The sequence below is a fragment of the Cupressus sempervirens genome, chromosome 9 (assembly GCF_028749045.1).
Source record: "Cupressus sempervirens isolate cs-2001-9-10 chromosome 9, ASM2874904v1, whole genome shotgun sequence".
NCBI classification, from domain to species: Eukaryota; Viridiplantae; Streptophyta; class Pinopsida; order Cupressales; family Cupressaceae; genus Cupressus; species Cupressus sempervirens.
In genome coordinates this window covers 785532112-785676290 of record NC_143126.1, presented here as the reverse complement: position 1 = coordinate 785676290, position 144179 = coordinate 785532112, and the positions used below count along the sequence as shown (strand labels likewise).

At 35.5% G+C, this 144179-nt stretch overlaps 1 protein-coding gene across 1 annotated transcript; it reads right to left on the bottom strand.

Annotated features, from left to right (window-relative positions):
- Positions 1-69331: 69331 nt before the first annotated feature.
- On the bottom strand, positions 69332-134171 carry LOC149541069 (glutamate receptor 3.4-like). Its single transcript, XM_089802061.1, has 6 exons — positions 133633-134171; positions 94346-95691; positions 93885-94162; positions 71275-71306; positions 70591-70997; positions 69332-70430 (listed from the first exon to the last, which is right to left on the bottom strand). The coding sequence occupies exons 1-6, from the start codon at positions 133928-133930 to the stop codon at positions 70035-70037; spliced, it is 2757 nt and encodes a 918-aa protein (XP_089658187.1). The 5' UTR covers positions 133931-134171; the 3' UTR covers positions 69332-70034.
- Positions 134172-144179: the final 10008 nt, after the last annotated feature.

The window sequence follows — 144179 nt, the reverse complement described above, 5'->3', positions numbered from 1 at the left end:
AATGAGATGAATTTCATGAAAAGGAAAATGGGAAAAAAGTTCCCTCCTAGAAACCTTACCAAGACATTCCCAGAAGGCAACATGAAGGGAAACCATTGCAATTACCTTATGCTCAATAAAATCTTTCCGTTGAGGTAGCTCCCAAAAATAAAAATATGTGTATATTTCACTTAAGAGTGGATCATGGCAGTGAATCTTGTCTAAAGATGAATAGATAAAAATAGCTTAGTACTAGCAATGAGCTAAAAATTGAGAATCCTAAAAGTGAAGATGATTCTACTCCCTCTGGCAACTAGAACATCTTCTTGGAGTATGAATTAGAGTCATATGTTGGAGGTGAATGCTTCATCACTTTGGAGGGAGTGAAAATGAATGTGGAAATGAGAAGTCAAAGAGACAAGAACCCAGTGAACTCTATTCATGTCCAGAACACAACCCCCAGCTCTTCACTGGCTAGAGCTAGCACATCTACTCCCTCTTCTTAGACAAAAGAGAAAACAAGATTCGAACCAAATGGTAAGCCTCATTCCTCATTTGATATAATTTAATATTGTAAAGATGCTTGTATCTAGGTTTCTCCCCTTGATTACCTAAAAACCCACCCTACTGAATTGCAAAAACTAGTAGACTACAGTAAAGTTGAAGCTAATTGTTAAACTCCCCCTAATGTCAATATTATTGTTAGAAATGACCAAACCCAATTGAATAATTGCCCACTCATTGATGAAGAACCTGTCCTACCTATACTTTTTAAAGAAGAATATTCCTTAGTCTTGGCTACCTCACTTGTGCTCTAGGCCTAACTCTAACTAAGACATTTGGACATTCTTATTCCATGGATGCAAAAAATGTCCCCCTTTTAGGGCAAGCAAAATATGCACAAGTAGCCATAGCCACATACCCTACAAAAAGAATAAAATTAACCATTTTAGTAACTGATATCCTGGCTAGTTATGATATGCTATTGAGTAGGATATTCTATAGAGATATGGGAGGGGAAATCAAGATGGATTAGTCTCATGCCATAATTCTTGTTGGTAATAAGAAGATCAAGTTAGAACCTAAGGAGAAGGCCAAATTCACTGTCATGAAATTTGATGATCCTAAGGCCCAGATTCTATATCAAGAGATGGAATTTGGAAACTACATGTTGTTCTCTAACTTTAGCAATTTAGAAGAACAACTAGATCATCCTAGTGACCGAGAGATTTAGATCTTAGAGATTTTGATGGCAGTTGTGCTACTATTGGATATGGAGCTAGCATGGTGCTCATTTCCTTGGATGGACATATAAAAAAACTTGCATACGAGCTACAATTCAAGAACACTAATAATACAATAGAGTATGAAGCATTGATGTTGGGTATCATTACTGCAAAGCAAAGAGGGGTGAAAATTTTGAGAGCCCAAGGTGATGCAGAGCTTAGAGTGAAGTAAGTCTAAGATACTGTGTAGAACACAAGGCTTCAAAATTACAAAATTAGGGTCTAGCATGAAATTAAGGACCTAGACACCTTCTCAATACAAGATATTCCTAGGGAATAGAATGTTAGGGTAGATATGTTAGCTGCCTCATCTTCTCTTTTGCTTCCAGATTCAGAGTTCTTAGATAACCAATTCAAGGTTGAAGTTTTGTTCAAACCCAATGTACCTGACAATGTCGAATCATAGCAAGTCTCCAATAATGATAAAAAAATTTAATGTTTCCTAGAAGGGTCTGAAAATTTCAGTGACCAATACTTTAAGGAAAGAGAGAATGTCTACCAAGAGTTTTCCTCTGATAGCAAGAAAGATTTGGAGCTTGGTGTTAAACAACTTAAAAGTAATAAGATTCCTAGACACCTCATTTCTCTTGAAAAGTTGTTTGATACGCATGATGCGTTTATCAAAAGGGAAAGGGGTAGGAAAGGTGGAACCTCTAGAGAGTTTGAAGGGATGAATATTGGCATTGAATGTAAACCTAAGATGATTAATATTGGTAGCAGTTGTTCAAATGAAGAAAGGACTTGGGACAAAGAACTACTTTCCACATACCATGAAGTATTTTCTTGGGGATATGAGGACCTAAAAACCTTTAGAAATGGTGAGTTTTAGCAGAAGATCCCCCTCAAGCTTGAAGCCACTCCTTTCATAAAAAAGTAGCATAATTATAACCTAATGATTTCAAATGCCATTTTTAGAGAGGTCCATAAGATGCTAGAAGAAAGAATTATCTACCCATTACACCATTCAACTTGGATAGCAAACATTGTCCCTATATGAAAAAAGAGTGGGGAAATCAAAATTTGTGTCGACTTTAGAAATCTAAATCAGGCATCTTTCAAGGACAATTACACCCTGCCCAACATGGATCACTACTGAAAACACTTGTCATCTCAGAGACGATGTCCACATTAGATGTCTTTTTGCATTTCAATCAAATAGAGGTGGACCCAGAAGACCACTTTAAAATGGTGTTCACCACCCCATGGGGAATGTTTGCATATAATAGATTCCCCTTTGGGCTAATTAATGTTGGAGCCACCTTTCAAAGGGCCATGAATTCATCATTTAATGACTCAAGGATAAGATTATTGTCATATAATTAGATGATTTGACAGTCTTTTCCAAGAAAAGAGAAAATCACTTGAAGGACCTAGAGAAAGTACTAAGAAGATGTAGGGAACATGGGATCTCACTCAATCCTAACAAGTCTATTTTTTGTGTTACCAAAGGAAGATTGCTTGGTCACATAGTCTCCCAAGAAGGTATCAAGATTGATCATAAATGTATTAGAGCTATCCAACAGTTGAATTTGCTAGAAAGGAAATCTTGAGTCAAGTTCTTCTTTGGATAGGTGAATTTCCTAAGACTCTTTGTCCCCAATTTCTTTGAAATTACCAAGTGAATAGTTGACATGATGAAGGGAAGCTAGATATTCAAATGGAATAATTTTGAAAGGAATTCTTTTGATCAAATCAAATATTTCATAGCCAAGGCTCCTATTCTAGTCCATCTGGATTATACCAAAGAGTTCATATTGTATTGCTACACATCAACTCACACATTATCAGCAATACTCACGTAGGAAAATAGGGAGGGCATTCAAGCACCAATTGCTTTCATGAGTACTCCTCTCAAGGAGCATGAATTAAGGTATTCTCAAATGGAAAAGCACATGTATGCTTTGGTAAGAGCACTCAAGAATTTTAGGTTTTATGTCTTACACTCACATTCTATTGTACATGTACCTAATTCATCTATCAAGAGCATATTAACCCAACAAGAAGTAGGATGTAATACTAGAGGAGCATGGATAGCCAAAGTTCAAGAGTATGATATCAAGTTGAAACCAACAAAATTGGTGTGAGGAAATGTTTTGTGCAAAGTGATTGCATAAAATAGGGATTCAAGTCAAGAAGAGGAATCTTCAAGAGAATTAATGGCCACTCTCCAAGACCCTTAGTTTTTAAATATTGCCTATTTTCTCGCTTATGGAGATTACCTTGATGGACTAACATACAAGTAGAAAAGAGACCTCAAAACTAAATCAAGTGAGTATGTCATCTATGATGATCAATTGTACAAGAAAGAAATTGATGGAACTTTCTTAAGATGTGTGGATAAGCCTCAACAAGAGAGATTACTTCACACATTCCACATGAGGCTTGCGGTGGGAATTTCTCTTCTACAAGTACAACCTACAAGATCCTTAGGCAATGCTACTACTAGCCTAGTATGTTTAAGGATGCTTATAAGTGGGTGTCCAAATGTGATAAATGTAGGATGTTTTCTAGCAAGCCTTAGTTAGTTGCCTTGCCATTGAAGCTAGTAGTAATAGAAGGCCCCTTTTAGCAGTGGGGAATTGACTTCATTGGATCAATTAATCATCCTTCTTCTACTGATCACTTATATATTATAATTACTATAGACTATTTTACCAAATGGGTGGAAGAAAAGCCCACCAAGAGAACCACCTCTAAACTAGTTTGTGAGTTTGTCAAAGAGAATATCTTGGTGAGATTTGGGATGCCACTAAATCTTTTCATGGATAATGATACTTATTTTTCTTCTAAAAGGATTATAGAGTTTTGTTATGAAAATAGCATCCACCTCAGTCACTCATTAGACTATTTCCATCAAGGGAATGGTCAAGAAGAATCAAGTAATAAAAACTTGATCAACATCATGAAGAAATTGGTCTCTAAGAATTAGAAGGACTAGCACAAAAGACTACATGAAGCTCTCTAGGTAGATAGGGTGACACCTAAGAAGGCCATTGGCATTTCTCTATTTGAACTAGTATATGGAGTTGAAGCTAGGCTTCCCCTATGACTAGAACTATCCATATGCAAGATGCACCAGGTGATTGAGGACCCAGTATTCCACAACAGTTTAGAGAATAGAGTCATTTATCTCACTAAGTTGGAAGAAGAATTCCAGAAACTGGCCGATTACATTACAGAGCATCAAAAGTGTGTGAAGACCTTCTTTAAAAAGAAGGTTAGGCCATGGAAAATCATGGAAGGTTATTTGTTCCTATTATGGTATAAGAGGCATGAACCTAAAGGTATGCACCATAAGTTTGATTCCCTTTTGGAAAGGCCCTTTTAGAATTATGCAAGTAAATCAGAATAACTCTTTCATTTTGGCCTATCCCACTAGAGAGATTCTATCATTGTCTTATAATAGCCAAGATCTAAAGCTATATCAAGCTCATAATTAACTTCAAGTAGCACCTAAAATTAGTATTAGTCTAGGTAGGCTTTTGATTCTGTGTTTTTCCTTGCTTCATTTTCCTACTTTCCTAGGTTAGTTTTCTTTTATATTTTGTGCTTACTTTATTTTTTCCCACTGTAATTTTTCATTCCTACTATGTAAAACTAGAGATTCTGGGCCCCTTCTCAGAGATTTGCAATGCCTAAGTTCCCAATCAAAGCCATCTATTGCCAACTTTTAGTTTTTCCCCTGTGAGTTGTAACTATTGGTAATTATTGAGATTCTATTCAAGATTTAATGTCAAAGTAGCCTTTAGGTGACTTGCTTCTCATCAAATTCCTGAGGTTCTCACTTTGACATCTTTTTCTAGGTATCCTTTGCTTTGCCTTTCCCTATCCTTCCTTATGGGTTTCTTGTCATTTTAATGCATTCTGGGTTTGGGTGATATAGGTTTGGTTGGGATGTATTTTAAGTGTCTTCTTGATGAGAAGTAAGTTTTCCTTGTTTCTGTAACTACCAAATTGTACCATCATTCACATTTCCTTCAGATTTTGAACAATCAATGTGGTTTTCCCTTGGAAAAGTTCATCAAGCATGTACCTGAGGAACAAAGTCATGATGATATTAAAAAGTTGTACACTTGATTGTCTCATAGTGGAAAGATCCAAGAAAGTGAAATTCAAAGCCAAGAAGGTCTTGAATCAAGTTCTAGAGATAAAAGCTATTTTTATAAAGAAAGATAGGTTTGTGGGTTTCTAGCTACTCACTGATAGAAAAGAAGGTTTCTATTCTATTTTTGAAGCCAACTTGGCTTGTGCCCAATTCCAAGTCTTTATATATAAATGGATCCATGCATGATGTTGGAAGAATTATTTTGAGCCTGTAATGAAGGATCCATGCTTGAAATCTCACCTCAAAGCTATTTGATTGAGATCAAAGGGAAAATGTTGTATCATTTTCCTTTCTCTAGAAAGTATTTCTTTTAGAGAAGTTTTCTATCCTTAGGAATTATAAAAGGCCAATTTTCTAAAGACTTTAAAGAAAAAAAGATAAGTGACTTTGATATGTGAATATTCTATGGAGATGCCTAAAGGATGCTTATGGAAAATTCAATTGTAAAGGTGCAACCCTGACATAAAGAAAATCAAGTGTTAAATGCTTAGGGCAGAGAATGAGAGAATGAAGTGCCTGAGGTATTGAAGGATCATTCCCTGCATTGTGATTCCAAATCAAAGGAAAACTAAGCTTACAGAAAAGTTGATCTGTGCTCTCCCCTCTGTATATAATGAGTTATCATTCCAAATATTGAAATAGACAATGGGGATTTCTATTAAAATAAAACTATTCATGCAGTAAGTGGCATTTTATGATACTAGATCATTTTAAGAGGAATGGCTTCTAGAATTATGAATCTTTATGTCCATGGAAACAAAAAGTTTTAAATAGCCATTGATTATGAAATTTATTACAAATATTGTCATTATGATCATTGGTTGAACTTAATTTTGTTCGTGTGATGCCAATGTTTGGATTTCTATATCTATTTCATCGAAATTGCCTCAAACTTATTTCCTCACTATTTTAAATGGCTATTTATTGAGAAGTGTGTTGATTTGGTTTTTCACCTTCAAAATTTTCTACAAAATTATAGTAAAAATCTAGTCTTGTCCACAGTAATTAAGGGTTGTGTGTTTTAAATTGTGCTTGCCCTAGGTAAAATCCTTAAATTTTGTATTGTCATAATTTATTTTGTGCCCGAAGTCTGGAATGTGGTTTACCAATTTTCAAAATTTTAAAATATACACAAAAAATCCTAGCAAAGCCCTAAATTCTTTGAGAAATGCCTTTTATTATAAACTTTTTGCACACCCTTTTATTTTATTCCTTTGAAAATCTTTTACCCAGGCATGTGAATCTTTTCTTAACCTTGGGTGGCTTTTGGCTAGTTTTCCTTATGTTTTGTCACTGATACTTTAACCTAGAGTCAATCATATTTGTAGTCATTGGATCTAAGAAGATCAACGATCTTCACTTTCTCACAAAAGAAAGATGTACACTCGTTAAAAAATGTGAGAATTGGACCAAGTGACATCTATCCCAGTAGGTTCCTCTCAAAATTGCAATGAGGAGTATATTTTTTGGAATCACTGATCAAGATCAAGATCAAAGGCCATCGCATTCTTGCAAAATAATATTTTTCATGTGTTAAAAAATGTGAGAATTTGAGATTTTGACATGTGGAGCATGGTGGGACCTAAGTCGGACTTGGGCCACAAATTGAAAAGTGACAAGGTGAGTCAGCATACTAGAACTCTTGATTGGTTGAGATCACTGAGTTGGATAGTAAGTAGTGATAGGATGACACACAATTGATCATGTGTAGATCTACGGTTGTCACTTTCTCACAAAAGGAAGTTGCATACCTTTTAAACAAAGTGAGAAAGCAATAGACTGATGCATGATCAAATGGGTCCAACCTATGAAGGAAATGTGACCATTGTATAGTTTTTCTTAGTCATTGATCGAACATTAGATTAATGAATGTCACTTTCTCACATAATAAAGTTTCATACATTCTAAGTAAAGTGAGAAAGTGACTAAATAACACATAGCATATTTTCTAAAAAAAGGTGTAGACATTAAAGTTTGAAATAGAACCATCCAATCATGGAAAATCTATGGCTATTTTTCAAAATAACGTTTCTAAAAATATGACTCTTGAAAGGTTTAATGCATATCAATCCTGGTTCATGTGGAGGGAATGTTGGATAAAATATTAATTTCAATCAATTATTGAATACTGAATAATAAAATTCTTAGAGCTGACCAAGAATCCAACAATAGTTTTCTTCTTCAAGTAGTGAGGTGTTGAATTCCATAATCACAAGCATTTTGTGGGTGAGTACATATATCCTTTGATCACATAGGGTATTTTTTTTTAGACTACTTTCACAGACATTAAGGATTCCTCTAGATAAGAATTTTCTGGGAAGGAAAATTATCAACAAAGGAATGTGCACGATGACTTTTTAGAAAAATTACCTCAGTCTACAAATGAAAAAGCAAAAGGGAGGGAATTGTTACCAAAAAACCCTAGGTTACGAATTCGTGAGGGTTTATACAATAAAGCCAACTAGTTAAGGGATTCAAAGACATCTTCCATGGGTTTGGAGTTGTTCAAAAAATGGTTCTCAGAAATAAATCTGGATACCCCTTTGAGTAATGTTTGGCACTTTGATATTAGCAAGTTAGTGATTCCTAGAGTATTTTTTGATGATGATCTCTTAACCTTGATTGCAAAAAGATATGATCGTATATCTAGGTTAGTCAAGAATTATGCTGTGGAAAATTTATTCAAGATTACACTTGAGTTGATTAGGGAAGTTTTTCTTTTAAATGCTAATCATGCATTGCATTAGACAATCAATTTTGAAGACTTGCAAACTAGATATGAGGATTAGAATGTGTATTTAAGGAGTAGGCCATTCCAAGAGCATTTTGTCAAGAAAAAAAAATTTACCCCTAGTTACACCAAATACACCATAGCCATTGTTGAAAAAATACTTTAACCCTAGAGCACAAGAAATATATTATTCTCTCTACAAGATATTTGGAATAGATGAACAAGATCATATCCAAGGCTCTATTGTTTTCATCATGGCTCAGACATTACAGTATGGTATGAGTTTGATTTTTGATTTTGCAACTTACTTAGCAGAGGAAATACATAATGGGTTGGTAGGTATAAATAAGAGCAAAGTAGAAAAGCCTTTCTGTTGGTATTCCATGCCCATGTACATTTTTCGGTATAAAGGTCATTCTCTTTTTCTAAAGAGATGAAGTTGGAGACTAAGAGTAATGGAGAAAGGTTACTAGTCCAATTGTGGAGTGTTGATATGACATGGCAGGTCATAGATGCCGCCTTTGTAAGATTTGATAAATATTTTGACTCCAAGATGAGGATTTTATACATTGGAAATAGTCCTAGAATACCTTAGCCATTGTTAAAACTAATTAGGCCCAAAGATTTTGCAAAGGGTTTAAAAGTAAGTCACAATTGGGGGGACATTATCCCATATCTAGTCTTAACCATTTTTAGAGTATATGGTTTCCAAGGTAAACCTTGTATTCTACCTTACCAAGTACCCTTGAAAGTTGGAATTGCAGAAACCCTATGGCAGATAGGAGAGCTTGTAGGTCAATCAAGAGGTACAATCTTCTTGGGTTTTACTATTGTTCATAACTTTGTAATCACTAAAGGGGGATTAAATCACTTTACAAACTTTTTGGATAAATATCAAATGGCACAATGTCATTCCCATTTTATAAACCCTAAGGGTTTTTATGATATATTCAAAGAAAGGACTGAGGCAAGATCCCATGACCCTTTGTATACTTTCCAAAGGATACAATTAGGAACAAATTTATTTTTTTATTAATGCTTTCGAGTCAAAGTATGATCCCCTTGTTCATAAGAAATATTGGAGTGCTAAAATAGATTTTCTTATGAGCAACTTTTCTGGTTTTATGCAAACCTTAAATGAGAAGAAGGCAATCTTAACCCAAACTTACCTAGACAAGGAAACTAAGGTAGAGAATAGATTTGCCAATAGGGTAATCATATCACCAAGCCAATATACACTGCAAAGAAGGTTAGGGTATGTGGCATCCAAGAGTATACACTTTGTACCTCTTTATAAGAGGCAACTTTCTAAAAGCCCACATATTGCTTATGTTGCCAAGAAACAAAAATTAGAACAAGGATCCTCTTCTACGGTTGAAGATTATTTCCCCTCTCAAACTCCCCTTCACATAGAAGATGAAGTGTTCTTAAGAGAAAAATTGAAACAAATGGGAGGGGAAAATGACATTGTGATCACCACAGTAGATATAGAGGAAGGAGTCATGGAAGAGCTCACAATACCTACATTAGCCCTCACTATGGGAGACTTTAAAGGAAATGAAATTGATCCTATAGTAGAAGAAGCATCTAATAAATTCTTAGATGATGGAAGTTTTTTTAAATCAAGGACATTTGCCCAGTTCTTATGGAGAAGAAATATTGAAAATTTTGAGGCCAAATGCGAACAGATTAAATCAAAGCAACCTGGTAAACAAAACTTTGGAATTGAGGAAGAGGTTAAAGCTAGTCTCATGGAGGAGTTTGTACATATAACTTCTAAAGGGGGATGGCAGTTGCTAAAAGATTTAGGAGTCTTGATATTACCTGAATGGGATATTGCAAATGCTATGACTTTTGACACTGTGAGGAAAGCAAAAGATACTCAATTCAAAACTAAGGAAGAAATCTTACAAGCCTTGGTAATATGGTTTATTCAAAAAAAAGACAAGACTAGGATGCAAGAGGTCTTAGATGTTGAACATACAAGTAGCCTCATGGTTTATAGGGTAGATGAGGTGGAAAGTGATAAAGTTTCAAGGATGACCAAAGAAATGGCAGATTTTGGAGTGGTAGTTGCTGCCAAGGACAAAAAATAAGTTCCTAGAGTTAAATGCTAGATTTGAAAGGGTGTTAGAATCCTATGAAGAAAGGGGAAACATAATACACTAGCTAGAAGGAATAATTTCTCAAATGGAGAAATAATTAGGGAAGAGAAAAATAGGAGAAGAATCTAGTCAGCCAAGGATTTCTTATCCTCCTCATCCTCTAATTGCACCTTACAATATAGCTCCCCTTATTTAAATACCAGCCACTCCACAGGGACTCCAATCATATAAAGCAAAAGAACTTGAAGAAGAAAGGAATAAAATATGGTCATTACATGTGGAGTTGGGTGTTCAATATGAAAATAAATTAAGAGAGTCCATTATGTATCTAGTAGATAGGATAGAAAGACCTAGATTTTATGATAAGTTATCAAAACTAATGGATATGTGGAGTGAGTTAAAAAGTAATGAGAAAACCTTGAAGCTAATTGTGATAAAGTGGAATAGTAGGGACAGTGGCATTACAATTTTATGTTGTTCAGTTATCAGTCTCTCTTCTGAACAGGTAGAGAAAACTTTTGATATGACAAATGGCTTAACTAATTTTGATAATGATAGAATTATTTTATAGAAGAGGACTATTAAAAAAAAAAATTAATATCTTTGTAAGATTTTTGAGCCCTCGTGCATTTAAGGTTGTGGATAAATTAAAGGATAAAGAAAAATGGGCCAAAGAGCTGGATGAAATATTATGCAATAGACTAAATAATGTCATCAATGAAAAAGGCCACATATGGTTTGTTAAAACAACTGAAGAAGTTGTTCAAGTTTAGATATTCTTTGATTCTTTCAAAAAGGAGTTTGATGAAATTGAGAAATTTGGAGAGGATGTTTTGAAGTAGTGGGAGATATTGAATTTTAATTGGCCAGATGACTCACTTTTCAACAAATGGATGGCAGATCTTGCCCAATCAAATCAATTGATAGCTGAAGAAGCTGATGAAAGTGGTGTGGACCTAGTTGAGTTACAAATAATAGATGCACCAGAAGAAAGAAAAGAAGATCGCCCAGTTGCAGAAAAAGAGGAAGTTAGTCAAACTGATGTTTTGGCAGTAGAAAAAACAACTGTAATTGTTAGCATGTCAGTTCATGATTATTTGGAGGGAGATCAACAAGTTATATTAAATTTCTAGATATTAGAACATGGTCCAACACAGGAAAATCAAATGGTCCCACAGTTTAAGGAACAACAATTGCATCTAGGCCAATCATCAAGTGAAACTCCTCAACAATAAGAAGTTGCAATAGAAATGGCCCCACAAGAAGAAGATTCATGATGTAGACATTTTGTTGCACAATTTTTTGTCTTTTTATGAAAATGACCTTTTTGTATGTAATATCTATCTTAAGGACAAATGCCATTCTTCTCCAAGCCTAAAGCTTGTTGCATCTCATACTATATAAATGAGATCCCAAGGCTAGAGAAAGGGTCTGAATTCTATATAATTTTGAGTCTTAGGATATTTTTGTTGTCAGTCCAATAGTCTTTGTGTGAATTTTTGATATATTCATCTTTGCATATTTGAGAGTAATGAGAATGTGGGACGATTAAGTGTCTAGTCTTGAGTTATTCTGAACTTGATGCCAATGATATATTATTTTCAAGGAAAATAAATACAAAGGGAAGTTTTACGAATATCTATGTCTCTAAATTTTGTCTCCTATTTCATATATCTAAAGATTTGAGAATGAATGAATAGTGTTCTTTCATTTTAATGCACCTTGGATGGGTTGTATGTCAGTTCATTGATTGCTCTTAATTCAAGGAATTAAATAAATGTTTTCATTGAATTGATAGGTTTTCTAGGTGTATGGGAGGATATTCATAAGAAGAGAATTTAGAGTTAACTATTGATAGTTTCAATTGTAAGGCAATTGAATATATCAAGTTTTACTGGTGTGAATTTCTTTGTACCAATGGATAAGGCATTGATCACTACTTAAGATGCAAGTTGTTGAATTCATGGGGTTACATAGAGCACAATTATAAATCAAATTAATATTTACTTTATTATATGAAGAGTTAAACTATTGGTCAGCACTTGTTTGCAATAATCTCTTGTATGTCATTTTTAGCTACTATTGTCAAGGATTATTTGTGAAGTATAGAAGAATTGTGATCATTTTCTACTAAAAAGGGGTAGAAGTGAAATATAAAATGATATTCATGAGCATATGTTGAAATCAAGAACCATAAACCAGTTATATATCCATATATCCCTCAGGTGCATATGCCTTGGTTTTGCAAAACCTAAAGAGTAGAGAATCAATGTGATTCTATTGAAGTTAGGTCATGATCTAAAGTATTCTTAGTTGATTATAGGGGGTTGCTAACGCTTAGAACAAGTTTTATCTTTAGAATCTTGGTATCAAGTGTTTGGTTGCTTGGTAGTTTTGAAACACCAACAAAGTGCATCCTTTAAAATCATAGCAAATAGAAATCAAAGCATAAGGTTATGATAAACTTATAGGCCTAGAAAGTGAGTTAAAGGATTTAATTGATAAATCATTCAAGTTCTATGACTTAGGTGATCTTCGTAGAAGGCTTAACTCTCATCCCATCCACCTAATTACCCATAAGTTGAAAGAGAGCAGATTGGTGGAAGTTGTTAGATTTCCCATGGCTATACAAGCTTCAGAGCTAGTAACAGAATGCATAGAAACATATAATTCTGAAACAAAGAAGAATTTTTTTCCTAATAAGTCTATCCTTCTTTCAAAAAACAAGGCCTTGATGCAATCCACATTTGGTGTGCCAGTGAAGGGGGAATATTGTGATATCAACTTTGGATCCTCTACATCCATGTTCAACGAGACAAAAACCTTGAGAAGGGAGGATATGCAGAGGACCTACTTCCAAATGCTTTGCTCAAAGAAGAGAAAGATGTCAAACACCCTTTTTGGGACCAATTTTAAAAGGGATATTATTGATAGGCTAGAATTGCTACTCAAAATAAAAGGAAACGAGGAAATTTTGGAATTCATTGAGTAACACTACTTCCTAGTGCAATCCATTTCTGAAAAACATCTGCAAATCAACTGGGCCAAAATCATCTTCAACAAGCTTGCCTCATGGTTGAATTCAGCTTTGGGATTCAAGAAGTTTTACATTTCTTTGTATTTAATCTATGCCTTAGTTATGCATCACTAATGGTCAGGTCTCCCAGGACTGAAGACTATGATGAGAATAAAAGGTGTATGAATTCTACCCACACCTTTAGCTACAAAGGATCTTTGAGGAGTATGTGAATGTGAATGATGCCTTCACTATGAGGTTATGTCAGGAATTGCAAGGCAGCCCTGAGTGAATATTTTCACTAGAAGTAGTTTCATCTATTAGCTAGTTTGGGTGCTCTTTCATCCAATTTTCAAGTTTCTCCTACCTACAGATTGGTCCTTTTGATGATTTTCCCAAAAGACTTCCTAAGTACCTGAAGGAGAAGGTTGTTCTTATTGAATTATGTTGACCAATATTTGAAGTGAATACCTTGTGTTTGAATGTAAAGAAGATAGCCGAGATTTCCTTCCCCATAGTGGTTGGACCCTACTTCTATGCCTCTAGATTCGATGCTCAGAATATAGGAAATAATTTTGAAAGTAAAATCAAGTTGATTTTTTATGAGGTACCCATGCCTTAGTATGATTTGATCAACATCGTGAGGGATTAATTGAAGCTAGGATATGCCCATAGACATGTTCTAGATATTGAAGATTTTTGGGATGGATGTCTCAATGAATATCAAACCAAAGAGAATTATTTGTCTTGGCTAAAAACTGATGAAATTAAACTGTATATTGACTCTATTGATGTTTCTAATCTTGCAAATGAAGGCCTCTATATGAATTCCTCACCTTACGAGTAAGTTAAAGGCACTCCCATTATGTCTACCCCACTTCCAGGTCTTATCATCGATACCATGGAGGTCCTAATGCATGGAATCATCAAGAGGATGGAAAAATGGGTAGACTGGACTAGAGCAAGAAAGAAGAGAATGGGAAGCACTACCTCCACTGGTGGAGTATCTTCTAGAGTTTCCCAAACAATTGGAGTGACCACCACTACTATGGCTACTTCATTGTCTACAAACCTAGCTAATTCTATTGGCCAAGGTGGAGACTAGCCTCTAGACAAAAATATTCCAATTACTCCTACTTGTGGAGGTGGATCCTTTGTAGATATAGGAAAGGTTGGGGAGAAGGAGAAGGAAAAGGAGAAGGAAAAATATTAGGAACAAGAAAAAATGGTGGCTAAGCCTTCCTTCCCTATCCAAGTCATCAATGTGGATGGTGAAACTAACCCCATGGATGCTCAAGAATAGGATACATCACAACAAGGGGATACATTGGCCCTCTTAGTAACCAAAGTTATTTCCTTCCCCACTATTTCTCAAATCGAGAAAACTCCCCCAATGGCAAGGAAGCTCTTTGATCCTATTGTCTTGCAATTAGCAATCGATGTCCTTTCAACCAAGTCATGGTTGGAGGAGACCATTGCTCGAAAGAAGTGGAGGTATGGAGCAGTCACCCTATCAAAGGACATCACCACACATGCAACTTCTTCTTAGCTACCATTGAAGAAGATAAAGAAGAAAAATTCCATAGCATCATTGGATACTAATCTTCTAGTGGCCATATGTTAATGGAGATACCAAAGCCTCATAAAGAGGGTATAGAAAGAGGTGATCAATGCCTCAAATAGAGAGCTAATGACTACATCAAGTTTACACTTAGAAGTACCTCAACTAGCACATTTGACTCAAATGCAAAAGAGAATAAGAACTTGTTGTTGAAGTTACAACAAGAAAGACAAATTGGTAGATTGTGGATTGATCAGATAAAGGCACAATGTGCCCTATTGATTGAAAATTTTGGAAACCTACTATTATATGCTCACAAGTTAAGGGAGGCAGCTTCTAGTCATCAAAATACCATGAAAAATGCAATAAAGCACTATTTCAAGAAGCGATCGATATGAACAGAAATGTTGTTATCTCCCACAGTATCCTTAAATAGGTAAAGAGTCATCATTTCATTGGAAACAGTCTTTGGAGTTTATAGTGGGTAGCTTTGCAAGATCTACAATCGAGGTTAAGGATGTACATGACCTAGTGCAGAAGGTCATAGAAAAACTCTTTCAATACTTAATAATGCTGCACACAAAGTCATATGTATCTAGCAATGGCTGATTAGTAGACATTGAGAAGATGAAGACCAAGTTCCTATCATTTTTTGATGAGGTCATTGATCCACTCAACTTCTAGATGCCAAAAATTAAGGAGCTTTCATCAATTGACTCAGTCTTAAGGTGAGCATTAGAGAAGTTCCAATCAAAGGTTTCTAGAGTGGATGAGTTGATAGAGATGCATTACTACTAGATGATTCGAGCTGACAATATCATAATCCTAGGTGTTAAGGAGCTAGATATAGTAACAGATGTAACAAAGTCTTATAGAGCTCAGGCAATGACTCCTAAGAAGGCACGATGCTCTAACATTCTTCCATACATCAATCATTCCCTCTCTTCTCTCTCTTTGTAGCCATTTATATTTCCTTAGGAAGCTTAGACTCTATAATGGATAATGACTCAATCATGTCCTATTTTTTGTTTATTCCATTCAGAGATGCTTTGCATTGCAATCATCAAATGTAACTGGCAATTTTTGAAGAGGCCTATATGTGTAATTTTTTGAGAAGTTAATAAGATTGGAAAAGTTATTTGTGGGTGAACCCCTATAGCTGGGATTACTATGTGTGACTTTGAGTCTACATATTAAATTTGGTGTTCATTAGTTACTGTATGATGTTTGGAATGAATGTGTTGTAGCTCAATGTTGAATGATCACAAGTAAACTAGGGTTTATTTCTTTCATCTCAATGGACTATAACCTTTACTTTCCTCAGCATAAGAATCATTCTTTTCCTTGCGTTGTGCACTATAATTCATATATAGTTTAGTTCATTGTATGAAGAGTCTAGATTTTGGTTGATGAAGTAGCTAAAGAGGTGACAATCTGACCATTGTCAAGTCCCAATTAATTCAACAATCCAAAATTTTCTTATCCAGATATCCCTTCTCCTCTCTTATTGTTGTAGCTAGTTCTGCATGTTTCCATCTTTGCATTCAAGTTAGAGTAGATTTCAAAGTAGATGTTGATCTCCACTTTGAAAATTGTCTAGGTTGTTTGAAGTATCAAAAAATCTAGTTGCTAGCCTCTTCTGCTCTCTGGTTAAGAGTATACCCCCAAAACTTAAAAATAAATTCATTGCTTGAATGTAAAAGGGAGTTGTACCTTTCAATTCAGGGGTCTTTGATAGATTTCTACACTAACCCATTATGTTGTTAACTTTGTTGTTCTCCACTAGCTTTTGGGAATTTTAAGAGTCAAGGTATAAACCAATGAATTAAGGAAGACAAACTGTTAACCAACACAATGATATTATTCAAAATGAAATCCATCACTACTTGCTAGTAGACTTTCTATTAGGAATTTCCTCTACCCATTTTGTAAAATAATCAATAGCTACTAAAGTTCAAGCATGTTCTCCACTTGACTTATTTGTAATCTCACCTATAAAATTAATTCCCCAATGTTGGAATGGTGCTTGCACCTCTACTAGTTTCAATGGTAGATTTCTTGAGAACTTTAACTATCCACTAAATCTTTGATAAGCATCAAACTTTTCACAAGCTTATGTGCATGCTTAAAAAGAGTAGGCCATCAAAATCCTGCTTTGATCACCTTGTCAACCATTGTCTTAGCCATATAATGGCCTCCACATATTCCACTATGCATCTCATTCATGATTGTCATTGAATGATTTTCATCAACACACTTGAGCAGTACACCTTCCATATTCCTCCACCAAAGTTGCCCACTTAAAATAACATATATGATAGTTTGTAACTTTAAGGGTCTTTTTTATTGTTACTCAATCCCAGTGGGGTTTTCATATATTGCAAATAAAATATTACATTGTTGTACCAATCACAAATTGTTAGAAACAATAGTCCACCAAGATAACTGAGAGACTAGGGGAGGGGGGTGAATCAGTTATCCAATAATTAAACCACTTATCTTCATTAAACAAACTTAACCATTCAATTGAAGTAAACAACAACCATAAAAAGATGCACATAAACAATTACACCAGATATGTTGACTGGGGAAACCCTTTATCAGATGGAAAATGAAATGTCCCTTTACTGATTTTTATTGATATTTCCAGCCACAAATCAGAACTTTAAAATCAAACAACCAATATTACAAAGATCTGCCAATTTCCCAATAAAACCCAAATCGGGTATGTCCAAATTAGTGCCAAAAACTTCACAACTTCACAAATTATTAATAAATCTGAAAATGGACATTTTTACAGAATTTTCAGCAACATAACAGCCTAAAAAATAAAATTTCCATATTTGTATAGCTTTTACACAACAACTCACAAATGTAGGGCAAAACTATGCTCAATCGGGCTCCTGAAATTAACACAAAAATGCCCGAAAACACCACAAAACACTCATAAACTATCTCAGAAGTTTAATCACGACCCAATACATATATTTAGCTCTATTTTAACATCATAAAGTCTGAAATACAGCAGCAAACCAAACTGATATGAAACACTCAACTGAAAACCCAAACTCAAACCAAAAACAACCCCGAAAACACCCAAATTGGCACTATTCAGCACAAAGGCAAACTCTGTATGAGCATGCACATGGAATGGCTTCAAACTCCCATCCTTAGCCTTCCTGGAAACCTGAAAACTCCCGTTCTTGGGTCTCCTTCTCCACAGGTTTGGCAGTCTCTGAAGAACAACAAGAAAATTAGCAAGAATCAAGATGTAGAATGAGCCCAAAATGCCTCCAAACCCCTTTTAAAGAGGGCATAACCCTAACTCACATCCAAGAGGGGTTAATAAAATATAATTTAATAATAATTTTTATTTATTAGTCCATTGGTTTCCAAAGATTAACCCCTTTTTCTGAAATTTAACCTTTTTGGAGCCTGCCTGCCTTAACAAAGTTTATTTTTTTTTAATTATTTGAATAGGGGACATGACAGAAAACCCCGATGGGAATGATGCACACAAGATGATGTACTAATATAAATATTCCTTGTTAGAGGACAGATCCTATTAGGATTTTTTTACAACATTAAGTACAATAAGTTCCTATTAGGAGACTTTAAAAACCTGTTAGGAGTTGTGGTATAATGTATGCAAGAAGAGCCCATTGCCCAAACATGCAATTTCAACTACAAGAAGAGCTCACTACTCAAACACCTAATTTACTGGTATCTTCTTCTTTCCTTTTTATTTTCCTTTTTCCTATCAACCAAACCAATCACTATTAGACCTTTTAGACCAAGTCACAGACCTCAAATCCAAATACCAAACCTCAGATCACTCAGCAAGATCTTAGTAATGAAGTTTCTTTCACTTCCGCACTACTCTGCTCAACTTTGCGTTCTATACTACTCTACTACTTTCCAAACATTCACAAGTCACATATCACCATATCCACACATATCATTATAAAGGAAAATGTATTGCCTTTATAATGTGTCCAAAAAACAATTCCTGAGTCAACTGTTAGTCCGTCTCAATTAATTATTATAAGACCTCATTAAGAACACATTACACTTAGCGATAACACAAATCTTCCACCTTGCAACTTTAATAACTTTTTGTACACTCAATATCATGAAAAGTAAGCTTAGCCACATCATCACCAACATGTCTTCTTCATGTCCTCAACCTTAATCCTTAAGATATCAACTCTGCTAGGAGATATAACAAGTTTATTAGAACATGCCTCTGTAAACTCTATCTCAAAACAAACATCACCAAAAGTTACATAACTTCTTCTAGACTTATCCTTTCTACGTCCAACATTAACTATATATACTAGATACTCCAAAGTATCTCTTGTAACCTCAGGTGGTTATTATTCTCAACTAGTCATCTATACTAACTTATTCTTTTCATTGTTCTTATGCCAGATACCATAGAAGACATCAAACATGTTATGTTGGCATCAGTGACAAACTCAGTCATGAATGTAGCATATCATCATCAAACTAATCTTCCAATAGTCTTGCCAATCTTCCAACAATCTACCCCTTTGGCATTGATGGCAACATAGATGAAAAACTATCTAGTTCCAAGAATACCAACAAAAGACAAATAGTCTTCAAATCCTCTTCATCAATCATACTCCCCCATTGATATACCTCAATGTTCTCTATACCAAACTATTATTTCAAATTCGTGCCACATTCTCCCATACTCACGTAAAACATCTTCTCAGCATAATGTTTTCAATACTTCTCCCCCATTGCAATACTTATCCCCCATAGTATGATGTTTTTCATGCCAAAATCTCCCCTATTGACATCAATGTCAAAGGTTTTTGCAACCAACAACTAGTACTTTCTCAGCTTGAGTGTCAAAAGACACTATTCAAAACAATATCCACAACATCAATAAGAGCCTTGAATGACTCTATCCATCTCAAATACTCCCCCATACAAGAAGCATCAACATCTAGTCCAAACAAACAATGGTGCTCTATTATCATGGACTAATGCACCCTTGCATCTTCGTACTCTAATGTAGGAAGGGGCATAACCCCAAGCATACCTTGCAAATACTCAAAAGTCTCTTTGGGAAGAGGCTTAGTGAATATATTTGCCACCTACTCTTTAGTACTCACATACTCCAATCTAATTTCCTTTTCTGAAACTTTTTCTCTCAACATATGATACTTAATAGAAATGTGCTTAGTCTTCAAATGCAATACTAGATTCTTAGACATATTTATTGTGCTTGTATTGGCACAATGTATAACAATAGGTTCACTAATTTCTATCTTTTTATCTTTTAGCATCCACTTCATCTAGATTACTTGATTATAATTATTTGTTGTTGCAACATACTCTGCTTCTACTATACTTTGAGATGTACAATCTTGCTTTTTACTTAACCAAGAAACCAATCTTCCTCCAAGAAAGAAGGCTTCTCCATTGGTGCTCTTTCTGTCATCCATATTGCTTGCCCAATCTACATCAGTATAAGCACTTAGAGTAAAATCATTACATCCATCATACCATAATCAAAATTTTGAAGTTCCTTTTAGATATTTGAATATCCTTTTCACTACTACATAATGTGTTTCCCTGGGGTTAGCCTAGAATCTTGCAACAATTCCAAATGCATTTTCTATATTTGGCCTTGTGTGAGTTAGATATTGCAAACCTCTAATCATAGATCTATACTTCTTCTACTCAACATTAGGTGTCCCATCCATTGTAGATAACTTGTGTCAAATTACCATAGGTGTTCCAATAGGTTTACATGTTTCCAAACCAAACTTTTTTAGTAAATCCTTCAAGTGCTTAGTCTGAGAAATAAAGATTCCTTCTTTATTTTGTACTATCTACAATTCTAGGAAATATTTCATCTCTCCTATCATACTCATTTCAAATTCTTTCTTCATTTCTTTAGAAAACTTCTTACTTTCTTCATCATTTCCTCCAAATATGATATCATCAATAAATATTACCAAAATCATCAAACCATTATTAGTTTCTTTCTAATAGAGATTGATATCTGCCATACCTTTGCTATATCTGAAATTTATCAAATATTTATCCAACCTTGCATACCAAGTTCTAGGTGCTTACTTTAATCCATATAATGCTTTTCTTCCATATAATGCTTTTCTTATTTTACATACTATGTCTTTGTCATCTATCAAAGAACATCTTTTAGGTTGCTTAATGTATGGGCATATGCACCGAGTTGTGGTGCCAAAAAGGTGACAAAAAAATTTTTTTTTCCTATTTTAAAAAGCGCGTGCACGCTATATGGCTTGGGCAACCCAAGCCATAGTACGTACATGCTTTTAAAAATAAAAAGTATATATGATGGGCTGCAAACCCGCAGCCCATCATTTTCATCAACATTTTCTTCTACTCCTACAGTGAGCAGCACGTACGCAAGTTGAAGACTCAACATTTGCACCACCATTTGCCAAAATGCCTCCTCGTCAATGAAATCCAAGACCACAAGTGCACCCACGACGACTCAATAAGTGATATAAAACTAACTTTGCATTGTTTGATATATTTTTCATATTGTTTTGTAAGTTTTTTATATTTTTTTGTAGGGTTTTTACAAATTTCATTTAGATTTGTTTATTTATTTGAATTTTAATTGATTTTTTATCAAGGAATGTTCATAATCAACCAAAAAATCCACAAGAACATCAAAACCCTCAAGAACCCCAAAACCAAAACCCTCCTCAAGAAGAAGAACAAATTCCACAACCCGAACCAATTGCAAGACCTCCACCGGGCACACAAGAAAATATAAGAAATGAAATAGAGAGAGGCAAAACTGAATTAGAAGGAATCATTGCTCGGTTGAAAGAATCTGGAAAAACCAATCCAATGAGGGCTCAATTGGCATCATCCCTCGAATCCATTAACACTCAGATAGTCTCTGTATTCAATCTAATGAGCCAACTGGATCTGCTCGACATTTTAATGTCTCAAGTATTGCCTCGTGGTCTGACTCGCGAACTTTTCAAAGATTCTTATTATGTGGTTTTCCACCATATTTTATCAAGTGGACATTTGATGCGACAAAAAGATTTGAATAATGAAGAATCTTCCTCTCTGTTTGCCAATCCTTGAATAACCACAAGTTAGGGTTCTTCATAGAATATCGTCTAAGCCATGTGCCGGTTACAACCACCGCACCGACATGGTACTCTAAACCTTCACCATCTATAACTGAGTGATCCAATTTTTGTTTGTCTTGAACACAATGACACAAATAATAATCTATCCCTTCTTCATTGTCTTTAGGTGCAATAACAGCAAAAACATGGCCTGCAGTGACAAATGTACAAAATGCGATCATTAATTCAGAAAATACTTGTGTAAAAGTTATAAAGTTACATATTGAAATTAGAAAGATATATAAATATATATATTACCAGGTTGCACTAGATCAGACAAGCGGTCAAAGTCAATAGACGATTCCATTTGTACCATTTTCAGTGCTTGTGGGGGACGATAGGTGTCAATTGGGTCCAAAACCCGTATATCCCATTTGTCCACCCATTCAGTCGACTCACATTCATCCCAATTTTCCTCTGCACATGATGGACAATAGCATGCCATTTTTCATGTGTGGATACTCCATGAACCTGCATCAGAGCTTCTAAAAGAGTGCAACTCACTGGATTCTGTTAGTGTGCAACAATCCTGATATGGTGCAATGTTAGTATTATCTATCAACCAAAAAAATCTACGAACCGTAGACTCACCTTCCTTACCTGGACCCATTGTAGCGTTACACCACTGGATGATGGATTTTGCATCTGTCAATATTGCTCCATTTTTGTACTTTAGTTCTTCACGAGCTAAGGCTCTTTTGATGCATGCGCCTGCACCATCGTGCTCTCTCTTTCCATGACCAGCCTCTGTGAAATTCCACATGTATTGAATTCTACACAACTTGTGCATCCTACTCAACCAATAGAACATCCATGCATTCTTTAATTGAGATGCACAATTGTCTGACCAAATAATGTGCTGACGATATGTGATGCCCCTGTTAGCCAAATCTCCATAAAATAGTTGAAAACAACTATGTACGAACTCTGTAGAATGTGATCGATCATCGGTGATGTAAATATGGTACTCCATCAAAATCTTTTTGTCATCCTCTATACTTCTAGGTGAATGCATGAATGTTATGTGAACAAATATGGAAACCTGTTGAGAAGTATAATACTTTGTTTGCACCTCATTTTGTGCTTGTAATGTGTAGTTCTCTGCGAAATTTACAACCAAAACAATGGTATCCAGTGGAAACGTATCCTTGCACAACTTGAATTGCAAATTCAGCCATCGAGCTCTATGGGTATGCCTTGCATACTCGTAAATAATGTTTTCACAAAAAATCTTCATGAACTCATACACTGGAATCTTTTCAATGACTAAATCACATCTTTTACCATGTTTCCCATCTTTTAGAGAATATGTCACTGTCTTAAATTTTCCGTAATCTACTATTTCATTTCCAATTGCATGTGTACTATCCATATGTTGACAAGTTGATAAAAGTTGCAAAGAACCACAAAATAAGCACGTACCATCCAAACATGATGTCTTGTAAAATTGTTGGCCGTCTCTTATTTCACATAAAATGTTGGATATGAATTCCCTTGAAGATCTTGGTGGCTCATTTATGTCACAATCCTGCAAAACAAACTGAGAATGCAAAATTGCGCATATATGCCTAAAAACATCAAAATGGTTAGAAAATTCAATATGTATCCTACAACAAGTTATGCGTGTGTGATTTATCTTCACATAAAAAGGTTTACCCATCTCAAAAAATCTTTGACTTATTCAAATTTGAGGATACATACCAATAAATTTTGCAAAAAATTTTGTCTGAGTTGTGTCCAAAAAATGTTTCACATGTGGCTCGCGATTTTGGCTACCAATCCTCTTTCTTACAACATCTCTTTGATAAGGGGAAACACGTATGTTATTTTTCCAAAAATCTTCGATCAATGATTTCAAGGCTTCACTAATTTCTTTATCCTTTCACGGTAGTCTACCGCTAAATGTCCATAACTCATTTTTTGTTGGATCTTCCAATCTCTCACGCCTTAGCATGGCTCTCCTTAGAGTACCTCTACCAATTTTTAATTTTTTGCTTGTCTTTCTCATGAGTCGAGCTTTCTTCATTTGGCTACTTACTATTGTCGATGTAAGTACTCGTCTTGCAATATTACTATCTTTGGTGCATGATTTAGAACCCACTTTGTCATAAGCATTCATTAGATTCTTTACAATATTTTTTTCATTTGAATCATCCATCGCTCTTAGCCCAAGAATCTTCATGATAGGCCTAAATTTTAAATTCCTCATCATTTCAACAAATAATTGGCATTGACCTGTAATATTTAATTCATCAAAAAAAAATCTCCACATACGATTAACTTTTCTTTGACAAGTACGCTTGCTAATCTTGTCAGGCATTGATTTCAAAATGTTACTATCAATATCAATCAAATATTTTGGTCTTCTAAAATGAATTTTAGAAGGTGTTATAATCTCTTCAATTTTCTCAACATTTTGAACATCAACATAAGGTTGAGTGTATTGCGTACCTTGAACCGAAGATGATGTGCCTTGGCAATAAGATGCAAAAGATGGAATATCACCTACTTGATGTGTTGATGTTGTGCCTTCAACATGACATGATGGAGTGTGTATATCGTCGGATCTACAAATCAGTGTCTATCCAACATGAGAGGATGATATGACTTCAACATTGGAAGATGGTGTAGCGGACGATATGACTCCAACATTAGAAGATGGTGTAGCTTCACAATTCAATTGTCTTCTTGAGCGTAGTAGTCTCATTCGTTCTCTTTGTCTTTCCAATTCTTCCTCTTTGTTTCTTGGTACCGGTGGTTCTTGATCCTCTTCAAAAGTCAATTCTTCATTATTGCTTTGCAATTTTCTTTGCTCACGTAGTAATTTCATTTTATCTCTTTTAATTGCCAAATCTCTCTCTCTATCTTCATTTGTTTGATTTTTTGGTTTGTTCCTTGGCATGATGATGATTTCTACATGTCAAATTATTCAAACATTTGAATTACTTAAAATGTGTAAATTAAAAATTATTCAAATACATATAAAAATTATAATTATTTGAATGAATACACAATATATATATAAAATGACTTGTCAAATTTCTAACCATTTCGAAATAACATTTCATTGAAACATACAAATTTCAATGAATTCACTATATATTAAACAACATGTCAAATTATAATCAAATTTGTATCTATATATCAACAAACAATATTTAAAATAGATTGCACTAACCTTTTCTATACAAGGAATATTCAAAAAGTTTTCAAATCATGTATCCAATGATTGAATTTGGTGTTTTTAGATTCCAAAAGTGTTTCCCACCTTGAAATAGTGTTTGTTAGCTTGAAATAGTGTTTTCCACCTTGAAAGAGTGTTTTCTCTATTGAAACCCACAATTTCTGTCGGGATAACAGAGTGCAGAACAGAACAAAAGCAGAGAATGAATGAAACGGGCCCCAAAGTTGCTTTTTGACCATTTTTAGGTGATTTCACATAGTGTGTACGCGCACTATGTGAGAACACATCACTCTCCACCCTCCCTACTCTCTCTCTCTCTCTCCCTACTCTCTCTCTCTTCCTACTCTCTCTCCCCTCTCCCATCCCCTACACTCTCTCTCTCTCCCCTCTCCCATCCTTTACTCTCTCTTGCTCTCCCTCTCCCACCGCCTACTCTCTCTATCTCTCTCACCCTCTCTCCTCTCCCATCCCTTACTCTTTAGATCTCTCACACACACTCCCATCCTCCCTCTCCCACTTCTTACTCTCTCTCTCTCTCTCTCCCATCTCCCTACTCTCTCTCACACTCTCACATCTTCTACTCTCTCTCCCATCCCCTAAACTCTCTCTTTTATAGATACACACTCCCATCCTCCTCTCTCTCTCCTCTCCCATCCCCTACTCTCTACTCTCTCTCTCCCATCCCCTACTCTCTCTCACACACACTCTCTCATCCCCTAGTCTCACTCTCTCTCTCTCTCCCATCCCATTCTCTCTCTCTACCACCTCCTACTCTCTCTCACACTCTCTCCCATCCCCTACTCTCTCTTACACACACTCCCATCTGCCCCTCTCTCCCATCCGCTACTCTCTCTCTCTCTCTTGGGCTACTCTCTCTCTCTCTCTCTTCCCTCTCCCACCACCTACTATCTCTCTCTCTCCCTCGCTACTCTCTCTCCCATCCCCTACTCTTACTCTCTCTCTCTCCAATCCCCAACTCTCTCTCACACTCTCTCCCATCCCCAACTCTCTCTCACACTCTCTCTCTCTCTGCCACCTCCTACTCTCTCTCACACTCTTTCCCATCCTTTCACTCTGTCTCTCCCATCTCATACTCTCTCTTTGCCACCCCCTACTCTCTCTCACACTCTCACACTCTCTCCCATCCCCTACTCTCTCTCTTTCATACACACACACACACACACACACACTCCCATCCCCCCTCTCTCTTCTCTCCCATCCCCTACTCTCTATATTTGTTACATGCACTCCTATCCCCCTCTCTCTATCTCCCTCTCCCTACTCTTTCACACTCTCTCCTATCCCCTACTCTCTCCCATCCCCTACTCTCACTCTCTCTCTCTCTCCCCCATCCCATTCTCTCTCTCTGCCACCTCCTACTCTCTCTCACACTCTCTCCCATCCCCTACTCTCTCTTACACACACTCCCATCCGCCCCTCTCTCCCATCTGCTACTCTCTCTCTCTCTCTCTCTTGGGCTACTCTCTCTCTCTCCCCTCTCCCATCCCCTAAACTCTCTCTTTTGCAGATACACACTCACATCCCCCTCTCTCTCTCCCCTCTCCCATCCCTTACTCTCTAGATCGCTCACACGCACTCCCATCCCTCTCTCTCCTCCTCTCCCACTCCCTCTCCCACCACCTACTATCTCTCTCTCTCAAGTTCTCTCTCTCTCCCTCTCTACTCTCTCTCTCTCCCATCCCCTACTCTTAATCTCTCTCTCACACTCTCTCCCCAACTCTCTCTCACACTCTCTCCCATCCCCTACTCTCTCTGACACTCTCTCTCATCCTTTCACTCTGTATCTCTCATCTCGTACTCTCTCTCTACCACCTCCTACTCTCTCTCTCACTCTTTCCCATCCTTTCACTCTATCTCTCCCATCTCGTACTCTCTCTTTGCCACCCCCTACTCTCTCTCACACTCTCACACTCTCTCCTATCCCCTACTCTCTCTCTTTCATAGACACACACACTCACACTCCCATCCCCCCTCTCTCTTCTCTCCCATAACCTACTCTCTAGATTTTTCACACGCACTCCCATCCCTCTCTCTCCTCCTCTCCCACTCCCTCTCCCAGGTCACCTACTATCTCTCTCTCTCAAGTTCTCTCTCTCCCTCTCTACTCTCTCTCTCTCCCATCCCCTACTCTTACTCTCTCTCTCTCCCATTCCCAACTCTCTCTCACACTCTCTCCCATCCCCCTACTCTCTCTCACACTCTCTCCCATCCTTTCACTCTATCTCTCCCATCCCGTACTCTCTCTCTCTCTGCCACCCCCTACTCTCTCTCACACTCTCTCCCATCCTTTCACTCTATCTCTCCCATCCTTTCACTCTGTCTCTCCCATCCCGTACTCTCTCTCTGCCACCCCCTACTCTCTCTCACACTCTCACACTCTCTCCCATCCCCTACTCTCTCTCTTTCACAGACACACACACTCTTATCCCCCCACTCTCTTCTCTCCCATCCCCTACTCTCTACATCTGTCACGCACACTCCCATCCCCCCTATCTCTCTCCCTCTCCCTCTCCTACCGCCTACTAGATCTCTCTACTCTCTCTCTCTCTCTCCCATCCCATCCCTTACTCTCACTCTCTCTCTCTCCTATCCCCTACTCTCTCTCACACTCCCATCTCCTAGTCTCACTCTCTCTCCCCCATCCTGTACGAGCTCTCTCTGCCACCACCTACTCTCTCTCACACTCTCACACTCTCTCCCATCCCCTACTCTATCTCTCTTACACACATTCCCATTTCCCCCCTCTCTCTCTCCCTCTCCCACTCCCTCTCCCACTGCCTAATTTCTCTCCCCCATCCCCTACTCTCTCTCCCCTCTCCCATCCCCTACTCTCTCTCTTTCATAGACACACACTCCCATCCCCCCCCTCTCTCTCCTCTCCCATCCCCTACTCTCTAGATTTGTCACACACACTCCCATCCCCCCCTCTCTCTCCCTCTCCCACTCCCTCTTGCACCGCCTACTATCTCTCTCTCTCTCAAGTACTCTCTTTCCCTCTTTACTTTCTCTCTCCCATCCCCTACTCTCACTCTCTCTCTTCCATCCCCTACTCTCTCTCACACTCTCTCCCATCCCCTACTCTCTCTCTCTCTCACCCCCATCCTGTACAAGCTCTCTCTACCACCCCCTACTCTCTCTCAAACTCTCACACTCTCTCCCATCCCCTACTCTATCTCTCTTATACACATTCCCATTCCCCCCCTCTCTCTCTCACACACTCCCTCTCCCATTACCTACTCTCTCCCATCCCCAACTCTATCTCTCTTACACACTTCCATTCCCCCTCTCTCTCTCCCTCCCACTCCCTCTCCCATCTCCTACTATCTCTCTCTCTCACTCTCTCCCTCTCTCTCCCATCCCCTACTCTCACTCTCTCTCTTTGCCACCCCTACTCTCTCTCACACTCTCACACTCTCTCCCATCCCCTACTTTCTCTCTTACACACACTTCCATCCCCCCTCTCTCTCCCTCTCCCACTCCCTCTGCCATTGCCTAATCTCTTTCTCTTCCATCCACCCTCTCTCTCCCTCTCCCACTCCCTCTGCCATTTCCTACTCTCTTTCTATCCCATCCCCTACTCTCTCTATCTCTCTCTCCCCTCTCTCATTCCCTACTCTCTCTCTTTCACACACACCCATCCCCCCTCTCTCCTCTCCCATCCTCTACTTTTTCTCTCACTTGCTCTCCCTCTCCCACTGCCTTCTCTCTCTCTCTCTCTCTCTCTCTCTCTCTCTCTCTCTCTCTCTCTCTCTCTCTCTCTCTCTCTCTCTCTCTCTCTCTCACTCACTCACTCACTCACTCTCACTCTCTCCCTCTCTACTCTCTCTCTGCTACCCCCTACCCTCTCTCACATTTTCACACTCTCTCTCTTTCTCTCTTACACACATTTCCATCCCCCCTCTCTCTCTCCCTCTCCCACTCCCTCTCCCATTGCCTACTCTCTCTTCCATCCCCTACTCTCTCTTCCATCCCCTACTCTCTCTCAAGCTACTCTATCTTCCCCCTCTCTCATTCCCTACTCTCTCTCTTTTACACACATGCACTCCCATCCTCCTCTCTCTTGCTCTTCCTCTCCCACTTCGTCTCCCACCACCTACTCTCTCTCTCCCCCATCCCCTACTCTCAATCTCTCTCTCCCAACTTGTACTCTCTCACACTTCCTCTCTCTCCCATCCCCTACTTTCAGTCTCTCTCCCCCATCCCGTACTCTCTCTTTGCCACCTCTACTCTCTCTCTCACACTTCCTCTCTCTTGCATCTTGTACTCTCTTTGCCACCCCTACTCTCTCACATTTCCTCTATCTCCCATCCTATACTCTCTCTGCCACCCCTACTCTTTCTCACTTCCTCTCTCCCCTCTCCCATCCCCTACTTTCTCTCTATCTCTCTCACACACACAAATAGCCATTCCCTCACCCCACCCCCCTAGCTCTCTCTTGGTTTTGGTTTGCAATTTAGGTCTCAATAGTGCGTGCACACTACCTCAAATTCAATAGCATTTTAATAGTGCGTGCGCACTATAGGGCACACATGCTATTCAAAGCTTTGCATTAAAACCAAGCCTAAGGCTTGGTTTTGCCTTGGAGATCCAACCCAAAGGTTTGGAGTTTATAAATAGGTCTGAGACGTGTTTTCCAGCAAACATACAAAAAATGATTGATTTTTTTTGTGTGCTCCCCTTCAAGATTCCTCGTGGTTGGGTATCAATAAGATCAGGTTACATAACATTATAGGTCTCTGTGTTAGCTATCTAACCATATAATTTATTTTTAATTTGAACTATTTTAAGTCTTTCATCTATAATTTCTTTTGAATGTATGTTCATTTTTTGTCAAAAACCACCATGTACTAATTGGGCTGTAGATTTTAGCTCATTCAACGAATTTTGTAACAACTTAGTTTTTTAGAAACTAGACTCCATTCTAGACACTTTGAAAAAAAGAAGTTTTGATTTTAGATTAGTTTTCAATCATTTCTAGGGGGAGCACACAGATATTTCACATTTTTGGGATGGGTCTAATTAAAAAATTCATTAAAAAAAAAATACACATTATAAAATTACCCGAAAAATCTGGGATAAACTGCATAGTGTTAGGTAACTTTTGACAGGAGCGATTAAAGAATTTCAAAAAAAAAGTTAAAATTTTAGGGGGGCCACACTTTGTACTATGTTATGTTTTTTTGGAATAAATAGTACCACTTTCTGTGGCCCCCTTTTTTGAGGACCTAAAACTAAACCATTTTGAAAAAAAATTAGTAGTTTAGAAACTAGATTCAAAGGACTGCGACTTTTTTTTTTGTCATATCTTAAAATTTTGAGCATAACTATCTTCAAATTCTTGTTGAAGTCTAGAATTTTCTCATTTCAGGAAAAAGGTGTCCACTTATACCCCCTTTTGGCACCACAACTTTGTGCACTTACCCGTATACCTCTTCTTCAAGTTCTCCATTTAGAAATGCTAACTTGACATCCATCTAATATTTTTTGAATTTATTGTATGTTTCATAGACTAAGAATAATCTTACGGCTTCTATTCTAGCCATTGGAGCATAAGTCTCCTCATAGTCTATTCCTTCTTATTGTGAATAACCTTTACATACCAATCTTTCTTTGTTTCTTACAACTTCTCCTTTCTCATTCACCTTGTTCCTAAATACCCATTCGGTTCTTATCACATTCTTATTTGTTGTTTTGGGAACCAATTCCCATGTCTCATTCTTTACTATCTAATACAATTTTCTCTTTCATGGCTTGTTTCTAGTAATCATCTTTACATGCTTCATCTGCATTCTTTGGTTCAACTTGAGATATCAAGCATAGTTGTTCATTAACTTTGCTTCTTTTCATCACACCTTTGCCTTTACTTCTGATGATCTATTTGGATGGGTGATTCTTTATCATGTTCTTTCCTAAAGTAGGAGTTCTTATCTCAACTATTGGCTCTGCTAAAAGTTCTAAGCTTTGTTCTTGCCTTTGCTCTCCTTCATTCTACAAATCATTCTTAGTCTCAAAAAATACCTCATCATTCCTTGGCTTAATAACAAAATCATCATCTAAATTGTAATCAAATATTCTCTCTTGTACTCTAAAATTCTCATCAATTCTTACATTAGCACTTTCCATAATAGTCTTAGTTCTCTGATTATAACATCTATAAGCCTTGCTTTTCAATGAATAACCAAGAAACATACCTTCATCACTTCTAGCATCAAAATTACCAATGACATCATCTCTCTTAATGTAACACTTACTTACAAATATTCTAAAATACTTAACTATAGGTGAGTGACCAAACCATAGTTCATAAGGTATCTTGTTTGTATCCTTCCTGACTTGAACTATGTTCATAGTTTAGACTATTGTATTCACTGCTTCTCTCCAAAATGTCTTGGATACATCATTTTTTGCTAACATAACTCTAGCTACTTCTATTATAGACTAGTTCCTTCTCTCAGCAATGCCATTCTATTTAGGGGTTCTTAGAGCTGATAGTTGTCTCTTATTTCCATTTTCCTCAAAAAACATGTTAAACTCATTTGAAGTAAATTATCCTCCTCTATCTGATCTTAAACATTTAATCTTTACACTAGATTCATTCTCAACTCTATTCTTGAATATCTTAAACTTATCAAATGCCTCATATTTCTCTTTAAGAAATGCAACCCACATCATTCTAGAAAAAACATCAATAAGAATCATAAAATACCTTTCACCGTAGAATCCTATTGTCTTTGTAGGACCTTTGAGATCTGTGTGTACAATCTCCAACTTCACTATAGTGGTAAACTTCTTACTAGAAAAAGAAGTTATGTTATGCTTTGCCAAAACACACTCCTTGTAAATTGTGTTAGTAGGCTTTACAATCTTTGGCAAATCTCTAACAACAAACATTTTAATAGTCCTCACAATACTGTCAAAGTTTATATGACAGAATCTCTTATGCCATAACCAACTATCATCTACCTTTGCAACCAAACATGTAATTTTAGTAGGATTCAACTGAAATGCATTACCTCTAGATCTAGTTCCTGTTCCAATTACCTTTCCATCATTATCTCTGATTATGCATGTCTTTCTTGTGAACTGCAACTGATAATCTTTGTCTACTAATTGTCCAACACTCAAAAGATTGTGTTTTAAACCATCAACAAAGTATACATCCTCAGTATTAGTTTTACCATCAAGAGTTATAGATCCAATACCTTTTACTTGGCATGATGCATTGCTTCCCACTTTGACAATTCCTCCATCTTAACTTTTGAAATCAACAAACTTGTTCATATCACCAGTCATATGATGTGAACAACTATTATCAATTATCCAATTAGATTTCTTCTAAACCTATGATACCAAAGCTATGTTCTCTAGAATTTCTTCTTTAATTGCCACAAATCCAATTTCATCATCACTAGCACTTAAATGCTTGATCATCAAAATCATTATCTTCATTTGCATACAAATAATCTCTATCTTTTGTAGGTTTATGAATTCCCTTTTACTTTTTCTCCCTTTAGGACACTTAGATGCATAACGACCATATTCATTGCAATTCCAACACTTAAAGATTTTCTTAGCTCCCTTTTCTCTTCTTACCAGAAGGGCTACTGCTTCATCAATCTTTCTTTCTTCTTCAGATCTATTGTTGCTAGAAAAATCTCCTCTAACACTTGTGCTCCTTGATAGGTTAGGCCAAATGTTCAAGGCACTAAACATTGTGTCTATTCTGGTTAATTCTTCAGACTGTCTAATTTCATTCTCAACTACTTCAAGTTTTCCAAGCAATGTCTCCTTAGTGAAATCTTTGGTACATGATATCAACAACTATATCATCTAAACTATTGGCTTGAATAGTGGTGTTAGAGTCTTCAATATCTTCCATATAACCTCGTCATCTTCTTTGTTTCCTCCTTGAGCTTTAATACCTGTAGTAATTTTTGATATTTTGCCTATATATGTTCTTACATATTCATCTTCCATCATCTTACCATCTTGAAATGCATAAATCCAACTTTGTAGCCTCAACTTCTTAGAATGTGCATCATCTTCAAAACTATTTTCCAAAGCTTTCCAAATCAAATGTGAAGTAGGAAGTGACTTTACCTAATTGTACTCAATTTTAGGAAGTGCAATCAATAGTGCTTCTCTAGCTCTCATGCAACACATGAAAAGATCTCTTTTTGTCTCAATGCAAGGTTCCAAATCTTTTTCTTCAATGATTGTCTTTGTTGATTTTGTCAAGATCCAATATCCCGGACCTATACACAACAAATGTGTCTTCATCTTTTTCTTCTAGCTATCATAGTTTATTCCATCAAACTTTAGACTATCTTTCTTGAACATGTTCACCATGGATCTCCTAAAACTATTAAACTTTTTCTTCAAGGAACTGAGGCTCTAATATCAATTGTTAAAAACAATAGTCCACCAAGATAACGAGGGGGCAGGGGTGTTGGTGAATCAACTATCCAATAATTAAACCACTTATCTTCATTAAACAAACTTAACCATTCAATTAAAGTAAACAACAACCATAAAAAGATGCACATAGACAATTACACCAGATATGTTGACTAGGGAAACCCTTGGTGGGAATGATGCCCACAAGATGATGTGCTAATACAAATATTCCTTTTTAGAGGATAGACCCTGTTAGGAGTCTATTACAACATTTAGTACAATGAGTCCCTATTAGGAGACTTTGAATCCCTATTAGGATATTCCAACCCTATTAGGAGTTGTGGTATAATGTATCCAAGAAGAGCCCACTGCCCAAACATGCAATTTCAACTACAAGAAGAGCACACTGCTTAAATAAGTAATTTATTGGTATCTTCTTCTTTCCTCTATACTTTCCTCTATCCTATCAACCAAACCAATCACTGTTAGACCTTATAGACTAGGTCACAAATCTTAGATCTAAATATCAAACCTCAAATCACTTAGCAAAACCTCCGTAATAAAGTTTCCTTCACTTTCGAACTACTTTGCTCGACTTCACATTCTATACTACTCTGTTGCTTTCCGAATATTCACAAGTCACATATCACCATATCCACACATATCATGATAAAGGAAAATGTCCTTCCTTTATATTGAGCCTATAAAACAATTCTTGAGTCAATTGTTAGTCCTTCTCAATTAATTATTATAGGATCTAACTAAGAACACGTTACGCTTAGTGATAACACAAATCTTCCACCTTGAAACTTGAATAACTTTTCGTACACTCAATATCATGACAAGCAAGCTTAGCCACATCATCATCAACATGTCTTCTTCATGTCCTCAACCTTGATCCTCAAGATATCAACTCTGCTAGGAGATATAACAAGTTTACTAGAACATGCCTTTGTAAACTCTATCTCAAAACAAACATCACCAAAACTTACATAAGTTCTTCTAGACTTATCCTTTCCACTTCCAATGTTAACGGTATATACGAGATACTCCAAAGTATCTCTCATAACCTCAGGTGGTTATTATGCTCAACTAGTTATATATTCTAACTTATTCTTTTCGTTGTTCTTCTGTCAGATACCACAAAAGACATCAAACATGCTATATTGACATCAATGAAAAACTTGGTCATCAATATAACATATCATCATCAAACCAATCTTCCAACAATCTTGCCAATCTTCTAACACAAATATCCATATCACACAATCCATTTATGCAATCATCATCAAGCTGGTTTATTTGATTTGCTTCAAGATTAACCTTTGCCATCAACTTAGAAAGTCCTTGTCCTCTTACCAACTTAGTAATCTGGATATCTATGTTGAATTCTTGGATCCTATTGATCCATCTGCATCTTCTCCCTAAAACTTATTGTTATGAGAAGATATATTTTACTGCAGCACTAAGTACAAAAGCAATCACAGTAGCTCCCATTAGATAGCATCTAAATGCCTTCACAACTTTGACCAATGCATAAGCCTTTTTTTAATTTGTGGCATACTTCAATTCTACAACTTGCAAAGATTTACTGAAAAAAGCTATTGGTTGTTCATATCCATCCTCATTCTTTTGCAATAAAACTATTGCAGTATTATGGAATGAAGCAAAGGAAAATATGTGTATTGGCTTGGAATAATTAGGTGCCCTTAAAAAAGGATCATCTTTTATTGCCTTCTTTATCTTTTGAAAATCCAAACTTGGCTCATCATCCCACCTAATTTCAAAGCCCTTCTTTAACATCTTAGAAATAGGTCTACTTATTTTTGCAAAATTGGTGACAAATCTCTTGAGGAAATTAATCTACCCAGAGAAATACTAGATGCCTTCCACATTCTTAGGCTTTTGAATTTTATCTATAGCTTCCACCCTTTCCGAGTCTACCCTTACTCCTTTTCCAACCAAGTGACCCAATAATTTACCTTCACTAACAATGAAGGCACACTTCCTAGGACTTAAGGAAATACCATACTTAAGAGTTCAGGTAAATACCTTTTAAAGATGTATAAAATGGTCATTTCACATCCATGGCTCTTTGGAAAGTAGCACGAGTATTGGTTAAACCAAAAGGCATTTTGTTGTAAACATGCGTTCTCCAAGGTGTTTTGAATGCAATTTTGTACTATTCTAACTCCTTCACAACCACTTGATTGTACCTAGAGAATCCATCCATCATGGACATCAAATTTGATCAAGTGACTCTTTGCAACATAGCCTCCATATTTGACACACCATAGTTATCCTTTAATGATGAGATGCTCATATTTCTGAAATCAACACAGTCTTATATCACCATTTTTCTTCCTAATAGGAACTAGGTTTGATACCCAAGAAGAATGCCTAATTGGTTTGATAATTCCTACATCCCTCATTTTTATCAAGGCTTCCTGCATCTTTGGTGCTAAATTTGGATTAATATGTCTTTGTTTTTGTTTGAAAGATTTAGCTCCTTCCTTCAATGGGACTTTATGTTGGAAGAGATCCTCTTTGTAAGCTTTCAAATCATCATATGACCAAGCAAATACATGTTTGTATTTTCTCAATAAATCAACCAAACTTTGTATAATTTTAGGAGACAATTTCTTCCTTATATATACTTTCTTAGGTGTCTTTTTGCTCCTAATTTTGATGTCCTCTAAGTGCCTTGCATCATGTTCATTTTCAGTTGTCTTGAATCTATCATGGTTATCAAAAATAGTTTCTAATACAACTAGCCATTTAGGAATTTTTTTTGCTTTCAATTGAACAACTTCTTCACCAAAAATTGTCTCCTTACCATCTATTGTCTCCGCCAGTGATGCACAGTCAATCTCCTATCCTCAAAACTAGTCCTCACAATTTAAGAATCTTATAACGTCTTTTTCTTCTTCAAAGACCTGCCAATTTTGGATATTATGAGGGACTAAGGGTCTAGTTTGTACTTATACCTTTGATAAACTAGAAAAGGTTATGTCATCAATCTTTATAGCAATATTTTCTAGCAGGTTAACCATCTTATTATTACTTCTATCTTCCATGTTATCCCACAAGCATCAAAAACCTCTATCATATCCCAAACAAAAATTTAATTTTTATTTCAGTCATTTATTCTTGGAGACATATACTTCTCTTACTTGGGAAATAATTAACTCAAAATCACCAATGACATATAAATACTTTATGCTATATTTATGAGCCAATCTCAATCCTAACAATAAGGCCTCATACTCTACAATATTATTTTGTACATGGAAAATTTAGAGTAAATGGAAACTTATAAGTGTAACCATCAGGAGAAATCAAAAGAATACTTGCTCCTGATCCTTTCTTGCAATAAGCTCCATCAAAGTACATTGTCCACAAATTTCCTTTTTCTAATTCTAATTCGGCTTCTACTGTAATGGGTGACTTAAATTTATCTTTCTTCAATACGAACACCTCAACCCTAAATGCATTAACATCAGTGTCTACAAAACATGTCATGTCATCTTCAATTTCTAGCTCAATCATATAGACACTTTTAGGCTCTCTATTTAATTTTGCTAGCTTATCATCAATTTGGAAAGTTGCATATGATAGATCACATTGAAGACTTCCCCCTATTGCTGCAGTCCATTTCCTAGACAACAGCATGCCATATTGTGGTGGGATATCTACAACTAGTGCACTCATTATTTGTTCTTTGTTAGGATAAGAAGATAATTTGTAATGCATTACATTTATTATTCCTATGATAGTAACTTCTCTTTTATCCATAGAACAACATCTTCCTTTAGGAGTATCCACTTTCAATCCCAATTCTTTCATTACCTCAAAAGGCATTACTGTATTTGATCCTCTAGAGTCAATCATATAATTCTTCAATGTCTTCTAATTTACAATAATGCTTAAGAAAAAAGGTTCAACACTTCCGAAACACTAATTAATTGAATCATTGAGATACCTGGGTAGAATTTGAGACATAACAACTTCAGTTTATAATTCTTTCTTAGGCTCATCAGGGAACTGATTAGCATTACAATCATGACTAATCTTATCATCTCCACCTTTGGCCCATGTTATGGCTTTATTCTTATGTTTAGGAATTATTAAGAACTCTGACAAAGGAACTTTTATTGTGATTTTAGACAGTACTAAAAACATATCAATCAGAGAAATAGTGGGATTATCAACAGACATACCTTTTATTTCTTTCTACTTGTCAGATATACTTGTAACATTTTGGTTCTTTTATTTTTCACTTATAGTAGTGATCACCAATTATCTCTCTTCCTTAGTAGGCATCCTTAGAATCACCTCTTTTTTTTATGACACCATATTACAAGTTGTGTATTTCTTCTCATCCTCATATGAAAATATTTGTTGGTGTAATGTGCTACGAAGCTGTCTTTTTTCATGAATATCAATGTCATTGTCATCACAGTCAAAAAAATCATCATAGCATGAATCAAACATGTTACATCCTACATCTTTGACATTATTCTCATGATTCGATTATTCCTCATTTCCATCTTGATTAGCAAAAAAAGATAATACAAAAGCACAATATTCAAGTGCATGAGGCAATTAACAAATTATACACCATTGATGATCATCAACCATGTTAATAAATGCCTTTTCCAAAGGGTCAGGTGTACTCTTCTCACCAGTATTTTTAGTTGGAGGAAAAATAGGTTTCCCATCCTTCCATTGGGTGGTATAAGGAAAATTTTGCATTCTATTTTGTTTGTTGAAGTTGTTGAACTATGATTTATTAGCAGTGTTTTCTTTGCACATATTTCCAACTTAATGGTTCGTGTTTTTCAAAATAGTCAACATTTGATCCACCTATCTTCCTTAGGTTTATTGTTAGCATCAGGCTTATCACCTTCTTTCTTGTTGCTATAAGGATTGAAAGCCTTAGGATCATCTCTTCTTCCTAGTTTTCTAGAGGCTTTCCTATTGTTTTCAATGTTTACAGCCATCCTAGGGGCATTTCTTAATGTTCTAGGATCTTTACCCCTCAAAATATAAGCCATCTTACTATAAAAAGTATTGAAATATGTTGTAAGGAAAACATTCTCCTTCAACCTCACCACTTAAATAACTTGTACATCCCCTTTTGAAATCTAACATTGAAGTCAAATGTAGACACATTTTGATTCGTCTTTATATTGTTGAACTCATTCAATATAAAACTAGCATTACTATTAACTCCATACCACTCTTTGAAGCATTTTTCAAGATCTTCCCAAGAACTAATGTTGTTATCAGGTAATCTCCTATACCAATCCCTATCATCTTCTAAGAGGGAATGTACAAACAGATTCATAACCACATCTTCATGTTCAACGTCATAGTCATTTAACATATCTTTAAACTTTCTAAGATTAGTTAGATAGTGTGTTCAATGGTCTTGCCCCTGAAGCTATTTGGACAATGGGTTTTTATGCCTTCTATAACTTCTAACAAGGTTGGAATCTCCTAACAAGGATTGATATGTACTAAATTTATTTCATTGGCTCTTGACTAAGTCCATCCTCTTACAAGGACCTTTTTATTAGTAAATCATTTTGTGGGTACCATCACCGCTAGGGTCTTCCCTCTGATCAAGGGTTTCCCTAGTTAATATATCTAGTTTTATTGTGTATGTGTATCTTCTTATGGTTAGTAGTTATATTATTCACATGGTTAAGGATTAATAAGGTTGATATATGTTTTAATAGTTGGATAATTGATTCACCACCCGCGCCCCCCCCCCCCCCCCCCCCCTCTCTTAGTTATCTTGATGGAATTTACATTCTAACAATTGGTATTAGATCATTAGGTCTTTGAAGGAGAAGCTTAATAGCTTAAGGAGATCAATGGAAGGTCATTTTAGAAATGATAGTCCTAAATTCGATGGAGTTAACTATGATAGCTAGAAAGAGAATATGAAGACTCAACTACTATGTATGGGTACAAGATATTGGTTGATGAGAAAGAATAGAAAGAAGAATGTGGAAGAAGGAAAACTTGAGGAATGTAGTGAAGCTGAAAGGAGTTTATTTATGTGCAATATGCTTACCAGAGAATTTACATTCATAGTTATCTTCATGGAATTTACTTTCTAACAATTGGTATCAAATCATCAAGTCTTTGAAGGAGAAGCTTAATAGCTTATGGAGATCAATGGCAGGTCATTTTAGAAATGATAGTCCTGAATTCGATGGAGTTGACTATGACAACTAGAAAGAGAATATGAAGACGCATTTGTTATGTATGGGTACAAGATATTGGTTGATGAGAAAGAATGGAAAGAAGAATGTGGAAGAATGAAAACTTGAAGAATGTAGTGAAGCTTAAAGGGTTTTATTTATGTGCAATATGCTTACCAAAGAAGCACTATTGTCATCTCTTCATGAAAACAAATTTAGTCAGGTAAAATCCTTAAAGACATCTAATGAAATTTGGAAAGCTTTAGAATCTACATTTTAAGGTGACGTGCATGCTAAGAGAATCATATTACATAATTGGATATGTTTGTTTCAAGATGCTAAGGTGATGGAAGATGAATTTGTAAGAAGCTATATTAGCATAATATCAAAAATTATTGCAAGAATTAAGTCTTTTGATGGATGTAAAGATGAAGATGAGATTATATGGAAGATATTGAGAACCTTGACACCACCATCTATGTAGACATCACAGATGATTGAACAAGTGATACCTTGCACTGAGAAGTTGACCAGAGAGACTCTACTTGGAAGATTAGAAGTAACAAAAGTTAGCTTGAAGCAATCTCAGGATTTTCCAAGAGAAACAGATTTTAGTGCATTAAGTGTTTGCCCTTCCTTGTCAAGAAGTGCAAGCACTAGTGGAGACTATGCTAGCAACAACATATCCATATCTAAGGAGCATAGAAGAATTGGAGAAGGAATTGCCTTGCTTGTAAGGAGAGAATCAAATGGTAAGAGAATCTTTAATTGTTGGACTTGAAATGAATTTAGTCATTATGCTTCTAAGTTTCCTAAAAGAGAGAAAAACTATAAGAAGAATTCTAGAAGACCTAGATATTATTTGTGTGCAAATGAAGATGATGAATTTGATGAAAGAGTTCAAAGTGAAGTGATGATGAGCTAGGATTTGTAGCTATTAAAGGAGTCAAAGAAGAGAAAGCCATAGTTTCCAAGGTTGAAAAGCAAGGTGACTGGACCATAGATAGTAGTTGTTTGCATCATATGACTATTGACATGAATAAATTTGTTAAGTTTAGTAGTCATGATGGAGGGATTGTCAAAGTTGGTAATAATGCACCTCGTCATATAAAGTGAACACGATTTGTTACTCTTCATGGAAAGACTAACACTGATGACGAACTTTTTTTTTTGATTGATTTAAGAATAACCTATTGAGTGTTGGACAATTGGTTGATAAAGGATATCAGTTACAATTCAAAGAGAAGACATGCATTATCAAGGATAAAGATGGTAAGCTGAATGGCATTGGTACAAGATCCATAGGTAATGTTTTTCAATTGAACCGTATAGAGATGACATGTTTGGTTGCAAAGGTGTTAGGATTAAATCTCAGACAAAAATAAGAATTACATGCAAATATAAACAATATCAAAAAATAATAGATCACAGAAAAGAACACAAGACACCAAGATTTAACAGGGTTCAGCCAAAACCTGGGCTATGTCCACCAAATAGCAAGTCCAATATTATTATGATCTAGTGATTACAACCTGATTACAATATGTAATCCCTTACAGCTCAATACCATTGCAAGAACCAATTTTTGCATCACCTTATACAACAATCCCTAACCCTAAGCCTTTTTATACAAGTATTTTTCTCACTTTAGGGTTAAAATTAGTTACAACATGTCGTCCATACATTGGTGAATATAAACAATAGCCAATTGGCAAATAGTAGCCCAAAATTTTCTGCCATTGGAGAATGGAAAATAGTAGCTCAAAATTTTGTGCAAAGAATTTATAAAGTATGTACAGTACTTTCCTGATCAATCACCACAAACTAACAATATCCCACTTGAGGACTAATCAAACTCCACACTAGACAACAATCTCCCACTTGGAGACTGATCCTATTGTAATACTGCTACCACATGGGGCTCCTATGAGATCAAACCACCCTAGATTCTATTGTTCTTTTATTCTTGTTTGGTCTAGAAGACCAACCAAAGTTGAAGAGTAAGTCAGCTTATCCCTTGTCACTACCTTTGTAAACATATTTGATGGATTGTCATCTGTATGTATCTTATCGAGCTTTAACTATCCATCATCCAAAACTAACCGAATGAAATGGTACTGTAACTAAATATATTTTGTTTTTGAATGTAGAGCTGAATTCTTTGCAAGATGAATGACACTCTAGCTATCTTGTAAACAAATAATTATCCCTCTGAGGGTGTCCCAATTCTTTCAAGAAGAATTGAAGACATATCATCTCCTTGATTTCCTTTGTAGCAAAAACATACTTTTCCTATGAAGTTGATAAAACATCAACCTTCTATAACCTAGAAACCTAGCTCACGGTTGTCCCACTAATAGTAAATAAATAACCTAGAGTACTCTCCTTGGTATCAATATCCCCTGGAAAATCTGAGTTAGCATATCCCTATAAATTAGTAGCAGAGCCCCCAAAATGTAAACACTTACTGGATGTGCCTCTCAAATATCCTAGAATCCATTTTATTTCATTCCAATGCTGAATTCTTGGATCACTCATATACCTGCTAATGACTCTGACAGCATATGTAATATCAGGCTTTGTACATGCCATAACATACATCAAGCTTCTGACAGTTGAAGCATAGGGTACCTTGAACATCTTATCCTCCTCTTCTTCTTTCTTTGGACACATCTCCTTAGGCAACTTCAAATGACTAGGTAAAGGTGTGTCGACAAATTTAGCATTCTCCATAGAGAAATGTTGCAACACTTGCTCAAAATAATCAGCCTGAGATAGTGTCAATTTTTTGTTCTTCCTATCTCTGCAAATCTTCATACCAAAGATTTTTTTTACTACCCCCAAATCCTTCATAGAAAATGCATATGCTAACTAGCATTTTAGCCCCTTAGTGTGATCCATGTTAGACCCAGCTACAAGCATATCATCAACATATAAACATAAAATAATGTAGTTGTCATCATTCAACCTCTTAAAATAAACACAATGATCTAAGTGACACCTACTATATCCATATTCATTCATAAAATTATCAAATTTTAGATACCATTGCCGAGGTGCTTGCTTCAAACCATATAAACTCATCTTCAATCTGCACACTAAGTTCTCTTTACCTTTGACCTTAAATCCCTATGGCTAAGCCATATATATCTCTTCATCCAAATCACCATGAAGAAAGGTTGAACCAAGGAGTGTAGATGAGGCATGCAAGGATGATCATTAGATTCAAGCAATAAAGAAAGAATTAGATCATATTGTGAAGAATGAGACATGTTAATTCGTTCCTATACCAAAAGATAAAAATATTGTGGGAACTAAATGGGTTTCCAAAAACAAGATGAACAAATAAGGTAACGTTGTAAGAAATAAAGCAATATTGGTATGCAAAGGATATTCACATAGACTATGAAGAGACATTTTCCCTTGTTGTCTGAATTGAAGCAGTAAGAATGTTTTTGGCTTATGTAGTAAGTATGGAGTTCAAAGTGTATCAAATGGATGTAAAGTCAACATTTCTAAATTTAGAACTTGAATAAGTCTACATTGAGCGACCCAAAGGATTTCCTTTGATAGAAGAAAATGATATGGTATGTACATTGAAGAAAGCATTGTATGGTCTAAGGCAAGCACCTATAACCTAGTATGTGAGATTGAACAAGTATTTGAAAAAGCTAGGATTTGCTAAAGGTACGACAGATAGTAATTTGTATTTAAAAGAAATTGAGAATGGATTATTGATTATTGTGATATTTCTGGATAACATAATGTTTAGAGGTAATGATGAAGCAAGTGACAAATTTGCTAATGAAATAAAGAATGAATTTGAGATTAGTATGATTGGTAAGATGAAATATTTCTTAGGCCTATAGATTGTGTAGAACAATGATGGTATCTTCCTATCACAGGCTAAGTATTTGATAGACTTGTTGAAAATATTTGGCTTGGATAGTTATAAGCCTATTGGTACACCTATAATAATTGGTCACAACTTATCTAGCAAAGATGAGACATGTACAGTTGAGAGAAAGAAGTACAGATTCATGATTAGAGGTTTGGAATATCTAACTCACATCGGACCAGATATTATAAATGTAGTTGGTATAGTAGCAAGATTTCAAGAAGATCCTAGAGAAGCATATTATGCAATAGTAAAGAGAATATTTAGATATTTGAAGGATACATCTGATTTTGGACTGTGGTATGACAAATCAAGTGACTTTACTTTGTGTGCTTATACTGATGCAGATTGGGTAGGTAGTATGGATGGAAAAAAGAGTACAAGTGGTTGAGCATTTTTCCTTAGAGGAAAAATAGTTTCTTCGCTAAGAAAGAAAAAAGACTATATCTCACAAAGTATAGTAGAAGTAGAATATGTAGCAGAAGAAAACAATTATAATTAGATCATGTGGATGAAGTAGATGTTGAAGGACATTGGGATAGAGTTTTAAGAACCTACTATCATACATTGTGATAACACAAGTACAATAAATATGTCAAAAAATCACATGTTACATCCTAAGACTAAGCATATATCCATTATGTATCATGTTTTCAGAGAGAAAATTGTAGAGAAAGAAGTTAGACTAGAGTATCTTAATACAAAAGAGCAGATTGCAGATATTTTTACAAAGCCTCTTCCTAAGGATACATTTGAGTATTTGTGAGGTATGCTTGGGGTTATGCCCCTACCTACTTTTGCGTAGATGATGTAGAGAGTGTATCAGCCCAGTGGTACATAGCATAATTATTTGTCTGGACTGAACATTGATGCTTCATGTATGGGGTAGTATCTATGATGAGCAAAGTCATCAAGGACTCTTGGTAGTTGGTATAGAGAAATGTCTTTAGATGCTAGAGTTGGCTGAAGACTTTGAGAAGTTGATTGACATAATGATGTCTTTTTTGTTTATGTAAATGGGGGAGATGATCACATGAAAAATATCTTCTAGTAGTATGTGGGAGATGTATTTATGGGTGAAAATTGTTCGTGGATAGATTGATTGAGTTATATCAATTGAGGAGAAGTGTGAAAAACTAATTCTCATCCATGTAAAAATGAGAAAGAATAGATGGAAAGTTGTTCCTATGAGTTTTAGATTTGATTGATGAAGAGGATTTAAAAAGAAGAAAGAAACAACAACAATAGACTTTGATTTGGTATTCTTGGAATTTAGATGTTTTTCATCTATGTTCCTATCAATTCCAAAGGGGGAGATTGTTAGCATGAATGTTGATGGTATTCCTTTATGAAGTGTCCTTAAGTATTGGAGAGTTTATTAGCATGATTGGAATGTTGCATTCATGATTGTTGTTGTCATTGATGTTGACATAGTATTGTTACTATAAAGACTTGCATAGTACTAGACAAAGAATGAGGTCATATGAACTATGTATTGATGATGAGGTCAAGCACAAGTGAGGTTATGTTCTACATTGTTTCTTGATGAAGTGGACAAGTGTGTGTGCAAAGAGTCAAAAACATGCAAGAGTTATTCAAGAATTATAGAGGATAGTGTGTAGACAAAGCATTTGAGAAGTGGTTTCTGATGTTTGGATTGTATCTCTTAACAAGATTAGAATTGTGATGAGTGAAGTTAGACAATGACAATAGACAACTTGATGATGATGTCAATGAGTGCATAAGTTTTGAGGTTACATGCATGAGAAGTTGATGCAGGAGCATCCTGGGAGTAAGAGCAATCTTGCATCACCCCAAAAATATTTGTATTCCAATCATTTCTATTGTAATAAGGACTAGTAGATAGGGTGGTTACTATTTATGGAAACTTTCTATTTTCAATAAGCTTGTCATATGAGCTCAGAATGTTCTCATTTTCTATAGGAAGGTTCATTTTAGAGTTGTAAACCTACCATAAAAATCTTATTACTCAAGAAAAAGTATTAGAGAAGCTATTGCAGATTTTTGGTGGAAAAATTTGTAGAAAAATCTTCAAGCTCATTGTCGAAGGCCTTAGAGTGCCAAGATGAGGTCCAAAAACTCGAAGAAAGGGTGCTAATGCCATTTTGGGCTTGTAGATTAGGAGCTAGCATTTCTAAAAAGTGGTTATAATAGCCAATCAGAGCAACGGTTCGTGAGTTATGGCCTTTCAAAGTTGGACTACCTAAAATACCTAAAATAATTGTCAAAGATGTATTTGGTTGACTCTATATATATTGTTAGGGTCTATCGGCCCTAGGTATTAAGTTTCAATGTCTAGAACCTTCCCAGGTGGCATAAAATTGCCTATTTAAGAAAGGCTCGAACATTGTCTAGAACATTGTCTAGGACAGCTCTAGGTGATAGTTAGCAGCTTGTCTTGCAAATTATTGTAATGAAGGTACGCATGTAGGTTAGCATATTGTACTTGAGAATTCAGTAATTTCGCATTTGTGGCACAAATAAGAAGTCCATATTTTGTTCTCACATTGGTTGTTGTTTCATTGTTTCTGTTATGAGTTTATGGTTTTAAGGGGAGCACCCTTCAGCAAGTGGTATCAAAGCTAGAGTTCTTGAGTGTGTGGACAAATCACCGATTGTGAGGTAGTTTACACCAGGACCATGGTTTGGGCTGAGTGTGTAGACAGATCATCGATTGTGAGGCAATTTGTACTAGGGTTTTTATAGAAGCGCAAAAATGCCTCCATGAAGAGAGTGTGGAGAAAGAGTTGTAAGTATTATACCTGAGGGTTTTTGAGCCCTCCAAAGGCAAATGCAAGCATTGGAAGAACAAATGTGAAGAGGAGTAAATCTTCCTATGAGAGATGAAAGTGAGGATGAGGACAAAGTAGAAGAAAATGTCAAAGCAAAGGCAACTCTAAACCTAGAGGAAGAGAGGCTTTTTAGGGCCATCTCCAAGATTGGAAAAAGACCTAAGTTTGAGGTTTCCACATTTTTAGGAAATCTTAACCCAGAAGAGTTGATCAATTGGATCAATGAACTTGAGGAGTACTTTGAGTATGAAGATATTGAGGATCCAAATAGGGTCAAGTTTGCAAAGGCAAAACTAAAGGGGCATGTAAAGATTTGGTGACAAGAGATTCAGATGGAAGGAAATAGAAAGGGAAAGGACAAAATCACTAGATTGGATTAGATGATAGCTAAAATGAAGCAACAATTCATTCCTATGGATTATGAGCATGATTTATTGAAGAAGATGCATGAAATGAAGCAAGCGAGAAAATTTGTTCAAGAGTATACTAAAGAGTTCTACCACGTTCTCATTAGAACTGGCCATGTAGAAGCTTATAAGGAGAAAGTCACTCGTTTTCTTAATGGGTTAAGGCCAAGAATTCATGATGAGTTGGGTCTAGTTTGAATGAACGGTATTGAGGAGGCATACCAGTTTTCCCTAAGAGTTGAGGAGAAATTGAGCAAGAAATTTGACAATAAGAATAGTGGAAGAGCTCGTGATAGAAGATCTAGCAAACAATTTTATGGAGGCCGTAATGATGATTAGAAGAACAAGGATGAGGCTAGAAGTAGCAATCAAAACCAAAGGGGAAACAATTTCAATCTTTTCCATGATCAGAACAATAGAGATCAGAGAGGAAGAGGCAGAGGACAAGGATCTAGAAGAGGAGGCTTCTGTGGGAAATTTTTTCACTATGGAGAAGAAGGGCATAGAGCATTTGAATGTACCCAGTGCTAAGGAAGGATAGATCAAATAACCGAAGGCCCAGCTAGAGTTGCACATGTTGATGAAGATGCTAGATCCTCACATTCTGAAGATGCTAAAAGAGGAGAAGTCCTAGTTAATAGAAGAGTTCTATTGACTGGTGCGAATGAAACTAATCAAAGAAGGAGTTTGTTTCACACAAGGTGAAGATGTGAAGACAAGTGTTGTAATGTTATCATTGAAGGTGAAAGTACTAAGAATCTGGTGTTAGAAATGATGGTCACTAAGTTTAAGCTGAAGAGATAGAAACACCCATGTCCATACCATATTGTTTGGGTCCAAGATGACAACAAGGTTATGGTCAATGAGTAGTACTCAATCAAGTTCAAGATTGGAAGCTACCAAGATGAGGTACTATGCGATATTATACCTATGGAAATATGTCATATGTTATTGGGTAGGCCAGGGTAGTTTAACGAGCATGCTGCACACGATGGGTGAGAAAATACATACACTCTGACCAAGGATGGAATGAAACATAAGTTGAAACCATTGAAGGATAAAGAAGAAAAGGTATGTAGTGCTGCTAGAATATGTTTTGTTGATGGAAAAGAGTTTCTCAAAGGTATGAAGCATGAGCATGTATGTTTTGCTATAATTCCAAAAGATAGAAAAGAAAAAGTAGAGGAGGTACCTGTAGAAGTTGCAGATATGTTAGGAGAATTTGATGATATTGTATCAGATAATCTACATGATGGATTGCCCCCAATGAGAAAGATCAATCACCAAATGGATTTGGTTCTAGGAGCCAATTTTTCAAACAAAGCAGTACACAGAATGACACCAATAGATAGTGAAGAGTTGAATAGACTAGTTCATGAGTTGTTTTAGAAGGGGTTGATTTGAGAGAGTCTAAGTCCATATGCTATACTAGCAGTATTAGCACCAAAGAAAAATGGAGAATGGAGGATGTGCATAGATTCTCGCGCTATCAACAAGATCACAACCAATTATAGATTTCCATTGCCAAGGATGGATGATATTATGGACTATTTGAGTGGAGTTGAGTATTTCACAAAGATAGATCTGAAGAGTGGATACCATCATATTCATATCAGAGAAGGTGATGAGTGGAAGACTACTTTCAAGACAAGGGAAAGACTGTATGTGTGGTTAGTCATGCATTTTGGGCTAACCAATGCACTAAGCACTTTCATGAGGCTCATGAATGAGGTATTGAAGGAATTTCTAGGTAAGTTTGTCATTGTTTACCTAGATGATATGTTGATCTTTAGTAAGACATTGGAGGAGTATTTGGTCCATATTCACAAGGTGTTTGATAAGTTAAGGGAAGAAAAGTTGTTAATAAATGTGAAGTGCAATTTTGTAATGGAGTTGGTGTTCTTGGGATTTGTTGTCTAAGCAGAAGGTCTAAAAATGGATCCAAAGAAAGTGAAGGCTATCCTTGAATGACCTACTCCAAGCATTGCGAAAATGCTAAGATCTTTTCATGGACTAGCTACATTTTACAGAAAGTTAATAAGAAGTTTTAGCAATATTTGTGGACCCTTGACTGAAACAATGAGAGGGGATAGGAAAGAGTTTAAGTGGACTATAGGAGTAGACAAGAGTTTTAATCTATTGAAATATAAAGTTACTAAGCCGTCTATTTTAGCACTTCCTAGTTTTAAGAAGGTGTTTCAAGTAGATTGTGATGTTAGTGGTACTGCAATAGGAGTTGTTTTGAGCCAAGAAGGTAGACATGTTGCTTATTTTAGTGAGAAGTTGAACGATGCAAAAAGAAAATATTTTGTTTATGATCAAGAATTTTATGCTATAGTTCAAGCATTGAAGAAGTGGAGACACTATCTTCTTCCTAAGGAGTTTTTTTTGTATACTGATCGTCAAGCTTTGCAATATTTAAATAGTCAAGAAAAATTGAACCAAAGGCATTTAAAGTGGGTTTAGTTTTTGCAAAGTTACACATTTAATTTAAAACACAGGAGTGGGAAGTCTAACAAAGTTGCAGATGCTCTTAGTAGAAGACAACTTTTGCTAACAAAAATGTAGATAGAGGTGGTTGGGTTGAAGGAACTCAGTACTTTATATCCAGATGATCTTGATTTTGGTGAAGCATGGAAGGCTTATATAGAACCTATTACACTTGATAGGACAAGGTGGTTGGATTTCATGATCCAGGATAGTATGTTGTTCAAAGGAAGCCAATTGTGCATTCCTAGAAGTTCAATGAGAAAGAATCTCATCAAAGATAAGCGTAGTGGAGGATTGGCTAGATATTTTGGCAGGGATAAAACCATAGCTTTGGATGCTGAGAATTATTACTAGCCATAGTTGCAGCAAGATGTGAAGAAGTTTCTACAAAGTTATAGAGTATGTCAGATGGCGAAAGGAGTGAAACAAAATACAGGATTGTATCATCCATTAACTATACCAGTGAAGCTATGGGAGGATCAGCATGGATTTTGTTCTTGGATTATTGAGGACTCAGTGTGGGCATGATTCTATTTTTGTGGTGGTTGACAGGTTTTCAAAGATAGCACATTTTATTCCTTGCAAGAAGATTAGTGATGTTGTTCATGTAGTAGAATTGTTTTTTAGAGAAGTGGTGTGACTACATGGCCTGCCAAAGGGTATAGTTTTAGATCGAGATACCAAATTTGTTGGGTATTTATGGCATACATTATGGAGGAAGTTGAAGACAAATTTGAAGTTCAGTTCATCACATCATCCACAGACTGATGGATAGATAAAAGTTGTGAATTGCAGTTTGGGAAACTTGTTGAGATGTTTGGTTGGAGACAAGCAAAAAAGATGGGATCTAATTTTACCACAGGCAGAATTTGCATATAATAATTATATCAACAGGAGTATTGGTAAATCACCATTCTAGATTGTACATGGGAGTAGTCCCAGAAATGCTTCTGAATTGAAGCAGTTGGATAAAGGATAGATAAGTAGTGCTAAAGCAAAAGATTTTGTTGAACATTTGAAAAACATCCATGAGGAGGTGAGGAAGCACATCATAAAGATGAATACATAGTATAAGGCTAAGGCGGATATGAAAAGGAGGTATAAGGAATTTCATATTGGAAATGAAGTCATCGTTCATTTGAGGAAGGAGTGTTTTCCAGTGAGTACTTAGAATAAGCTAAAGATTAAGAAGTTTGGGTCATGCAAGATAGTGAAAAGGCATGATTCTGGAAATGCTTATGAAGTGAAGTTGCCTACTGAATTGAATATTTCATGAGTATTTAATATTTCAAATTTGAGAGAGTACTATGAAGGAGGTGATGGCGATGAAGTTACAAAAGTGCAGTGGAGTATTCTAGCACCTTGTTTGGCTACAAAGGAGATTAAGGAGATACTGGATAGTCATGTTGGAAAAAGTACAAGGAACAAAACTTATAAGGAATACCTAGTCAAATAGAAAGGGAGGCTAGTAGAGGATTCATCATGGCTAGCAAAGGAGGAGGTTAACCATCTTGGTTTTCTTCTGAACACTTAAGACATGACGGAGTCACTCCTCAAATTACCCCAGGTGTCTGATGCAAGAGCATCTTGGGTGTAAGAGCAATCTTGCATCACCCTAAAAATATATGTATTCTGGTCTTTTCTATTTTAATAAGAACTAGTAGATGGAGTGGTTACTATTTATCAGAACTTGCTATTTTTAGTAAGTTTGTCATATGAGCTCAAAATGTTCTCATTTTCTATAGGAAGGTTCATTTTAGAGTTGTAAGCCTAGCATAAAAATCTCATTGCTCAAGCATAAGTATCAAAGAAGTTATTGTGGATTTTCGATGGAAAAATTTGTAGAAAAATCTTCAGGCTCACTGTCGGAGGCCTTAGATTGCCTGGATGAGATCCAAAAACTTGATGGAAGGATGCTAGCATTGTTCCAACCCTATAGATCGAGAGCTGGCATTTTCAAAAAGTGGTTATTATAGCCAATCAGAGCAATGGTTCATGTGTTATGGCCTTTCAACGATGGACTACCCAAAATATCTAAACTAATTGTCAAAGATGTATTTGACTGACTCTATATGTATTGTTAGGGTCTATCAACCCTAGGTATTAAGTTTCAATGTCTAGAACCTTCCTGGGTGGCATAAAATTGCCTATTTAAGAAAGGCCCGAACATTGTCTAGGACAGTGTTGGGTGATAGTTCACAGCTTGTCTTGCAGATTATTGTAATGAAGGCGCCCATGTGGGTTAGCATATTGTACTTGAGAATTTTGTAATTCTGCATTTGCGGTGCAAATAAGAAGTCCATATTGTGTTCTTAGATTGGTTAATGTTTCATTGTTTCTGTTATGAGTTTATGGTTTTAAGGGGAGCACCCTTCATCAAAATTTGTAAAGACTATGAGCCGATAGTGCTTTGTGATTGACAAAAGATGTAATAAATTGTAAAATTTTAATGAGGTCCTATTATAATTAATTGGGAAAACCTCAAGGTTCACTCAAGGAATCATTTTCAAGATATGGTATAAAGGAAAGTTATTTTACTTGTGGTAAAGTGTAAGTAATGTAAGCATATTAGTATAGGATATGTCAAATTGGTAAATGTGTGTGAGCAATCCAAGGTATTATTGGATGTGAGTTGGAAGATTTGGTATTGAGGTCTAAAGAGTTTGGTTCAGTCAAGAGAATAGCTCTAGAAGGAGTTTGAGTTATTTCATTTATATTATTCTGCAAGGAATAATATGGAGATCAATTGGACAGTGTGCTCAGTGGTCTTTCCCCTCAAGCTATTTAGATTGTGGGCCCATCTGCCTTCTAAAACTCCTAACAAGGTTGGAATCTCCTAATTGTGATTCAAAGTCTCCTAACAGGGGTTGATATATATTGAATGTATTTCATTGGTTCCTAACAGAGTCCATCCTTTTATAAGGAACTTTTTATTAGCACATCATTTTATGGGTACCATCCCCACTAGGGTTTTCCCTCTAATCAATGGTTTCCCTATTTAACGTATATGGTGTTATTATGTATGTGTATCTTGTTATTGTTGTTGATTAAATTATTCACATGGTTAAGGATTAATAAAGTTGATAAATGTTTTAATACTTGGATAATTGATTCAACCAACCCCCCCGCAGTTATCACTGTGGAATTTACTTTCTAATAGGACTCGCTTGGGGAAAGACTTAAAAATAGAAAAAAAAATCATTTTTTGACCCTTTGCAAAAGGTATTGTAATTTACATGGACCCTACTAATGTACCTTAAGTGGTTGTGAAGATCTTGTGATGAGTTCTCAAGGTAGGGTCACATTATTACCACAAAACATGTTTAGTCCACTGACCTGGCTACCAGAGTATGGATTTTATTTAACTACTCTAAATTGTACACCAACCACTACCAAAAGACCAAAAGAAAGAAAACAAGTAAATCTAACTATGTATAGTGCAAAGATTGAAATTTCAATAAGTTAAGTGCAACATGCACCACTCGCAATGCAACTGTGACAAATTTTCCAGTAAATGATCATTGTTTTGTTATTATTTCAACTTCAAAACTTCAACCAACCTCTATACAATGTCTTAGAAAGCCTTCAATATGCTTACTCACCATGATCTAATAATTGGTTTTGGTCCCTAGCTATTTTGAATTGAAAATGCAACTTCTTGCAAATGTTATCATGGCAACATTTTGACAATTTTCCATTTCCTTTCACAAACTTGACTCCTAATGGTGCAAAATGAAAAATAATCATGCCCTAGGCATGTCTAACATCAATTTACATCATTCCAAGAATTTTGGCCTACTTTTCCCATTTTGAACTTTTGGCCAATGCAATGACAACATTTTGCCCAAGGTTGGCAAGTGACTCTCACACCCTAACACACTTCCACAAACACACCTAATGAACCCTCAAATGGTCCTCATTCAAACCATGGCTTGACTAAGGTCATTAGAAGCCAAAATTACTTTAGTTTTATCATCAAACCCTAGGTGCTCTTGCACCATAGGTTGCCTCCTGGATTTCGCCAAATCATCTTTTTGTTACTCCTTTTCTTCAGTAACTCATTTTTCTTATTTTGTAATTTCCTTCCATCAATTCATTCCCATCGTCCATGAGTGGCTTTTCATTTTAATTTTGTGTTATCATTACTCTCTCTCTCTCTCTCTCTCTCTCTCTCTCTCTCTCTCTCTCTCTCTCTCTCTCTCTCTCTCTATCTATCTATCTATCTATCTATCTCTCTCTCTCTAGCAAATACCTTTCACTTCCCTAGTTGCTACCACCTTTTTAACTTTGTACTTTTTTAATCTCTAATTACTTTTATCAATTTTGTAGTGTTCTAGTTTAGATTTGGAAATTCAAAAGAGCGACTTCCACCATGTGATACCTTCATGAACACTTTCATCATACAACTCCTCACTTCACACATACAACTCACATTGTATGTCACTTAGCACTTCGTAGTCAATAGTTGGCACTTCAAACTTGATACTTGATACTTGGTGCTTGGTGCTTAACACTTGGCACTTAGTAGTTGGTACTTGGCACTTGGGAACTTGGTACTCACAATTGGGACTTGGCACTTGGCAGTCGATGCTTGGTGCTTGGCACATTTGGGAATGAATGGATGGGACAAATCTTGTAATGTGGTAGAATGATCTTTGTCAGAATAGTAGCACAAAATAGTATAGCTAATAATATTATGTAGAGATAGATTAACATAGGAACAAACGAGTCATTGTCACCAAAGTTATTCTATTCGAATAATATTTTTTCATCAATTTGACATTGAAATACAAAGTGAAATATCATAAATGATATCTCCAACGATAGACTAGGGTGGTTGCTAAGCATCAAAATTGCAATAGTACAAAACTCCAATTGGAACTCGCTAATACAAAGAAAACATCAAATTCACCATGACTTCTTACAATATCAAGTATGGCCTTATAAATAGCACTAGGAAGTACCCTAAAGGGCTACAAAATAGGCGACAAACTTTATTTATTAGTTTATTCCTTGGGCCCCCTTTATTAATTAATTAGAGGTCCTTCATAATATTATTAAATTTTGGAACCACTTAATTAATTGATTTAATTATGTCACTTCACTTAAAATTGGGGACATCACAAATCATGGTCGTAGAAAAATGGTTTGCCCTTAAAGCAATATATCAGCAAGTGTGGACACCCATAAATGTATCCACTATAATCTCCATACCAAAACATCACCAGGTGCACATACTTGGAAGTAAACAAGAAGAGTAAATCTCCATGAAGTTTTTGCTTCTTCACTCTCATAAAAACATTGTCATTCCTTGAGTCATTAGGATCCTAGTAAACCCAATCATAAAATGAAATAATGCTCAAATTACAAGCTATTATGTCATCATGTCAATTAATCACTTTTGCCAACAAGATAGTCTAGAATCCCAAAACTCATATATAACACTACTACATTTGGACCCAAATTGCAATAGCACGCCATCGCAATTGTGATGGCCACCCGCCGCCTAAGCGACAAAACCATGAATTGGCTCCCATCAGACAGGTGTCAAACTTTTATTGTCACAAATTGTGGCGGCAAGGGTATCTATCATAATTGTGATAGATAAAATTATAGTAACTTGGAAGAAGCAAGGGGCAAGAGTTCAAGTTGACGTCGTCGCCGTTGCTACAGTAGGTCATCGTAATTATGAAGTCTTAAGCTTCCACTCCTTCATCGCAATTGCAATGTCCATGCAACATATGTGTTGTGGAAGCAATATTGACCTATTGGAACTAGCCATTGGAACATTGCAACAACTAGCCAAATTATTAAAAAAATATTGCTTGTAATGCCTAATTTTGCATTTTCTTGTTTGATATTTAATTTTTCCGAATAATTTAATTGAGTTTGAAGGAGACAAATCTTGTGCCTAAGTTATTTCTCAAGAAGAGGAAAAGAAATGAAGAATGCGAGAATGACAAGACGCGACAGTTGGAAGTTGCAAAAGTAAAAAATGCTACAAACTGCAAATTGATATTTAAGAAGGCTAGGGAATATTCAAAGGAGTATACGAAGCAAGTAATAAATTGCTTGATTTGTGATGATGTGTCACCATTCAATCTAGTGTTAAGTGTGTACCTTAGTTTCTTTATGGAAAGCTTTATATCAATTTATGAGTCACCAAGGAGTATGTGGATCCTTTAATAAATTGTTGGGTTTTTTATTGATGTATCATCATGCCATCTAGGGTTGAGGAATGTACCTTAGTAAGTTTCTTGCGTACTTTGTGACAAAAATTAGGAACGAGAGGTTATCATATTGAAGAGAGAGGCAAAAATGAAAGGAGGCTTTTATGTTGAGCCAGAAGCTAAGCTATTGTTCATTATTCGTATTTGTGGGTAAGTAGCTAGTCTGTAATATTCATATACCTTGTACTTTCTTGATCTTTATCTAGTCATAGATTTTGTAGACTATTAGCTCTCTAGTCTATTTTTCATATAATAAAAAAGAGCAAATGTTTTTTTCCCCATATTCTATTAAAATATATTTACATCTCTATTTTAAATAAAGAGGAACACAAAATTATTAGTATTCCCCAAATTCTAATCTAAGTTTTTAAGCAATTTTTTCATTTATTGAGTTTCTTATTTTTCTTATTCACTATCAATGATATGCATCCAAAGACAAACAATTTTGTGACTTTTGTGTTCGAGGCTAATTGGTCCTTTTTCAGCTTGACTTGTCTCTTTTGCATTTTTTGTTTCTAAAATAGTGGTTAGTGATCGCTTTTGGATGTATATAAAATATTCCAGTGAAATTAACTTGCTATGGCACTTCATTTCATATCTTCAATGGCATTTTTCTAAAAGTGAGCAAAGCAACAATAAACATGTTGCATCGGGCTTACCCATATGAACCTTTGGGTATGTTCTTGGTCAGTTATAAGCATTATGTAGATCAATTTTTTCTTATTTCATAGATTCTTTTGTTTTTTGTTATTTAATTCTCTCACTTAATACTTTCTAGATATCCAAATTTAAAAAGCATAAGAGAGCTGATTTACAAGAGAGGTTATGGAAAGGTTGATAAGCATCAGAATCCTTTGACTGACAAGTCTGTCATTGAAAAGGTACTTGTGTTAATGATGTCTTTTTGTGTTGGTCGGTATGCTTTTCCAGTGCTTATTATTTCTACTTTGTTGCTTGTGAAATGGTTTTAGGTAAATATGGCATAATACATATCGAAGATCTTATCCACAAGATTGTTACTGTTGGCCCCAACTTCATAAAAGAAAACAACTTTTTGTGGCAATTTAGACTCAATGCTCCATTTGGTGGACTCAAGAAGAAATGCAGAACTATGATTAGACTGGTCAAGCATCCCAACATTTCCCTAGCATCTATTTTGATATGGAATGTATTATGAGATTCTCATTTCACTGGCATCTATAAAGGAGTCTTAGGTTCATCTAGGGGATCAAATCAAGGATTTGGCTATGCAACAAAGAGTTGCATAGGACAAAGTGTTAAATTTCATTGGCATGTTTCAAGGAAAGCTAAAGGAAAGGAAACAAAAGATTGTGCCAATACATGCATGGTTACATCCTTGGCTTCCATTTTTGGGCTAGCATATGGAGCCTTTATATCCAACCATTCTTTATAAGTTGGGGAATGTGCTTCATGCCTAGCATGCAAGAGATGCATCTACATATGCAATTTTATCAACTTGGAAAACTATATTTGATCCCGCTAGTTGGGAACAGTTGATTGTTTGTTTTATTGTACCTAATCTGATGATAGTTCTACAGGAATTTGTAAGAAACCCAGCTAATCAGCAACTAGAACAATTTAATTGGATTATGGATTGGGAATTTGCTATTCCCATTTATCATATAGTTGCAATGTTGGAGGCAATATTTTTTCCAAAGCGGCAGCAGGTTTTGTATCATTGGCTTTGTTCAAGTCCTGATTTTAATGAAGTAACACAGTGGTTTTTAGGGTGGAAAGGATAATTTTGCCTCGAGCTTCTTTCTAATGAGAGGATAAGAAGTCAACTAAATGTAGCCCTTGAAATGATGAATCAAGCTATAGAGGGTATGAATGTGGAACAACCTGGGGCTAGAGAGAATGTAATATGTCTTAGGATGACAAAGCAGCGCCAATTTGAGGCACTTCAACAGCAACAAGCAACAGTAGCATATGCTCAACAACAAGCCCTAGCTTCCATGGGTAGTGGGATTCACCTGAATAATTCCATGGGCACACTTAAGTTGAGTTTGAAGGAAGTGATTGAAACATATGCACAAAAACATGACATCCAATTATTCCCTAAAGTGGGATGCACACATTATGGTCTTCAGGTTTATGGCTTTGGAACTATCAGTATCTATCTAGATTTTGTAAAATAACAAGTGCTTGCACAATCTAGAGATAGATGGGTGATTTCATTATTGAAGTAGCTAGTTGAGATGTACTGTAATTGAACTAGAGGAAATCATTGATAAACCAAACATATAATGAAGAGGAAACTTCAAAACTTGAATGCTGAAATAAAAGCTATTGAGGATCAAACACCTATTCTAGAGTTACAACAAAATGTGAAGTTGATTTTAGATATGGTAGAGGTATATATTCAGAAGTTTGATCATAATTTAAGGCACGAGAGAGAGAGAGAGAGAGAGAGAGAGAGAGAGAGAGAGAGAGTTTGTGGCAATATACCAAAAGGAGAAGGAGCAACTTTAGAAAGAGATTGCATGGCAAAAACAATAGCTAGACAACATGAAGGATATTATGGGAGCAATGGATAGAATCCAGGAAAGTGTTGTGGTAGGTACTATGACATTGGAATCACTTCGATGGAAAACACCATCTTATAGAGAAGAGCGGATTTTCACATTCACAATGATCTAATGACTAGGGTATTACAGACAATAGAAAATGGGTTAAATGGGCTAAACAAGAATATGTCTCTTGTGGCAAGTATGACTTTGATTTATAGCTGAGAAGGCCCGAGACAAAAATTTTGAGCCATACTTTATAGGATTCCTAAGATCAAATATATAATTACTCTCAGGGCCTACAAACATGTGAATACACACTTATTAGAATGCTTCAGAGTAAAATCATATCATAAAGCTCAGGTCTTTTGATGTCAACCCATTATTTTAGGATACCCAAAAAGAAGATCATTTGGATGGATGTGGGTTTATCTTCTTGCTAGCCTATTATTATATTGGTATTTAGTGTTGATGGAAGCAAACTAACAAATCTATTTGTCAATGAAAATATATATCCTTCTTAAAGCAGTCAAATAACTTTTCACCGGTGGAAAACATATTCCAGAAGATGGTTGAAATAAAATACAAAATGACAATAAGTGTCAAAAAACATTGGAATGAACCCAACCACTAAATAGAATACCTTGTTCCAATTGTGCTCACAATGGCTGCAAATGTCCCAATTGAACTTTTTATACATGTCCAGTATAGATATGAAGAATAAGATTGTTGTCATGAATGAATCCAATTAATAAGAAATCAATCCATTGCCTTGAAACTTGAGGATAAAAAAAGGGATCAACCATCATACCATGAAGAACTCCTGCATCTTGTGGTGTTATATCCTGATTATACAACAAAGAAAGAAGCATCCAAATATTCAAAAAATGATTTTTCTAAGTAGAGAAAATCATGATATCATCATTCAAGTTTCTTAAAGCTATTGACACGCACTAAATTCAAATGAAGGAGTTCTAATCAATGGCAAAATGATATACTTCAGTAAGCTACAAAGACCAATTGTAATATGTTTGAAAATTAAGGCATTGGCATATCAATCAAGATAAGAGACATATGTGCATATTTAGAAGAAAACTAGCTTAGCTAAATGAACTCAAACTAAGTGTTTCCATTAGCCACGTTGCTACAATATTTGTGTTTTGAGCAGCATTTAGACCAAGGAGTGCTATTCTTGGACCTAGAAAACTAATTGAATGCAGATCTTCACAACAAAAATGTAAGTAACATTATTTGTTATTGAAACTAAAAGTGTGTAAGTGTGCCTTGTGCTCAATATCAAAAGATGTAATTAGTTCAAAATTAAAAAGAAATAAGCTAATTGAGGAGCAAAACCTCACAAGAATCAAATTTAAGTTAGAACTTGTCAAACATGATTTGGTTATGGCTTGCATAAAATTATAGAGATTTCTATGTCCATAATAGAAAACAGGATTAACTTATACCATGTTTTAAGAGTTCGTTGATAAGGTTGTTTTAGTAGGCCACTCCAACTTTGTTAATTCCACTTTTGATTGTGCCATTTGATCTCACCAAAAATAAGAAACTTTTTAAAGAGAGGCATTACTGATTGCTAGTCACTTTTCTTTAAGGGTTAAAAAATTGGCTCACATGGTAATATCCATGACTAGGATATGGAAAACCTATATGCATCCAAGCCCATGTCCTTCATTAGTTTCACATCTTCCTGCAAATTACACAATCCAAGATAAAATAGTAAATTCATTAGGAGGCTGAAAACATAAAAAGAAGTAGATTCATGATCTTCCATGGATAGTCCATGGATGGTCCCTCAAAACTCCCACATTTTCTTTCATATAAATATTCATTTGGGTAATCAACACATTTCCCTCAGAGCTCCCACTTTTTCTTACGTATAAATATTCATTTGAGGGCCATTTGAATGGTACCTTCTCTCTAATAGAACCCATTTACTTTTTTACACCTACAATCATCTTAAAATTTTGAAAATAAATGATGTGTATCTAAAAATTGTGGCTTTCCCATATCACATCAAATGATGAAATTGTACATGAAAAAAGAAACCAAATAATACAACATTGATAAGTTGGTTCTTCTAGAGCCTCCTTTTGCATTGCCTAAAACCAAGAGATTCATATAGTTAGTTGTCATGCAATAATAGGTTAATGTTGAGCTTCACTTGGTTTCGAGAATAGTTTAATATTCTCTACAAATCAGGGCCAACCAGGTGAAGGTGGAAGCTCATTCTCCCCCCCATCTCACACCAACATAAAAATTCCTCATTAGCATCTAAAATCTTTGAGAAATTATCAATCTTTAGAGTACCCAAAAGTTGGGTTACTCTTAGGGGAAGTCATTCATTGCGCATGAACAATTTTTCACAATTCTTTAGTGTTCTTGTACATTTAACATGGGTACATCCAGGAATTGTCTCATCACCTCCTACATAAAATGAATCCAATATTACAAAATTCCCCCTAAGAAATAATAGTTCAAGTGAAAAAACTGCATGAAAAATGAGAGAGAAAAAAAGGAATCTACTTACCAGTAGGTGTTTCCATTGCAAGGGAATGAGCCTCGTGATTATGGTATTTTGGGAAGAAATACCAAAATCTATTTTGATATGGAATGTATTATGATATTCTCATTTCCCTAGCACCTATGAAGGAGTCTTAGGTTCAACTAGGGGATCAAATCAAGGATTTGGCTATGCAACAAAGAGTTGCATATGACATAGTGTTAAAGTCCATTAACATGATCAAGACAAGCTAAAGGAAAGGAAACAAAAAAGAAAAAGAAGGGAGGAAACCCATGGTAAAAAGGAGGGTCTTCAGATTGTCACTAAGGAGGTGGATGGCTCAGGGGATGCAACTTCCTTTTATCTTTCTAAGCAGCCTTCCTTCTCAAAGAAGCTCAAGGAGATGAGAAAATAGTGCTCCTATGTTGGGGTGTGGTTATGGTGTTGGTGTGTTTGCGGGTTTTTGGTTCATGTTAAGTGCCAATTTGTCTCTGTTGTCTTAGCAGATTAGTTTTTTGTTTTTGTACTATTTGGTGTTGGTGGTAATTTTTTTCCTAGTTTTGGTGCTAGTTTCTATATTGTTTCACTTTTTCTGAACCCTTACTTTTTGTCCATTGGACTTGGTGTTATTTTTTGTTTTTTATTTTCGACCCTTTCTCACTTTAGCTAATCAAAAAAATTCGAGACATTTTAAGACACACCAAAACCAACAAAAGATGTTCAATATATTCTCTATATGTTCTCTTCATATTGTCAAAATATTTGTCAAAACAAGTTACTTAATAATTCAGTGTGAGGAGGAAGTTTATTCTTACAAGAATGGTATTTCTCTACACCACATAAAAGTAAAGATGTTGAACTTGTGTTCTCTATCTATTATCTTCATATTGTCAATATATTTATGGTAACAATTTACTTGAACGTCACCAAAGTGGTACTTTGAACAATATGGATCCAAATGTGGATTATTATGCAAATCATAGAGGGGAACATGTTGGATTATATTTTGCACAGTATAGATTTGAAGGTGAGCTTGGAATCACCTCAGGTTTTGCCTCTATGCGGTGGGGGCCCACCATGATTCCTAACCAATATTCTATGAGTCAAAAATAACATTTGATAGTATAGCACCAAGAATATGTGTTTCGATTACAATGTTACTAGACACCACAACTTCATCAAAATGTGAATAAACCTTTTGCCCACAACAATATAAGAAGACTTATCATATACGAATATATAGATCTTTCCAATGAGAATATAAGGAGATTCATCACACATAAAAATAGCCCATTACGTGAAGGAATACTTTTATGTTCCAAGCTCTACTTGTTCTCTCTATTTAAAGGATGGTAATTAGAAGCGATGAAAAAAAACTAGTGAAGTTATTCACTTATTAGTCATATTACTCAATAAGGAGTCATCCTCCACAAAGGATTGAAGAGATTGTGGTAGGTTATATAGACTATAGTCAATATTAGTCATGGCCAAATCAATATTCAGAGTGAAAGTTGTATCTTTTGAAGCTTTCTCCTCATTCAAGATTGAAAGCAATAGCATGCAAAGTATAACATGGTAAATACTTTAATCCAATGCTATTTTGTTTATGGATAAATAGGAGAACTCTTCTATATGAAGAAAATAGATTGCATAATCAAGATGCAAGGAAATAAGAATGGAAGAAAAGGTAACTTCATACCTTTTGCAAAGATTTTTGAGGTGACACCTTCATTCTTTGTACTAGAGTTAAGAAAAGACAATGGAGATACAATATAATATGAAAAATTATGGAATCAACAGCTTAAACTTTCTCTCAAAGATATCATATGGGTTTGGCAATATGATGATCATACTTTGGGACTTGGATCATTCTTAAGAAAGAAGCTAAAATTATTAAGTCAAATTTGAAGAAACTAGATTGCAAAATCAAGATGTTGGGATAAATGGTTTGTACATTTGAACCATAAAAATAAATATCCAAAATCATTAATCCTTGTGAATAATCATTTTCTCAACATAAAAAGTTGTAATGAGAATGTGATAATAAAATTCACATGCCCAATTCTATTAATTTTTTTTAAAAAATTAACTCATCCACAATTTCAAAAAATTGATGACCATTATCTATATAGATTAGAAAAGTGCCAAATACTACATACCTATCTTCATATTTTGATGCAATCCTAGTAAACTTGTTTGCATTATATTTGGCAAGCACAATCCATTTTTCACCATCAGCAAGCACTGGACTAGCAAAATCTAATGTTAGAAAATTGCCATAATTTAAAAAGTTGACATAAGTTTCAAATTAAAACAATTGACATAAGTTCTAGAAAATTTATACACTTAACCATTTCTTTTTCAGGTCATCCTTAAATTGGCCTCCACGTCTCCATATTGCAAAGACAAAAGGCCATAAAGTATCCAAGCTACAGGGTACTACTGATAATAACATCTCCCCCATAGAGGAATCATTTGTCAAGTTGCAGTTGCTCACCCTACTTGTTAGATTCTGAATCAAGAATGCAAGTGCAACTGCGTTCTATATGCATGGATAATAGGCGGAGCTGAAAAAATGCACCACGTTTACATTTATTTAATAGGTCTATTAAGTTTTTAAAATTATAGATCATCATGAACGTTAAAACTCTAGCTACTATGGACAAGCAAGCCAACACATAGAAAGTCTTGATTTTCTTGCATGCTAAGTACATTACCCTTGCCTATAAGAGTCAAAGTTACAATGTTCATGATGGTCTATAACTTAAAATTCTTAATTAAATACCTCTAACAAAAATGCAAACCTGTTGCATTTTTTCAACTCCACATGATGTCATATGCATATGAATTAAGATTGCATATTGAACTATGGCCTCTTTCTACATTGTTTGAAACCAAGGGATTCACACAGTTAGTTGTCATGCAATCATAGGTTAATGTTGAGCTTCACTTCGTTTTGAGAATAGTTTAATATTCTCTACTAATCAGGGCCAACCACATGAAGGTGGAAGGACATTTGCACCACCCCCCCCCATCTAAATTTCTCATTAACATCTTTAAGAAAGGATCAATCTTTAAAGTACTTGGAAGTTGGGCTACTCTCAGGGGAAGTTCATATTGATTGCTCACGAGCAATTCATTGCAATTATTTAGTGTTCATGTACATCTAGGAATGTCCTCATCACCTCCTGCATAAAATGAATCCAATATTACAAAATGCCCCCTAAGAAATAATAATTAAAGTGAAATAAACATATGAAAAATAAGAGAGAAAAAGAGGAATCTACTTATCACTAGGCATTGCCATTGCATATGTGGCCATGCTACATGTTGAGTGAATTTTATCGTTTTATTACTTGGATTCTGGAATATGTATGCAACTAGATCAATAAGCACCTTTATATATATATATATATATATATATATATATATATATATATATATATATATATATATATATATATATATATATATATATATATATATATATATATATATATAGACACACACGTGTGTGTATGTATATATATATACACATATATACATACATACATATAGAGAGATCACAAGGGCACGACAACGAAATGCAAAGATCACAAGGGAATGACAATAAAATTTTAGGTCTCCATTGATCTCCACCAAAGTTCAAAGCTCTCCACCCTCTTTCGTGCACACCTCTCCACAATCAATCAAAACAAATGGGGAATGATTAATGCCATGTTTTCTTTTTCTTTTGTTTATAATCCATAATCCACAATCCATAAGATCTCTCTATATATATATGCACATACATACATAGACACACACATATGTGTGTATGTGTACACACACACACACACACACACACACACACACACACACACACACACACACATACATCTATATATGCAATTTTATCACCTTGAAAAACTGTATTTGATCCTGCTAGTTGGGAATAGTTGATTGTTGGCTTTATTGTACCTAATCTAATGACAGTTCTACAAGAATTTGTAATCAAACTAGCTAATCAACAGCTAGACCAATTTAACTGGGTTATGGCTTGTTTCTTTCTAAAAATATCTACTATGATATGTTTTTGTAAAATTTCTTGCGAACTTTGCCCATTTATCCTTGTCTACATTCTTTTTGTGCAGGATCTTGACCAATATTAAAGCCTTAATGCTAACATGAAGCTATCGAGGAAGTGATTGAAACATATGCACAAGAACATAACATCCAATTTCTCCCTAAATTGGGACACACACATGATGGTCTTCAACGGTTTATGGCTTTGGAATTGTCAGTGTCTATCTAGATTCTGTAAAACAAGTGCTTGCACAATTTGGGGATAGATGGGTGATTGCATCATTGGAGCAGCTAGTTGAGATGCACCATAATCAAGTGAGAGAGTATCTGTGGCAATATACCTAAAGGAGAAGGAGCAGCTTTAGAAAGAGACCACACGATAGAAACAACTAGACAACATAAAGGATATTATGGAAGCCCTTGCATAGAATCTAGGGAAGTGTCATGGTAGGTACTATGACATTGGAATCACTTGCAAGTGTCTTTGAGAATTTACAATCGAAATATCGGAAGGACTACAAGTTGTGTAATTTTTCATGTATTGCATATGCATTTGCTTTCCCATTGCTTATAAGATTGTTTCAAGGTTGGGAAGCACTTCAACATCCTTTGCATGGTTTAGAGGTAATGTCATTGTGGCTGAGGCTTCTACAAGGGAATAAGCCTTGTGATTATGGCATTTACATAAAAGCAAAACTTGCTTCTTCAACTCCTTGCACTAAACTCTTCATTGAAGTTATTCTTCTAGTCATTAGAATAGCTGCTACAAATTCCTAGGAGCCAAGAGACCCTGAACCTATGTTACACTTTTTGGAGACATGGGAGAAGTTACTATTGACTTCAGTACTTCATAACACTCTGGATCATATAGTGATGCCCAAATTAATAGCAGCAATAGATACTTGGGATCCTCGCAAGGAGACTATGCCAATACATGCATGGTTACATCCTTGGCTTCCATTGTTGGGCCAATGTATAGAACCTTTATATCCAACCATTCATTATAAATTGGGGAATGTGTTTCATGCCTAGCAAGCAAGTGATGCATCTACATATGCAATTTTATCACCATGGAAAACTGTATTTGATCCTACTAGTTGGAAACAACTGATTGTTCGTTTTATTGTACCTAATCTGATAACAGTTCTAAAGGAATTTGTAAGCAACCCAACTAATCAACAAGTACACCAATTTAACTAGGTTATGGTTTGTTTCTTTCTAAAAATATCTTCTATGATATGTTTTTGTAAAATTTCTTGCAAACTCTGCCCATTTTTCCTAGTCTACATTATTTTTGTGTAGGATCTTGAGGTAAGTCACTTAGTATAGGTTGAGTGAATTTTATTGTTTTATTATTTGGATTCTAGAATATGTATGCAGCAAGGGCAAAGCAAGGGCAAGGGCACAAAGATCACAAGGGCATGGCACAGCAACGCAATTTTGACTAGAGATTATTACAATACCATCAAACTCATTTGATGCCATGGACAACAAAAACAACATTTTATTAAGTTTAAGATCTCATATAGGGAGGAAGATATTCAAAGTTAGTGTGAAACAATAGAAAGACTAAATAATGAGGAGAACACATTATAAGAAAAATACCATGGCAACAAAATGCAAAGAAAGGGTAACAAAATACAGAGCAAGGGCACAGCTAGGCAATCATAGATCTCCACACTCTATACTCTTTTGTAACTTCTCTATACCCTCGTTTGGAGTTCTCCACAATCGATCAAATGGGAATGATTAATGTCATGATTCTTTTTTTTTTTGTTTATAATCATGCTGACGTCGCAATTACGACACAAACATCAATATTGTGATAGCGTCAGGGACACTTGCCAAAAAAATATGAAAATCACCTCAAATTACACTGTCATTGCAATTTGACCCCAAATGTTGTAGTGTAACTTGTTCTTCCCATATAAATGCGACTCTTTTCAAAAATCAATGATCATGTCTACTGCATGTTCTACAAAAGGAAGAACTTCATACTCAACAAACTATAGACCTTGCCCAAGAAAGGGGTCACTGGCGGTGTTTGCATCTCTATCCAATTGATATAGCAATATTGGTTTGGCAGTCTCCATTCAAGTAACCTCTTCAACCTTGTTGTTGTCATGTAGCTAGGCTTAAGTTTTCTCCACTTCTAGGAGTAGCAACATATCCTTTCATATCCTTGTGTGGCTCTTCATCTTCCTCATTACTCTTATTGTCATCACCATCCTCCTTAGCCTTATGCAATTAAGACTTCATTTTTTCTTCACAATGCTTCAATAAATTTTTAACTAGTCTACATTTCATAATAGAAGGGGTGCATTCTTTATTATGAATAGCTTATAGCATAGTTTTGATAGGTTGTGATATTACGTCCATCCCCTCAATACATGAAATCATAATACTCTCCATGTTAGAGAAAATCTTATAATCATGGTGCTTATTTATTGTGACCAAAAAGTGATGAAACATATTATGAATCTAATCTTGCAATCCTAGATCTAAGAGGGGGTTACTTACTTTGAATTTTGCACAGACATCCAGTATTTTAAATCTCCAAAAAAATGGATCACTATAGATGTCATCAAGGGTTTGAAAGATGTCAATAATCAAAAGCAATATCTTTGTCATGGTGACATCATCATATGGTACTTAAGGAGCTAAGATTCTCAAAATCTCACTTAGACATGATGCAGCTGCTAACTTGATTCTCTTGTCACGATGTCTCAACAAACTAGGTTGCCTTATTGTAATCTCAATCGAAGCAAGGATCCTCTATATAAATCTTGAAGGTGACTGGTTCACCTTACTCAAACATGCTTCCTATATATCTAATGGAATATCAACACCATCATTGAGCTCTTTAGCAATATTTTGTAGTTTTGTAGTTCATTCAATGACCAATTTCCATCACTAGGTGCTATACTAAGATCCAAATCCCCAAACTCTCAATCTTCCTGACAAGCTAGCAAGATCACTAGGTTTGATACCACTATAGCGTTTTGTTTTAGATTTGGCACTTCACAAGCGCGAACATCCACCATATGAAACCTTCACCCCACAACACTTTCATCATACAACACTTCACTTCCACTGCATGATCTTCCACCCATACAATGGATATGACAACTCCACCCTTACAAAACTACCACCGCATAGTCATCTTGTACCCTTACAACACCACTCCACACGCATGACTCGCACCATACTCCAACACTGCACACATACGACTCACATCATACATCACTAGGCACTTGGCACTTGACACTTAGTGCTTGGTGCTTGGCACCTTTGACCACACTCGGATATGACAGACTTAACAATGTGGCAATTTGATCTTCATCATAGTAGCAGCACAGAATAGTATAGCCAATAATATTATGTTGGGATGGCCTAACATAGGAATAAATGAGTTGTTACCACTAAAGTAATTGTATTAAAATAATATCTTTGATTTCATCAATCTGACAATGAAGTACAAAGTGAAATGAGAGATGATATTTCCACGATAGACTAGGGTGTTTGCTAACTAGTGAAATTGCAATCACTGGAACTGCAACAGTACAAAACTCCATTTGAATTTGCGAATACAAAGAAAGCATCAAGTTCACCATGACTTCCTACAATGTCAAACATGGTCTTATAAAGAGCTTCGGAAGTTTCCCAAAGGCCTACAAAATAGATGACATACTTTATTTATTATTTTATAATTTGGACTCCCTTTTATTAATTAACTAAAGGTCCTTTTATTATATTATTTAAATTTTGGGAACACTTAATTATAATTTAAACAAGTCGCTTTACTAAAAAAATTGGGGACATCACAGATTCACACTCTCTATGCCCTTTCACTTCCTATATAAGACATTGATTTTATAATGTTGGCACTCCTTTCCTATGGTTTCTTTCTTCATTTTATTTATTTTATAATAAAAAGAATGAACCTCCAGCTTCCAGTGTAGGTATAACTTAATTTATTTTATCTTACTTAATATTAACCCATATTACATGTGCTGCAGATAAATTTGATATTAAAAACAAGTTGAATATCTCCAACATTCGTCTAGCCTCGAACACAAATTTTAGAAAAGAAAACCAAACAAAAATGAGAAACTGCAGCCCAAGCATTTGGAACACACAATTTGTTGTTTGTTTTTGGTTGGTGCTGATTGCCGGCTATCCCAGGTGATCCTGGAACAACTATCAAGGCAGAATGCAGATGGTGAGATTCGAAGAAATGAAACTTTGATATTAGTAAACTAGAAAGCAGCTGAATTTAGGTGAGGATAATTTAGCTTCTTATTCAATGGTGAAAGTCCTTTAATCAGTATCACAAAACAGTCTGCTATGACGCTAGTTGACAATCTTCATGCTTAAGTATAGACAAAGTTACTGACATTTGATATCTGTATCATACTGATTTCCAACTTTTCAGTTGATACCTGTTGTTAAGTTTTACCTAATTCTCATGATAGCTAATTAGCTGCCTGAGTTCTCAGACAAAAAAGTGGAGTCCTGCTCAGATATGTTACAAACCGATTGGTATCTAATAAATCACACAGCATTGAACAGTGTAACTATAGAGTGGAAACACCCAGGGCAGCGAGTGAGGAAGCTTGAAATCAGTAATTAAAAATTTTAAATTTAAAGTTAACAGCAATGTAGCCATGTCATTTCAACATATATTAAAAACACACCCAAGGCTACATTAATCTCAATTCTCAGCCAGTTAGAAGACTGATCTGTAGCTAAGACGGAATAATATTCATACCAGGAGCATAGGTAAAAGTAACATGTTATCTGAAAGAAGCATTCCTGTTAGGTCGGAGATACCTTTAATTGTTGATTAAGGGCAGAATTAATGTAATAATAGAGTTGATCCTCAGGATATAACAGTTTTTGGATTAAATTGTGTAAGATTTTAGCATCATTTTTTCAGATCACATGCTGCGATCAATCATCAGCATGAACAGAGCAAAGGGAGCATAATGCTGCTAAAATATTACATACAATTTAATCTAGAAACTGCTATATCTTGATATCTTGGATTGTGGAAATCTGTTGTCAGAATTGATGCTATCACTTGCATTGAGTCACACTTGAATTGAACTGCAGTTCACACCTATGAGGTGTTCCCATTTGCAAAGCCTGGTTGACTAATAACTTTCTTCATGTTTAGTAAATTTCCAATCATGGATTCTGCATGTTATCAGCCAATCAAGACAAGCCCTTAAACAAGTTGCCACCAATGAAGATATAAATATTGCAACTATGAGAACAGCATTTAGAGTGGGGTTAGTGTGTAATTGTCTATCCACTTGTAATTTGGTTTATCTCTCCCTGTTCTTCAGTCTCTCTCCTCTCATGCCTATCATTTCTTTGACCAACCTCCTTCCAATCCACAGAAGAAGTGACTTCTCTCACATTACTCTGATTGCTTGGCAAACCATCAGAAGTTCTTGGATGACGCCTCAATCGAAGAGCCAGATGACATGCAAATCCAAGAAAAACAGCAAAGATTGCTACTCCACTGATCACAAAAAGGTTTCTGAAGCTTTTGAGGCCAAGTTGCTTGGAATTGATGTCTGAAATTAAGCCATCTGCACCCAAGCATTCATCATGGATTTTCTGAAGTTTACCTCTCTCTGAAAGGTTCAAAATGGCTGTTGATATGTCAAATCTTAGTGGTGAACCCTTTTGGAAAGCCTGTAAACAGAAAAAGAAATAAAAAGGGAAATAATGCATTTCAGCATCTTGAGAAGATGTAGAAAATTAGACCAGAAATATGAAAAAAGCAATCCGTAGAGGTGTGATAAACATGGCAAGAAAAAGAACAAGTGAGAACATAAATTGAGTGAGTGCTTACAAATCCCCATCCATCTTTGGTGACTGGTTGACCGGCAATTTTAAAACCAGGGTGGTTTGATAAAAAGAGTTGGACAGTTGGAAGCTCTTCTATAATTGCTCCTATACCTCCTCTGCTTGGTCCTTCAGACAATGCTTTCGCATAATCCTCAGGAGAATCAAAAGGAATAAGTCTGGCTCGAGATATATTAAGCTCCTCTGACAAAAAGTTTCTAACAAAAGATCCTCTAAAATATCCTATTGGGAGATTGCTTGCTACCAAATCATCAATTCCTTCAACTGTGGACGAAAGCTGCTGCACTGTAAGGGATGAGGTCAAATTTGCCTTATAACTTGAACTGATGATTAAAACAACAAAAAGCCATATCACCAAAATTATCCGTCCAAGGCCACTCACAATTTTTCCTCCTGCATTAATACCATATTATTTTGCCTCAGATCATATTTGAAAAAGATATAGAAAGAAGAAAACAACTGGTGCTTTCATGTCAAACACAATGCAGGTCCGCTTTTCTTGTGTGCACTTACCACAAAATTCAACAAAAAGAAAATCTTTCAAATTGATTCCAGGAACTTGTTCAGTTAAAGTTCAAGAAAAACAAACACTGACCATGGTTGTCACTCATAATACTTAATAGAAGAGAGTTCACTGAAGAAAATCCAAGCAGAAGGATACATAACTTACTATGAATCAACAATATTGTTGAAATGGAGAACCTGCATCAAAACATTAAACAATGTAGTAAGATGTGTGTCGTTTTCATAATTCAAAAATAAAAACTGTTCTAGTAAATCCTTTGGCAAGCACTAATTTTAAAAATAAAAAAATATCATCTAAAAAAGCATCGAATAAAAAGCAATTGAAATATCATAGATACCACCCATCCCGCATTTAAACCTACAAATATTTTTTATGAGGAATTATTTCATTATCATATTTATATCAGAAGTTATTGATCCATATTTCATGATTTTTGAGACTCATTTACAACTGCAGAAAATATCTTTACATGTTTCTTTTAAGATAAAGCAAGTTTGAAGGCATTGGAAACGCTATATGCAAAATGCTGCCATAAAGATGCAGCTAACACTCAGAAAACACACGGAAACAGATTAACAACTAGGACACTAGCACAAACAAACCTCTACAAGTTAACGGACTACCTCGTTATACTTCAGGTTAAATGAGTAAAATGATGAAAATAAACATCACGTGGGAAAAGAATAAACATTGGATAAAAAGAAAGTGCAATCAGTGTAGTACTGATAATTCAATATTTGTTGACTTTGGCATGTTTTTCAATGATGTTAAAGGATAAGTCACTGTAGAATGGTGATAATGAAATGAGTATGGAAAGAAGGATGGTGTTCTCTTGGATATGAGATATTCTTGTCTACTTAAGGATTGTTCATGACTTTCAGAGGATTATTGATATTTATAATACTGTTGAATTGTTTGATCGAAGACGTATATCATGGGGTTTTGGTCCTTTCACTGAGGAATAACAGTATGCAGCTCAAAGAACAGAGCTCTTTGGGACCGGTATGAGACAGACATGAGGCCTTCAAAAGAAGAATCTCTTTGGAATTGCTTTTATACTTTGAGACTTGAATTTTAAAATGCATACTATACAACGTTTTTCTCTACATGTTACAGAGCAGACTGTCATTTAGTTCCAATGTTCAAAAGAATGTTAGTTTATATCCCCAAACGAAAATGGGAACTAGCTTTGCTTTAGAAAGGCAAGCAATGTTACATCCTTTGCATCCAGCACACTAGGAAATGTTTTGAGAACATTTTCGGAAGAATAGCTCAATTCTGAGCTGAACATAAAAAATATAACATGAATATTGACATCAGTGAAACGCCCTCCTTTTTGCTTTTACAAAGTGTGATCCTTCATGCAGATGTCTATGGGAATGGAGTCTTGGTACCAGTGGTCGTGGAGCTCTGCTATTCCGGTCAAAATCTCTGACACAAAAAAAGCTTGCGAAAAGAATGGTGTGGTTTTAAAGAACTGACAAATAATTCAGGAAGATTAAATTATGGCATTTAATCAGCATTGGCATCCAACAGGGGAAAGGTTTCTATCGGGCTGCAGAAAACTATGTTGAAACAGCGTTAATGACAAATGTTCAATGTCATCATTCATTTCTCTTTCCTTGAAGAATTTGTCGTGCTTGAAGCCATCTATTGAATGTAATAAGATATATATGTGTCACATTAAGAATATTCTACAGCCATCGTTCTTCTCGGATTTGGTTAGAGGCACAACTTGGAAAGACAAAGGCAGCATCTAAAGATTTGAATGGTATTGAAGTATAATCAGTTTGCTCTTCTAAGCCACATGTTTACTAAACTGCTTTATCTTTCCAAAAATTATTTCTAATCTAAAGATTTGAATGGTATTGAAGTATAATCAGTTTGTTCTTCTAAGCTGCGTGTGTACCAAACTGATTTATCTTTCCAAAGATTATTTCAAATCTATCATTGAATAAAGATCCATGCTGTTCAAGGAAATTGGACATAGTTTGTAACTGGATACGACTTCTTAACTATCCGCAGACACTTTATAAATGCATATCATTCAATGATCAATCACGAGTTTTATTGAATAATATTGTGAAGATATATATGACAAGAATGCTTATGTTTCATTAAATTTTATACCTGAGATGTAATGGGACAACTGATGAATTAAAGTTGTCTGCAAGGCGATGATCCAAAGAAGAAATGACAGAGGTAAGAAGAATCTTTGTAAAGTGGTCAAGAATCCTGTAAAGTTTCAAAAGTATGTTACAAAAGATTTATCATTTGCAGATAATAAAAGAGAGAATGCAGACTGTTAAATGTGATCAGAAGAACAGCTTGGGAACTGAATCTGAATGATGTCTCTGGGTTTGTCATATACTGTTGTTTGACTATGACAGATTACAAATCTTAGGTTTTTATACACAATAGCATATGAGGGTTTGTATGATGAATGAAGATCTGATTGCATGTTTGAAAACTGACAATGTAACTTGCTATTGTAATAAGAATCTAATTGTAACAGTGACCAAAGGACTAACAGATTGAAAGGTGAGATGTTGGCATGTTGGTCAGCCCGTTACAGGATTTGTCACGTTGAATGGAGTGTTTATCAAGTCACATGATTTTTCGCTTCTCTTGTAGAAATTTGACCTAAGGAATATGAACAAACACTTTGTACGAAAACTAATAAATCTGGTTTCACCAATAGCCTGATTTTCCGAAAAGATACACTTGTAAACAACTATGTAATATCAATCAAATTGCTTAATATTCAAGATGGCATTTTGTCAAATCTTGGCAAACATACTGCAATACATGGTAAATCTGTAGCTCCTTATTTTCTGATAAAGACATTCTTTCTTGCGATGTAAATCGTACATAGAGTTGACCTTATATGGTGCAATAAATATTCAGACTTGTATTCAACAATTACAAATATTGAAACTAAGAGATGGATTACTAATATTGACACCACCTGGTATAAATCACTGCCTCGACATTATAAATCCAAATTGATTTGCAGCTTGCCATGATGAAAGGAATTTGTCTAGGCTGCTAAGTCAACAACCTTTCTTCTGTTTCAAGCCCCGCATATGTCACCCTCAATAGCTCTCGTGGCTCCTCAATAAGACTGCAGCTGCCTTCATTAATTCCAACACTGATCTTTTTGGGCTGCAATATGGTTATTAGCTGTCCTTTAATCCTCTTCATACAATTTGAATTAAAAATACGATAAAGAACCGCAAGTTCATCATCGATAATCTCAATCATGACCTCCGAATGAATCCATAGGCAATTGCACAATTCATTGGATCTAGCACCAATTCAAAGCACCCAGAACTTGAAGAATTTAAAATTCTCCAAGCATAAAACTCTGAAACCCTTGTCTCAAATTCCCCTTCACAAAATTCAATAAATGCAAATGGTTCAATTTTTCGGTATTTGGGATTTATATATTTATCCTTCAAAAATTGACCAAGTAGCTTCACATTCACATATCACCTAAATTAAATGCATTAGCTTTTGATGTAGGTTGACTTTCATCATTAATAACTAATTTATTAAATTCCCCTTATCTAAGATGCTACTTAGCTTTCATTATAAATCATTAAATGATATTTTTCATTCATGTGCTTACATTGACTTAGGGAAACATTAAATTATTGGCCTCCTTTAATATTGTAATCATTTAATGCACTTTTGAAGTCAATTGGCCCCACTCATTAAATAATTTCATAATAACTTTTTATTGACTTTATCATTAATAAAGCGGCTTTATTAATGATAAATAATTTCAATGCATTGAATAAAGTCATTCCACTAAGCCAATTGATGAATGAGTCAACCACTAAATAGAACATGAGTCTAGGTACCTTGCTAGATATAGTAACTCCTTAAAATTGACTTGCTATAAATAGTAAGCCCCTAAATAACTGCTCCGGTCAATGGTGGCAAATCCCAACACTACCACCATCCTAATTAGGCACCCTAGTAAAGATAAAAATCTTGACTTTTCTTAAAGAGACATTAACTATTAATAGTAAGTGTTCCAAACTGAACCAAATGAAGAGCGATCTTTAACTGCCCTATTCTTTGAAATGGGAACTGACCTCTGGTATTGCCAATTCAGACCCTTTACCCAACTGACTTAGCCTATGCAAACCATTGATAGGCTAATCCAAACCACAAACCATGGTGAGCCAAAAAGGGGACATTACACACCTTGTGTGCCAATGAGAGAATTTCAAAAGTAGGAGAGCCAATAGGAAAATGCTTAGTCATCCAAAAACTAATCCTTATGAACGAGTATGCCTCTTTCTTTTGTAATTTTTATTTTAATTCTACTTTCTTATCCTTAGGAATTCCTCATTGTTTTTGGAACTCTTTCTCGTCAATGTCTTGACTTAGTAATACTCAAATTCTTTGCACTTGGATCTTTGTTTACAATTCCCTCTCTTTATCTCCATGGTGATCCTCTTAATTTGTGGTACTTAGTCATTTCCCTTGCTTGTGAATCTTGACATCGATCCTCTTGGAGTTGTTAACCCTCCGAACTTAATCTCTTTGAGCCAAGCCAAGCCCCCTTAATTGCTCAGGATTCCTAGTTATTCTCATCCTCACGGGGATCCTTCCCATTGAAATCGTCCCTAAACTTAGTCTTGATATTTTGACTTCCTTGGAGTGATTAGTTTCTCCATGTTGCTCATAGACTTGTAAATTTTCATGTCCTTAGTTGTTTGATGATGACAATCTTTCTCATTTGTAGACCTTTCCTCCTTGCATAATTTGATCTTCCTTGTGTGCTCAAGTTTTCCTCTCCCATTGTTTGGAATATCCTTGATACCTTTAACCACTACCTCCCTATGCTGGAATTACTTAGCTTTGATCCCTCAAATGGGTGAATTTTAGTCCCTAATAACTTGTCCTTGAATTGAATCCTATTTGATCCTTATGAAAAATTGATGTCAATAGGAACAAGTTGATCTCCCTATAAGATAGTCCTTATTCTTCAAGCATTTAATGTAACATCCCGATTTCCCGGGTCTTATTTAACAACTAACATCTCCAAAAAATATAGTTATTACTTCAATTTCATAGGAAGACAGTTATAATAGTCATGTTCATGTGAAAGAGATTTGCCGTTAAAAATAGTTAAGCAAAATTTCTTAACTTAAAACATCATCAATGAATTTACTATCGAAAATAAAATACACATACCATGGAATTTGAACCAAGAAATCATTGTAGGGATGCTTCTGCAACCACCCAAGTTAGTCCACATATACCACTATAACAAAAACAAACAACAAATACCATCCAATACCACTACATCGAAATTAAATGGTGATTACCATTAATTACCACTATATAAAATTTAGGGCATCATATACCACTGTAGCAATTTGAGCATCGATTACCATTAAATCATTTAGCGCTTCAATTACCTCTATATCAAGTAGGGCTCCTGATACCATTGATTCAGTTAGGGCTTCCAATACCACTGATTCAATTAGGGCTTCTGATACCACTGTATCTAGGGTTCCAATTACCACTAAATCACTTAGAGCTTCAGATACCACTGTATCATTCCTTTCCTTCTAATTACTTAACTATGGCAATAATTCAAGATTAGAAATATGTTCATATTCGATATTCATACCAATGAAAAACAATCCATAAATCTATCTCTCGCATCTAGGTGTAAAATAATTGTAACTATGAAATAACTCAATTAATCTTACCTTCTTGCATATACATCATAAAAGTGATATTACCTGTTTTTGACAAACAATTTATTGTATAGCTTACCTTTGTCTGTTGTTCGTCCAACAACTTGGAGAGAGGTGAAACATTGTCAGGGGCTTAACCACCCAACCTCAAACCTTAAACTTATTCCCCACACAATCTCTAACGAGAAAGGCCCTCCCTACTCAGAATAGGACTTGGAACATCTGTCATCTACGGAACAATCTTGGTATCTACACCACTCGACTTGACAACAGATTCCATTACTAGGACATGCATGAGCTATTAATTATTTATTCCCAATCTGATTTCATGATTTTATTTGCAAGATTAATATACACCTCTTCACAATTTCATGGCTATACAGCCAGTGAATCCCAGGTCTTTTGGTATATAATGACTAATGAGCAATCTACTCTTTTCATCTCTTCACCAATCATGGCTACACTGCCAGTGAATTCCAGGTGTTTCTTGGAAAAATGAGCAAGCTGCCCTTGGCATATTTTCTAAAAGGTTCATCAATTTGAATATCTTATCATGAACTGTGATAAAATAAATTATGTTCTTGAGTTCAATAACATACATCCAAGTTTAAATGTACTTAGAAACTCTTCCTTAAGAGATAATATTCCACTCCTTTTTATGATGATTCTGGAATTATGAGAATTGAGAAGGAATTCGTTAATAATGACATAGAATTATATAGTGATCATGGATTAGAAGAAAATTTCAGAACCTAACCGACTGCTATGGAAAATGAAATAAACATTGGTAAAATAGAATCTAAATTAATAACTCATGACCTGATAGGAATTCAAAGATGTATGAGAACTTGTAAATGGATTTGAATTAGTTTTCCTCCAATTGCTTGAAGATGTCTCTACAGTGAATATGGACTTCTATCCTCAGCAAGGATACCTGTATGGCAAGTTGCTCGAACAAAGCTTTACAAATAATATTGCAGGAATTCATCACAATAGAACTATGAAATTTGTATGAATAAGGTGGAAGTATTTATGGGTAAGGTTGTAAATCGCTGCCAACTGGAAGTCAGGTGTTATGGAATATGATCCCATCTCTTTCAATGCATTTATCTCTGCTTCTTGGCCGGGTACTTGCATGGCAAGGAAATGGAATTCAGACAAGCTTACAAATCGACTACAAGGGTAATTTCACAGAAGCAAACAATGGTAAAATGTATCGATCGAGTGTTAAGGAGACAAGGAAAATTCCAGAAACAAACAATAGAAGAAATCGGGATTATTGCAGAGGTTATTTTTCAATGTCTCTCCCATAGCAAGGCAGTCGAATTAATATAAAGACGTCTGACTTCCAAACTCAGCTTTAGTTTAAATGAAAGAGTCGTGCCTTCTTGGCTTCCACCGTTTTTAAAAGATTATATGCCCATTCGAATTCTAAGTATTAAATCAATTGGAGAAAGAGAGGGAAAAGAAAATAAAAAGGTTGGAAGAGAAGTTGGAAAGATCACAAGACCATTCGAATTGTCAAATATTAAATTGACTTATCTTGCCAAGTGTTATTGTTTAAAAGCAAAGAATATTAAATTGAAAAGAATAGAGTTGGAAGATTATAGTTCGAATATTATTATAATCTTATATGTACATGTAAACATCACCTTATTAAATTATTAAATTGTAATGGTGCCAAATCATTTTTATATTATATGCACATATATAAATATTTATTAAAATAATATGATGAAAGATAAATTAAAATCCTTTGAGATACGTTTTATATTTTAACCCAATTATTTTCTCAATTTATTTATTTAAATAGCTCATGCGAGTCCCACAGTTGTATCTTGTTTCAAGTCACTAGGTCCTCAACGCATTTGCCCAATGATGGTGATGCTCCTACCTAATTCTTTTCTAATAATGCTTCCACATGTTTCCTATAAGGAAATTCTTCGTAATTAAATTATAAATTATTTAATCATAAATAATCATAATGGTTAACCATCTTCTCAATTCCATGAATTCGTGACAAATGATCAACTAACTTGTTATCTTCATTTTGAAATTATAACGACTAACCATCTTACCATTTTCACAAGATCATAACAAATTAAGCTACCAACTAACTTCATGTGAACCTCAATGGCTATATTTTAAATTAGGTCAAAATTTGGGATGTAACATTTAATCAAGTGGAAAGTTTCCTTGAGAAGGGGACACATGAATGTCCCTGAATTTAAACTTGAGTTTTTCCTCCATCTTCTTGTGATCACATCCTTGCAACTATCCCTTCCTTTGATGCGAATATGATTCTTGGAAGGTACAAAGCTCAAAGTGCAATGTCCCCAATTTTGTCAAAATCAAAGTTTCAGGGATTAGCCTATTATTTTGATCCTCATAGGCTAATTATTGTGGATAGAGGGTCTTCTATGGTAGTGGCTTGGCTTGGGAGGGTCTTATCTTCTCCACATCTCAGTAAGCTACAGGTCGGTCTTTGTTTGGCTTAGATCAAACTTCATTGAGGTTTAGTTTTGAGTACTTACTATTTGTGGTAACTTGTGTTGATCGAGATGGACCCTTTCTATTTTTAAAAAGTGCATTTGGTCACATGGAGAAATAATAGGTATTACTCCTATTTCAAACGACATATTTAAATAATGAGTATTTTGGGAGTTATTATATTTTTTAGTGGCTAAATTATTATTAATCAATAAATGGCTTATTATAAAGTTATAGTTTAACTTTATAATTTCACTTAAGTTGAGAGTTGAGTTATCATTGGAAAGTGACATTTATTAATTAGTTAAGCCAAGTCAGGTGAGAGAATCTAATGGAAGCTTCTAATTAATGTTGTGTGGTGAAGCTTCTTGAGTGAAGTTACATTTTGGCAACAAAAGGGAATCTGGAGGTTATCAATACAAGATCATTTCATTGGGAAAAGCATACTTGGATATTTTATTTTATTTTGATTCCTTTGTGGCTTTTTCTAAGTTCTGATTTTTGCGCCCTTGTTGAATTATAAGGGTCTAAATTCTGAGTTGTTCCATTAGATCTACAGATGAAGTATTCTAGATTCGAATTTGAGAGTTATTCTGGAATTGCTTTGCAAATAGTTGTTGGGGTAAAGTTACTTGGTAATATCTCCTACTGTTCATACTATATCTAGAGAGAAGAATAATTTTGGGAATTTGTTTGGTATTGTTGTTAAAGGAAGCTAGTGATTTCCTTGAAGGCTTATGTTTCATATTATAGCAGCAGTGTTCTTATTTGGAACTGTATTTTATACTACAAGGTGGTGAGTCCAATCATATACCCACGTCACTTGCAAGAGGCCTGAATTCTTCATTACAAGTGGTTGTGTATTTAAATCTGGACGGATATCAGGTTCTTCATAATTATATTTGTGTTCATAATTCCAATTGCCATCACTCACGATAGCAATCAAATTTGAATTCAATAAAGGTGGATGTTAGTGCAAATGATAGTTAAGTTTCGGCATTGAAGTTCAACATAATCGGTTGCATCATGAGTTATGATTTTTGTGTTCAAACTATTTTAGAATTCCATATATGTATGTTTTGAATGCAACTACAATAGAGACTTTTCATAATATTGAGTTAGCTTGCAAAGTGTTTGTCAAAATGCCAAATTTCTTGAATTTGTCAAAGTTATAACCAGCTAAGGGTTATTATAGTAGTATTAGAGTTTGTTTGCAAAGTGCTTGATGAAATGTCAAACAACTGAATTATAAAAGAATTTGGTGTTTGATGAAGTTATAACCAGTTGGAGTTATTACAATGGTACCAAAGCGGTTTCCTGCTAGCCTACAGGAATTGGGCTCAATTATTATTTTAGTTGGTGCTTACTTCTGAGATTGTCAAATTAGTTTTGTGATTGGTTTAGTGACAGGAGATTCATTCGAGGTAGATATTTTACTCGCTGAGGATGTACTTCTCTGCCTAGGGATGGAGAATCCGAGATACAAGGTATTGTAAAACAATCAAATGATGCAGTTGTTGGCATGAGTCCCCATGATTATGAATTCGATGGTGATAAGATGATAGTGGGAGTAGGAGCATGCGATGATATAGTCATATCGACATTGGTGGCTACCTACGTCGATTGAGCCATCTATGGAGGAATTTAGCGATATGAATGCAGTTGTTGATGTGTGTTCTAATAATGGTGCACATGTTGATGATTATGAGTTTTCATCAACTGCAAATTCGGTTCAGTGTTCTGTTGCGGCAATTAGTGTTGTTCCTGTGTCCATATATTTTGATGTGGCTACACCTATTGTTGATGCAATTGGCATGAGTGCATATGGTTCACCTATAGCTACATCTTTTTCAATGCATGCTGATGATGATCAGGATTTCAGTCCAATATATATTATGTGGGTGGATACAGGGAAGAAGAGGTTGCATAGATCTTCTACGGAGTTGCCTTTTGGTGACATTCTAACTTCTACATCATCAGCACAAGTTTTGGGTGCTATGCTGCAGGACATGTTGATGGTCCTAATGATATTGGCATATAGTTGATTTAGTGTTGACGGTAATGCCATTTACTTCTTCATTTGAGATCCAGGTGGAGGTTAGAGTTTGTGTTACCGGATTGCTTGAGGACAAGCAACCTCAAGGAGGGAGGACTGTAATGTCCCCAATTTTCTCGGCATCAGAGTTTTAGGGATTAGCCTATTACTATGATCCTCGTGGGCTAATTATTGTGGATAGAGGGTCTTCTGTGGCAGTGGCTTGGCTTGGGAGGGTCTTATCTTCTCCACATCGCAATAAGCTACAAGTTGGTCTTTGTTTGGCTCAGGTCGGACGTCATTTGGGCTTAATTTTGTGTACTTACTATTTGTGGTAAGTTGGTGTTGATCAAGATAGGCCCTTTCTAATTTTGGAAAATGCATTTGGTCACATGAAGAAATAAAAGGTATGACTCCTATTTCAGACAGCATATTTAAATGATGAGTATTTTGAAAGTTATTATATTTTTTAGTGGCTGAATTATTATTAATTAATAAATGGCTTATTATAAAGTTGTAATTTAACTTTATAATTTCACTTAAGTTGAGAGTTGAGTTATCATTGGAAAGTGTCATTTATTAATTAGTTAAGCCAAGTCAAGTGAGAGAATCTAATGGAAGCTTCTAATTAATGTTGTGTGGTGAAGTTTCTTGAGTGAAGTTACATTTTGGCAACAAAAGGGAATCTGGAGGTTATAAATAGAAACTCATTTCATTGGGAAAAACATGCTTAGATATTTTATTTGTTTTTGATGCCTTTGTGGCTTTTTCTAAGTCTGATTTTTGTGCCCTTGCTGAAGTATAAGGGTCTGAATTCTAAGTTGTTCCATTGGATCTACAGCTGAAATATTGTAGATTCAAATCTAAGTTATTATGGAATTGCTTTGCAAATAGTTGCTGAGGTAAAGCTATTTGCTAATATCTCCTACTGTTCATATTGTATCTAGGGAGAAGAATAATTTGGGAATTTGTTTGACATTGTTGCTAGAGGAAGCCAGTGATTTGCTTAAAGGCTTATGTTTCATATTATAGCAGCAATGGTCTTATTTGGATAATATGAAACATAAGACCACTGCTGCTATAATATGAAACATAAGACCACTGCTGTATTTAATCTGGTGAGCGATAGCAATCAAATTTGAATTCAATAAAGGTGGATGTTAGTGCAAATGATAGTTAAGTTTCAGCATTGAAGTTCAACATAATTGGTTGCATCATGAGTTATGATTTTTGTGTTCAAACTATTTTAGAATTCCATATATGTGTGTTTAGAATGCAACTACAATAGAGACTTTTCATAATATTGAGTTAGCTTGCAGAGTGTTTGTCAAAATGCCAAATTTCTTGAATTTGTCGAAGTTATAACTAGCTGAGGGTTATTACAGTGGTATCAGAGCTTGCTTGCAAAACGCTTGATGAAATGACGAACAACTGAATTATAAAAGAATTTGGTGTTTGATGAAGTTATAACCGGTTGGGGTTATTATAGTGGTATCAAAGCAATTTCCTGCTAGCCTGCAGGAATTGGGCTCAGTTATTATTTTGGTCGGTGCTTACTTCTGAGATTGTCAAATTATTTTTGTGATTGGTTTAGTGACATGGATGGTGACAGGAGATTCATTCCAAGTAGAGATTATACTCACTGAGGACATACTTCTTTGCCTAGGGATGGAGAATCTGAGATACAAGGTATTGTAAAACAGACAAATGATGCAGTTGTTGGCATGAGTCCCCAAGATTATGCATTCGATGGTGATGAGATGATAGTGGGAGTAGGAGCATGCGATGATACATTCATATCGGCATTGGCAGCTACTTCTGCGCCGATTGAGCCATCTATGGAGGAATTTAGTAATATGCATGCAATTGTTGATGTGTGTTCTGATGATGGCGCACATGTTGATGATTATGAGTTTTCATCAACTGCAAATTCAATTCAGTTTTCTGTTGCAGCAATTATTGTTGTTCTTGTGTCCATATATTTTGATGTGGCTACACCTAATGTTGATACAATTGGCATGAGTGGATATGGTTTACCTGTAGCTACATCTTTTTCAATGCTTGTTGGTGATGATCAAGATTCCAGTCCAATATATATTATGTGGGTGGATATAGGGAAGAAGAGGTTGCATAGATCTTCTACGGAGTTGCCTACTAGTGACATTCTGACTTCTACATCATCAGCACAAGTTTTGGGTGCTATGTTGCAGGACATGTTGATGGCCCTAATGATATTGGCATACAATTGGTTCGATGTTAACGGGGATGGCATGTACTTCTTGATTTGGGATCCAAGTGGAGGTTAGAGTTCATTTTGTTGCCGGATTGCTTGAGGACAAGCAATCTCAGGGAAGGAGGACTGTAATGTCCCCAATTTTCTCAGCATCAGAGTTTCAAGGATTAGCCTATTATTGTGATCCTCATAGGCTAATTATTGTGGATAGAGGGTCTTCTATGGCAGTGGCTTGGCTTGGGAGGGTCTTATCTCCTTCACATCTCAGTAAGCTACAAGTTGGTCTTCGTTTGGCTTAGGTCAGACTTCATTTGGGCTTACTTTTGTGTACTTACTATTTGTTGTAAGTTGGTGTTGATCGAAATGAGCCCTTTCTATTTTTGGAAAGTGCATTTGGTCACATGGAGAAATAATAGGTATGACACCTATTTCAGACAAAATATTTAAATGATGAGTATTTTGGCAGTTATTAAAATTTTTAGTGGTCAAATTATTATTAATTAATAAATGGCTTATTATAAACTTATAATTTAACTTTATAATTTCACTTAAGTTGAGAGTTGAGTTATCATTGAAATGTATCATTTATTAATTAGTTAAGCCAAGTCAAGTGAGAGAATCTAATGGAAGCTTCTAATTAATGTTGTGTGGTGAAGTTTTTTGAGTGAAGTTAAATTTTGGCAACAAAAGGGAATCTGGAGGTTATAAATACAAATTCATTTCATTGGGAAATGCATGCTTAGATATTTTATTTTTTGATGCCTTTGTGGCTTTTTCTGAGTTCTGATTTTTGTGCCCTTGTGGAAGTATAGGGGTCTGAATTCTGAGTTGTTCCATTGGATCTACAGCTGAAATATTTTACATTCGAATCTGAGTTATTATGGAATTGCGTTGCAAATAGTTGCTGAGGTAAATCTATTTGTTAATATCTCCTACTGTTGATACTGTATCTAGGGAGAAGAACAGTTTTCGGAATTTGTTTGGCATTGTTGTTAAAGGAAGCTAGTGATTTGCTTAAAGGCTTATGTTATTATAGCAGCAGTGGTCTTATTTGGGACTGTATTTTATACTGCAAGGTGGTGAGTCCATTTGTATACCCACGTCACTTGTAGGAGGTTTGAATTCTTCATTATAAGTGGTTGCGTATTTAAATATGGACGGATATCAGGTTCTTCATAATTATATTTGTGTTTGTAATTCCAATTGCCATCACTCACAATAGCAATCAAATTTGAATTCAATAAAGGCAGATGTTATTGCAAATGATATTTAAGTTTCAGTATTGAAGTTCAACATAGTTGGTTACATCATAAGTTATGATTTTTGTGTTTAAACTATTTTAAAATTCCATATATGTGTGTTCTGAATGCAACTACAACAGAGACTTTTCATAATATTGAGTTAGCTTGCAAAGTGTTTGTCAAAATGCCAAATTTCTTGAATTTGTCAAAGTTATAACCAGCTGAGGGTTATTACAGTGGTATCAGAGCTTACTTGCAAAGTGTTTGACGAAATGTCAAACAATTGAATTATAAAAAAATTTGGTGTTTGATGAAGTTATAACCGGTTGGGGTATTACACAAAGTTAGTTTAGCATAATGGAATAAATAAAGGAACTGATTTCAGACGTTTCAAACCATTATTTTTATCCTTAAATTCAAATCCAAGACTTAGAAAATTTACACTTATTGGCTGCAAATGAAACGTATAATTGAACAAAGTTCAAAAACAATACAATAATGAGAAAATTGATCCCTAATTGCCCCAAACCTACAAATAAAATCAAAGTTTTTAAGTCATAACGTTCAACAAATTTATGATGACAGGATCTGGAAACTAAGTTTGTAGACCAAGTTAGGAGGACCTCAGGAATACCAATGTCACAAAGTCTCTAAGAAAGGGCCCACAATGATTTTGTGTCAAAGGCTTTGCGGAAGTCAAAAAAAAAGCAATAAACCTTGACGAGTGATGACTTGCCTCCTCAATGATAGCACATATAGTCAAAATATGGTTCATAGTCTAGTAATCTTGTCTGAAACCGGTCTGCCCCTAGCACGAGTGTGATGCTGATCTAGCTCCCTACAGAGGAGAATCTTAAGAATTGTGGCATAGAGATTTGAATAAGTGTGTCTGACCATAATTGTCTTGTGATTAATGGGGTTGGAGGTAGGCCACACCTTGTGGATTAGATGGATGACGTGATATATTAGAAGAAAGCACAATCATGACTATAGCAAGTACAAAGGCTGCAACAACAAATAATAACATAAATAAGATACTATGAATCCTTACAAGAGCTCGTCAGTCATTCTTGTGATCTATAGGTCAAATATGACACCTTTAAATCCTCCCTCAAGCTTTGCAAGAAGTTTTTGATGTCAATTCAAAGGGTTTCTATCCTTTGGTTGATCAAACCAAAAGGTTTTCATCCTCTACTATAAACTGGAGGGTTACATCCATAATCTTCCATGCTACACAATACATGCTTTGTGTGATCTCTGGTAGAATTTCGAAAGGAAATTGTCAAATGAATGGTCCATCGTGCATCCAACCAAAGATTAGAAGAAGATTCATAGTCAAGACTCAAAACAAAGTTCCTACCCAAAAAAACAATTGAGAAGTTATGACAATCCAAGGGTCACAACCTCCAACCATCAAATTAAATGGATTATGGCTATTTACCAACATAAATGTCTTAAGTGTTAGCCAGTAGGGTTGTCGTTGCACCAAAAGTTCGATCTATCAATGCTCGATACAACCACTAGATTTATGCAAGACATAGGAGCCTATTAAACTATGTCACAAATCTAGTAAGGGATATTGGCCCACTGCCAAATATCCCCCTCCTAACATTACTCGTCGCAGCCTTCAAGGATCTGAACCTGTGACCAAGCTAGGCTAAGGTTGTTGTTGCACCAAAAGATCTAACTATCAATGCCTGATACAACCACTAGAATTATAGAAGACACAGAAGGTTGTTAAACCATGCCACGAATCCAGCAAGGGACACTGGCCCACTACCAACATTAAGTACAATCAAATCCACTTTACAAAATGTTGATAGCATTTTCTTAGGCGGAAAAACACTCTTCAAAGAGTTGTGGTTTCAAAACAACCCATTAATAGTGGTCAAGTTATGTAAAGAGGGAGATGAAATGAATAAAACAAAGCATTAAAGTTGGAGTTTGGGGGTAGGGTTGATGACAGAGGCATGGTGATGAGGAAAAACCCAAAACTTCAATAGGAATAAAGGAAAAAGTGGGGTTTAACAAAACGGTATGGCAGGATGGCCATGCCCAAAACCCTAACAAAAGGCTCATACATAGAGACTTGAATACAAAATCACAGAAAATCAGAGAAAATAAAGAACAAAACGGCTGAAAAGACCAAATTTGGCTGATCAAAGAAAACGGAATGAACCTCAATTTGCTAGAGGAATTTATTGAAGAGGAGACATGATAATGGATTATTGTTGCTAATTATTGCTAGAGACAAAAATATATCAGATACAATAGTTGTATGAGAAAATTATTATTATACTTTGCAACAAATGAAATATTTGACAGTTGTTACTGTAGTTGAAGTTGACATAAGACTAACACCAGGAATGATCCTCTGTTGGTGGAGCTACTCTTCTGAAGAAGTCAAGAATAACATTAGGTTTCTAGGACTTGAAACAATAAGTGACATTTGTAGCAGAATTTGTTCACAATCAGGGGATAAAGAAAAAAGTATATTAAATTCTACTAGAAGAAATGAACTGTTGCAATGTTGATCAACTCAAAATTTCTCAGCTAAATAACAGAGAAAAGATTATTCTGATATTCTCTGAATGTAATGAGGAATGAATAGGTTGAAATTCGGTATCTCAGTGCACTTCTGAAGACTATTGAAATCCCTGTTCTGGATGAACTCTTTATGCAAGGTATAGATGTTTTCACTCTATAATTTGTAGAAATTATTGAAACATCCAGAAATGAAATAGTGAAGCTACATATGAATCCTAAAGCACAAGAAGCTGTACCCACAGTTGCAATCAATCATTTGATGTCAATACATATGTTTCCAAGAGATCCCATCATCCAAGAGAAGGCCCTTGCTCAATGCATTTTTGCAAAATTATCTACATGTTCCTAGCATCTAGAGTACAAATAAATGAATTTTCCTTTGAAGACAAGCTAAGTTGCTAGTTCGAGATTCGGATTCAAAATTCATTCAATTTTTTGAGGGGGTGGGTTTGAGTTTGTTCTGAATTCAATCATACAAAAATATTTGAAAAACAATGTGCGTGAGCATGTGTATGTATAGTCAAGCAAGATAGCAAAATACACCACCATATATATTAATGTTTTAGTCCATATGACATATGTTTACCAATTTGGCCTCTTTAGTGGTCTATTTTGGGGTTGGAGGGTCGGATTGACTAAAATAGATCCAAAAAAAATTTTAAAAGGTCAAGATAATCCATATTTTTGCCAAAATTGGTCTACGTTCGGCCACAGATTTGCAAATTCACCATAAAAACAACAAAAAATTTGCCAGGTTCATCTGACAGAATTTGGGCAGACTTTGAAGGTACAAAGCAGACTTTTGCAAGAATATGATAAGGACCAGACTTTTGCAAGAACCGGACAAGACTTTGAGGTTGCTAGGGAAATATTTGGTAACATAGAAGACAAGTCATTTAGACCTGCCTTTGCTCTTATTCTGAGTAGAAGAAAAAACGGTGCTTAAGCTATGCGCAATTGCCAACAAATGCCCTTTGATCCTCCATCACACCCCCAATCAGCAGTAAAATCCTGGAATAAAATGCTTCTCTATAAATATGTTCCCACCCACCGGAAAAAGTGCTCAAGCTATGTGCAATTTCTTACAAAAGCCCTGTCACCCTCCACCAAAGCCCCCATCAACAGTAAACCCTGGAAAACATGTTGTCCTATATATATCTGTCCATACCCTTGTGTGAGAACGATGCGGAGCATTTAATCTAAAAGTTCCACCCACATTCAGTTGGTTGGGTGACTGCTCAGCCATTTTAGGACATCTACATAACCATTTTTAGTCTTTTGTTCTACTATCGCTCGACTGATCTTTATACTTAACAACTGTCAAGTAATTTGCTATTTCTAGCTTTTGGTTGAGTTTTTCTAGGAAACTTTTTAGTGAGCTGGGTAGTTGGGGAGAGTGAGTGAGATTAGAGGGTTGATGGGGAAATGTATAAGGGTCAGGAAAACTGTATGAGTTTGGCAGAGAAACTCCCTACATAAAGGAAGTTTTGTATCTTCATAAGACTCCTCACTTCCCTGAGGCTATTCAATAGGAAACTGAAAACAACCGATGAATTCTGTCACTGATTCAAATGTAGATTTCAACCAAATCTTGATCGCTCTACACACAATACTTGTTTTCTTCAAGAATTGTATCATTTGTAATGTTAAATCAAACAGATCGAGGAACCAAATGCTTCCACTGTCATCTTCCTTTACTGGTGCCTCATCCATCATTATAAAAACATTTTGAGTTTAAGGAGGGCGATTTAGCTGCAATATGTTGAGATTATATTCAAACTTCACCTTGATAGTTTTGCACATTCCCCAAATACCATACTCCTGTATTTGAGACAATGATATTCTTCTTATCCCCTAAATCTATTAACTCATCTAATAAGAAATAAAATAGCCCTTCATTCATAATCTGTACATTAAGAGCCCGGTTCTTCTCAATTTGCCGAATTTTAGGTTGCTATAAATATTTTATCTATCGGATTCCTCCAGCCATGGAAGTTTCTAGTAATTTAAATCATTTATCTACAACAATTTGTCTCGTGCACTGTACAAGTTTATGGGAACAGAATTGGTCTGTCCTCTTTCATTTCCAATAAATGAGAATTAGGATTTTTCTTTCATAGGGAAGAGTTTTTTCATTCAACCTCATAGAAGTTTGAATCCATCTGCATCTAAGAAATAGAAACCTTTGCCAATTCTCTGATAGGATTGCCCAATCAGTTATGGCCAACAAACGGGAATAACTTCAATTCCCCTGCACTTTAGGCTTTGCTACACCTAGGCAGGTAAACCTTCACCTCGAATCTGATCTCCTTGTTCAAAGCATTTATATAGCGAATTTAAACTTGGTGAATCCTTAGGTTGGCAAAATCTTTTAAAACTTGTTTTAAATGTCATTTGTACAAATGCTTTTAATATTTTTTTGTGAAATGAATGTTATTTGAATGGAAGGAATAATGTTTATGAATTATGGATATGAGAGAATATTGAACTTCAAGACTTCAAACCTTAACTAATTTTCTTAACATAAAATGTAGACCAATCCCTTATTCCACCTTGGGAGAATAGAGTCAAACTTCTTCAGGTTCTTATGTACAACCTTGAGAGACAATATTATACCATCCACCACTTTATAGGCTAAAACTTCAATTGGAAACACAAATCCTAGTCTAATTGAATATAATTTCTTTGGAAAACCAATTAGACAAAATTCCCATAGACAACATTTCGTATGCAAATTTTGATAATCAAAGAGTTGTATTAAAATCAAACTTCTTCACTGTTAGCAGCAATTGATTTAAAATCAATAATAACAGAGGACATATCTAAACAAAATATTTGAACTTCAATTTTCAAGACAAATAACTAATAAGAAAAACAGGACTCTTGCATTAAAATTATAAAATGAGTACATATGGTCTTTACTTATTTTCAATAGTCAGCATATCCAAATTACAAATAATTTTTTATTCCTCCATTTTCTTTAATATCTCCTTTTTTGCTCTAGTTATAATATTTCTGAGTTGGCTTTTGCAAATATTATATCTTTTATTTATATAATTTCAATCCAAATCAGAAGATGTGACCTTTAGCCAAAAACGTCTCTTATTTACATCGCATCTTTCCATTAATTGTTTTCTCTCAATTTATTTTGGATTAGTATAACTTCCTTTTAATCTTTCAAGTCCACGATATGACATGTGTGATTTAGACTTTAGAAGCCACAATGTAAGGTGAATGTATGTCTTCGCAGAGACTTGTTTGTATCTTCTTTTGATGATGTCTTTGTGCTGTATGCCAAGATGCTCCCAAAATACTTCATTTTGTTGAGGGTGATACTTCATTTTGAACTCCACCACACAAATAACTATCTGCCCATTATTATTCCTGCTCGTAAGTCACCAGTAGGTTTTCTCGCTCTTCGATAGTTTATAGGACCTGACAAATATTAAAATAAATATTAATGCCAAGGCTATCGTTGACTGAAACCCATGGTGCAATTTGATCATTAATGCTGACGGCTCATTCCTTTTAATCGCTCAAAGTATATAATTTCTCCGTGAATGGTATCCTTGTGCAGTGCATGCCTTCTGATTTATGGCAGACGTATTTTTTCTTTACCACACATTATCTCTATTATTTCATGCTTGAGGATTGATTTTATTTGTTCATAATTAACTATATTGGAGTTGTCGGGCTTTATCTTCTTGCTGCAGATATAAAGACTTGAAAGGGTATAAGCTCATTGATCAACGTCCATACTTGCAAGTAAGAAGACCGCTCGTTGGGTCCTATAACGTTCTATGTCTCTGCAAATGCAGATACAAACATATCTAATCCAGTCTCAATAGGAAACTGAAAACAATCAATGAAGTCCGTCACTAATTCAAACATAGATTTCAACCAAGTCTTGATCACTCTACAAACAAAACTTTTTTTCTTCATGAATCGAATCATTTGTAATGTTGAATCAAACCAATCGAGGAACCAAATGCTTCCACCACCATCTTCCTTTACTGGTGCCTCATCCATCATTACAAAAGCCTTTGGAGTTTAAGGAGACCGATTCAGCTGCAATATTCTGGGATTATATACAGACTTCATCTTGATAATAATTTTCAGCGACTTTATCCAACTACTGATTGCTTCAGGCAATGATAGTCTTTGTCAAGTTTTCAAATCTGCTTGTTTCATTATTGATGTTTTATCTCCTGCCCAGGCTACAACTTGAAGGCGTCGATATAAACATTTCTCACTCAATCTAACTCGTGCAGACTGGAGAGCATTTAAATTTTGGGATATTGTCATTCATAGTGGCCATTGATAGTTTTGCACATTCCCCAAATACCATATTCCTGTATTTGAATCAATGATATTCTTCTTATCCCTTAAATCTATTCACTCATCTAATAAGCAATAAAATAGCCCTTCATCCATAATCTGTACTTTTAAGATCCCGGTTCTTCTCAATTTGCCCAATTTTAGCTTGCCATAAATATCATATCTATCGGATTCCTCTATCCATGGAAGCTTCTAGTGATTTAAATCATTTATCTGCAACAATGTCTTATGCATTGTATACATTTATGAGAACAACATTGGTCTGTCCTCTTTCATTTCCAAGATATGAAAAATTAGGATTTTGCTTTCAAACGGAAGTGTTTTTTCACTCAACGTAATAGAAGTTTGAATCCATCTGCATCTAAGAAATAGAGACCTTCATAAGACTTGAACTGTTCAAACAAATTTATGCATTAAAGTACATCCTCCTGTTCTGAAATATTCTTTTGCATCCTGGATAATGATTTGGAGGATTCACACAATATATTTAATATCAGGTACTTGTATAGTGCTGAATTGTATGCAGCTATGAACCAGTTCCCTTGTAATATGGACTCATGACTTTCATGTCATAGCTTGTTCAGTGATAATATGCTTAAGACTTTGTCATTTATATAACATTTCTGTATATAAGTATCTTATCATTAAACTCATTAAGATTCCTTTCATTGTACCATTGACATCAATGATTATCTTTTTTCAAATCTCCAACATCCAAAATGGAGGCCTTGAGTTTGCCAAAAAATAGGGCTCCATTCAACTGGTATGCTCAAGTCACCACTCTGTTGAGATCTTTAGGGATTGAGATTGACTGCCTCCCCCCCTTTTAGTTTTCGCCAAATGCTCCCACTCACCTCCTTCCCTCATGACAAGAGTTGAACGAGCATGTCAATGAACATTTATAGACATTACATTCTCAAGACCTGGAGAAACCCCCCCTAGGGGGCTTCGTCTATGGATGGCCTTTTCCCCTTTTAGATATCCAGGATGGCATTATCACGTGCCCTAGCTATTTGTTTTGATGCTGGAAGCATGCCTTGCGTATCTCCTTGGGTTCCTTCTGTGTTGGTTCCCACAGGCTTCAGATCCAGGCTGATTATCACATTGATAGAGATGACTGGATTTGTCAGTTATGTTCTTTGGTTGAGGCCAAAATGGAGATCTACTTCATTTTCTTGTGCCCCATCTACTATAAGATTAGAGGGAAGTTCCAAAGTTTGTTCAGAGGGTGTCGTTCCCTCTCCACTTTTTTCATTTACACGGATCAGAGATACCTTGCACTTTACCTCTGTCAGGTGTTGCAGCTCTGTGACCACACTTTGCAGCTCCTTTTTACGCAACACCAGGCCTCATATCAGTTAATTACATCCTTCTTCTCACCCTTGCCTCCCACTCAGGGTAAGAAGCGGTCGCTCAACACTCCAACCACTTGTCACTCCAAGTCTGTCAGACCCTGCAACGGGTTCAATTGGAAGCATCACTCCTCTAGAAACAGACTAGGGCCCCTAGTGGGTTCTCTTGGTATCGTCACTCCTCCAATAGTATTCAGAGACAAACTAGAGCCCCTGGCTGCCCTAGTCCATACTCTTCTATGTGCAACTTCTTTCCTTAGAGGAAGGACCCCTAGTCCTTGCCTCTTTGGTCTTCTTTCTCTTATGCTTTCTTTCTTGTTCTTTGCTTTCTCTTTCCCGAGCATCATTTGGTGTTCCTGTTGTGCATTGTCTCCTTTGTTGTACGCTTTCAGTCCCTTAGACGCTTTTGGTGATCTCTAGTTGGACATTAATGAATTTAACTTATCAACTGGCTAATTAGTCTTCATTTGCAATTGCTTTGTTTCTTTCTAGTTATTGAATATAAAAGAATCTACTGATTATGCGTTTCTAATGATAATCTGAGTGTGTTTTATTATTTCTACATGAATTTTCTGCAGTAGAATTTTGTTAGATATGTCAGGACAGGGTATATTTTGAAGAATAATTTGCAGGTTCCTCAAGAAAGTGCTGCATCATGGAAACTCAGAAAAACAGATTTTAATTAATCATTAATATTAACCATTGCTCATTTGGATATAAATTGAAAAGTAATATCTTGAAAAATTTTAATGTGAGCATAAATTCAAACATGATTAAGGAAGAAGCTGCACATACGAAAGGATGGTAACAAATTGCTTCATTGGTCCCCCTCTGAACTCCATGTTTAATTTGTGTTCCAAAAGCCACATAATAGCTCCAATGGCAAGAAAGAATGCAATAGTTGCAAACCACATCTCACGTGTAAATGGCTGCAAGAAAGCCCAAGGATTTGAACTCAACTTCTTGACAGGAACCACCACAACCAAGTCAGAAGCTGCATAAGGTTGGGTAAAGTCCACATATATTGATCTTCTTTTCAAAATTGAAATGTCCCCAACTGCTACATCGAATTTCTGCAGGATTTGAGCTGCAAGTAGCTGTAAGTAGCTTTTTATGATGTTATAAATATGGTTATCTATTTTATGCATGAACCTATGTTGTCCCAGAAATATATGGAAACTAAAAGTGTAGAGAATGAATTATGAAACAAATGTATTAATTGAATATTAAATTAAACAAGAAGTTCAGATATGAACCTTTAATGCAACTTCTTTCACAAGATCATCATACATGGGAGGTGACTCATCACTTCCATACACTAAAAAATCATAAGGAACATGATAAGGTAGCATCTTTATTGCAGCAGAAAACACATTAATGCAGTAACCGCTCGTTGCATTAGAACCTTGTACTACTTTTCCCAACTTTTCAAATCCTCCTTTTCTAAAAGGAACTGCAACCCTAAGCCGCCCACCATTGTTTGGGACTGTCCACCCTTGTGGCGTATGTTTCCTACCTCCGGGCCATGTGACATCATAAACTTCTTTATTCAGATTAGATTTGTTGTGTGAGATTAAAACTCCACTCTCAGGAGGAATAACAGATAAGGCTGATATGTTTGACCAATAAGTCACCTTGTGGATGCCACTTTGAGCTATATTAATTATCTCAAAAGTCGAACCAAGCAAATCACCATTTTCATTCATTTGGACTGAACCAGTTAAGCCTTTAATGTTAGTCTGTAATAAAATTGTGTGCAGCTGTGAGCCTCCTCTGAAGACCTTGAAATTAGTTAACTCTGAATTATTTTCCCTGGAAGCGGATATCTGAGGATGATACGTAAAATTAATATTTCCCCCATTTTTAAAAAATGTATCAATAGCACAAGCAACTGCCCACACTGTATCATAAGCAAACAATCCAAACACATTGAGGCCTGCATCAACAGTTCTAGATTTCAGGAGATTGTTCCATCTTATCAAAAATGCGTGTAGCCGATCAGAATTTGGAATATATTTCCGCATAGAAATGACTCCTTCTAGTGAATCCAATGTATCTGAATCAATTGAAAGGGAATCCAAAACAGTGGATAGCCAATCTGTGGCAATCCACACATAGCCATTGCTTATCATTCCAAGTTGGTGTGCTTCACTGAAAAGCTTTGTGCCATCATCTGGATTCATATGAACAACAAAAACTCGAGTTGCCATCAAAGACAAATCTTTCAATTTACTTCGCAGGTCACTTTTAGTGGTTCCTGGAGGTATTGAATGTTTATGAAGAACAATATCAGCATTATTTCCAAATGCGTCACCAAGTGCATTTATTCCGTTTCTCCCATATTCATCATCTACATAAACTGCAACAACCTCTTTCCAGATAAAATGTCTGATTATAGCAGCAACTGCCATCATCTCAGAGGAATCACTATGCGTAAAGCGAAGAAAATAAGGGTACTGAGGTGAAGAGAGACTTGGATCAGTTGCTCCAAAAGATAGAAGTGGTAATTGTAGTCCATTTGCTATGTGTGAAATAACATGAGCATTCATGGAGGATTCCGGTCCTATAATTGCCACCACATCTTTTTTTGACAGCTCAAATGCTGCAATTAATGATATATAAACTAGCAGGAATTAGCCATTGCTATGAGTCCATCTTATGAGAAAGAGAAGCAACAATGAAAATATCTCTGTAATGCTGTAACATTCTGAAGTGTAGTAAAAATAGCAGAGAATAATGCTTGCTACATAACCTGAAATAGAAAATCTAAGTGTAGCCTTTTTATCAGTTGGTCAATGCATGATTCGGTTAACAGAAAATTCTAATTGCATTGTGGAAGGGTTTTGCTCTTCTCTATTCCTTTCGGGTTTAATGAAGGGCTTGCAATCAGCTGCAAGTGATCACAGTAAGTTGGAGTCGACTAAGAGTAATTTTATGTTTCAACTTTGTTACTCATTGTGGTTCAAGTGAAATTGGACCAAATGTTTGATTTTGATGTTTTTGATGAAGAGCAATATGAAGATTGTTTTAATTAGGTAAAGTGAGAAGGGCCCAAACCCAATACAAAGAACAACCAGAGTAAAAAGCTGGAAAAAAAAGAGGCTAAACAGCGAAAAAAACAAGACTCGCAAGAGGTGAGACAAAAGACAACTAAAACTAACAGAAAATTGCTTTTGACCAATGCAAGAAACCAGAAGAAGCCGTCAGAGAATGAGGGAGTGGCAGGGACCAACAAGATTGTCAAGGCAGTTTGAAATTCATCTTCATCCAAGGCCTCCAGATAGGTGAAGAGAAGAAATTGAACAGTTTAATCACTTTTAAAAGGAGGAGACTCAGATGGAGCACCCTCCAAGACATTATCAATTTTAATTTTGACCTCTTACAAGGGAATCTTCTTTTAGCAATATGGCCACCCAAGGCAGTCAAAACCAAATTCATAACCTGCAACTCACTATTTCCATGAGAAAATGAATGCTCCTCAACAAGAGGAACCTCAAAAGACTGCACATTTGCATGAAGGTCAATGTGTAGAAAAGAGGAAACCCCAATTCTGTGGAGATAGTACAACTGAGAGGAATCAACGGAGTACTTGCTCCCACACCCCCATCTTGGAGTAGAGTTAACACTATTTAGCAGTGCAGAACCAAATTTAGCCAAAATACTAAATTGAGCATAAAGAGAACTAGTTCTAGATTAGTGAAATTATCAATGGTAATGAACTATTGCAGTACGATACCACTAAGAAAGGTGAATCAGTAGTACACCAATAACAATTGATCTTAAATAGACTTTGAAGAAACCTAAAAAGATATCAAGACCTCTTGATCAACTCAACATAACCATAATCAATGTGAACAGAAAGTATTATTTCAAATCACTGATACTTAATGTGTGTTCAGGCAGATCAAAGGAATAACTTGGAATATAAAAAATACACCCAAGACATTCAAGACTTGTATGGAAGTACTGATCAAAATAGAGCAGACTTAAAAACTGAATCACATTACATAGACAAGTAAATCAAAGAGACCAAATAACACATAAACTCATGACACTATTTCCTGTGTGGTAACCCTTTTGAATAAATAAAACCACTCGAAACTGCCTCGTTAGCTTATCTGAAAATATGTTTTTTACAAATGGCTCACAGGCTGTCTCGGCCCATTGGAAAAATGCCTCACTAGAGAAAAATACCTCACTGGCCTTATCAAAGTCTTGCTGGACTTACAATGGCTCACTCGACTTACAATGCCTCACTTTTACAATCTTAATTTTCATACAGAGTTAGAATATCTGAATAAAGAATGGTAATAACAACTTAATATACAATATATTATTGAGTACATGTGACACTCTATACTTCACAATGCATCATATCAAATTAGGAAAACTGCACTCTTTGCCAAATACTTCTACTTTTTGAAACCAATATGCACAATAAACTGTATAAACAACCAATGTTTCATGAAAACCCAAGCTCTTTTTTTGCACACTGATAATGTTCCCAATGTCATGCTTATATAATGTCCCTTACTGATAAAATAAAATAGAACTGCCATTGAAAACTGATTTACAACTTCTCAGAAACTGTCTATGCACCTTATTCACATGACTAATTAGACGTGTCAAAATTTGATTGTCATAGAAAATTGTTTGCCATCAAATTGTCTTTTATGAAGCCTGAAAACTTGTCTCCAAATATCACTGTTAATTAAAGTTTACTTAAAAAAGAAATAGAGTAACCAAAGTGTCTAACCAAACCCTTAATCACAGGATGAAGAGGACTGGTAACATGAGTTTAGACAAAACAAAAACATGTTTCAAGATTCAACAACCCAATAATACAAGATTTGAAAAAATAGTTTTAGTAACATCATGAACTTGACAACCCTTGACTAGGGTTGAGAAGACTGTTTTTGAGAGATTAACAATATGTTTGTTGCATATACAAACTAGGGTTTAACAGTGTTAATCGTCTTTGAAAAAACATGAAACCCTATTAGGGTTTATTAAACCCTTAACAAAAACAGTATAAAAAATATGTACCATGGGTATTAAACAGAAAGCTCAACTATATATATACACAAAGAATCATCAGAATCCCATGTGCTTGACCAAGAACACATTCAACCAATCCCGGACTTAAGAAAGTAAAGAAAGATTTCACAACACACAATAGAGGAACAACTTTCTTTAAAACCTTAAGCAAAAAATCTAGACGAGAGAAACTTTAACAAAGTTCATTAACTGGAACAGATTTAAACAAAAACTCAACACATACTAAATAAGACGAAAAACAAGGCATGAAATGAAAGAACTTGTACATAACCAATTAGAACCATTCTTTCAATTACATGGTTTCTGTATCCAAATCTTCTCACAATCTCCAAAACGGTTTGCAAATCTCTGCTCGAACTCAAAAACTGATTCAACAATGTTCTCATCTCAACAGTATGCTGCCGACAAATAGATTCTCAACAACTCCATGCCCGTACCCTAGGTCGGGTTGTGGCCTAGCTCATTCTATCTTAAGGATTAACAAGATGACTATAACAATGTGTTCCAAGTTTCAAGTAATCACATGCTGATTGTCACGTATGTCATTTCATGCTTTGAATCTCATTAATGCTCACATCACATAAATGCCAATATCACAACCTTAGCACCACTTGGTGCTAAGTGTTGTGTAATACAACATACAAATGTTAAATCTTTAATCACATACGCAAGGCCAACCAAAAGGCTTGCCCCCACCACCATGAACATTATTCTCTCAAATTTAAATTACAACTGCCATCAAGTCACTTAAGTGACTAAGAAATGTTTTAACTGGTAGTTCAACTTGAATATCAAAATGAGTTTGTAAACTGACTTCAAATGCAAGAGCCAAGACAAATACAAGTAACTATTACATCAGTGACTGGGAATGCATCTTTTGGAAACATAATGATGAATTTGTGAATCAACATTGCACATCACATAATCTGACTAAAATTGGCAAATCATATTAGGTATTAGTGCTAATCAAACCTGTCATTATACCAACAATATATCTCTTATCCAAACTATCTCATTCTTCTTGTTTCATGCCAATAGAGTAGAGATATGCAGCAATCAAATGACATATCACTGTCATGCACGGGATCACCAAGTAAGTTGTATGTGCTATGCGAATCAGACCTATATATCATACTGAAACTTAAATCAGGCATTGATCATGTAAACTGATCACATTCAAACCTATCACCTTGGCAATACTCATATTAACAATGTACCACTGTAAATGCAAATTAGCACGTATCAAATGTGTCCCATATAAAAAACTAATCATTATACTTCATATGCGCACAATGCTGATCTCTTCCTGAATATCAAATATCATATGAAGTGCCACTGCCCAACCAAGTATCAAGTGCTAAGTACTTCCATGAAAATGCAAACTGAAATTAGTGTTCAGGCATCAAGAACAAGGGTAGGAGCAACAAACTCCCCCTTTGCCCTCGGTGTCAAAAACAGTAAACTCTCTCCATATTCACATCAAGGACAAAGGAGAGAGGAAAAATCATATGCATATTTCCAAAAAGGAAAACTGAAACAAAATACCCGTGACACAAATATTGGGCAATCTGTGATTGACACCAGGAGAATCAAAACCATCTGCAACTTAATCATTTAGAAAACTGTCAAATGACAAAAAATAAAGTGAACTCAAAAAGAAATATATGTCTTTTAGGGTCAACTAACATAGAGGAACCCTGCCTTACTTTCAAAAACACCATGAAATTTGTATGAGGCAACAATAAATAACATCAATATCATCAAGCAGTGATAAGTAGAGCAAAAAATTTTGTGCTGTCACAATCAAAATTGATCAAAAAATAAACCATCATGCCACAAAACATTTCATGAATTTTCATATCAAACATAATAGAAGGCAGCTTTCTTAAGGAAATCTACCACAAAACTAAATCAAGAACAAGGAGTGTATTCACAAAACAGTCTGATTAAAGATCCACTGGTTAAGTCTCAGGAACTCTCAAAACCACATAAATACACATCGATGCATTAGTCAAGAGTCTCAGTGCTTGTATGGAGGGATAAGAACGACCATAAAAAGCTCCACCTTACTTGTATGTGTGTGACTGTAAGAACTCCTGCTGGTTCTAACTTTGACAAACACCATTTTTTTACCATGCAAATGTTTGACATTTTGTCAATCTGTAATGACCCCCCAGAATTAGGGTAAACAATTGATTCCACAAAATTATGATTATTCTCGATTTTAAATATTAAAGAAAATAAATAATAAATTCATTTTTTTAATATAAAAATGTAATAGTTGACAATTACTGATCAATTTAATAGTGGCTAATTTCTTTGTTGTCAATCAAATTTAACTTAATCATATAACTAGTATAGATATCTTAAATAAATATATCTAAAGAAATGCCAATAGATATCTACTACAAAATGATGAAAAATTTAATTTACTACACTGAAAACTATTTATATTTCCTTGATCTCCATTTTTTTTCACTAATTTAAGATTTTTATTTTTATTTCTAAAAAAATTGATGATTTATAGCTCCAAAGATTATAATTTTAGCATATATATTTTGTGGATAAATTATTTTTAATGGTATATTCTATTTATAATAAAATTTAAAATTTTGACATGTAGATGGTTGTCAAATTTAACCTAGAAAGACAAGTTAATATTAACACACTCGCACCAACCCACTCCACCCTTTTTGCCATTGTAGAATGCCTATCGACATTAATAATTTCTATTTCCTTGTCACAAACTATTACTAAAAATAAAAATAAAATATATATTAAAAATAAAAAATAAAATAATATATATTACTATATAATCAAATCAAACTATTATTAGAACAGAGAAACAATTATATAATCGAACTATTATTAAAATATATATTATTATATAATCAAAGAAAATGCCTATTATTATATATATCATCATACAAAGAAGCAAGGTCAAAGGGTCACGACCAATGTATTTGTCCGTGACTCCTCAAAACTCACCTTATTTATAATAAACAAGAGCAATAGGATAAGGATAGATCCAAATCAGGATAGACATCCCAGCATCAAAGGCAAACATACTAAACTGTGGCATGCACCTCTACACAGGAAGATCACAACATGGACTCAACTCCAGATTGCAGTCGGATTTTGGCATCAATTTATATAATTTATCCAGCGTAGGTAGTTAGACCAATAGTTACATGGAAGAGTGGGATAAAATATTGAAACAGAAGTCATAGTCAGCAACAAGGAAAGGGAAACACGACAGAAGCATATGATATCAATGCACGTGCTCATAGCATGAGTGATCACTAATAGAAGGTCAAGACAAATAGTATAGGTAACTATCATGGTTACCTACTACCATTTATTTCAAATAAAAGAATTGTAACAAAAAATTGAACCATGCAAAATAGAAAAACTTATGATGACTGGATAAAAAAGTTGATAGCTCAATCAATTTCTGCCTTAATATTGATATAGATATAATGACTTGCACATCTATTGCAAATGCACATCCCATTTTTGCACAGCAAGGTTATGAAAATCCTTAAGAAGCAACTGGGCGTATTGTATGTGCCAATTGTCATTTGGCTAAAAAACCCGTGGAGATTGAAGTTCCACAGTCCGTGCTTCTTGATATTGTTTTTGAAGCAGTTGTAAAAATACCCTATGATAAACAAATAAAACAAGTTCTTGCCAATGGCAAGAAAGGAACTTTAAATATAGGAGTTGTTCTTATTTTACCTGAAGGTTTCGAATTAGCTCCTCCGGATCGCATTTCTCCTGAGATTGAGGAAAAAATAGGTGATCTTATTTTCAGAACTATCGTCCCAATCAAAAAAATATTTTAATAATAGGTCCTATAACTAGTCAAAAATATGGTGAAACTGTGTTTCCCATCCTTTCAGCAAATCCCACTACTAATACAATAGCTCACTTCCTGAAATATCCCATATATGTAGGTGGTAATAGAGCAAGAGGAAAAATTTATCCTGATGGGAGGAAAAGCAACTATACAATGTACAACGCTTCAGCAACCAGTACAATAAGTAAAATTGCTTGTAAAGGAAAAGGTGGATATCAAATAACTATTGATAATCCATCAAACGATTGACAAGTGGTAGACTTTGTACCTCTGGGACCAGAACTTCTTGTTTCAGAAGGCAAATTCATCAAGGCAGATGAGTCGTTAATGAATAACCCTAATGTAGGTGGATTTGGACAGGAAAATGCAGAAATAGTACTTCAAGATCCTTTACGTGTTCAAGGTCTTTAATTATTCTTAGCATCTATCGTTTTAGCACAAATATTTCTGGTTCTTAAAAAAAAAACAATTTGAGAAAGTTCAATTGGTCGAAATGAATTTTTAGGCGCATAAAAGATTTGAATCTCTAAATCTCTATCTAATGAATGATTAATGCAATTAATGTATAATAAATAAAAATTGCAACAATAAAGTAATACTTCTCCAGAATCCTTCATTTTCCCCTTTTATCTGTTCAAATGTATTGAGTGTGAAGGATGAGGAGATATTAAATCAATATTTGCCTATTATAAAAAATGAGTGATTCTCGAACAAACTTGGAGTTTTGGAGTTAAATCCCTAGTTATGCGCAATATTCAATATTAATCAATATTCATATACATGTTATCTTTTCTCACCTTCATTTATCATATTCAAAACAAATAAACAAATAGAAGAAAGGAGAGAATTTAGTAATCTTGGCTTGCTATTTTTAATGACTGGAGTGAGATTGTTAAGTTGGATTTAGATGCCATGGTTTATGTGACATTGTTTCGTCATGTGAAATGTTCTTCTAATATCAAGGGCTTATGGGCTACAAAGAAGAAACATTGAGAAAAATGCTAATAAAGTTGCAGTCAACCCTTGGAGATTGCCAAGCAATAGAAACATGGATCGCATGTGAGTTAGAGAAAATAGGATGTCAGATTCTTGATGAACACGGTAATCTGATTGCAGTTGAAAGAATGCTTTTAAAATATACAATAAGGGTCAATGTTGATATAGATTCTGAAGATTTTGGTCCTCACACAATAAACAAGTTTGCTTCACATAAATCTTTGGTAAAACACTTACAAGATTCTCTGATGACAAATCCCAAGGTTGTGCAATCAGCATATGCATATGCAGTAAGGATAGAGGCAATATCAAAGAGAATGGAGATTTCTGATCTTCCTGCAGTGCGTGATGTTATCATCAAATTCAAGGCACTAAAGAACAATCTTTAAGATTCTTTTTTTTTTTTTTTTTTTTGGTTTTTATTTATGTTTGTAGATCAAAGAGGATGCATTGCATAAAAAGATGTAATTACATGTAATGCGAGTTGCATGTGCAATTGCATGTAACTCGATAATTTTTCTTGTTAGTTAGACTAGGTCAAAATTGGTTGAGTTGCTTCCAATTTTTCCTCCATCTTTTTTTCAACTCCTTTGCCTATATAAAGGAGTGCCCTCTTATTCTAAAATTATCTTTTATTGTATGCAAAAGAGCTCTGGAGAAATTGTGCCAGCAGAGCTTTGTTTGTGTAGCACTATTTTGATAGAAAAGTGAATACAAAGGAGCAATTGAAATTGGACTTTGATTGAGTGCAATTGTTACCTATGTGAATTGGAAGCTTTATCTGTGATTTACATATGTTATCTGTGATTCATGTAATCTTGTGTTCTTGATAATTAAGTGTAAAAAGAGTTGAGAAGCAATTCGAGTCAGAGCTTTGACTAGGAGCAATTGTAGAGATATATAGTTAGAAGCTTTGTCTGTAGCTTATATCTCTTTCTTGATTCACAAAATAGTTAAAATATCTTTACTTTTGGAAGTCTTTGTGCCCTATTAGTAAAGCTTATTCATATAAAAATACGACCGGACTTAGAGCCCAATCAGTACACTTTCAGCTAGCTTTTGAGTTAGTGTTAGTTTATTGATATCACCGTTTTCAGCTTTAGATAGAAGAGTAGTTAGAGATTTCACCCTGCCCATTACTTGCTCCACGGGTAAGTGGATTCTTTCCTAAAAGTTGAGAGGAAAGAATATTGGTAACACCCTTTTACAAAATCTCTCGACTTCTTGCTTATCTTGAGTTGATCCAAGGAACGGTGAGAAGGGGGAGCCTTCCCTTTATGGTAGGAGAGACTCTGTCTCATACACTATGGTTGGTCATCATATTTTGCAACTGAATTTTACCCAAAATTGTCGGTTGCAAAATATCCACCCAACAAGATGGAGGCCCCCAGTAACCATGTCTACATCCACAATATTTATTTCCAAAAGTTAGCAATGGTGGGAAGCTCAAGATGAATTTGAGGAGAGAGCAAACCCCATTTGAGAATGTTAGAAATAATCCCAATAGAAGCAGCCATACCATCCCTGTTGTGCCCAAGGTCAAAAGAAAAGCCCTCCACAGGTAAAGGGATCATGAGTTTGGATAACAAAAATGCCAAGCACGAGATAAATCTGTTACCATGAATGTTAATGGTATTCCTTTGGGGGAGTATCCTAAACATTGGAGAGACTCTTTACATGAATGACATGTTGCATTGATGACTGTGTTCGTCATTGATGTCAACATAGCATTGCTTCTATGTAGACTTGCAGAGTAGAAGACAGAGAATGAGATCGTACAGACTATGTATTGACAATCAGATCAAGTGCAGTTGAGGATGTATTCTACATTGTGTCCTAGTTTAGTGGACAAGTGTGTGTACAAAGAGTCGAAGACATGCGAAAGATATTCATGAATTACAAAAGACAGTAAGCAAACAAAGTACCTGATAAGTGGTTTCTAATGATTGATTTTATCTCTTAACTAGGATAGAATCGTCATGAGCATAGTTAGACAGTAATAGTAGACACCCTATCAGTAAGTGCGCATGGTCAGAGGTCACACGTGTGAGAAGTAGTAAAGACTGTGAGCTAACAAAGATTTGTAATTATGAAAAGATGTAATGTTTTGTAATATCTAAATGAGGTCCTCTTATAATTAATTGGGAAAGCCTCAAGACCGACTCAAGGAATTATTTTGAGGATATGGTATAAAGGAAAGTTATTTTCCTTGCAAATCAATGTATGAAAAGTGCAATATGCAAACAAGTGTGAATTAAGCAAGTAATATGTGAAGTTGGTAAATGCGTGTAAGTGATCCAAGGGATTATTGGCTGCGAAGTTGGTGATCCGATATCAAGATCAGAAGAGATTTGGTCCGGTCAAAAGGACAGAGAAGGAGCTAAGGTTATTTCATTTCTATTATTCTGCAAGGAATAATACAAAGATCAGTTGGACAATGAGTTCGGTGATCTTACCCCTGAAGCTGTTTGGACAGCGGGTCCATCTTCCTTCTACAACTCCTAACAGGCTTGGAATCTCCTAACAAGGATTCAAAGTCTCCTAACAGGGACTAATATGTACTAAATTTATTTCATTGGCTCCTAACAGAGTCCATCCTCTTACAAGGAACTTTTATATTAGTATATCATTTTGTGAATACCATCCCCATTGGGGTTTTCCCTCTGATCAAGGGTTTCCCTAGTTAACATATCTATTGTTATTGTGTATGTGTATCTTCTTATGGTTGCTGATTATATTGTTCACTTGGTTAAGGATTAATAAGGTTGATAAATATTTTAATGATTGGATAGCTGATTCACCCCCCTCACCTCTCAGTCATCTTCATAGACTTTACTTTCTCATAAAATCAAGATCAAAAGGCAGCGCTTTACCTCCCTCAGATCTTTTATCTTGGATATCAAGCTCAATGAGGTAGATCCTTAAGTCTCCAGCAACATATCCTAAAGCAAGACGTCCTCATTAGTGTCCTCTAGACCATACCATTTATCAAAGGACGTGGAAACCTTGGCCTTCAAAAAAACCTCTGAGTATACAAAAAAGGCTTTCGTCCCCATCCCAAGGGTCCATGTTGCTTGAAAATAAACCTAATTACAAAGAAGAAACAGGGGCCACTCCATCTACTCCCTCCTAGTGGGAGCCAACACCAAAATCAATTCTAGGATCTCCTATCAACACCAAGGGAAGAGAATTGTTAGACACACCCTCGTCAACTTTAGCAAAAGCATCATCCCCATAGTCCTGAATCTAATACTCCTATGCCTATAGAAACTCCTTTAACTGCACCTACAAGGATATGCGTCACCCCTTTCACAATATGAAGATTTGACGCAATCAAGGTTAAGAGGTTCACCAAAGGAGATAGTCCAACATTGCAGCTAGAGTCAACACAACGAAATTAGAAATCTCATTAGATAAAAAAGACAATGAACAAGCTAAATTAATATTCCCATTGACATAGAACCATGGATTTACATTGAATTGGCCTACAAACATGCAATCTTACATTCTAGGCATACTAGCCTCATTGATTACAAAAAAAAACTTTCTAACCTTCAAGCTATCATTTACTAACTGCCAATTCTACTACTACTCACTACCCCCTACAAAGGAACTATTACCCTACTTATATACAAGATTACCAACCATAAGTTGTCTTATCCAATCACAAATTCCAATAATGAGGACAATGTATTACAATTTATAGATCAGCACCAAAATCTGTAAGAACTCCTCTAGATAAGGTTGATATGCCTTGTGATTGTACATGGAGGTCCACCACAAACGTAGTAGCATCAAACAATGTGTCACCGACCATCACAGATCGTGAAATGCCATTACAAGATCAATAAGTCCAACATGGTCATTAGAATAGGAAGAACAATACAAGGTTGGACCAAACTTAAGACATATTTATCTAGAAAGCATTGATCAACTTGCAATAGTAGAGATATGATCTAAACAATGTCTAGAACAAATCCCCAACTGCATAGGTAAAAGGAATAAGAATTGACAGTCTCACTACAAATCTACTAAGAACTGGAAAATAGGAAACTAAGAACAAGAAATATTTTTGGTTGATGTAAGATTGCCAACTGTCAAAGGATACTCCAGCATTAGACATCCCATGTGAATAAAAGATGTTTCATAAGAGGAATTTATTAACATTTGACATGATTAACAACATAAATCCCATCCTCATTCTTGATCCAAATATCCTCCTTATCTCTAATAGTCACGGTCTACAAATAGTTACTCCTATTATTTTTGTATCCAAATCTCTCAAACCCAATAGTATAGCTTCCCTCATTTGGTAAAACTCCGCAATTGCTTGTACTATCCTTTCTTTGACTACCAAGCTTACACAACTCGCCTTTACCTTTGGTTCTCAATAGATTACTCATCACTATTTACTTCTGCTACTTCAACACCACACTGTTGTAATCAATCCTCAAACATTTCTTAGGTTTAAATTCATTTATCATATCCTTCTTCAACAATCCAAATACATCCTCATTCATCTGATTTACAGCAGTCGGACTCTCCAAGGTGTAAGTCTTCATCATACTTAAAAGGAATCAAAGTAAAATTTCTTCTATTCTTCACAATAAAAACTACATTTGTTTTGCAATCATAAATAGCTCCCCTATCATATTGCCAAGGTGTACCAATAAACATGATAAGCACTCATGTTAACCACATCACATAACACTTAATCCTTATAAGCCCAATTTTGAACTCAACCCAACACTTCTCTCTAAATTTCACTATATGATCATCTCGAAACCAACTTATCCTATAAGGACAAGGATGTTTAAGTCTCCTTAACTCCAAGTTTTTGCACCATCTCCTCTAATACAAGGTTATCAATACTACCACTATCCATAATAACCTTACAACATTTACCTCCTGACTTGCATACAGTCTTAAACAAATTCCTTCTCTAAACAAGTTCAGCTTCCTTCTTACTCAACAAGATTCTTCAAAACATCAGAGATTGTCCCATCTTAGGTGCAACCATGCCTTCATTAGGTTCATTCATAGTTTTCTCCTTGTGGTACAAGGTTATGTTTACCCATGCCTTTTCTAGAACCCTCTGAACACTAGAAAGTTCTATGTCGAACATTACCACATTTGAAACAAGTACCTTTGAACTCTTTGCTGCCACTGCCTCTCCTATGAATCCTCTGATCTAGTTCTTCTTCAATCACTTTCTTTTATTTGCTCGTGTTACCAACTTGTTTGTCCCTTTAGGGCTTCTTTGTCTCGTCTTCAAATTATCTTTTTCCTCCAAGTCATATTGATAAGCATCCTCAACTGCATTGATCCTCATCATACTTAGTTGATGCAGGAGCATCCTAGGGTAGTTAGCAATCTTGCATGTTGGAGAGATTTTGATTTCGGAGTTGAGGGCTTAGTCACCAAAGGAGCGGTGATTGGTCGTTACTGGGTGTAATGTTAGCTAAGGAGCTCGGTCACTTAAGGATTGTTCGGCATCTATACTATGTTGCTCGGCACTCACTACAGTGCTCGACATGTGTTGGTTGTTCAACACTTGTCGAACTCAGCGATTCCTGTGGGATCTCAGCGATGCTTGTGGTTTTGGCTGACACTCAGTAGTATGGCTTGCAAGATGGAATTCTTGCAGATTTGCTTAGCTGACTTGGTGCATTTAATGCACATAGCATGTGATCGTGATGTGGAGCGATCGTAGGAGTTTGTGTGGACCTATTTGAGTCTTGGTTATTTGTCCTAGGTGTATTTAATGAGTGTTGTAAGCCTTCTAGGGCATTTAGTATTTAATATTTGTTGTAGGCCAACTTGTGGCTTAATTATGTATTTAATATAAGGGTTTAATTACTTTGTAACTTGCTAGGCTGATTTGTGGCCTAGTTGGGTATATGTAGAGGGTCTTATGGAGTCTTAAATCATTATCATCCAACATGAAGAAGATGGAGTAGCTAAGAGGAGCGAAGATTGAGTTGAGCTAGTAGCTAAGTGTGGCTTGGAGAATAAGAAGGTTGCTTGGTGGCTTGCAAGCACAAGTTTAGATTCTTCTTAGGGTTTTCTGTCAGATTGTGGATTTGGACTAGCTAGTGGTTGGATCTTGCGAGGTCCTGCATAATTACCATTGCAATTTCTTTGTATTTGGCCGTAACCCAGAAAGCCTTATAGCTAGGCATGTTGGATGAAAATTTTATGATTGAATTATGAGAATTGGCATTTTTGTCGATCTTAATATGTTTGTTATTGTTTATATTTCGTTGTGTGGTTAATTGTTGGGGCTAGGACATCTCCTCTAGGGATTCTCCTGCCTTGTACTACATCAAATGGTATCAGAGCCAGTTTTCCTGAGCGTGTGGACAGATCGTCGAATGTGAGGCAATTTGCACCAGGACCTCGGATGCGTGAAGATTTGATCTAGGCAGTTGATCTTATCAAAGCGAGTGTTTGATCTGGTTGGAGATTTGTTGCAAAGGGTTTACGAAGATCTTGGAAGATTCCTTTGAGAAGATTGGACCCTAGGGTGATTGAAGATCTCTGTGATGTTGTAGAAGCAAGGATCTCAGAGAAGGTTAAAACAGATTTCAGATCTGAGATGGAGTTGATGAAGAATGAAATCATGAGGGCTATAACTGGTGTACCTCAGCATGTAGGTATTGAAGATGGTTATGAGGAAGTCTCTAAAGACTTCAAGGTTGCTGGATCAAGTGGTGAAGATAGAACTAATCGTGCGGAGAGATCTGTGGAAGATAGAGTTGGTTGGCCGAATAGATCTAACACTCGGTTAAAGCTGAAGCACAAGATGGATGTGTCTAATCTCTCAAGTACTTTGAGTTGTGAAGACTTGATTGATTGGATTAATGAATTAGAAGACTACGTTGAGTTAGAGGATATTGGAGATTTGTGCAGAGTGAGGTTAGCACCGAGTATGCTAAAAGGTCATGTTGCTTTATGGTGGAAAGAATTGCAAAGAGATAAGGAAGAGGAAGGTGAAATAAAGATCACTTGTTGGAGATTGATAGTTCCAAAATTGAAGGCTAAGTTCATACCTACTGATTATGAACTTGAATTGTTTAAGAGATTGCAGAATCTGAAGCAGCAAGATATGTCTGTGAAAAATCATATTGAGGAATTTTACAAGTTGACTATTCGGTCTGGACATAGAGAACTTTCTAAGGAGAAGGTGGCTTGATACATTAATGGCTTGAGATTCAATATTCAGGATGAGATCGGTATGTTGAATATTGCTTCTATTGAGGACGCTTATCAGTATTCTCTGAGACAAGAAAATAAGTTGAAGAGAAGAAATCAAGGTAGTTCCTGTGGGAAAGAGAAGCAAGATCACTCAGCAAAGGATAAATCGAGTGCAAAAGATGAACCAAAACCTGTTAAGTTGAAGAAGAGGGCAAGTAGAGGTGAATTTAAATGTAAATGAAGTTGATAGAGGACACAAAGATTTCGAGTGTTCACAAAAGGCTGGTGATAGGAAAGTTGTTGTGGAAAATGAAGTTGAAGACTGTGTCAATGAACCTGAGCAGGAAGGGGAGAGTTTGTTGGCTCGGTGAGTGTTGTTTGGTAAGAAGGTACTGGAACCTTGTCAAAGAAGTAATTTGTTTAGGACTCATAAGTCTGGTGGTAATCTGATATGTGATTGTGGATAGTAGTAGTACAAATAACCTTGTTGCCGAGGAGATGGTTCAGAAACTTGGTTTGAAGAGAATTAGACATCCTTGTCTTTATAGGTTTGGTTGGTTACAAGATGAATATGCTTTAGAAGTGGGGGAGCAATGTCTTGTTGATTTTCAGATTGGGCAGTATAAGGATCAAGTCTTGTGTGATGTTATGGACATGAGTAGTTGTCACATATTGCTTGGTAGACCTTGGCAGTATGATTGTAGGGCTATGCATGATTGTGTCAACAATGTAATTACTGTTGAGTAAAGTGATAGGAAGCATTCCCTGATTCCTTTTCCGAATGAAGAACTTGGTAGAAGGAACCTAAATATTGGTAGCTGAATTGAGTTGAAGGATTCTAAGAGGGTTGGTTACTTGTAAGGAAACTTGTAACAAAAATATAATCATTTCCACATAACCCATGATAGATTTGAAATATATATGTAATTAAAATCCACATGCAAAAGAATAGACAACATACCCACACAAACTATACCCTGGGAAACCCTCATTGAGGGAAAAAAAAAAACCACACTCCAAAAGCATCCACCATGTATTATTCAGCAAAAAAACAGTTGCAATACAATCGTGGAAGCCTTCAAAGCCATAGCCACAACTAAGCAATTCATATGAAATATCATGAATCTACACATTCCATGTCATGCTTCCAAACTTCACAAATTCTCCCTTAGCCAACCTGTCAAGCCCTGTTTTGCTCGAGTTTTACATTTTTGCCTTCTTATACAGTTATACTACATAAACCATATGCTACCTAACCCATTGACCCCACATTTAATAGTGGACATTTAATTCTTTTTCCCCAATATTAAATAATTACATCAAATATTATCACAATATTACAATACAACTCATCAAGTATATCCCATGGGAATCTATCTAGGTGCTCCTAGGTGCAACATTACATAATAAAATTAAATAATACAATATAACAATATTATGCAATATGTGCACCACACATAGTTTCAACAATCTCCCACTTCTTGTATACATTGTATAGGGTCAATCTGTAGCCACATAAATGAACAAGGGAATAATCCCTCCCTAGCACATCCACCATCATGGTTCAAAGTACACCATGTACTCCATCCTTGTACTCACAACAAAATCAAAGTATCCAGCATCTCAAACACGAATTATGTCACCACCTATCATGCCACTGCTATTATTTATGAACTTATGCATAAAAGATAAGCATAAAAATAATGCACCTGAGAGAAACAATGGGCTATACCTCTCAAGTAGTAACCACCAAGTAGACCAAGAGTGGAGAATGAGAATGCTCATCAAGATATCTAGGTCTCCAACCAAGACTCGTCTAAGAACAATATCCTCTCAAGTCCATATTAGGCAAATGCCCCTCGGACTTCCTACTAAAACCATCAACCGTCCCAACAAATACTTCTCTAATCCAAGAGAAATCAGCATCACCACTATCTCTAAGTATTCATGAGCACCTGTAACCAATCAATCCATGCCAACTCCAAATGGAACATAGCAATAGCATGAAGTATCTAGCAAATGATCAATGTAATCAACACTAAGAAACTAAACCAAGATCATGGTCAAAGTTCCAACCATAGCCTCATGAACAAAAACATGACAACATGCTCTAAACCATCTTAACCAAAGACACATCATGCTCCTTATGAATATACTATAACATGTCAAAACTCTAAATGTTTATCAAGAGTATACCATAACATAATAATGAAATCATCCTAAAACCAAGGATAATATACCAAATGAAAGCATAAACCACATCTTTACCAAGAACCCAATGAGTTCTCAAGATGCAACCATCTCCACACACCATGAAGATAACAAGTGCACCATGCAAATGTCAAAGAAGCTTCTACACCAACAGGATCTAAGACATCCTCCAACATCTGCAAACGCTCAATAAATATATCAATGCCAACAACTCTCATTCAACTATAGTATTCAGTCACTCATGACATCATAAAATTCATCTCCTACATGAAGATCCTATAGGTCGACACATGCAACCAAAGTGTTAGCAGCAAGTGAAACCAAGATCTCCAAACTAGGAAAATACAAACACAACCAGGAACTAATCCCCATACTGTCACCTCATCACTATCACAATCTCCCACTAAACCATGTATCCAAGCTATCTATGACATTGTCAGAGTTGATGAAATCCAACTCCACAACTTGCCAAGATCACCTATATGCAAATAATCTGTCAAAGCGAAACCAAGAAGGAAGAGGTAGAGCTTGGAAAAACCCTAAACGGACTTGAGAGAGAACATATTGCAAAATCAAAGAAAATGTGATATGAGATACAATGAGAGAGCTCGAATATAAAGGCCTCAAGGAAGCTTGTAGAACAAGCTTGGAAGGTGGTAGAAAATAAGGTTGACAACTAAGCATCCGCAAAAAGGTGGAAAATGCTAGAAGGGAACAAACTCTCATGTTGTCAACAACTCACCGCTACAACCATTAAATACTAAATATTAAATAAATGCATTAACCTAAGTAAGCTTAAGTAAATAGAATAAATAATTAATAATTAATTAATTATTTACTCTAACACCCCCCCTTAAGTGCAACTTAGGAGAATGCCTTAAGCTCACAAAACTAAGATGAAATGCAGAATGGGTCCCAACAACGAGGCCATGTTAGGTACCCATGTACAATGCAAAAAAATGCAACTTCTGAAAACGAGAAAAGAGAGAAAACCACATGGGAAAAACCCTCCCCCAAAAATAGGTAAGAACCTAGTGAAGAACTAAAGAAGCCTCCAACTAGAGGAATGTCCCCTAAAACAGGAACAAGAAATGATCATGAAGAGCATCATTGAAGCATGAAGGAGCTGCAAAATTTGCCTTCAAAAAAAAACTGTTGATCCAAAGAACCTCCACGGAAGAAGGCACAAACCAAGCGTGTCTATATGGTAGATGATCCATCTCACCGAAATGCATAGGTAGCCAGCTACTGCAATCGCCTCGTACATAGGATCAACCACTGAATACATAGCTCACACTATCAAACCATCTAACCAAGGATGCATTAGAACAACAGCATAACCCCCCCTTAATGCAGAAGGGGTGAGATGATAGGCAACTGAAAAGGTGGGCCAAAATCTTCTGCAGACAGAACCAAGAATGACGAGAGAGGAAAGAGGTACAAACACCTATAAAAATACGGTCACACAGACGCTGCATGAGGCTAATGTTGTGGAAGGGACACTCACTTGACAAAGGGAGAGGCCCTAAAACAGCAAACAACTATCCCCCCCATGGTGCTTTATAAAAATAGTGAAAGTACAACTACCTCAAAACAATGCTCATGAACCCGAAATGCAAAAGTGGCATTTTATTTCAGTGCGTATACATAAAAGTTCTTACAAATGATGTCTACAATGATCAAAAAAAGAAAAAAGCTGATAAAAAAGATAGTACAGCCCAAAACAAAGGATCCCATGCCTTGAAAATGATCCTCAGACCTAAAACACCCACGATATCCACCATAGAGAAAAAACACCAAAAATATGATAGAAAGAGCATGCGCCAGAATCTAAGGAAAAAGACCACATTTCTGAAAAAATGACAAAACCAGCTTTCCAAAAATATAACGTTTTCAAAAACCGGACATGGGACGCAAAAGAAAAGCTTGCAGGAGTTAAAAACAGAACTTCGGACTTCAATTGCAAAAACGAGCAACTAAACTATATCAAAACCTAAAAATCTCTGCACCAATGTCTCCGTCTTGGAACCAGCTTTCCGGCGCTTCTTTCGGATCGGAAAAATACCTATGTATGCTCAAGTTATGGCCAAAAAATCGCAAGTAGGTCAAAAAGGACTTTAGAGAGGTACAAGACGCTGATGATGTAGTGTTGACGTCAGCAAACTACTGGTTTAAAATTGACGACCTCGAGGCCGTTGCAGCAAAAAAGGTGCCACATGGCAAAGTGGTGACTCAGCAGGGTGATTTGGCAAGGTCCACGTAGCAAAGTGCCACATGGCACCCGTGCCATGTATCACCACCAAACGCACTGACTGTGCTTGAAAAGTTGCCACACAAGCTGACTGTGTCCACACAGGCTGCTACAATGTTGGGTCGCGGACAAGTGGCAAAACCTAGGTCGAGCAGCGAAAACTGGCGCTGCAGAACTGGCAAAGCGGAGGGTTGTGGGGGCGCCACCGACTACGAAGGAGGGTGGGCGGCTAGCAGGCGGTGGTCGGGCTGCGGCTGCACGGCCGCTGCAGGCAACACGCAGGGTGGATGCCCAACGATTCAGCATTTTATATATTTTATTTTATTTTCTGCCAAATCATCCGTTTAATCCGTACGGAAAGCCTTGCAACTAAAAAATTTTGCCTCTTGGAGCCCCATCTCCAAAATCGAAAAGTTTTATACGAATCCTTACTGCAAACAACCTTCCAGATCCAATGGTAGTGTCTGTTTGGGCCCAAAGTGCTCTGAAAAAATGCTCTTCCCCCAGATTGAAGAAAAATGCATAAACAAACTACGATTTGTGTCTTTGAATCGCGGCTTCAAAAATCTTTCAACAAAGCAGCAGCAGGGAGGCTCTAATACCATGTAAGAGTTTATGAAATCCAACTCCACAGCTCGCCAAGATCACTTGCATGCAAATAACTTGTCAAAGGGAAACCAAGAAGGAAGAGGTGGAGCTTGGAAAAACCCTAAACGGACTTGAGAGAGAACATATTGCAAAAACAATGAAAATGTATTTACAATGAAAATGTGATATGAGATACAATGAGAGAGCTCGAATATAAACGCCTCAAGGAAGCTGGTAGAACAAGCTTAGAAGGTGGTAGAAGATAAGGTTGACAACTAAGCATCCACAAAAAGGTGAAATATGCTAGAAGGGAACAAACTCCCGTGTTGTCAACAACTCACCACTACAACCATTAAATACTAAATATTAAATAAATGCATTAACTTAAGTAAGTTTAAATAAATAGAATAAATAATTAATTATTTACTCTAACAGACATCATGATGAAAAAACATTCTCTAACGATGAGAATCAACCAAGGAATCAAACCATCAAAGAACTCAAAGTGCACATCATAAGCTCCTCAAAAGAAACCAAATAACCATGATCCTCAACCAAAGAAGATATACCACCATAACCAAATCAGGAATCCAAACCAATGAACACCAATGATGTACCTATATATCCAATCATCTCATGCCAAAATCCACGGCACCATGGTCACATCCATGAACCGAGCATCTAAATCTCAATGTGTCCAACCTGTCAGCATAAAATAGTCAACCAGAATTCTCCACTATGATTGTACCTGATAACAACATCTCATCCCTTCTACATGAAGAAAAATCAACAAATCATGTGACTAAGGGCATAGACAACCCAAATCCAAGCCACCAATCTGAATCTGTATCAATAATGAAAGATCAATGGACAAAGACAACTCATATCCAAGCCATAAATGCAACTTGTAAGTATAAAACGCTTATAAAACTGCACAACTTGTAGACCCAACAAGTCATCATACATATCCAAATAAAACACTGATAACCATATCATCATGAGATCAATCTAAAATATAAATTGAATATACAATGACATCAAATCTCAAATTTTCGAAACATACAATGTCATAAGCTCACAATGTTATCATAGTCAATATATATCATAAACCATTCAAATAAATAAATCATGTCAAATCTACACAAAATCTAAACCAATGTGTAGAGTTCTCCAATAGCTTTCTGCGGATTACTCAAAGTCCAAAATCCAACTCTGTATGCCCAAGTCATGCCCAAAACTATGCTCAAAATAAACCTCTAAATTTCAAGCTCTAAAAACCTGACATAATGTCAAAATTATAAAATCAAACCTACACCAAGTTGTAGTGCTTTGAATTAGCTTTCCAACAACTGTAAGAAGCCCGAAATTCAATATTTTGAGAGAAAGTTATGATCGTTTTACCAAAAAATTCTTTTTGCAATTTTCACTGCAATTTTATTTATTTTTTGATGAAAATTCCAACGAGATTAAATTTGACGGCCACCACGGGTTGAAACTAAATACCTTTGTATTTTTCTCTCAACATAGCCAAACCAAGGCACATTATATATCAAAATTTATGAAAATGTCAATCCAAATCCAAACATGAGGTTTGTTTTTGCCCAAGAGTTCACTTCTACAAACTCACCCTTAAAACCCTCATTTAAATGAAATATCCAAAAAATTCATTTTTCCAACAATTTGACATGCTCAAAAATCTACCAACATCTCATCATAACAGAAAATCCAAAACCCTCAAATCTGCAATAAGCAACCTATGAAACCCATATACCTTGTCATTTATTTTATCCTCTCGTGCATTCAATCTAGGATTACAACAACAAAACCATGGCACTGATACCACTTGTAAGAAAATTTGCAACAAAAAATATAATTGTTTCCACATAACCCATAATAGATATGAAATATATATGTAATTAAAATCCACATGCAAGAGAATAGACAACATACCCACAGAAATGTGAGACAAGATATACCCTAGGAAACCCTCATTGAGGGAAAAAAACTTGGCCTCCAAAAGCATCTATCGTCATGTATTATTCAACAAAAACTCCATTACAATACAACCATGGAAGCCTTCAAAGTCATAACCAAAACCAAGCAATCCATGTGAATAAGCATGAATTCACACATCCCATGTCATTCTTTCAACGTTCGCAAATGCTCCATTCGCTAACCTATCAAGCCTTGTCTTGCTCGATTTTTGCCTTTTCACCTTCTCATACAACTACCCTCGTGGCTACTTATATAGTAGAAAGTCTCACAAAACCACCAAGTGGTATTACATAAACCATGTGCTACTTAACCCATTGACCCGACATTTAAAATTGGACATTTAAATATTAAATACCTACATCAAATATTATCACAATGTCACAATACAACTCATCAAGTATATCCCATGGGGATCTATCCAAGTTGCACATCCATCTAGGTGCTCCTAGGTACAACATTACATAATAAGATATAATAATACAATATAACAATATTATGCAATGTGTGCAATACACATAATCTCAACAGAAATCAACACGAAAAGATAACTTGTGGCACACCGAGGATGGATGTGAAGAAGCAGAGAAAATAGTTGTCTATTGCTGGAAAGGACTGGCAGAAGTGGAACAAGGAAAAGAGTGTACCAATTGAAGACCTGGACGACATGTATGTGAAGAACCAATTTAGGATTTATGTGCTGAATCCCAAAAAATGTTCTTCCAGCTACCGAGAACATCTTTTCGCACCAAGGGTGTTTGATGCAAGAGCATCCTAGGGTAGTTAGAAATCTTGCTTGTTGGGGGGATTTTGGTTTTGGAGTTGAGGACTCTGTCACCAAAGGAGTGGTGCTCAGTCGTTACTGGGTGTAGTGTTAACCAAAGAGCTCGATTGTTGAAGGCTTGCTCGGCATATATACTATTTCTCGACATATATTATGTTGCTCGGCACTCACTGCAGTACTTGGCATGTATTAGTTGTTCGGCACCTGTAGAACTCAACAATTCTTGCGGGAGCTCAGTGATGCTTGTGGTTTTCGTTGATGCTCGACAATGTGTCTTGCAGGATGGAGTTTTTGTGGATTTTCTTAGTTGACTTGGTGCATTTATTGCACATAGCATGTGATCATGACATGAAGCGACCGTGGGAGTTTTTGTGGACCTATTTGGGTCTTGGTTATTTGTCCTAGGTGTATTTAATGTGTTGTAAGCCTTCTAAGGAATTTAGTATTTAATATCTAATGTAGGTCGACTTCTGGCTTAATTATGTATTTAATATATGGGTTTATTTAATTTGTAACTTGCGAGGCCTACTTGTGGCTTAGTTGGGTATATGTAGAGGGTCTTGTGGAGTCTCGAATCATTATCATCCAGCATGGAGATGGAGTAGCTAAGAGGACCAATAAAGATAACCTGTGGCACACCGAGGATGGATGTGAAGAAGTAGAGAAAACAGTTGTCTATTGTTGGAAAGGATTGGTAGAAGTGGAACAAGGGAAAGTGTGTACTAGTTGAAGACCTGGACATGTATGTGAAGAACCAATTTGGGATTTATGTGTTCAATCCCAAAAAATATTCTTCCAACTACTGAGAACATCTTTTCGCACCTAGGGTGTCTAATGCAGGAGCCTCCTAGGGTAGTTATAAATCCTGCTTGTTGGAGGGATTTTGGTTTTGGAGTTGAGGACTCTGTCACCAAAGGAGTGGTACTTGGTCATTATTGGGTGTAGTGTTGGCCGAGGAGCTCGGTTGCTAAAGGCTTGCTCGACTATATACTATTTCTCGACATGTACTATGTTGCTCGGCACTCACTGCAGTGTTCGACGTGTGTTAGTTGTTTGGCACCTGTGGAACTCGACAATTCTTGTGGGAGCTCGGAGATGCTTGTGGTTTTGGCTAACACTCGACATTGTGTCTTGCGAAATGGAGTTCTTGTAAATTTTCTTAGTTGACTTGGTGCATTTAATGCACATAGCATGTGATCATGACATGAAGCGATCGTGGGAGTTTGTGTGGACCTATTTGGGTCTTAGTTATTTGTCCTAGGTGTATTTAATGTGTTGTAAGCCTTCTAAGGAATTTAGTATTTAATATATGTTGTAGGCCGGCCTGTGGCTTAATTATGTATTTAATATAAGGGTTTATTTAATCTGTAACTTGTGAGGCTGACTTGTGGCTTAGTTGGGTATATGTAGAGGGTCTTGTGGAGTCTGGATTTATGTGTTGAATCCCAAAAAAAAATTCTTCCAGCTACTAAGAACATATTTTCCCACCTAGGGTGTCTAATGCAAGAGCATCCTAGGGTAGTTAGATATCCTACTTGTTGGAGGGATTTTGGTTTTGGAGTTGAGGACTTTGTCACCAAAGGAGTGGTGCTCGGTCATTACTGGGTGTCGTGTTGGCCGAGGAGCTCAGTTGCTGAAGGCTTGCTCGGCATATATACTATTTCTCGACGTATACTATGTTGCTCGGCACTCACTACAGTGCTCAACATGTGTTAGTTGCTTGGCACCTATGGAACTCGACAATTCTTGTGGGAGCTCGGCGATGCTTGTGGTTTTGGCTGACGCTCGACAATGTGTCTTGTGGGATGGAGTTCTTGTGGATTTTCTTAGTTGACTTGGTGCATTTAATGCACATAGCATGTGATCATGACATGAAGCGATCGTGGGAGTTTATGTGGACCTATTCGGGTCTTAGTTATTTGTCTAGGTGTATTTAATGTGTTGTAAACCTTCTAAGGAATTTAGTATTTAATATCTGTTGTAGGTCGGCTTGTGGCTTAATTATGTATTTAATATAAGGGTTTATTTAATTTGTAACTTGCGAGGCCGACTTGTGGCTTAGTTAGGTGTATGTAGAGGGTCTTGTGGAGTCGCGAATCATTATCATCTAGCATGGACAAGATGGAGTAGCTAAGAGGACCAAAGTTTGAGTAAAGCTAGTAGCTAAGTGTGGTTTGGAGAACAAGAAGGTTGCTTGGTGGCTTGCGAGCACAAGTTTGGATTCTTCTTGGGGTTTTCTATCAGATTGTGGATCTGGACTAGCTAGTGGTTGGATCTTGCAAGGTCTTGCAGAATTACCATTGTAATTGCTTTGTATTTAGATGCAACCCGAAAGGCCTTACAACCGGGCATGCTGGATGAAAATCTTATAATTCTATTATGAGAATTCGCATTGTTGTGGATCTTAATCTATGTGTTATTGTTTATACTCTATTGTGTGGTTAATTGTTGGGGCTAGGACATCTCCTTTGGGGATTCTCCTACCTTGTACTACATCATTAACTCATCCTAGATGTTAGGTCTCAGCCCATTGATGTATCTAGACACCTTCTCCTTAGACGACTCTCAATGTCCATATCTAATGGTCATATTGTAGAACTCCTCAATGTCCTCTTTTATGCTTAAATCCTTTTGCTTCAAGTTTTGTAGCTTCTTGAACAACTCCAATTCATAATCCTCCTAAATGAACTTGGCTAGAAACCATAACCCTCCATCTAGTGATCTTAACTTCACCATTATCCTCCCTATTCTTTTGTAATTCTTTCCACCATAAAGAAACATGAACCTTCAACTTAGTTGATGCTAACCTAACCCTTTGTGGATCTTTAACATTTTCAAGCTCAAAGTAATCCTCTAGTTCATTCATCCAATCTTATCAAATCCATAGGATGTAAAGAACAAGAATAGTTAGAAACATCCATTCTATGACTATTATCTATTTGTGTTACAACTCTCAACCATCTTTCTTCTTTTGCAAGAATCTCAACTTCTACAATCTCAAGATCTTCAACACCTTCTTCCTATTCATCTTCGATATCAGGACTACTCGCAAATCCAATCAAAGCTTTACAATCTCATCTCTCATCGCATTCCTAAATTTCTCCATCATCTTCTCCAGCCTTCTAGGGTTCATCCTCCTAGGCAGCACCCTTCTAACCCTCCGGTGCAAATGCCTCAACTTCAATCATCTGATTCCCAAGTTCAATTTACCTCCCTTTCAACGATCTAATGAACAACAAGCAATCTGCCTCTAACCCCATGATGTTTTCACCTCTGCAATACTCAAACAATCTTCTAGTTCTACAACAAACCAACAATCCTTTTATGGTCCTCTTGTGAAAGCCCTCTACAATTGTGAGGTAGATCCAGACTCTACCTCCTCATAACCAATAGATCTACGGCTTCACAAGGTTAGAAACTCTGATGAACATAGGATCATGAAACTTTCTTTCATACCATTTGATGTAATCACAGTTAAGAGTTTCCCCAAAGGAGATAGTCCAACCTTGCAACTAGAGCCAACACAAGAATTAACAATCTTAGACGGATAAAAATACATTGAACAAGCTAAACCTATATTCCCATTGAAATACAACCAAGGATTTAAATCAAATTGATCTGAAAACATGCAATCTTAAAATCAAGCATACATGTGTCCCTTCTTTTTGGGGACATTAAAAATATTAAGGGACGTATTTACAATATTAAGTTTGACTATGTGAGCTAGAAATTTATTATTAAAGGTCAAATTAATATTCCAAGTGGTCACAAGAGGACGAGGAGAGATAAGACAAAAAACCCAAAAAGGAAGTCGAAGGGTCACAATTGCGAGAATAAAAGGAGAAGAGATCCGTTCCTTTTGGTATGCTTGATTTATTATCTAATTTCCAGTTCTCTCTCGTGAGAGTCATTCAGAAAGCTTTAACTTTCAGCTAGTGTGAGGACGTAGCCCCTCGTGCAGGCAGACAGTGGACACAAACCCATTGACTATGGAGATATCATTTCAAGTGTCTCGTTTGTGCTTAAAGGTTCTTCTCTTGTTTTAAAATCTAACTGTAAAATCTGTATATAAGATTGGATTGCGGTTAGCTGGTTATTGTATTGTTGTTGCTTAATACAATAACGTTTTAGAAATTATCTAGAAGTTGCTGGTTGTTATATTGATGTTGTATAAGGCAATAACGTTGTTTAAGGAATTATAAGAGTTTGCTGGTTTTATCTTACCGGTTTGTAATTCATGGTTGTATGTTCAACATTTTGAATGTTATTGTGAAATAACAGGTTATATACTTGTGGAGAACTTTCTGGTTTTATTATAGCATTGTATTCGTTTTGCCTAAATCTGAGTTTGAATGTTATATCCAAGAAGAAGTTAGTCAAATACCTATTGGGGTTTCTACTGGACTCCATTGTTCCGAAATACATCTACAATATTTTAGTTCTGAACATATTTTTAAAGGAGAAGTTTAGTAAATATCTAGTTAGGGATATTACAATGATATCACAATTGTGCATCCTGCCAGCCTATGAAACTTATTTTCAGGGAATACCACCCTATTGGGTCTTATTGGAGGTTTCAATTGCAGTTCGAATTTTAACTTGTTTTGGAAAAAGGTTATATTATTAGCATTTCTTGAAATATTACAATTCTGAAGGTATTTGGAGAGTGATATTTGTTAAGCTACAAATCATATTACCATGAAATGCTATGTCATTCAAATATCTAAGAAGAAAAGGTGAGTCTAGACGCAAAACTAGCACTCATGTGACACTTTCAAAATTGAGGAATGGAATGATTCATCAATATCCAGAGGTTGTAGCTCTAGTACAGAACTGGTGATTAAAGTTATTGAGATTCGACACCACACAGGTCAATATTTGCATTTTTGGGAAGAAGAATAGCGGCGGCAATACCTCGTCCCAATCGGACAGGACAGGGGTACTAATAGTTAGTGCAAAATTAATGTCATTAGTGGCAGACATATCTCCATATAGACCAGCATTGATTCACGGGTTACACCAGAGTTGAAGATGTGTTTCCCATCATTTCCCAAGCCACAGGCAGTAGTGTGACTGCAGTTGCAGGGAGTTTAGAAAGAAAGAAAGGGATTATAGAGCAGTGGAGTCTAGAGAAGAATATACAAAGTTGTCGGCAGCTAGCTAGAGTGTTTGGGTGAAGACGAGATACATCCTCATTTCAGAACGGAACCACCTTACCAACACGTCAAACAAGTCACGGGCACAATATGCATTTGCAGACAACATGACTGGTTGAGTCTTGGTAGTGGCATCGGGTCTTATTTCCACTTCGGTCCTGACCACCCTCAACGTATGTAGAAACCACGGGACGCAGGAAGAGCTTCAACACAAACTGTCGTTTAACTCTTGGCCTAAGCAAATAAACTGTTAGAGGACCCGTCACTTGAGAAGTCATCACATTTTCACCAAATCGATAGCAACCATTACATCTTCAAATTCTCCATACAATAGGAGAAGTGTTGTCGGCAAGCTGGAAGACATTATTTAGTATTTGTCTTAGCCAAATGCTATTGTCATGGGATATTTCATACGTTGTGAATCAATGAACAAACAAGCTCTAGTTATTCTAGGAGTGGTTTGACAAAGCAAAGAAGAATTGGTTCAAAATCGTCTGTGCAAGAGCTAAGGAAATATATTAAGTTTAATGAAAGATTACAAGAGAATCTTATTGGTCAGGAGTGGCAGATTATTGTTTAATTGGGCCTTGTAATCTAAGATACACATTACCGAAAGTTTAAAAACAACTCTAGTGAGCTCTTGGAAAAACGGGCATAAATTGGAGAGTTCTAAAGCTTATGAAAGTGAATGAGCATTAATAAAAGTCTTGGAGACTGATTAGAGTCTATCACAAATTCTGAAGGGATTCGATTATCAGGTTTGAACATTAGTCGAAAAAAAGCGTTATTGCTCCTAGCTTGCATCCATGGTGGGTGTTCAAGAACCGATGAGAATAGAGTTTGGGAAGCATGCTACTCTGCCATAAGTAAGAATGGATCCTTTGAAATAAAATTAATTGGATTCTAACATCTTCATCTTTGTACTACTCTGTCAATAATTTGTACAAATTATGGTGAATTTTCTTCTGTCGTCCAGGATTGACAAAGAAGCGTCTATAGATGTTGTAAATGGAAATAATGTGTTGGGAAATTTGGCATAACCAAAATACCAAGCCGTTTTAGTATTTACCGTAGTTGTGAGTTAACGGGAGCCTTTGGAGGGTAACTGAATAAGAAGATTATTTTAATTTTGGCATCGATGAGGAAAGAAACGGTGAAATGAAAAAAAATGATGGCACAGTATGTTGCAACATTTTGATTGCCACTAAGTATATTTTACCAAACTACAACTGGCATGAGATGGTGATAACCGATGTTTTGAATTTCTAATATCGGTGTTACAACAGAGTAGAGTATTTTTATCAGTCATTATAAACAATATCTACTGAATGCATATGCTAGAAACATAATATGTGTCCTTATTGCTAGAATCGTTATTGTTTTCTGGAAGACGTCATATAGGCATAGTTATGAATTAAATAGTCTACCAGTTACAAGTGTGATGGTTGGAAGAAAAAATTTGATACCTCTGGAATTGAGCATTAGATTGTAAATGTATGTTGGCAGGAAACAATAAAATCTGCAAATATCATTTTTAATATTGTTGATGTGCAATAAACATTATCAATAGTGGGTTTGACTCATTTTACTGGTATTAATGATTATTTAATAATTATATCATGGAGGGATGGTGATTATTTTTTACAGAAGAAAGACATCAAAGTAACCAATGCCTCTGCAAAGAAGGCAAGAATAATCTGTCCAGTCTGGTGACCATTCTATGCAGAATAAGGCAAGGATTGTGACCTGTCTATACTTGACGGAATTCCAGTTGTTTTAGCGGCAGAAGCCTTGAAGAAGGGTGGGGTAGCTACAGGAAGGGCATGCATAACAGAAAGAAGTGGGTGTTACGAGTCTGGCAAGTCATGTAACTAGCAAGAAGTCTAAAGTTATTTACATTTGAGGATTGAAGACATCGGATGAACTATTCAGAAATCAACTGAACTATATAACTGGTCCAAAAGGTAAAACATGGGCAAGAGAGTTTTCTTTGAGATAATTTGACTAGAACCATTACATCCATATAGGGAAAAAAAAAAACCATAGAAAGAAAATCCATGGGATTTTAAAGACCTTCAAGTGAACCTTTTATCAGAAATCGGTTATTGTGAAAATATGGAACTATGGAGCAAAACTAGAAAAGAGAGCAACTTCCTTGAACTTGGAGAATATTTGGGAAAAGAATGAAGATGCTTCATCAGTCATTTAGCAAAACGAAAACCAAAAATGGTATTTCAAAACAGAGGTACTTGATATGTATGATGAGTACAAAAAACTTCCTCTGAAGATTCAAAAAGAATTAGCCTTTAGTGATTTCATAGAGTTCCATCCAAAACTTCAAAACAAGACCGATTTGGCAAAAATGAAGTACCTTGAATTAGCTCATGATCTCCTTGCAAAAGACCAATGCAAAACTATGTATGATGAATTTCTAGCAGACCAAAATCATATAATTGGAGACCTTGAAAAAGAAGAGCAGTCAACCCCCATTGATTTACAACTTCCTAATGAACACGCAGAAGAGGTGACACAAGGTGCAAGTTTCTATGTTGGTAATTGGGAGATTAGCTTTGACAAGCAGGTTGATGAGATCGGTTGCACTCAAGGTAATAGTAGGTTGGGGTTTTTGTATGAGGAACCATATATTTCCTACATCCATGACAAGAATTCGGAGGAACAATCTAAGATGACACTGCAAAACAATGAATCGTTTCAACAAAACAATAATGAAGTGCATGCCTTTAAGAATCAGTTGAAGGTTAGTAATGATATGGTTGTGGCATCATTGGTACGTTATGACAACACTCACAAGTAGGTGGAAGAGCTCGATAGAAAGGTTCAAAAAGGAGTGGAAGAAAATTAGCTTGTTGCTGATTTGCAGGTGATCATAACAGCTCTTGAGACTATGAAATCAAATTATTTGTATTTGCTTTCTGACAGTGATAACATTCTTAAGGTTAAAGAAAGGAATGGGATTATGGAGCTCGAAAGGGAGCTTAAGGGTACTCATGAGGCATTAGATGATGCTCGATTTTTTCTTCAAGAGGCAGAAAATCAGATTAGGATCATGAATCACTCTCAAGAGTAGAAGGATAAAGAGAGGCAGGAGCTTTTCCTAGAGGTAATTGATGAACTTGAGAGCATTCAGCAGATGTATGACTTAGATAGTTGCCCCAATCGGTTAAGTAGCAAAACTTCAGAACACTTTCAACTTGTTGACAACCCTTTCTTTGAAGTTGTTGCTGATTGGACGTCTGACAATCCTCTTTTTGTGTTAAATGAGGGATCACCTCTTGCTTGCCATGAAGAGGAAGAGTTTGATTTCAGACTTTGGGATCCTGCCTCAAATCCTAGTAGTGAATCCGGATCTTAGCATGACAATGATGAATCAACTTTTGTTGCTTATCATTTCATCAACCCCAACATATTTTCCGATTTCACCCCATTCAGGAGTTGGGTGAATTTGCTTCATCAACCTCTGAACAGTTCTCAGTGGACTATTTATGTGAAGTTTGTGGTTAGATTCTCAACATCCTTTATACTCATAGCACCTATGTGCTTGGGAATTCTCCAAGTTTATGCTGACAATATGAATTTTGATGTCCATGGGATGGTGGTTTCAACTTTTGAGCAGCTCATTTCTTACATCATCCATTTAGGTCAGGTCTTCACATTCTACTGGATTATACATGGACCCTGGATATATTTCTATCTCATCATAGCAGCGAGGCAGCGTAACAGAGTTTGGGATCCAGGTGTTGGCAGTTTGCATCTATGGTTGGATGAGGATTTTATTGTGGTCCTATTCAGTTTGAGGTTGAATATGGTGATAATCAGTGTTGATTAGTGTACAGGCATAGCGTTTCTTCGTAGAGTAATATGGGATCCAAGGATTCAGTTGACAAGTGGTTTGCAGAGTGGTACTGTGCTTCATAGTTTGGCCACGTTTGTTGTCAATTTAGGCTACTGGGTTAACTATAGATTTATATGGGATCCTAGTACATATTGCTTGAAGGCAAGCAATCACAGGAGGGGAGATTTGTAATGTCCCTTCTTTTTGGGGACATTAGAAATTATTGAAGGGACGTATTTACAATATTAAGTTTGACTATGTGAGCTAGAAATTTGTTATTAAAGGTCAAATTAATTTTCCAAGTGGTCACAAGAGGACGAGGAGAGATAAGACAAAAAACCCAGAAAGGAAATCGAAGGGTCACCATTGCGAGAATAAAAGGAGAAGCGATCCCTTCCTTTTGGTATGCTTGATTTATTATTCTGATTTTCAGTTCTCTCTTGTGAGAGTCATTCAAAAAGCTTCAGCTTTCAGCCAGTGTGAGGACGTAGCCCCTCGTGTAGGCAGGCAGTGGACGCAAACCCATTGTCCGTGGAGATATCATTTCAAGTGTCTCATTTGTGCTTACAACTTCTTCTCTTGTTTTCCAATCTGACTATAAAATCTGTGTATAAGATTGGATTGTGGTTCGCTGGCTATTGTATTGTTGTTATTTAATACAATAACGTTTTAGAAATTATCTAGAAGTTGTTGGCTGTTATATTGCTGCTATATAAGGCAATAACGTTGTTTAAGGAATTATAAGAGTTTTTTGGTTTTATTATAGCAATGTATTCCTTTTGCCTAAATCTGAGTTTGAATGTTATATCCAAGAAGAAGTTAGTCAAATATCTATTGGGGTTTCTGCTAGACTCCATTGTTCCGAAATAAATCTAGAATATTTTAGTTTTGATCATATTGTTAAAGGAGAAATTTAGTAAATATCTAGTTAGGGATATTACAATACGAACCTAATTGATTACAAAAAATAGCTTTCTAACCTTCCAACTATCATCTACTAGCTGCCCCCTCTAATACTACTCATTTCCCCTATCAAGAAACTACTAGCCTACCTATATACAAGATCGTTAGCCACGAGTTGGCTTATCCAATCACAAATTCCAATAATGGAGAAAACATATTACAATTTATAGGTCAGGACCCAAACCTATAAGGACTCCTCCAAATAAGGTTGATATATCGTGTAATTGTACATGGAGGTCCACCATGAATGTACTAGCATTGAACAATGCATCACCGACCATTGCAGATCGTGAAATGCTATCGCAAGATCAATAAGTCCAATTTGGCCGTTAGAACAGTAAGGGCAATACAGGTCAAACCAATCTTAAAACATCTTCATCTAGAAAGCATGGACCGAGCTGGGATAGTAGAGATATGATCTATACAATGTTTATAATGAATCCCCAACTACACAAGTAAAAGGAATAAGAATTGACAATCTAGCTACAAATCTATAGAGAACAGGAAAATAGGAAACTAAGAACAGAAAATATTTTTGGTTGATGTGAGATTGCTAGCTGCCCAAGGATGTTAGCCTAGATTGTTAAATATTGATCGTAATTTTCATTATACTAACATTTGACATAAATCACTCAATTATGAATTTATTAGTATTTTCATTCTTGCAAACTATGAAGTAATTAAATAGAATTATTTCGACTATAGTGTAAGTAAATCATACCCCTTTACAATTTTGCACTCTATTTGGGACCCTTTTTAGCGTGTTTTCTCCTCGATCATTTTAATCCTATTTGGGCCATGTTGTACTCTATAATTTAATCGTTAAACCCACAACTTAATTGTTCTAATACGCTAACTTTGAGACTAGGTCTTGTGAATCCCAAAACTCTGCCACCCCTTTTGCCAAACAAATTATCAGTAGAAAAAGGTGCATAACACCCTAGTCCCTCTAAAAGGGACACAAATTCAAACGTGCAGAAATGTTTGTATATGTCACTCATGAACCAATCCTGATTTTATCATTGACTATGGGTCGTTGGCCTACATTCAAAAATGCCTTGTAAACCCTATATAAAGCAAATTTATATCATTTAGAAGGCCTAATGGGATTTTAAGAGCATTCAAATTATCAAGCAAGCATTAAACATCTGAGTATTCAGCATATTGAGCAGCAAGCTACAAAAATCGACTTTCAAACACAATATCATGTTAATTGTGTTTTGTTATCATGTTATTGCATCAACACTTAGACACTTGTCTAAAGAGCATTGCATTTATCATTCCTAAGGTATAATCATTTCAATTATGATTTAGCCTTTGTCCTCTTGAGAATAAGGCCTCTTCTCATCAACCAAAGTTGTTGTGCAGGCAACACCAACAACGATTTTGAAATGGGCAAGACCCTATACAACACAACTATTTATCCCCACCTGTGTGTGTGTAGGATCAAATATAATGACAAAGGAGGTTAGAAGGGCTGAGAACAGACCGAGACAAACAGTTCTAGACTTTGAACATGTGAAACCCTTGGACTAGGGTACCCTCCAAGCGTGGCGAATGTTCATTGGCTTGACCTTTTGGAACCAGATCTACAAGACTTCCCAACTGCATTTTTGCCCCTTTCTGTTAGTTTGGAACTTTGAACACCCTAAAAACTAGGGTACCCTCCAATCATGTCTAGCACTTTCAGCTCTAGATTTCAGCTACAAGTTCCTTTTGTATCTTATTTTTAGAGCTGAGCTACTATGTTGTTTTTTCCTCTTGTATTTCATTGTTTCTGCTAAAAGACATCACTTTATTATCATTTAACTTAGTTCATTCACAGACACTTCACAATCTCAATTTTATCACAACAAAGGAGCATAATTCCAAGTGTTCAGCTCTGGACTGTTGCTGAACTTAAATCATGTTCCAATGATATGCAATGAAGACTTAAGTTCTTAGTTTATGTTCCTACACTAGGATCTCATTTGCACACCTGTGTGTATATCCAAACCCATATCCATATCCAAGGAAAAACAAAACTGTCATACTGCCATGCCTACACGGACGCTCATACCAGGTCCAGCAGCTTAAATGTAACTGATCAACCACTGTATCAGGGGTAATCATAAGTTTCTTCCTGTATTGCCGAGTTTGATGAGAATGCAGGGCAGGTTGCATTTACTAGTTTTAGCAGTTTGTAAAGTGTTCAGCCTTTATTGGATGGATAAAGATAAAAAGTTAAAACTATTAATGCCCAAGTGATCACAAACAGATCAAAGGGACTGAAAAGTACAAGCAAGGGGGCAGTGCCCAGCAGGACACCAAATGGTGACCAAAGAAAAGAAAAGAGTGTTCCAAGTCCGATTGGAAAAAGCCAACCTCTGTGCCTAACCTCTGCAGGGTCTCACAGATCTGGAATGACTGCAACTGTTATTTACTTGCTATCTCTAGTTTACAAGTCAAACTAGGCATCTTTTGCTTTGCAATGACTTTGGGGCTGTAAACGTAACACATAATGTTACACAGTTTAGGGAATGTTCCTTCTTCCCGTATATAATGAAGATATTGAGGTCGCTTGATTATTATTTTCTGCAGTAAATCTTTTTATACGCTTCTTTCATCTTTCTTTGTCTGTCTGGTCTGAGTTAAAACAATCATTATATTTCCTTGACATAAGTTTTATGTGATCCATCCTCTCTATCCTTCATTGTTTTGATATTATTTGTAGTGTCAAGTAAATATTCCCAGACCAGAGTATTGTCTTGAATATAAAGACTTGCAGGTTCGGGAAAGTATCTGCACAATTTGGTAGCAGAGCATCCTAGATTAATCAAGGGTTACAGTTGCTAGAATGAGAGAAAAATAAATCCTTTGAAGAGTTGGTAGAAATATGAATGGATGGAAGGCCCTTAATTGTAAGTTACAAAGAGTTTGGCACAAAGGAGATGGTAAATATATTATTTTAGTGTTTAATTCTGTAAGTTTTTTTCCTGAAGGTTTTGGATCGAGTTTCATGGTCCATCATCAGGAGAAGAGAGCACGGCAAAAGAAACAAATTGAATAGTGAGTAGGATGAATTGGATGAAGATGAAGATGAAAAGGATGACTAGATGGAGATGATGAGTGGTGTTATGCCAAAAAGGGGAGAAATGTTGATAGTTGTAATGAGAAAGCAGAAGAGTATTAGACTGCAATGAGGAGAAACGCAGCCTATCACTAGAGATGGCCCAAGATATAGCCATGGAAGCCGTCCACATTATATATGAACTTGCAGAGAAAATCATCTTAGAGATCGAAATATTAAAATAGAGAAAAGGATTTACTTCTCGATTCACCAGCGTGGAGTATTTACTTCTGCATTTGCAAATCAACTGTGTGATTAGGTGGCTGTTATTTTCTCACTCCTCTTCCAACATGACGATGACCATGTTGCTCCCCCTGTTCTGCCTGTCCGAGTTCCAAACTTACATAGGGTTCTTCCTTTGGGAGGTGGTTTTGGTGGAGATATGGCGGTTGTTCCTGCTCATCAGGTGGTTCCTCTCAATATGGTGGCTCCTGTTAAGGATAATGTTTTTGCAGGTCAGAATGATGGTGCCTGCGATGGCGATAATGTTCATGACCCTCTGCTCTTCTTGCATGGTTTGACCAAGCTTGACCACCCGGTGGATGATTACCTAAATATGCTGGAGGACTGAGTGTGAGGTATTTTCGGTTTGCCTCTGCTTGTTTTGGCCTAGTTTACTGGATACTTGGTCTGTTGTTTGTGTAGTCTCACATTCATGATTTTGGGACTGTCATCCTGCTTTTGTCAACCCTTGTGACAGTTTTTATGGGCATTTAGATATGGGTTTCTTTTGTGATGTGCATTCTGCAAATGTGTTGTCTACTGGAATCATTAGTAGGGTTAGTTTGTTACAGATCAGGCCTCTTCGTATGCTTGGTTTTGAGTTTAATAGTTCCAAGGCCAATTTTGCATTTAAGGATGTTGGTTTGTCTAGTTTGGTTTGCAGTTTAGAAGTCCTATATGGTCAGCTATATATGGCACCATTTTGCAATGTAATGATCCTTCTTATTATATGAATATATAGGCCATATAAATATATAGGCCTATGGCCTTTCGTTTAAAAAAAATAGAGAAATGGAATAATTGAATCATCTCCAGAAAGATAAAAGAAAGTCAACAAATAAAACTTTTTCCCATAGCATGAGACAGCTAGAGAGAAAACCTAGCAGAAAATAATATCCACCATTGGTAATCTTAATTCTATATCAGAAGTAGTTGTTTGTCTGTAAATAGTAAATTTAAAGGATGCATCTGAGATGAAGTCTGAGAGAAAGAAGCTAGAACTCAAATGTTTAGATTTAACAGAACTCAAATGCTTAGATTTAACAGAATGTGTTTTAAATGTAAGTATGGAAACTGGTAGGAGAAGAATGGCATATCTTGGAAAGCAGCAGGACGGTGCTGCACTATGTTTAACTTATCAAGGCACAGATATAAATAGAAAACGCTATATCATCTTTTGCCCTTGGAATGTTATACAATGGTTTCTGCATTTGGGGGTGGATACCTAATGCGAACTCTTGGAGCTTTAGCAAACATCCTTGGCTGTTTATATACACTACAATAATTTTTTGAAAGAAACCAAAATAGTGTTTATTTCACTTGCATTAAATTTTTCATCATAGAATGATTAGTTGAGATCTCTATCCGAATACTATGGTCTTCTAGGACTGAAACGATTTGGGCTTTAGATTTCTATCCTACCACTGTGGCCTTCTCGAACTGAAATAGTAATGGGCTGTCATTATTTTAATAACTGAGATGCAGGTAAGTAATTGCAAGGCTCGACTTGTTTAAAACTTTAAAGGTGATGTATTAATTTCTCTTCTGATATAGTAAACAATACAATATTCTTAGAGAATTTTTCAAATTGAGAACTCAAGGTCCTTTAAAATATTTGATTCCTCTAAAGTCTAAACCCTTTGAGGCGTAAGGCCATGCTACGCTACATTAGTTCTTCAGTCTACAACAGGCTTTAATCTACAGGTTAGAACTTAGAAAGTTAGAAACTATTGAAGTAATAATCTCTTTTGAGAAATTTGAAATTTTATATAAATTTCATCTAAATCATGATATAGGTCTCATGAACACCAAGAATATGTTCTATATTTTTGCCGAAGTCCTAACATTGAGTTCTACACTTTTTTAAACTAAAGTGAAAAGATTTGCCTGCTATTCTGATCATTAGAAAATTCTAATCAGATCTTCCATTGCTTCTTGTTCCTCTAGAGAGGGAAATGTAAGATCTGAATTTAGACATAAGACCAAACTGTAATATTTGTCTTCTTTTTGTATTTTGCCACAAAACTACGGAAGCTTGGATCGTTGAACAAGTGCCCAACTAGAATCTGTAAGTACATGATTTTCCTGAACCTATAATTACGGTATTATCAAACAAAAGAATAACTTGTGAAGGCCCAATTCCTCAAGATTTATGATGTTGCATATTAGCACAAAGTTAGCATGACAGTATGGTCAAAACCATCATAACATACCAACACTTTTCTTTAACCTCTCAGATGCTCCTGAGTTCATTCCCAAGTTTAATTCTATAGTGAGCTCATCACTACCGAAAGTTAAGCATACCTGCAAAAGTAGCTATTAAAGCACTGGAATTGGAGTCCATCATTGTAAGCACAAGTTGAGTTTCATTAAGCATAGTTTTATCATTATTCACATCTTCCACGGCTAATTCAATGGCCTTTTTAGCCACTCTTCCAACAGTAGTGTCATACGACAAAATAGCACCCACGTTCACAGTTGCAGGTCTAACTCCATTTTGTGCTAAGCAATGGCAGGGGAATATCAAAAGGGGTTCACCACCCAACAGCAGAGATGACAGCAAATTGAAAATTATAGGGAAGGAACGTTTAAATTTATCCATTCCTGCCAAACCAAAAATTATCTTGCAGAATTAGAAACCAAAATCTGAGATTTTTTTATGTTATCTGTGGGCTTCCAAAACTGAATATAAAATTCAGTTCGTGCTTGGGTATGGATCTCGACAAATTATTGAAGTGCATGGCTGGTTTAGGATTATATAGACGGTAGTGAATATATAATATTTTACTTTTTCCTGGTTTTCTATGGAAAGAAAGACAATTCATATTAAACAATATAAATGTCATTTTGAAAAGGTCGTCCGGAAAGACCTTAATTAATAATTAATAAATTGTACCCTAAAGCAGTGATTTGGACTTTTCTGCAGAGTTTCCTTTTACTTCTGGTCGGGCCCCGGCCGAACCCCATGTGAATTGATGGTAACTGGTACCGTACACTAGGTGGTTTTTTTGGTATCCTTTTCAGGTTAAGGTGAAGTTTCCTAAGAATTAATATAAAGAACGAATAAAAGGAGGAGATATTTTTATAAGAATTAATATAAAGAACGAATAAAAGAAAGAGATCTTTTAATGTGATTTTTATTAGTCCTTGCTGGTACTAATGTTTTTGTCCCCTCCTAATTTGTGCAACCCAAAATACTAAGTTCTCAAGTTCAACAAATTTTATATTTTTAAATTAATTTATATTGATTTATTACTTTTTTCTAATTGGTTGGTTTCATTTTTGGTGGGGTTTATTTTATTTTCTCACTTTAAAAAATACAATATTTTTTAACATGTATTAATAAATTCATTAATTACAACTCTATCTTTTCCATATTTGTGACAAGTTCATTATTAATTACAACTTTATCTTTTCCATATTTGTCACAAGTTCATTAGATTTATAAAATAATTACAACTTTATCTTTTGCATATTTGTCACAAGTTCATTAGATTTATAAAATAATTATTTTTGCATATTTGTCACAAGTTCATTAGATTTCTTAAAAAGTTATGTTTTTATCTTTCAAAACAAAAATAATGTCTTATCAATATTAATATCACAGTTTTTAGTTTTCAAAATTGTTTTTAAAAATTTTAATATATTTTAAATTATTTTAAAAATTAATTTTATATAAATCAATAATTATTAAATTTATTTTTTATTAAAATATATTATTGCTATTAAGACTTTAGTATATATTAATTTTTAAAAATAATAATAATTAATTTCTAAATTTAACTTATGTAATAAAATTCTAAAAAAATTAAATTTCTTGGTTAAAAATCTATTAATTCAAATCTCGTGATTTTACAATGCATTACATTAAGTTGTATATTTTTAGACAATGGCTAGTCGCACATTATTCTATAAAATTTAAATTTAAAATATTAATTAAAAATCTAAATTAAATGTGTTAAAATTTATAACTTCTCTTTTCAAAACCATAATTTTAAATATTACGTCCAATTTGTTTCCCTGGAGGCAGGGACTCCAGCTCTCAAAGACTCTTGTTACATATTGTTTATAATATCAACTTAATAAAAAGGAATTGTCAAATCATACTATCAAGTTTTTATTTTCTAACAATATCAGACCTCTAATGAATTGATATAAGGAAATGTCTCCTATTTCAAAAATGCAAACTTACAATATTAAAAAGTGGTTCTCACAATGGGCCCTTGGTCTATTGGTTAAGTTGAATGGCTCACAAAGAGCCACCAGGGATAAGTCTTGTTGAGTGCAAGGTTTTGACAATGGGCCCTTGGTCTATTGGTGAAGTTGGGATCGTGCCTCGGGTGATTTTGACGGCATGGATGCCCCTCAATCCTTAGCTCTAAGTCAAAGAGGTTTTAGGTAGGGAGCTCGCAAGCTTTGTGTCTTGTTGGATTGCTTCACAAGTCTAAACCCTACATCAAAAAAAAAAGTGGTTCTATATTTCCTTACAAATTTTTATTATTATAATTTTCTCTATGTGTAGTGAGTTCAAAAAAAATCCTTATCATTTTTTGGCATTTTCAATTTATATATAATAAAATGTTTTTGATTATTAGATAAGTTCAAATTTAAAATTGTATTAAAATATTAATTAATGATGATAGACATTCTATAATGACAAAAAGGGTAGAGTGGGATAGTGTGTGTTAATGTTAAGATTACTTTTTAGAATTAATTAGACAATCATATACATGTCAAAATCTTAATATTTATTATAAATGGAGTATTTTTTTAAAACAATTTAATAAACACTTCATAAGATATTTGCTAAAATTATAAATTTTGGAGATATAAATTTTTTTTAGAAATTAAAATAAATAACTCAAGTGAGTGCAAAAAAAATGGAGATTAGAAAAATATAAATGTTTTTAGATGTAATTAATTAAATTTTAATCATTTTATAATAGATGTTTATCTACATTTCTTTAGATAGATTTATTTAAGATATCTACACTAGTTTACACTATGAATAAACATTTGCATCTTGAAAAAAAAAATTGTTATAATTATCTTATCAAATGAACAATTATTTTTCTAATCAGATCAAATATGATATTTCAAAATAAGGAGTGAAGATGAGAAGGTGTTAGGGTTTTTCTGGAGGAGAGAGAAGCTACAAACAATGAGGATGATGAGGTAGATGGCAAGAATTCTATTTTGGGTAGGGAAAAGGAGCTATTGTTGCCTTATTTGGTTAGGGTGTCAAGTAGTGCGATCGTGTGGGGACATCACAAATAGTTGTTTTTGGTTCTACAATTTTTAAAGAGACATTTAACTAGGAGTTCAATATCTTGAACAAAGTGTGGATTCCTCATTGCTTGTTTGGGGTTTATATTTATTTTGGCATCATTTTATTGTTTTAGTGCATGTATGGGTTTGTGTTCTTTGATGGTGATAGCTCGGTGCTTATTGTTTGTGTTGAAGTTGATGAAGGATCAACCACATAGTTCCCAAGAATCACCTACACGCAAACACCTATCACAGAAAGAGCAAAGCAAAAGCTACAGAGGTTGGAATTTCCAGATCTATAGATGAGACATTCTTGATGAACAAAAAAGAGATTACTAAAATTAAAAGTGAATGCATGAATGAATTACAAAGAGATCAATCCTTGTAAAAGGAGATCAAAACCATAACAAGTAAAACCTAGGTTGCATGATAACAATTAATAAAAGAACTAATTATTATATAGATAAAGTTTAGCTTAAGTAAACTAGAGATAATAAGTGACTTGATAATTAAAATATAATGATTTAATTAATAAGAAAATGTCTTATTACTCTAACACCCCCCCTTAAAATAAACTTAGGGAGTAGCTAAAAACCTAGAAACTATTGCTGAAAAGAATTATGAGTCTCGACAACAAAGGTATGATGAGGTACCCAAGCACAAGAGGAGAAATAAAGAAAACCACATGGGAAAAACCCTACTCCAGAAAAAGATGGAAATAATGCTAAAAAGAACCAGTGAAGGACTAAAGAAGCCTCCAAACTAGGGAATGTCCTAGAAGATAGGAACAAAAGATGATCATGAAGAACATCACTGAAGCATGAAGCTGCAAATACTGCCAAACTGTTGATTTGAAGAACCTCCACTACATAGAACATGACCAGGTAGAGAAGACTAAGTCTAAAGAGCTTATCAATTGAAAATGGAAGGTATCTTCATGGCCTCCAAAAATAGGAATGAAAAAATGTCTATATGATAAATGATCCATCCCACCGAAATGCATAGGTATCTAGCCACTGCAATCGCCTAGTACATGGGATCAAACATTGAATACATAGCTCACTCCATCAAACCAAGAAAGCAATAGAAACAATAGAACCACCTATAATGATGAGAGGTAAGACATGAACACTGAAAGTGAATGCAATATCTCCTACAAAAAGAAGAACCGAGAACATCAAGAGTGTAAAAAAAGTACAAACACCTATAATGGCACATGGCATCAACACATCATGAGGCCAATATCGTAGAAGGAACACTCACTTGACAAAGGAAGATGGTGAATATGGTCAACACGAAACCCTTCAAGGCACTTTATAATGTAGTAAGTACAACCAAACACAAAGATGTGCAAAGTCCCAAAATGCAATAGAATGACACTTTATCTTAGTGCGTTTACAAAAATACTACAAAAGGATATTAAAAAATATCAAAATAGACATAAGGCTAATACAAGAGATGGTACAACCCATAACAAATCATCTGAAGAAATAAAATCAATCCTCGGACTTGAAAAAATCAAGATATCCACCAAAATGCAAAAAGAAAAAAATTGAATGGGATGTACTTGGAGTGAAATTTGGAAAATAAAATATCTCAAGATATGTCTCCCAGAGTGCAAAATAGAACCTTTGTATTTGATTACATAAATTGGCAACCAAATAGCATCAAAAGTCCAAATAAACTGCACCATCATGATGGGCTCAAAATCAACTTTCCGATTATATCTCATTTGCAAAAAATGGAGTTTGGATGAGCAAGTTACAACAAAAAAACCATAGGTATGTCAAAAAAGAATTGGAAGTCAAAAAAATCACTACCTCAAGAAGGTTATCCACCAGTATCAAAATTATCTCAAGATTTGTGCCAAAACACATTAAATTTCGTACCAAAGTGTCTCGATTTGCATGCCAGAATTCTCAATTTTCATACCAAGAATCTTGGTTTGCAAGCTAAAAAAATCTCGAGGTGTGTGCCAAAATTCTCAATTGTCACACCAAAAATCTCAATTTGTGTGCCAAAATCTCAATTTTTGCACAAAAATATTGATTTGCATGCTCAAAAATCTCAATATTTGTGTAAAAGTTTCTTAGTTTTTGAGAAAAGAAATCTTGATTTGCGTGCTAAAAAGCCTCAAATTTTTAGCCATAAAATCTTGATTTCTGTGCCAAAAATCACAAAATTGCCACGTCGAGAAACATGCCCAATCTAAGAGCAATATTTTTTGCCTCGAATTCCAATTGTGTTCAAATTGGACAAATTTTATATGAAAATAGGGGTTTTTGGGTATTCTAAGCTCAATAATGAGGTCCATTTGGACTCAAAGTGCACTGAGAATAGGTGAACCCCATATCCAATAGAAAATAACTCTAGAAAATGAAACCCTCTGAAAGAAAAAATACAGATTTGAAAGCCAAGCCAAAACTCTCATAAATAGAACACAGGCATGAAGATTTAGAGTTTTGATACTATGTTGAAGTTGATGAAAGATCAACCCCATAGCTCCCAAGAATCACCTGCATGCAAACACCTATCACAGAAAGAGAGAAGTAAAAGCTATGGAGGATGGAATTCTTAAATCCATAGATGAGACATCCTTGATGAAAAAAAAAGAGATTGCTATAATCAAAAGTGAATGAATGAATGAATGACAAAGAGATCAATCATTATAAAAGGAGATCAAAACCCTAATAGGTAAAACCTGGGTTACATGATAATAATTAATAAAAGAATTAATTATTACATGCATAAAGTTTAGCTTAAGTAAACTAGATATAATAAGTGACGTAATAATTAAATCAAAATAATTTAATTAATAAGAAAATATCTTATTACTCTAACAATTTGAGCTAAGCATGTCTTTGTTTGACCTTTTTTGCAAAAGGGCTAGGTCCTTCTACTTGGTTGATGTTGATTTCTTGGGAGGGATTTATTTATTAGTGTTCTTCACAACCTTGCAGGTATTGAGTGGATTTCACTCTTCAATAGGTGACACTTGTTTGATCTAGGTATAGTGAAAGATACCTAATCAATTGTAAGGATGTTATTTTTGTATATTGTGTTTCTTGTTATGTTGGTTGTGGTGATTTTTGCTAGTCCCAGTTGATAATGTTGTTAATGTATGTGAAAGAGTCAAATCAACTATTATGTTGCCATTGATGGAAAACCTTAATTGGTCATACATTAGCTATTTTAGTATAGTGTCATATCATTTGATTGATGAAGATAATTTAAAGAAAGTATAACAATGAAGAAACTATTGTTAAGTGTATGGATTTTAATAGGGACTTGATGAGTTAGACTCCGACAGTATAATATTGATTTGATTTAATTATAGTATTTGATTAAGGTGCTAAGTCATGAAGTGAGAAGATAGTTTGGTCGATAAATGAAAAAGTTTAGTATTAAATGAGCTATTATAGTTGTCATTAAATGCATGATAAGGAAGCAAAGAATGTGTTGTATTAATTGAGCAAGAATAATGTTAACCGAGATAAGTATTGACTAAGCAGATGTAGTGTTCTAAGAAAAGAAAAGAAGAATAGTTTGGAGAAGATTTAAGTTGAAGGCCTACATTTGATGAAAATAAAGATTGTTTGAGAAGTTTCAAAGATAAGGATGGAGTTAGCTATGAGATCTATGGTTGGATAAAATCAAAGAAGATCTAGGGAAGAAGATTTGTTGATTGGAATTGAAGAACAAACTTCAAGGTGAAGATGTGATAATTGTTGGGTGGATATTTTGCAACCAATAGTGTTGAGTAAAAATCTAGTCGCAAAATAGGATGACCAACCACAATGTGTGAGACAAAGTCTTTCCTACCTTAAAGGGAAGGCTCCCCCTTCTCACTATTCCTTGGATCAACTCAAGGTAAGCAAGAAGTCTAGAGATTTTGTAAAATGGGCATTATCAATATCCTTTCTTCTTATCTTTCAAGAAAAAATTTGCTTACTCGTGGAGCGAGTAATAGGCAGGGTGAATCTCTAACTACACTTCTATCAAGAGCTAAAAATAGTGATATCGATAAACCTTCACTAACTCGAAGGCTAGCTAAAAATGTACAAGTTTGGCTCTAAGTATGGTTGTACTTCTATATGAAAAATATTTACAATTATGGCCCAAAGACTCCTAAAAGTAAAAATAACTCAACTATTTTGTGAATTAAGAGAGAAGTATAAGCCATAGACAAAGCTTCTAGCTATATATTTCCACAATTGCTCATAGTCAAAGCATTGGCTCCAATTGCTTCTTAACTCTTTTTATATTCAATTCACAAGATACAATTACCCAAAACACAGGGTAACACGAATCAAAGATAACTTAGATGAATTATAGAAAAAGCTTATAATTCATACAAGTAACAATCACATCTAATCAAAGTTAATTCTCAAATGCTCCTTTGTATTGACTTTCTCTCAAAATAGTGCTTACACAAACAGAGTTTTGCTGACACAATTTCTCCAAAGCTCTCTTGCATAGAGACAAAGATTATTTTTACAATAAGGGGGCACTCCTTTATATAGGCATAGGATTTGAAAAAAAGGTGAAGGAAAAAGTGGGAGCAACTCAACCAACTTTGACCTAGTCTAACTAAAAGAAAAAATATGGGGTTACATGCAACTACATATGCAACTCACATTATATCTATTCAAGTACATCTAACTTGCATTGCATGTAATTACATTTTTTATGTAATGCATCCTCTTAAACCTAAAAACAAAAATAAAAAAATAAAAAAAACAATCTTAAAGATTGTTTTTCAGTGCCTTGAACTTGACAATAACATCATGCATTGTAGGATGATCAATAATTTCCATCATCTTTGATATGGCTGCATTCACCTTGATAACCATGGTCTTGCATCTTTTGATAATTTCTAACTTTGATGAATTGTTAGTTGTCATTTGAAAACTTGATGTGATCCAACTTTCCTTGCTCAAGTTGTTGTGAATTCTCCTTTGTAGATCAACACAAATTGGAGTCTCTAACACTTTGAAAACCTTCTTGATGGTGTCTAGATGTAAACTTGAAATAACTTTCCATCAACACCTTTTACTTTTTTTTCTTTTTTTTTTAAAGAAAAGTGCTTGGAAGGATGGAAGTGCTTTGAAACATGAAAGTGGAATGCATAGGAATGCGTGCAAATGAAGAATGTTGATTTTTAAACATGACTTTGGGTCTTCAAGACATTATTGCAGGAAAAGTGATTACATGTAAGTGCAACATGCAACGAGGGATGGAAAGTGAGATGGGATGTGAATGCAAATGCAGATGAAGGATGAGCTTTTACCTGTAAGTGCAAATGATGGAATGAGATGAAAAACATGAAAAGATGTGGAAACATGTACTGGCTCATGAAGGTGCAAATGCATATGGAGAGATGGAAATGGAAAATAGAAGAGGGACTATGAAATTTATAGTCATCTTTGGTGAAAAGGTGAAGTATGTGGAAAATGAAAATGACATCTTTTTGACTTTTCAAAAAGTGACTTTAATTCAAAATTGATGTTTTGAGATGCTATTACACGTAAGAATTTTCATGTAATTGTGTTATGCGAATGGATGTGAAAAGTGAGATGAGTGAAAATAGAAACAGAAAATGGCATTAAATGCACATGTGGATGGTGAATGAGATGGAAAACATATAACCGCATTTGTTAGATGAGATGCAAAATGTTGTGACATGGAAGATGGAAGTGAAATGTGATGATACTTTCGCATGAAGTGAAACAACAACAAGTTCTTGGGAAAGAACTTGTAACTTTTCCAAAGTGGAGAAAAAATGGAAAGTAAGCACACAGCACAAAAACTCAAAAGAAAAATCTACCTTTGGAAAGTGACTCAAACATGTCAAGATGCAAAACACTTCAACACACAAATTCGAATGAGTTTGGAGAAAAACCAAAAACATGAAAATGAACAATTTCTTCATTTTTAAAGGAAAAATGCACTTTCAATGGTATTGATTTCAACAAGTGACAATCATCAAGAAATAATGTGCATAAAAATAGCAAGATAAACACAAATTAAATAGCAAGAAAAAATAAGTCCAGTAACATGAAGATTAAGTGTCGAGAATGGTAGAAAAAGATGCGTCAATGTTGAAAAAATCTTTTAAAACACTTGGACTCTTTCAAAATTTGTAAATTTGAATGGGAGAAGGCAGAAAACAAGGTGCTTTAGGTGGAAGATGCCAAAATGTGCCCTATCATTACTTCAATAACCAACATTTTTGGGTTGCATATGGTATGGGACATTTTTGGTAAAAATTATTTTTCTCCAAAGCATGAGATCAACACGTTTTGGTTGTTAAACACCAAAACATGTACCAAGATATAATTCAATCACCAAAATATCTTAAATTGATTCCTTCTTGAGCAAAAAACATGAGCCAAAAATGGATTTATTTGGAGTTTTCACCAAAAACATGTCTTAGGATAGAGCTTAGAAAAATGTCTTTTAGAAAGATGGATCCATTTTTTATGTTAGAAAATCCATTGCTAAGAAGAAATGACCCTATTGGAGAAGATCTCATGCAAAACCATTAAGTAAATCTCTCACAATCTCCAAAATCAAGTTCTTGGAGGCCCATTACATGTGTTCTTTCAGAATCAGACTTTTTAGGAACCATCAGACTTTTTAGGAAGCATAACATGTGTTCTTTTAGAATCAGACTATAAGTACATGTATTTTTGCTAAAGTTGAAGATGTTTGGTAATGACATAAGAGACTCTGTCATGTAAACTTTGATAATATGATTAAAGTGAGTAGAAAGAAGAAAGTGAGAGGCTTACCAAATCTACACAAACCTAATAATGTTATGTGTAAACAATGTCAACTTAGTAAGAATACTAAGTTAAGTTTCTCAAGTAAGTCACATTCATCTAAGGATATATTTGATTTGGTTCATATTGATCTATGTGCTTCTATTAAAATTGAAATTTACTATGGTGACATATACTTCATTTTATTTGTTGATGATTATTCAAGAATGGTGATTGTAATGTTTATGAATTTTAAATCTTATGCATTTGATATGTTCAAATGGTACAAAACAAGAGTTACGAAGGAAAAAGGTAAACAACTGAAATGTTTAAGATATGATAGAAGAGGTGAGTTTATGTCTAATGAATTTACTAACTATATATTATATTGAGTGTGGAATCAAAAAGCAAGTATCTTCACCTATAACAACACAATAGAATGGCATTGCAAAGAGAAGGAATAGATCCATTGTTGATTGTACTAGAACACTACTGATTAAAAAAGGATTTGCACAAATAATCTGGAGAGAATCTATAAAAAAATTTGTGTACATCGTCAACCAATTGTAGTTGAAGAAAGGTACAAACAAGACACCATATGAACTTTGGCATGGTTACACACCAAATGTAAGTTATTTCAAAATATCTAGAAGTAGGTATGTATTCATAAAGATGTAAGAAATGGAAAGTTTTATTCAAAAGGATATGAAGTTATTTTCCTAGGATACTCTAATAGGATCAAGGCATGTAAGTGTTTGAATAATGTGATTGATGCCATGGTTGAAAGTGCAAATGTAAGAATTAATGAGTTTGCATATA

What these genes read in the sequence shown, in the direction of transcription:
- LOC149541069 (XM_089802061.1), bottom strand. Translation starts at nt 133,930, where the DNA reads ATGGATAAATTTAAACGTTCCTTCCCTATAATTTTCAATTTGCTGTCA. An exon ending in TGAAAGAAGTTGCATTAAAG is followed by an intron (nt 94,163 to 94,345) that starts GTTCATATCTGA and finishes CAAATCCTGCAG; the next exon opens with AAATTCGATGTAGCAGTTGG. An exon ending in AACAATATTGTTGATTCATA is followed by an intron (nt 70,998 to 71,274) that starts GTAAGTTATGTA and finishes GTATTAATGCAG; the next exon opens with GAGGAAAAATTGTGAGTGGC.